Raw genomic sequence first — 114266 nt, forward strand, 5'->3', positions numbered from 1 at the left:
TCATCCACTCAGTGGCCACTTTTTCTACCCCTTTGCGCTCCTCTTCCCCAGCCTGACACCCCACCCCCAGCCCCAGCCCCCAGAGGCTGGGCCCAGTCAGCACACCTTGCATCTTCAGTTCCACGTACACCTGGATCTGCAGGTGAGCTCAGGTGTCAGCAGTGCTGTCTCCCCAGAACTCACAGAAACTCGACCCCAAGGCAACAGGGTTTGGAGGTGGGACCTCTGGGAGGTAATGACGTTGAGGGTAGCGTGCCCATGAATGGGACCAGTGCCTTGCAGAGGGCCCAACAAGCTCCCAACTCTCCTGCCATGTGAGGGCAGCCAGAGGCCCCTCTGGAAGCCAGGAGGCCAGACACTGGATGGGCCACACTTGGACCCTGGACTTCCAGTCTCCAGAACCAGGAGATACATTTCTGTCCTCAAGAAGTCACTGGTTCTATTTACTGTTACAGCAGCCTGAACAGACCAGGATGTCATCACCAGAGCTCAGGGCAGATGGTGGCGGCCCAAGGCCTCAAGTGGGGGCCTGGAACAACTTCCCAGTGTGGGCTGGGGGGTCCTGGTGACCTGCTTCCTTCTGCACTTAGACAAGGGGCCTCCCACAGGTCCCTGGCACTGGGAGCCTCCCTGGTGCCTGCTGTGGCAGGTCAGGGATGGGGCAGAGATCCAGGTGTAGGGCAAGAGGAACTGAGCTCTTCGGGAGCACCCACTCCAGGGCTCATGGGCTGCTCGCCAGATTCCCCCAGAGGACAGACGGCAAACAAGCTCTATCCAGGAGGAAGTGGTGGTGTACTGACCTGGCGTTCCCAGCAGAGGCCTGTCCAGGGTTTGGGAGGAGGGACTCATGCCATTCCCCTACACAGAGCCCACCCATGGCCACTCCACCCAGGTGGAGCATGTGGAAGGGCTGGGGGTTCAGCTGCCAGAGGCCAGAGACCAGAGGGCAGGCTTAGGGAAACAGCACTTGTTTCCCCCTGCCCCCCAGTACTGGAGACTGAACCCAGTGGTACTCCACCACCAACCTACACCCCCAAATCACCAACATCACTAGAAAAAGAAACCCACAGCAGCAAGGGGTAAAAGAAGGCCAAGTTCTTCAGCATGACTCCTGGCAATTTCAACCAGTGTGGGAAACGTGGCTCCCAGAAAACTGTTCACGTTGGCCAGGGTCAGACACGGGAGGAAGCTCTGGCCTGCCAGCCCAGTTCTTAGCCTCTACCAACAGCTGAAGGGCAGGGCAGTGGCTGATCACAGGAGGCCCCTGTCCCTGGTCCCTTGCATCCAGCACCCTCCTGTGGGTGGTGAGCACTCTGAACTCTAACCAGTCCTCCCAGGGATGCAACCTGCAATTCTTGAGGACCACCCAGCAGCCAGCACAGTACCCATGGCACCCAAGGGCATCGTCCTCACAAGAGTTGACACCCTCAGGGCTGATTCCTGCAGGCATAACAGTCCCAGGAGCAGTGGGGTCCTCAGAGGACAGCAGAAGACACAAGAGCAAGTCCAGCTGCTTTGGGGGATGCCCAGATGAATGCAAAGAGGCAGTGTCCACCTGCAGGCTTATTTCCTAGGGGACAGATGTGGTTGAGTCTTAGGTAGCTGTAGTGTACACCACAATAGTGTACACCACAACATGGCCTGGGAGAGGGGCCAGTCAAGGCAGGAATCCAGCCAAAGCCCTTTCCCACCTACTCACCGGCCGCTGCAGAGGAAGAGCAGGTTCTGCACAGCAGGGACAGTGGAGTTGGCATTCTGTCCGGTGACCAGGTGGCGATCCAGCACAACATGCACAGCATCTGGCTCGCTGGCTAAGAGGACCCAGGGTACAGGCCTTAGGTGCTGCCTACCCCAGACTCACTCTTGCCACTGAGGGGTTGTGAGCACCAGACAGAGTCCAGTGGTCATCTGCACGTCAGCCTGCCTGGGGCTGAGCCACCAGCCACAGGGGTCTACAGGCACACAACCTGGGGGCTGGCCTGGCTGGCTGCTCCCCAGGATGCAGCAAGTTACCCCCACCCATTTCCTGTGGACGTGGGGTGCCCACCCAGCTCACCACTGAAGCCAGCACCCGAGTCCTTCACGAAGTCCTCTACCACCAGTGGCAAGCGGGCGAAGCCAGGAGCCCTCACGAGCTCATACACAGAGGGCTGCAGGGGCAGGGGGCTGAATTAGACCCACAGCCCCCAACCACTCTTTTCTTATCTGGTCACCACCCCTATTCAAAAGGTTGACCCTCAGGGTCAGGTAGGTCAAACCACAGTGCATCAGACGAGACCCTCACCCATCGCACAGTGGTGAGGAAGCAAGATGAGGTGGGGGCTGCTGCTGAGGCAGATGGCCAGAGACCAGGGCAAGGCCAGCCACCCTGCCCCAGGGGTGGCCCTGGGAGACAAACCCACTGCAGCTAGAAGGCCTGACTTTCCCGACAGAATGATGAGCTGGCAGCCTTGGGGTGAGCCCCTTATTGGGCTCCCATAAAGCCCACACATGAGGGTCTGACCCCAAAAGGCCCCAGTCCACCCCCACCCTTATTTCCATGTGCTCAGTTCAGAAAAGACAGAGGGACAGCCGTCATAGCGCCCACAGGAATCTGACTGAGGATACTGGCTGTCCCTGAGGCACTCACCCCTGTAAGGCTGTAGCCGTGGAATACCCAGGACCTGTCCTCACTGGTGGCACAGCACAGGGCAGCAACACCATGACCGATGGCACAGATGGGCTCTGTAAACAGGTAGGCCGCCCAAGGCCCTGGATGCTGGCCTGGGCTTCCCTCCCCTCCCAGGAGCTCCCCTAGGCACTGGCCACCTGGCCACCGCCCAGAGCGTACTTCAGGACTAGGTTTGGCCTCAGGCTCGGGGGCTGAGGTACATGCACAGGCAAGGTCCCCAGGGAGTCCCAGGTCCATTAACTGACTGCAGATGGCCCTGCCTGCAGAGGAAGCCCTATGAGGTGGGGAAGATACTCCCAGGTGGTGCCCCTGCCCTGTAATGGGATCACCCAGACCCTCCCCAAGGGCTCCTGGCACTGGTGTGGCACCAAGGTAGAAAAACCCATGGCCTGTTCAGGTCCAGGAACTGGGTGGAACCCTGAGCTGTCTGCCTGCTGGTCCCTCAGGGATGTCCTGCTCCAGCCACTGACGTGCCCTTCATAATGCCCCCATCCCCACTCACCCCCTTGGGAGCCCACAGAGAAGGGACCAAAGAGCACAGTGTTTGGGGGATCACTCCCTCAGGGTGAAGAGCAGAGCACACATCCACTGGCCTGTCACAACTGCCTGGCTTTCCAACCTGCCAACTGGCTGGAGAAATGACCACACCCCACCCAGCATCTGCCCACCCATCCTCCAGTTTCTTGTCACCTACTGCTCTCAGAGTGGAAGTGCTGCAGGATTCGGGCCAGAGACCCACTGCTAGCCAGGTCAGCCAGGGCCCCAGGACAGCTGGGGATCAGGAGGGCGTGGTACCGGGCACCTGTGGGGAGACACTGGCCAGGAGGCCCTGTATCAGTCACAAGGGTGTGGCCAGGGAAGACTCTCCACCAGGACCCACGGCTCCTCTCTGCCATGCAGGCCAGATGGCATCACTTGTAGCTCCCCTACACAGACTACAGGCTGGGGCCCCAGGCAGACTCCCAAGTGCCAAGCTTGACTTTTTCTTCTCCACATACCACCCCTTCCCAGAGGAGCTCGGGAATCCTGGAGCCCGGATGTGGACTGGAAACTCCCCTAGACAGTCACAGCACTTCAGGGTCAGCCACAGGGTGGACTCAGGGGCAAAGCAGGGAAAGGCACTGAGACCCCAAACCACCTGAACCCCCAACCCTTAAGCACACCACCCGGGGGCAGGGGGAACATGTCAGCCCAGCAGGGAGTGGTCTCGGCCCACCGTCAATGGACTCGAGCTTGGCAGGGCTGGCGTAGGCCTTGAGGCGGAAGTCCTGCACCCAGCGTGCATTGCTCTCAGTCACGTCCACGAAGTCTATAGCCTTCCCCTGTAGGAACAGAGCCCAAAGGCTGAAGGTTGGCATGGGGGCGGGGGATCATCCCACTGATGGCTCACAGGGAGTCTAGCACACCGACCCACTGTAGACCCTCACGGTACAGAGGCACCTGATCATGTAGTCAGCTTCACTGGCTGCCCTGGGCAGGGGTCGCCCATGGATGACCCTGTCCCACCAGCAGCCATACAGATGGGTCAGGCGCCAGAAAAACAACTGAGGAAAGACCACAGAGCCAGACTCAGTGTGGTAGCCAGGGCAGTCCCACACCTGAGCTGACGCACCTGGAGGTCTCTGCTGTAGCCCACCACATCCTACTCCCTCTTGGGCCCAACCACTAGCGGGTAGCGAATTCCTCCTAGAGGAGACATCTGTGCATGTCCCTCCTCTCTCAGAGTCCCCGCACCAGGACCAAACCTCTCTCACTTGAAGATGTGTAGAAACAGACCACAAGGAAAAATTCTCCCTCACCTCTGTGGCATCAGAGCCCAGGAAATGGGCACCAGGACTTGGAGGAAGCCACCAGATTTTGTTGCAGACCCCTCACCCCAAGCCAGCTCCCTCTGGGTCATACTAACTGCAGAGGGCTCACCACTCCTAAGAAGCAGTGGCACTTTGTGGCCTCACCCCAAGAGAGGCGGGGACCTCATGTATCCACTGGAGACGGATGGCTGAACTTACCCCAGGAGTGGCCACCTGCAGGTTGAAGGCAGCACTGGCCAGCGTGAAGCAGTGGAGGAAGGACTGAGCTGACACTCCTGCAGGAGAACAGTTCTGCTAGGTACCCCCACCCCCACCCCCACCCCAGGAGGCTGCCCAGGTATTCCTCTCCTGGTCCTGGAACCGCCCTGAGGAGTATCCCTTCTCTCCCACTCCAAGGCCCACCTCTTACAGCCCTTGGACAGGACAGCAGCCCTTCAAGTCCAGGAAGCTGAAGCTCAGACGATGCGATCAGAGGCGTACAGCCAGGTCTGTGCTCTGCCAGCCCTGACCAGAGACCTGCCAGCTGACCAGCAGCTCAGCATTGCCCTGGGGCCTGCTCTCCCTGAAGCTGGCCACCTCAACCTCGACCCTCAGGCCCCAACTAAATTGGGGGCAGGAAATAGCCCACCTCAACTGCCCACACCCTCCTCTTCTCTCACACAGCCACTACAGGCCTTTCCAAGGGAAAACCCAAGTATGGGTTCCCTTTTACTCAACTCTTTCCCTGCAGAACCACCAGGGTCCAAGGTACCCTGGCTAGGAAAGAGAGACAGTGAGCAAAGCTTGCTCCCATGGAGGTGTGGCTGCAGCAAGAGGCAAAGGGACAGCGTTGGGTATCCTGGCCTGAGGAAGGACACTCCAGGCCCAGGGTCTCTTCCTCCACTGAGCTCTGGGCTTCTGCCTGCCAAAGGACCTTTCCAAAAGGAACAAGGCTGGGCTGAAGAAGTAGCTCAGTGGTCAAGGCTTGCCTAGGATGCAGGAGGCCCTGGATTACATTGGGGGGGGGGGCAAGGCCTGCAAGGTAGAGAAGCCTCTAGGCCCACGGGGAAGAACAACATTCCACTACCAGGGAATGCAGACCCACATCACCTTCTAAGGTGCTAATGCCTTCTTCTCTTCCCTTTTCCTCCCTCCCTCTTTTCCTTTGGTGCTAGGGGTGTTTTTACCACCGACCTACACTCCCAGCCTTCTTTATTTTTTATATGAGACACGGCCTGCTGGCTAAGTTGCCCAGGCAGACAGCAAACTTGCAATCCTCCTGCCTCAGACTCCTGAGTCGCTGGGATTAAAGACCTGTCTCAGCCCAGCTACAGTGCTGTGACTTGTACATTCGTTCAATCCCGGGACCCAATCCCCGAACCTCATTTTCTTCCTTATGCACTCTTGTTAGTTAACACATTGACTGCAAAATGTCCACGTAGCAAAGACAGCCAACCTCCTCAAACCACTCCCAGCTTCTGCCCACGCAGTTCTTCCTACTCTCACTCCCTACCCGTCCCGTCCACGGCCCACCGAGCCCGCTGGACTTTTCAGAGCCGTCCAGGCCCACGTCCTCAACTCCCTTCCTGGACCACAGCAGGCCTGGCGCTCAGACCAGAGCCTCTGGAGATTCTCAACCCACACCTTCTGGGCTCCTCCAGCCTCCTTCGGGGGCGCCTCACTTGGGCTCCGGAGCTCAGCAGGCCCCGATCCCCCACCTCCGTGACGGTCCCCTAGCCCCCGTAACGTGACCTTGGGCTGGTCACTTCCTAGAGGACCCACGAAGGAATCGCGCGCTCGGCCCTCCCCCGCCGGGCACTTGGGTGCCTGCCGGGGACCCAGGGCGCGGGCAGCGGAACCCCTGTCTGGGCGAATCCCTGCGGTTCTGCCCAGCCGAGCAGCCTCGGCGCGGAGCACGTCCTGCGCGAGCGCGAGGCCGAGCCCGGACCCGGGGCCCGCGAGGGCCGGCGCCACCTTCCCCGCCGCAGCCCGCTGCAGACACCCCAGGCCCGCGTGAGGTCCGGAGGGTCCCGGTCCCGAGGGTCGCGCCCGTGCCACGCACCTTCCGCGGCGCCGCTGGCCACCAGGAGGCAGGCGGGCCGGCTGGGTAGCCGCTCGGACGCCATGGTCACCGGACGACGCCCGCCAGCGCGCGTGCTGGCGAGGGCGCGTGCGAGCGCGGGGCGGAGCGGAGCGGGGCGCGCCGCCGGAGCGCGCAGGCCACGCGCCGCACGGCGCATGCGCACCTGTCTCGGCGCGCGGGCTCGCGGCCGCCGGCGCAGGCCTCCCCAGCGGAACCCGCTCGAGGACCCCCGGACCCTGCGGCGTCCGAGTCCGCGGGCCCGGGTCGACGCAGCCGGCCCCGGTCCCTTCGCTCTGCCGCCAGCGCCGGCGGGGCCGAGCGGGCGGCAGCGTGGACCCGGGGCCCAGACCCTGCGGCAGACTGGCGGCCGCCGCGTCCGGAGGTGAGGGCCGTGGAGCCGGGTGTGGCGGCGGGGACCTCACCCCAGGGGCAGGCCTGTCACCTCAGAGCCGTTGTGACTTCGCGGTCCCTCGGATTTTGCGTGCGCGCGGGGAGACGGGGGTGGGTAGTGCCCTTTTCCGAGAAGGGAATGTCTCCAGGGTGCTGGAGGCGTGGGGAGGGTCGCCGGGGGTAGGGGCCAAGCTCAGGGCGGTTCCCCCTCCGCTGCACTTGCACGGGTGTCCAGCGGGTTGGCCAACCGGTAGGTGGTGTTCAAGTCCTGGGCTGAGAGGGAGGGAGGCTGGCCCCAGCTGGTTGGCTGGTAAGGGGTGGCTCCGCCAGTACCACTGCTTCTCCAAGCTCTGCTCCAACTAGGGAAACTTGTGATTGGAAACAGCCCGAGTGGCCGAGTCCCGGGCAGGGAGCCACCCCGGCACGCATCACCTCCCCAACCACTGGCCTCTACCTCCTGCCCAGCCCAGTCCAAAGGAGGAATTCCTGACCACCCACCAAAGGGCCAGGAGCCCCTGTTCTCATCCACTACGGGGCCTCCAGCTCTGCAGCCAAGAGGAAGCTGGGGCTTTTGGCATAGGAAGAGCTGAGGGTAGGGCTGGGAAGAGGAACAGACCTGAGCCTACCACCTAGTGTCCTGTGCTGGAGATTCACAGGTCTGAGGTCAGACCAGAGGCTGGACTTAGCCACTGGAAAGTTTCTGGGTCTGTGGAAGGGGCATGCCCTACAAGTGCTCATTGGTGGCACTTGGGAGCTGCAGGGTCTACCTGCTCACTCACCTGTCCTGTACTGCCCCTCAGGTGTTCCTAACACAACCAAGCTGGCTGAGCTTACCTCTGGTGCAGAACTGAGGACGTCATCCCGAGGAGCTGAGGCTCCAGGTGCTCTCCTGAGGTGGCTGCCATGCCACTGCCTCAAACTCTGGGCCTCCTTAGGCTCTAAAGAAGAGAATGAGGAGGAAGCCCAGGCCCATCCTGACCCTGCAGCAAGGCTGGCATGTGCACATACATGAAGCGCTGTGCCCACTGGTGATAGTATGCACTGAGTGTCTGCTTGGGGCAGGGTACCTGCCATATGATCCGCAGAGCTGAGCAGTCTCACCCTGGAGAGAGTGACACAAATCTGAGTCCATGATATCTGTCCACAGTGACCTGTCTCTGTAAGCATCCTGGGCTTCCAGTGCGGCTAGCCTGTACAGTGCTCAGAGTTGGTGCAATGCCCACTCTCTAGGCTGGCACAGGTGCAGGTGTGAGGGAGGGCGGTTCCAACCAGGCACTGAGAGGAGCAGCTAGCCACAGGCCACATCCAGCATTCTAAGACCAGCTCCTCCTCATCTGGGGTCAGTGGTAAGGAAATGCCAAAATGACCCCCTGGGGCCCTATCACATTCCCTAGGGTCAAGCCCTGGAGTGGGGGTGCCCATCAGGCAGTCTGTTGCTGATCAGTATCCCTGATGTGCCCACCCAGTTGTGCTAGCACATCTACCCCCAGGGACCTCCTGTTCCCATGGGTTGAGCCGGTACCCCCACAACTCCCTGAGTAGCAGCCCTGTAGGCTGGCCCCTAGGCATGATGAGGCTGTTTTGGGGGAGTAGAGGGCACATAGTTATTCTCAGGGCAGAACACAGGGGGCCTCTGAAAACCAGACAGGTCTGTGGCCAGCAGCCCAGGCCTGGGTGGTATCTCCTGGGAACTGTCCCAGACTGGGGCAAGGAGTCTCAGGGATTCTGGGTCCATGGCCCCATGATGAGGGGTGTCTGGGGCTGCATTTGGTAAGTGACCCCCTCCCCATCCTCCCTACTGAGCCTCCTCCAAAGGCATTTGCCCAGTGTCAAGTTGGAGGTTTTGATTGTGAGGCTCATGCACTTACACCCTGGATGTGGCTCTCTGGGGCATGGTGCTGCTGCTGTTCAAGGACCTGATCCACCTAGTGGTGAGTACCAGGGAGGGGAGGTGAAGGGGGAGTCTGGGGCTGGGGACCGGAGTTCTGTCTGCTGGAGGAAGTGGCAGTGCCCTCAAGGCTGGGGCTTTGCCTGTGTCTGAGACCCCAGGCCACAGGAACGCAGGGACTGTGGTACACCCTGCACCAAGGGAGAGGCGTGGAAGAGGATCATTGTTCCTTTGCTGTCTCTAGAACTGGTTCCTGCTGGGATGCAAGGATAGGGCCAGGGCCTTTCCAGGAATACTCTGCCTTGCAGGACTTTCCATGCTGCAGGATGTCCTGGGTGACTTCACTCTGGCACCCCTCCCTGTGCCTGCCGAGCAGGGACTCCTCGGTGCCAGACTCCTGACCATCCCGCAAGTCCCATGGCACTACCAGCTCTGTCTGCCCAGTGCTTTGTTTTGTTTTTTTTTTTTTTTGTCTGTCTGTCTGTTTTTCCTCCTTCGGTGCTGGGAGTAGAACTCAGGGCCTTGTGCATGCTATGCAAGTACATATTTTTATTTTTTTTTTAAGTTTATTTTTTTAGTTCCAGAGATTAAACCTAGTGAGACTTCATTTTGATACAGGGTCTCTGTGAGTTGCCCAAGTTTGCTTCAAACTTGTGATTCTCCTACCTCCGCCTTCTAAGTGGATGGGATTACAGGCCTGCGCTACAGTCCTGAGAACATCCCCACACACAGTGGTGCCCCCAATTCCTCTTTTTTTTTTTAAGATTTATTTTTTAATTGTAGTTGGACACGATACCTTTATTTTATTTATATTTATGTGGTGCTGAGGATTGAACCCAGGGCTTTGCACATGCTAGGCAAGTGCTCTACCGCCGAGTCACAACCCCAGCCCCCCAATTCCCCTCTTTAATGACCAGGTGACAACCAGGTAGATTGTCTGGGAGGGGGTCTGCCTCGAGGCCAGAGGAAGCCCTTGGGGTGGCCCAGTGCCCACACAGGTCTTTTCCCTTGAGGGATCAGGCTTAGGCTGTGGTCTGGCTGCGGCTGGGCTGGAGTGTGGAGATGTAAACACCAGCACCTGTGAGTGACAGACCCAGCACAGGTCACGGTACAGGCTGCCGGCACCTGCAGTGGTACCCACAGTACCACGCAGGATAGCTGAATGTACTGTTTGCCCTGCTGGCAGGCCTGGCCAGAAGATGACCAACCTGTGGGTGGTCGTGTTTGTGGCCCTTGATGGGGTGATAGACCAGGAGGCAGGACATCAGGACAGGGAACATGCCTCATGCCTCAGGGTGCCATGAGGCTGCAGGGTGGTGGAACTTACCTCCGACTCACCTCCTGCCCCTGACCCACGTACCTAGGATGGTGTCCAGGAAGATTGGGGAAGCCATGCCTGCATCGCTGCGAGGTGTGTTCCCATCAAGGAGCCTCAGATAGATCCTTGATCCGGAAGGCACGGCCCTGCTCAGCTCAGCAGCCCTCCCTGCGGGGGCCAAGACACCAGGCAGGACATGTCCAGGCATTCAGAGACAGGTCACTGAGATGCTAGAGAGGAAAATAGTGGGCCCACATGCCTGTTATGGACTCATCCCACAAGGTGGTGGGGCTCAGATCCCACAGAACCTGGTAGGGTGTAGCTTGGGGCCTCTCTGACTGCGCCCCACCAATGGACACCTCTGTCCCTGAAGTTAATGCGCCCCACCTTGGTTTTCTTATTTCCTGGGCTTCTCTCTGTGATTGACCATACGTGTGTAGGCTTATACATTCAGTGTTTTTCCACATCTGGGATCTGTTTAGACCTTAAGTCATTCTGTAATAAAACTAATTTAGAACCAGCCCTGGGTGTCCCTGAGAATCCTTTTCCTTTGAGGAAGGCCCCCTGTGTCACTCAGGTGTAGGGCCCACGAAGCGAAGCTGGGCACTGGAACGTCTCCAGGCCCCAGGGACCTCACTGCCCAGCTCTAACGTCCCCTGGAGGGGATGCCAGGAACTAGCACAAGTGGGGAGTCAGAAAGAAGGGAGGAAACGAGATGTGGACCAAGCTGCTGGGAAGCATGAGGCCTAATGGCATCACCATGGGAGGAGGTTGGCCTTGTCACCTCCTGGGGCAGGGCCATCGTCTCCTGAGGGGAGAGAGACAAGCCCTGGCCTGCTGCACACAGAGCCCATGTGTCCAGTGGTTTGGAGCTGGGCTGCGTGTCCTCCACAAGGGTTCCAGGAGAAGGGGCAGTGTTAGGCTTGTGGAACTTGGGTCTCCCAGCTTCTGCTCCAGGAGCATGGAGACGGAGCATCAGCACCAGCTGGGAAAGCATCTACCAGCAAGTGCTTCACAGGCTCCCACTTGAAGGAGAAGGTGTTCCAGCCAGCAGAGAAACAGTGGAGCATGGAAAGGAAAACTCTCACTGTGAGAGCCAGGTAAGGCAGGACCTGAGGAAGGCTCCTTGGTCAGCTTTCCATCACTCATAGACTTGAAGTCACCATCTTATAAAGAGAAAAGGTTTATTTGCCCAGGCACCGTGGTGTACACCCTTAATCCTAGCAGCTCAGGAGGCTGACACAGGAGGATTGCAAGTTCTGGGCCAGCCTGGGCAATTTAATGAGGCCCCACGCAACTTAGCAAGGTGCTATCTCAGAAAATGAAAAAAGGAATAGGGTGTGGCTCAGTGCTTGTAAAGGGCCCCTGTGATCAATCTTTGGTACCCTCCACCCCCGAAAAAAGAAAGAAATGTGTATTTGGCTTGCAGTTTCGGAGGTTTCAGTTCACGGTCAGCTGCTCTGTTGCTTGTGGGCCTGAGTCAGGACAGCACATGGCTGTGGGCACACAGGGCAGAGCAAAACTGCTGGCCTCAACAAGAGTAGAGAGCTACTGATCCCACTGCCCCCTCCCCTGACCTGCAGGCCTCGCATGAAACCTGCCTCTGATAGTGCCATAGCGGGCATCAGTCCTTTAATACAGGGATCTTGGGGGGAGATTCCAGACCCAGGCCCTTCCAGGCTTTATGACCTAAATGCTCTTTGACAGAGAACAATGAGAAAAAGGAGTGGCAGCCTTCAAGGACTACCCCGTGGCCAGCCAAGGGCAGGGCCTATCTGCAGTCACCTCTGCTACCTCCTGAAGGGTCAGAAAAAGTACTTGCCTGTCTGAAGGTGCAAGTGCAGGGACAGGGCTGGGGGGTGGTTCCTGGGCATAGTGCAGCCTGGGACTTGTGGGGCAGGTAAGCTGAAAGCTACCGCGTGAGCATGGGGGCTCCTGGGTTGGAGGAAGAGCCGTAGTGCAGGTGGTGGTAGGAGGAGACTGCAGGGATGGCTCTGGGCCAGGGTGGCAGGTCCCCGGGGTGTTTCTACCCTATGGTACAGAGTTGCCTGGGATGTGACTGCGTGAATGGGTCTGCTGCCCTGGAGAGGGTGGGTACCTGCAGGGCCAGGAGGAAGAGACAGCTGTGTTTCCCCCAAACCAGACTTGTGGAGCTGCCTCTGTGGTGGGGCCAAGGGGCCCAGGCTGATGGAGCCCAAAGAGCACTTGGGCCCAGCATCACCTGCAGCCGGGACACGGGCAGCTCCCACCAGTATACACCAGGTCAGAGTGGGCTCGGGGCTGTGGACAAGAGGTGGCCAGAAGATGGAGAGTAAGCCTCCCGAGGCCTCTTCTGCACTCCTCCAGGGATATGGGGCTCACGGCAGAAAGGACTGTGGCCAGCAGTCCAAACACTTAGCTGTCCATCTGGAGTCAGGGTATCCGGGATGGGGCAGGGTCTGGGTGGGGCTGTGGGTAGAGCCCACTAGGACCAAGGGTATGAAGGTAGCAGGCAGGGCCTAGCAGGGGGCCGGGGACTTCCTACCTGATCTGGAAAGCCCAGGGCGCCGGTCTACCTCTGCCCCTCCCAGGCGCACACAGGTGAGGATGCCAACCCAGCCCTCAGACAACAGAGTTTATTCCAGACTCAGCCTCCACTCAGGCCCAGCGTTCCTGCAGCTGCTGGCCAGGTGAGGGCAGTGTACCCACAGTGCCCACTGCTACCTTCTGGAAGCCTGCCAACTGTCACTGGAACCAGAAGTGGTGAAGAGGGGCAGTGAGGTGGGTGACGTCACCCCAAGTGGCTCTACTCTGTTATTGCATGTATACGCTTCAGACTCGGGACACTGGGTGCGGGTGGGACGGGCAGTCTGCTGGGGGTATTGGGCAGACACAGATGTGGACTGGGGTTCTCAATGTCCCCCCAGCTCTCTGCCAGGCTGTCAGCCACTCCCCAGGATAACTGTCCTACTGAGCAGGAAGTGGACGGAAAGTATGGTGGTCCCAGCCTTGGGCTTCCCTGGGGCACAAGCTGGAGAAAACAAACTTTGGGGACCACTTCCCAAGACCAACCCTATCTTCTCCCAGCCAGGGCATGCGGCAGGCAGTGGGCAGAGGTGGCTCTGCAGCTGTGACCACCCATGTCACGTCAGTACCTACATCAGGCTCAAACAGACCCCTCAGCAGTACTTGGAGCAGAAGTGGGGAGAGTGAAATAGCCATGTCCTTTGATGTCCCCACAAAGTGCAGCCCACTCCACCAACTGGACTTCCTCACTGCTCCCAGCTGCCTGTCCCAGGCCAAGTCCTCTACCCAGTGTTGGAGTTCCACCTTCCCTGCCCTATAAGCCCAGAGCCCAGGCTGCTTCTGCCCTGGAGCCTGAAAGGAGTGTGCTGGCCTCAGAGGTAGGCCCTGTTCTCTGATGGTGGGCTGTCCATCTCTCCTGCTGTGATGATGTGTATATCGATACATATATGTGATGTGTGTAGATAGGTCTGTGAGGGTTCGCATGCAGTGGACTCCCAGGGCTGCACAGAAAGTGGCTCTGTGCCCCCACCTGGACATCAGGCATCATTTTTTCCGGGCCAGGAAGGCCACACCAAGAATCAGGGCCACAGCTGCCACAGCCACACCCCCAGCTACCAGCAAGGGGGTCAAGTTCTCACAGGGCCATGGACCTCGGCCCTCTGGCCCTCCAGCAGCAGACTCCTCCTCTGCTCCATCCCCAGGACCCTTGAGCTCTGGGGCTGCGTCAGGACTGCTGGGGGCCGGGGTTGCTGTGGGGGCCGGCTTCAGGTTGCTGTGGTTGTTGAGAAGGGCAGGGTCTGCCTTGGCTGAGGTCTTCTTGGCAGGAGCCGGAACGGGGGCTGCCGGCTGCTCCTGCTTCTCTGCTTGGGCCTCCTTCTTCATGGGCTTGGTCAAAGGGGCTTTCCCATCCGCAGCCGGGGTGGCCTTGGCCTCAGCCGTGGCCTGAGGCACCTTGGTGTCTGGCTTGGGGCTGCTGGCCGATTTTCCCCTGGACTCCATGGCAGGTGGTGCTGGCAGCTGGGTGGGGGCGAGTGGGACAGGCAGGGTCCAGACCACAGTGTCTCAGGACAGCCTGCCCCTGGGCATTATATGGGCCTGGAGGGAGACACAAGCCAGGCTGTGGCAAGGAACAGATGAGGTCCCCTCCTGTGTAGCCCTCACTACCTTGACCCCTGGGGACTTCTCAGGACCTTGGACTCCCCAGAAGCCTTAACCTTAGGAGCCTCCTGTGGGCTTCAGACCCTCCTGCCAAGGCCTGGTCTCTATCTACTCCCAGTCACTCCCAGGTAAGCCCCTCCAGCCACTGGGGCAGGGATGTGGACTTAGTCCAGATGGGGCAAGGAGGGGCCAGATGAGATCCTCGTTAGTAAACATGTCTTGCCAGGGACATGTTGTATCCATCCCATTGGTCACAGGTAGAAAAGCCCTGAGGGGAAGGGAGAATCCAGGAAGGGGAGCATTTGGTCAAGGAGGGAGATGGAGTCCTGGTGGCAGGGACAGCTCTGAGTCCTAACACATCACCTCTCAGCAGGCACTGCTGTTTCACAAAGGGGATGCCGGGGCGCCTGGCCAGGGTCCACATGAAGGAAGTCTGGGCTCCCAGGCAGCTGTCAGGTGGGAGTTGGCCCCAGGCCTTTAGACTACAAGGACCTGATGTGATAAAGCCAAGGTCTCTCCCAGAGGCAACCGCAGGCTGTGCCTCCTGGTGGCCATCTGCCCCTGCCAGCTTCTGGTGCCTTCTCTTTATACTGGGCTTAGCTCAAGGGTAAGAAGTCCCTGTTGAGCCTAAAGCGGTGCTTGCCTCTGGGGGCAGAGAGTCCTCTGGCATGAGCCCTGGGGGCCTGTGCTGTAGGAAAGGACTTGCCCATTTGTCAATGTCTGGCTGGGGAGAGAGCTCCCGGCCCCAAGACCCAGAGCCACCTGCCTGCCTCACCCTGAAAGGATGAGAAGTGCCCCGCCGAAAAGGAGAGCCAGTTTGGGAGGCTCAGCGCAGGTTCCCCATCCCCGCCAGGCCCAGTGACCACACTGAAGGTCACCTGAATGTCAAGCGCGGGATGGCATGTCCCGGTGAGAGGCCTGGCAGCTGCTCCACTTTTAAGAAACCCTTGCTCCTCCCACATCTGGAGTTCTGGAGGGGGCCCAGCTGCTGGAGGAGGCCGAGCTGCTGAGCATCCTTTGTAAAGGGCAGAAAATTGACTTCCCCTCATTATTTTCGGCTCGCACTTATGTCCCCTTGACTGCCTCCCGGAGCTGCTGACCCCGGGAGAGCAAGGGGTTTGCGCGCAATCCCAGTGACCTTCAAGGCCAGGGCACCGTTGCTTGCCCACCAGACCCAGCGCCCCATTCCACCCACCCGAGGCAGAGCCTACCGCCTTACGCAGTTGGTCGGGTTCCTGGCTCGGCCCTGAGCGCTCCCTCCGCCGGACGACAGCGGGTGGCGGCTGCGGACGCGTCGGAGAGCCCAGGAGTTTCCCACAATGCACTGCTCTGGGCTCCGGGACGCAAGGACCAGCGCAGGGCGGGGCGGGGCGGGCAGCAGCGACTGCAGCCACGTCATCGGAGCTCCGCCCCGTGCTCGGCACGCCGCTAGGAACTCTGGGGTCCCTAACCCAGCTCTGCTCTCGACCCGGAGCCCAGGGTCAGCGAGGAGAGGTGCCCAGGCTAATTTCCTGTACCCCATCCACATCTCGGGGCAGTGGGGAGGCCCCGCCGGCCCCTCTTCCTGGGTTCCCCTAGGCTGGTGGGATGGGCAGACCTAGGTCTGCCTGGGGAGGCGAGGACTGCCCTTCCCGCCCCATCACCAAAAAGACTTCCAGAAAGGAGAGTTCTATTTAGAATATTTATTTACCCTTTTACGTGACAAGACACAAAAAGTTACAACTCCTTAAAACTCTTCAAAAGAAAAAAAATACATAATTCTGTAAGCAGCAGCAGCAGCTTTCAAGGTACAGACATGATGGGAGGGAGCTCCCAGGAGCAACCGTGAACTGGGGGCCCAGACCTGAGCCCAGGTAGTGTCACTGGGAAGGGGCCTCCACAGAGGGAGCTAGGTTTTGGGGACACAGCACCAGCACATCAGGATCAGTCACCAACACAATCACATGGCTGGGGCAGGATAGGGAGCCTGCCTCAGTTCACAACACAGGGGGTTCCAGGGCTGGGAGGGGGGACTTTCTCAGTGTGGTCAGGGGCCTTAACTAGAGGCCCAAAGAGTAGGGTAAACCCTGGGAGGACTGGGGCAGCAGCTTCCACCCCTTTCCCATGAGCAGAGCAGGTGCCCCAGGCTTTATACTGGCCCTGTTGTCCACCCTCTCCCCTGACAAATCTCAGTCCAGGGATGGGATCTCAGAAGAGAGGATGGAGAAATTTTGTATGGGGTCAGCAGAGGGTCTGGGGTGCACACGGTGCCTCCCCAGAGGCCATGAGAAGGCTGGCAGGCAAACCTGCTCCCCACCCCCCAAGCAGAGACCCTGAGCCTGGCCTGGCCTGGCCTGGGGTGGGACTGAGTGGCTCACCAGAAGATCCCACAGTGGGAGGGGGAGGGGGGCTTGTCCTGGAATCAGAACTCACGGTGGCTCCCCACCTGGGACTCCCAGAGCTATGTGGGGAAGAGGCAGAGTGGAATCCTGGCCAAGAGGAGAGCAGCAAGAGGGTATGGACCATGGACGGAAGGACAGGCAGGGCCACGAGGGCGCAGCAGTTTCAATAAATAGGTTTGTGCAGGTCCCCTTTGTAGACCAGGAGAACCTCAGAAAGGAGCCAGGGGCCTGGGGGGTAGGGTCCAGCCTGCCCAGCCCAGGCCTGAGGGCCCCCAGCCCAGAGACCAGCTCTGCCCCTGGGGGTGCTCAGGCCAGGGCAAGGCTGGGTCAGGGATTGGCTCCAGGAATGTGCAGATTTCTGCGTTTTCTACATAAATAAGACGTTGATCCCAATAGTTGTGCCTGCAGAACCCCATGGGGATCTCTGTGTGCACCACCCATGTGGACCCTGCTCCCCTACCCCAGCCTCCCCTGTTGGCCATGCAGGATGGGGGAGACCTTCTCTCACTCAGTCCTGGGTTGGCACCCAACCCAGGCCACAGCCAACAGACTGGGGAGGGGCAGCTGCTGGGTTCAGGCCTGGGGGCCCTGCAGCAGCCCCAACAGGGACTCGGCGATTCCCAGGAAGTAGACCACCTGAGCAATGCCAAACAGTGGGGCGATGACCAGGGCACGACAGTAGGCACCCTTCAGGAAAGCAGAAGGACCCTCGTGTTGCCAGATCTTCCTGTGGGGGAGGGGGGGTCAGAACTGGTGCCCAGCCCCCACCCCAGCCCCCACCCCTTGGGCCTGGCCCACCTGGCGCAGTCCAGAAACCCAGAGTAGGTGTCCTCATTAACGCCTCGCTGGAGAGACTGTAGACGAGTCTTCACCACTGCAAGAGGACAGGTGGGTCAGCCTGAAGCCTGCTCCCTGCCCCTCGGCCCCACTCCCCGCCTGGGCCCAGGGGAGCTCTGACCATCGCATGGGTTAACTGCCACAGCTGCGGCACTGCCAGCCACACAGCCGGCCAGGAACGACACGTAGAAGGGCGCCTTCTCCTCCGAGGCAGGGCGGCCCAGCTGGTTCAGGTTGGCAAAGAGAGGGAAGTACACAATGGAGAAGGGTACGTCCCTGCAGAGAGGAGGGGTGGAGCCAACCTTGGGCTGGGGAAGAGGGGAAGGAGAGGGGTAGCCACCCCCCACCCTCCCCAGAGAAGGGGCGGAGCCGACCTTGGGGCTGAGGAAGCAGGGATGGAAGGGGTAGTCCTTATGGAGAGGGGGGACTGGGCAGGTAGGCCTCTACCTCCCCCAGCCTGCCCGCCAGCCCTCCCACCTGAGCAGGGTGGCCCCCAGTCCCTTGTAGAGGCCAGCAATGCCATGGTTGCGCAGCAGGTCACGGGTTAACTGGGTGGCTGTGGGCCGGGGAGCAGCAGGAGCCTCCACTGAGGGCTGGGTGGCCCCATGGGCCGAGAGCTGGGCCTGAGCAGCCAGCATCTTCTTCTGGGCAGCTGGTGAAAAAGGGGCTTTGGTCTCTTCCTCCTGGCATGGTGAGGCAGGGGACAGGCCTGGCTGCTGACCCTATCCCTTGCTCCTCACCGATGCGGCCTGCATCCTGCAGCTGGATCTTCAGCATCTCCATGGGGGTGGTCACGATCACCTGGCAGGTGCCTGCCCCACAGCCAGCCAGCATCTCCTTAGGCAGGGTCAGCTTCTGCCTATAGTGGAGAGGCCACCTGCCATGAGGAGATGTGCAGGAACTGCCTGCCCCATAGGCTGCCTGTGGAGGCTGGTGTGAAAGGGGTGTGGGTGGTGGAAGCAGATGTGGCTCCCTGAGGATACGGTCCCCAGCCTCAGGCCTCCAACAACAGACACCATCCAAAAAGACAGATGGCTCCTAGGGCAGGGGCTGGGGAAGGTAGTGGGGTCATCTTCTCACAGAGAGAAATGAGAATTACGGTTCTGAGTACTCTGAAAGGGGGTCCCCCTTGCATCCCTACTCTTCAGTGATGGGGGAGCTGGTTGACGCCCCCGAGTCCTGGCAGCCGTCAGTGGCTGGTGGCCAACAGCCACTGACTCAGCGTCCACTTTGAGTCTCCCCATACAGGCTAGTCAGTCTACCCTGCAAGGTCACAGAAGTCAGAAAGGGGCCGGCTGGCGGGCTGACTTTCTTCACAGCCCCCAAGCCCCAGATCTTGGCCACCCAAGAGCCAGCAGGAAGGCCGAGCCTCTCACCCATCCTTGGAGAGCTGGTGTCGAAAGAAGTCATTGGCAGCCAGCTTGATGGCCTTCTCAGGGGTGACCAGTGTCAGGTTCACGGCGGCTCCTGGGGGACATTTGGGGGTCAGATGGGGCTGGCGGGGAGACATAGGAAGCCCTGGTGGGGGTGGACAGGCTCAGCAGCCTGGGCTGGGGAGGCCCTGGGCCAGCACTTGCCTCCTGGTCAGCCAAGCCCCACCCCAGGCACTACTGGCACCGCCTTCTGCCCTCTCACCCACATTAAGGCTGGTGTGTGCCAGGCAGGCAGGAACCAAGCAGGTTGGGCTGTGCTGCAGCCTCCTCCTAGCCCCCTTCCCTCCCCTTCCAACTCCATGTGTCTGACTCCGGCAAGAACTGGCCTTACTCGGCTGCAGGTGCAGGGGATCAGACCGGAGAATCCAGGCCCCCTGGCAGTCCACAGGTGTGTGTGGCCTGGATTGGTCAAAGCTAGGGGATGGGCAGCCCATCTCAGTGCAGGGCTCAGGGCTGCACAGCATCTGGGCAAATCCAGCTCTGCTGGGATTGCTTCCTGAGCGGCTTTGCATAATGCCCCCAGTCTCCAGGTGCAGCTGCCATGAGAGGCAGATCATCTGCAGTGTGCTAGTAGAGGGGCTGAGAACTGCTATTTACCAGAGATCCAGCTCTTGGTCATCCAACCCCCGCTCACCCAGGGCTTGGCTAATGACCTCCACACAGGAGCAGCAGCACCCCAGACAACCCCCACCACACACACCCAGGTTCAGCCACACTGCTCAGCCCATGCTCTCTGCCCAGATCATGGGAGGTGCCACCCAGGCCCAGCCCAGCCCAAGCCTCACCCCGGTACATGCCGAAGTAGCCCTCAGAGCGGATGGTCTTGATAAGGCAGTCAGACCTGCAGCCAAAGGGGTTAGGGGTGAGCTGGGGGCCAGCTGGCGACCCCTGTTCTCCAGTGCAGATGCTGGCCAGCTCCTTGCCTGCCCAGCCTGGAGTGTCCAGGGCTGACAGAGAGGCCAGTCAAAAGCCTCCACACTGACTCCTGGCCTGGAAGGGGTCTCTCCAGGCTGTCCTGCCCTGTTTCCCCATCAAATGGCAAAGGGCTCAAGGCACAGCTTCCCTGCGTGCCTCCACACACTGCCGGTGGGGCATACTCACATGCTCGTGTACATGCGCTGGCCATTCTGCTGGTTCTGCAGCCTGGTCTTGGCCAGGTCGATGGGAAACACACAGGTGACCCCAATCAGCCCAGCGATGCCGCCATTGATGAGCTTTGCTGGCAGGCTGTGTAGGCAGGGCCAGGGTCAGCACACACTCCCTCCACCTGTGGTGGGGGTGTGTGGCTAGGGCTGAAGCCCAGGGTGGGGTCAAGTCTGACCTGATCTGTTTATCAGCCATTTAACTCAAGCACACCCGGGCAGGAGCAGGAGAGGTGGACACCAGGAGATGGAGGTGGTGACAGGAGAAGGGGGGCGGCAGCTGCGATGGAGGGTAGGACCAAGTGCAGGGGTGATCCTCCAGTTCAGGGGGCTTCAAGGCAATGGTCACCACTTCTGCCTTGGAAAAAAGAGGGGACAGGAATCAGGAGGGGGGGCCATCGTGGAAAACAGCTTCCCCCACCCTCCATCTCAGGCTCTGCGTCAAGCTCCCCACTCCCCCACCCCAGAATGGAGTCCTAACATGTCCTGAGGATGCACAACAGAAGGAGGGGAAGTGGCTGCCACCTGGCCCATCCCCGGGGCCACCTGGTTCCCCCTCAGTGCCCTCCTCACAGCGTCTCCGGCTGGCACAAGCTCACAAATGCACACACTCATGCTCACGTGCACAAGGGGCAAGCTCCAGCTTTTAAAGGGCCAGGCACCTCTGAGAAGCAGTGGCACCTTGAGCCTGGACTGGACTGTGGTGACCATTTCCCCAGCTTTGAACAGAGGCAGCTGTCCCCTACCCTCTTCAGGATGGGGCTGGGGTCTTCACCCCAGGACCCCCCACCTAGGTGAAGTTCATGGCTGCCCAGATGGACTTGGCCATCCCAGGGACAGCCCCCAAACCCCATGACAGTCCCACTCAGGACTGCAGTCTCCTCCCCAGGGAAGCACAGTGCCCACCCACACCCAGCCCATTCCCCACCCTCCTCTCCAACCTCTGAGTTTCACTCCCAGACACAGGAACTCGCTGACCAGCACCTCAGAGAGCCTCGGGAACAAAAGGCACGAGGGAGCTGCCTGGGAAATGGCTAGCCCCCAGGGGACTTTAGGACCCCATCTCCTCTAGGGCTGTGGAGAAAAGGGCCTCTCCCACTAGCAGCAGGACTCGGGAGACAAGCGTCAGCTTCAGGGGCACCATGGGGGACATGGCCATAAAGTCTGAACTGTGGAGGGAATCCTGGAGTCTGTCCGCTCCAACTTTCTGTGTTTCCCCCAGTTCTCCTCAGAGGTCAGCTGGCTTATACCCCAGCACAGCTGCCCAGGGTCATACTGCTGGCTCATATCCTCGGGCCCTGCAAGGACTCATGACCTTCACCTTGCTGGGCTGTCCACAGCCTCCTTGGCTCCCTCCACCACTCCCACCACCTGCTGGGTCCTGCTTACCCCTGAGGTGCACAGAGAGCTCCTCCACGGCTCCAGCCAGCTGCCTCTGGGAGGAGATAAGGAGCTGCCAGCCAAGGGAGGAGGGAAGGGCCCTAGGGATTGGCCACAGGCTGGGGCGGGGCCTGGCTGGGGGGGACTTTCTCTTTCACTTTGGGCAAGCTGGGGATCCCTGCAGCTTCAGGAGAAGGGAAGAGAAGGGGTGAGACTGCTTCAGGAGCAGGGCTGGCCTTGGACTGGGTGACAAGGGGGTCTGACACAGGCTGGCTGGGCGGGTTCCTGACTGTAGCCTGTGAGATGAACCAGGATCTGTCTAGGGTTCTGGAACCCCAGGGGCTGGGGTGCTCTGTGCCCCGGCACCCTTCATGCACCTGCAGGTGTACCCTGTGGAGAGGTGTCAGCACACGCTCAGCTGTGGTGTGTCTGTTGAGGCAGGTGAATGTCAGTGGACCTGACAGTGGGATTCAGGAAGGCATGCCCGTCCACTGGCAAGGGCAGGGAAGGGTGCCTGGGTCTCAGAGGTCACTGGATGCCCTCCACAGGCCCTGCTTACCTGGCAGGTCCAGAGGGCATGGAAGCTGACACTCCCAGCACTGCTCTGGTCACCACGGGCACACCCAGAGCCTCCGTGGAGAACTACCTCTCTCAGCCCAGTTCTTGACCTCTGAACTTCAGCCTGACTCCTCTGTACCCCTCCCCACCCCCTCCAGGTATAGTCTGGCCACAGCCAGCTCACCCCGTTGCTAGCCTCAGCTCTCCCTAGGAGCCCCTGCCCTTCCTCCAGGATGGAGTGAGCCCACCCAGCCTCCCTGAGCAACCCCTTTCCTCCCCAGATCCTACCTCAGGAGGCACACCACAGCCCAACTGGAGTGGGGAGGGGAAGAGTGACACAGGCCCCCACATCCCAAGGGCTGAGTCAGCCCTGTGCCCCACACCATGCAGTGCAGGCCAGATCATCAGGGAGGAGCCACTGAGCTGACAGTGAGGGGCTCTGCCTGGGAAAAACTGGCACTGGGAGGGGGCTCTGGACTGAACCCCCCCCCCTTTCTGTCTTCACTCCTTGGTTCCACCCTGCCTGAGACAGCTGTCAGTCAAGGTCCCACCCCCAGCACCTTCCCGGTTGCCACAGAAACCTGGCAGCCCAGCCAGGCCGCAGGCACCAGAGCCAATTCTGGCCACCCCAACTTTCCAGTCAGGTACCCGGGGCTGCAGGCAGCCTGATAGCAAGGGGGCATACAAAAGCCACCCCCAGGCCCTGCAGGGCCATACTGCTTTTTCCCTGACCCACAGGGGTGAAATCTCCCTAATGAAGCTGCCCAGCTTCCCCTACCCCTGAGAAAGGCTATGGGGCCAAGGTTCAAGAGTGGGAACCGGTTCAACCTCCTCCAGCCTTCCTCTTGGGAGGGTCTTTCTGTTCTGCTGGCTGGAAGGGCCCTGAAAGGGTCTCCAATTGTGAAGAACACCAACCCGGGACAAAGGAGGACCGGGTGGAAGGCTGCATGCTGTGATCCAGGCAAGCTCAGACCCTACTCCGTAGCTGGGGTTCAGCTGGCCTTGATGACCCGGATTCTGGCCATTTACATGTGCACGCAAGATCCGTGAGGTCCCATGTGTGCGCCCCCCACAGCCTGGCTCCTCCTTCCCGAGCTCCAGCTTAGGCTTTCACCCCGCGGGGACACGTGGACACGTGTGCACAGGGAGCGCGCCCGGAACCGCGGGGCCGAGCACGGCCTCCCACACCCTGGCGATGGTGGATCCGAGCATCCGCCGGGCTGGGCCCTACCGGGGCCGCCTTGTCCGGGCAGCTGTCACCTCACCCAGCCACTCTGACACCCTCTGTCCTCGCAGCCCAGTTGCGCTCAGGTGGGCGACCACGAGACCCACCCTCCGGGCACTCACCCGCACTCCGCCGCGCTCGCCTCCCCGCTGTGCCGCGCACCCGGCCTGCACCTAGGCAGGGAGGCGCGTCCGCTCTGCGCCGCGCGTGCTCCGCCCCCAGGCCTGGGCTGGCTCTCGGGCTTCGGCTCCCCCTCCCGGCCGCCATGGCCACTGCGCCCAGCCAGGCCACAGTCCTAGCCCAAGACCACCCCTCCCTGCAAGTAGGGCGGCAAAGCTGGGATTCTGCGCGTCCCCAGGGCCCTTTAAGAACAAGGACCCATGTCTGACTAGGTGGCGGGGAGCACGGTGGTTGAGGGCATCCTGGGGGAGGAGGGGGTTCCCAGCTCAGCTGGGAATTAGCCTGCCAAGGCTGGTGGGCTTGGTGGATGCACAATCACAAAACCACACAGGTGACTTTGTATCCATCTCTGATAGAATCGTAACTTTGTAGAGTCAGCTCCTCTCCACTTCTGGGAAGATCAGGACCACAGGCAACAGGCGTGGTCTGAGGGAGGGGCAGGAGCAAAGGCCATGGGAAGACTGGGCATACAGAACCCCCTCCCAGTAGAGGCTGGGCCTCAGATAGCCTGGCCCTGCCTTCCCTCCAACTGCCTCTCCACCTGATGGACGAGCCAAGCTCTGAGATGGTAGATGGAACAGTACAGGTTTACATTGCCCCCAGACAGGGGAGAGACTTGAAGGTCGAGCTCTGCCAGGGGCCAGGCCAATGTCCAGAGCCTGCTGGGCTTAGGCCTGGGCAGGCTCTGTGGACTGTGAGGCTGATGTGCCTGGCAGAGCAGAGTCCTCCGCAGCCAGGCCCGTCCGGCGGATGCTGTCCTGGTACTTGTGGCGGCCGAGCTCCAAGATGGCCCGTACTTCTTCAGCCACATCCTGCCGGTCACTCTGCTCCAGGGCCTGCAGCAAGAGCTCCACAGCCCCTGGCTGCCCAGCCTGGCGCTCTGCCCAGGAGAAGAGCATGTGGCGGATTTGCCCGTCCAGGTCGTCCCTTGGAGAAGGGGGTTAGTGATCAAGGGGGTCACAGACCCTCATAAAGGGTTCCTTGCTCTGTGGGCCAGTTGTGGCCAAACCCTCCCTTTCCAGCCTGGAGCTTGTCCCGGCCTCCTTGAAACTTCTGCCAGAAATAAGCAGGACCAACTTGGTAGTCAGGGCCTGGCCTGAGGCTGCATGGGCTTCAGTGGGAGGCTCACCGGAACTCATGCCGGATGCGCTGCAGCTCTCGGTAGGGCATGCCCAAGTGCAGGGCCACGGCTGGCCAGTCGGGACCCAGGCGCCCAGCCACACTCAGCAGGTTGCTCTGAGTCAGAAAGCCAGTCTCAGCGTCGCCCAGGTTCAGGGGTGCCAGGGAAAGCCTGGCCCCCTTCCCGTGACCCTTGAGCCCCTGAAGTCTCTGTCAGGAGGAGCAGAACAGTAAGCCCTGACCCCACCCTCACATCCCTGGTTACTCCCAGGACTCTGTCCCTCCCCATACCCACTGCTCCCCAGCCGCACCGGCAGCTTGATAGGCAGAGTGGCCATCCAGAGGGCATCTGCACCCTTCCTCTGCCGGGCAGCCTCAGCCTCTTGGGGTACCTCCACAGGCACTGAGCCCCGATAAAAGGATACCTGAGGAGAGATCAGATGAGTTTCAGACCTCTGGCCTCTGCCCAGGTGACCTGGGTCTCCTACCCTGTTGGCCCACCTGGCCTCGCACCGCCTGAGCTTCCCGGTCCAGAGCTGTGGTGATGTAAACTTCCTTCACGTTCTTCAGGTGAGAGTAGAACACAAAGCAGACCCTGCCCTCCACACAGTCTGGGCGGTCTGGGGGCACGAGAGGCTCAGCAGGGCAGGCAGGAGGGCAGACCCCAGGCCCTCCTGGGGAGGGAGACTTACCAGCATCCACGTCAATGCCTCGCTCAAAGGCAGCAAAGAACTTCTCGCCCTCAAACATCTCCACAGTGTCAGAGGGCTCAGGCCCTCGATAGCGCTCCAGCAGCCGGCGCAGGGTGGCATCCACCTGCAGGGACACCCCCGTAGCTTAGACCCCAAGCTCAATGCTCCCCCCCAGAGTTTGGTCTCCCTCCTGCCCTCCTGCCATCCCCACCTTGTTTCGGGGCAGGCACTGCAGCAGGACCTGCTCGGGGTCTCGGCGCCTTTGCAGGGCAATGAGGTTGACTTGGTGCAGCCGTAGCCGCTCCCAGGCCTTCCGCGCCAGGCCCCCCACACAGGTCTTGGTGGTATACCAGAGCCAGTACCTGGGAGGGTCAGTGGTGAGATGCACTGTGCAGACCAGACTGGGGGAGGACAGGGAGGGGGACCTGGGGAGCACTGACCAGGAGAAATGCGTGACCTGGAAGCGTGCATACAGATGAGTGAGCTCCAGCACCACCTGAGCCGTGATATCATCCCAGGTGGCTGCAGGAGGGGCCCAGTACAGCAGGTGCAGGCGGGAGTGGTCCAGGCTGAAGCCTAGACAGGAAAGGGCAGCAGGCTGAGGTCTCTGGCTGGCCCTTCCAAGCATTGTCTCCTCTACCCAATGGCACAGTGACCTCTCACCTGTGACACCAGGGGGCAGGGGTAGCTGCACTGTAACTGGTTGGAGGAAGCTGGGGGGACCACTCTGTGAGAGGCATAGCAGAGGGCTCACCGCAGCCTCTGGCTCCCCTAGAAGGGCGCGCAACTCTCGGCTAGCCATGTGCACCACCTGTGCAGAGAGCCACCTGAGCACCTGCCTGGGCGCCATGCTGTCACCTGATACCCTTGGTGCTACGCTGGCTATACCTGCATGGAGACATGACGAGGCTCCTCGGTGGCCCCAGGAGGGAAGGTGACCTTGACCCCAGGATGACCTGAAGAGCACAGCAGTGTCCCCTCTGGAGGTACCAGGCAGGCATTGGATACAGGGCGCAAAACCACAAGGAACCATGAGAAGTGGGGCACCTGGCAGCGAGCCCAGAGCCGCTGGGACACACAAGGGGGACAGATCAGGGTAGAGAGTCAAGGCAGAGATGCCACTCCCTGCCTCCCCTCACCCAAAGGCCTCACCTTGGGTGCCTCTTCCTCTAGGTGGGTCTCCAGGTCACTCCAGCTATTGTCCCTGCGGGTTCTGACCACTACCTCATGGCAACGACGGGCCCGAGGGGGGACAAAGAGCAGCCACAGGCTCACATCCTGCCAGGCAATGGTGGTGTGAGGGCTGGGGCCAGGCCTGTGGCCTCCAAACCTGCCCGCCCCCCTACCTTGGCCATGCCTGCTGAAAAGCCACCCCATGGGGCCACAGCTCCAGGACACCGCTGAGCAGGGAGTCATGAGGGCCCAAGGAGACGAGTGCTGGTTCCGGCAGCCACAGTCGATAGTGGACAGTGATGGGGGTAGTGGTGGCCCCCGCTGGGAACCGCAGGCGGACGCCACAAGCCAGAGTTACAGAGCAGCCTTGGGGGGTCACAGGGAAGCTGAGTGAGGAAAGGGGTGTGGGGTCAGACAAAAGATCTGTGTCAGAGCCTGGCTCCCTAGGACTCCTGACACACAGGCAAAGTGTCCAGAATAGCCTGGGTGACAGGGCGGACAGATCTCCTTTAGCCCTCCTTTCCCACTTCATACCTGTCCAAATCTGAGGTCAGGAACAGTTTCGGCATTTCAAGAACTTGGGGTGTGCCTGCACAAAGGACAGATGAGTCATCAGGACAGCCATGTGCCTGTGTCCTCTCTGCCTGGCTTATCCCTACACCAAGCCTACCTGGAGGACTCAGAGAGTCTGGTGAGGCCTCACCCAGGGGGTTCCCCTGTAAGCGCACAAAGGGTGCATCTAGTAGCTCAGGAGGCAGGTGCCGGAGCTGGTTGTCCCTCAGGTCAAGCCGAGTGAGCAGTGGGAGATGGGCCAGACCAGCAGGCACTGAGGTCAGGAAGTTGCTGTGCAAAACAAGGAGCCGCAGGGACCGCAGCCCCACTGCAGCAGGTGCTGACTCAGGTTGGGCAGAGGACCACTCAGGGCCACCTCTGGCCCTGGGGCTCCACAATAGGACACTCACGCCACAGCCCCAGGGAAGCTGTTACAGGTCCACCTCTTGGTAGACAAGGCTGCCCAGCTCAGCCTGGGAGGAGTGAAAGCTAAAAGGCAGGCAAGCCTGTGGGTGCAGGGTCTCCTGTGGAAGAGGAGAGGAGCCACAGCCCAAGCCTGCAGGGAAGAAATGGGTAGGGGTGCTACTTCTTGGACTAGTGAGCCAAGTCATGGATGCCGCTGCTACTCACCAAGGGAGACAGGGAGGCTCTGCAGCCGGTTGGAGGCCAAGTTGAGTTCAGTGAGGTTGCTCAGGCCTCCAATCTCAGGAGGTAATGTGTCCAGAAGGTTCTCTGAGAGATCAAGTTGCTGCAGGGCAGACAGGGCCCCCAGTGCCGGGGGCAGCTTTTGCAGGCAGTTGTGTGTCACAGTGAGGAAGGTGAGAACATGGAGAGCACCCAGGGTCTCAGGGAGCTCTGACAGGCGGTTATGAGAGAGAAGGAGCGAGTCCAGGCTGCGCAGCTGAGGGACACAGGCTGGCAGTGTCTCCAGTTTGTTGAAGCTCAGGTCTAGGTGGACCAGGTGGGCCAAGGTACTCAGGCCAGTGGGCAACGTGGTCAGGGTACCCTGGAGGCAGGCACCCAGGGCACCCCGATTTTGCCCTCCTGGAAGTGGTAGAAGCAGATGTAGCCCTTAGAACCACCCAGTCAGCCCTGCTAGGCAGAGAAAGCCACTTGATGAAAGGCACAGACCTGCCTGCTAAACCCAGAGACACTGAAAGGAAGATGGGAAGAAAAGATGAAACCATCAGCAACGTCAACTGACAGGATGGCCCAACCTACCCAGGGACTTCTGGGGTCTTTGGAGAGGCACCATGGGCAACTCTAGGCCCGGAGCTGGGGACAAAGGCCCAGCCCACTTTACACTGGGAGGAAGGTAAAGGGGCTGAGGACAGAAGGATGAGAAGCCTGTAACTGCAGCTGGGACCAGGGTTGCCTCTGAGGACCAAGAAGCAGGGCAGAGCTAGAGATGGGACAGGATCAAGAACAAGGGGGCTTACCTTTGAGGACCAAGGAGCGGAGGTGTGGCAGGTTCCCCGGCACCTGGGCCAGGGTGGCTTCCAGCAGTTGAGGGTCCTCGTGGGTGCTCAGCCGTAAGAACTCTACCTGCAGCAGCTGCTGGTGGTGCTGGGCACACAGGTGCAGCAGCTGGTGGCAGCCCTTGGGGTACAGGTCCAAATTCAGCCGATTCCCAGCCAGGAAGGGGGGTGCCCCAGGTCCTGCATCTACAGACTCCACAGCAGGTCTTGGAGCATCTTTTGAGGCAGCTGCAGCTTCTCTGGACTCCAGCCCCTCCGCCGCTGCAGCCATCACTCAGGGATGGTCCTTGAGGGCCAGACATGTCCCAACTTGCCAGGCAGACCTGCTCAGACAGGGCCCAAGGAGGCTGCTAGAAGCAGAGGGAGGAATAGGCAGGAGTGGGGGCTGGGCCCCTCCTCTCCATCAGGGGAACAGGGATCCTGGCTAGAGATGGGGAGCCCTTGAGCTGGACAGAGTGACCCTCCCGGCACAGGGGAGCACACTGAGGGAGGAAGAGGAGTGAGGTATCACTCTCTAATTCTGAAATCTGGCCAGGTGACCACCTAGGCCTGACAAGTAACCCAGGCTGTCCCCCTGCTCTGGTGATAAGAGCCCATGTTCCTTAATTCATTTACTTGTGATACTATGGATTGACCCCAGGGATGCTCTACTACTGAGCTACATCCTAACCCCTTTCTATTTACTTATTTTTTTAAGTTGCTCAGGATGGTCTTCAACTTGCAATCCTTTTTCCTCAGCCTCCCGAGTCGCTGGGATGACAAGCTGTGCCAACCCGAGAGCCCACCTTCAACCTTCACACCCATCAGCTCTGGGGGGCCCAAGATCCCAGAACGCTGGAGCACTGAGGGAGGGAGCCAGTGAGCCTGGGGACAGACTCCACTTAGCAGCCACGGGAGGAGGCTCTCCCACCGCCATTCCAGTTCACCCCTCCGTCCGCTGGAGGAGGCGGTGCAGGGAGCATTTAGGGTTCCGCAGCCCTGCCCTCTCCGCAGAAAACTTCCCGCCGCCTCGGGCGCCTATACCTGGGCTCCAGGCTGAGCGCGTCCCGAGTGCCAGCCGTTCCGCGCCGGGATTCCCGCCCGCGCGCTTCCGGGCGGGAGGGACGCCGGGCCCGCCCCCTCCAGCCCCGCCTTCCCGGTCTACGCCGCAGGCCGTCGACCTCCCCTGCGCCCCGGGGACGGCCGGCTGCCAGGCAGTGTCGCCCGGGACCCCGGTGCATGTCACGGCAGCGTTTCTTGGGGGAACTTTTGGGGGCCGATCGCAGCTGCGCTCCACACTCATCCCTTGCTAGACACTGGAAACCTGGCGTGCCCGTCTCCAGTCAGCCCCAAGGCCTTTCTCCAGGAAGCCTTCCAGGACCTCCTCTCAGGTCCTACAGAGATCTAACTCGGCCTCTGCTCAGATGACCCTCCTAAATTTATGGGCATCATTCTGGGCCAGGTGTCCCAGGCGCAGGGTTGCCTGATGCTGCCTCCCTAAATCCTCCTGTGAATATCACAAGGGAGGAAAAGCAGGCTCCTAGAGATGAGATTTTGTCCAAGCAGGTGAGTCTCAGTACCTCCCCACAACCATGAGCCCCCCCATTGAGGATGGGTCTGTGCTTCTTTCACCCAGCACGCTGGTCTGGAAATGAACAAAGCTTCTACTACCAATTAACCATGTTACATGCACCATCTTTGCTGCACCCCCTGAGCCACCACCATCCCACCAATGGGGATGGGCAGGCTCCTACAGGACTCCCTGCTTCCAATATTCCCAGCCCCTGCCTCGCATTGTTTCTCCCAAAGCTGTCAGAGGGATGATTTAATTTTTATTTTTAAAATATTTTTTAGCTGTAGTTGACACAATATCTTTCTTTCTTTCTTTCTTTATAGGTGGTGCTGAGGATTGAACCCAGGGCCTCAAACGTGCTAGGCAAGCGCTCTACCACTGAGCCACAACCCCAGTCCCCAGAGGGATGTTTTTAAAACTCAATCACAGGAATATTGTTCAGCCTTAAGAAATCAACTTCTGATACATGCTATAGAACAGATAAACCTTGGAAAATGTAGAATAATAGAAAAAGCAAAAGGAACAAATCCTGCATGTTTCCCCTTTTATGAAATGCCTAGTCAAAATCATAGAAACAGCAGAATGGTGGGTATGAGGGGCGGAAGAGTGCAGTAGGTATAGCTTCAGTTTGGGATGATGAAAAATGTTCAGAGATGGATTATAGTGATGATTATGTAACAATGTGAATGCATTTAATGACACTAAATTGTACACTTAAAAAATGGTTAAAATGGAGCTGGGCGCAATGGTGCAGGCCTGTAATCCCAGAGGCTTGGGAGGCTGAGACAGGAGAATTTCGAGTTCAAAGCCAGCCTCAGCAAAAAGTGAGGCACTAAGCAACTCAGTGAGACCCTGGTCTCTAAATAAACTACAAAATAGGGCTAGGGATGTGGCTTAGTGGTGGAGTGCCCCTCAGTTCAATCTCTGGTACCAAAGAAAAAATGGTTAAAATGGCTAGATGAGGTGGCCCACGGCCCATGGCTGTAATCACAATGACTTGGACTGCTGAAGCAGGAGGATCCCAAGTTGGAAGCCAGCCTGAGTAATTTAGTGAGACCTTTGGTAACTTAACAAAACCCTGTCTCAAAAAAATAAAAAGGGCTGGGGATGTGCCTCAGTGGTAAAGTACCCTGGGCTTAGTCCCCAGTACTAGAAATAAAAATAAAATGTTAAAGGGGTGGGCTGGGAATACTCAGTGGTTCAGTGTTTGCTTAGGTTTAAAAATCACATCCTACCACCTCCCCATACAAATGGCTTCCCTTTGGAATTGCCAAGGCTCCTCATTGCCAAAATGGTCTCCCTATTTTAGCTCAGTTATGGGACCTTGAGCAAGAAAACCCTTCTGCGTCCATCCTTCCTCCTCTGAAATGTAGGTAAGTACTGGGGGACTTAAATATGGGGCTCACACACCAGCCAGTAAGGCACTATACACAGGAGGGCTTGCGCTGTAGTTGGGAAGCCATAATTAGGCAGGCAGTCAATATAGACAGGTAAATCAAGTTAGGTCAGATCAAGGAGGCCAATTTTGAGTGAGTCCAGCCAGAAGGAGACTGTCCCAGGAGGGATTGAAATGTTAATTCCTTCAGAGCCTTTGCTTTAACCTGTTGCTAAGGTAACCAGTCCCAGGAATTGCCCCTCCCTACTATAAGGAGCTCTAAGGTTTTGTTAAGTGTCCTGGACTCTCCATCCATTCCTGCCCTTCCCCCTTCAGTCTACCAGAGTCCCACCTTTTGGCCATCCCACCAGCATTCCTGGGCCTAGTCACAAGACACCGGAAGGAGACAGATAAGGGGATGAGAGCTGAACAGAGGAAGCCTAGGACATATAAAAAGGACAGAAGACCTCGCTTCTTGGGATACCAGCTATGGCCCCCTTCTCCCTCCAGGGAGAAGTCTGTTAACCCTTTTTAAATAGACCCTACCCTATATGCTTGCCTCAGTGTGCTTCTCTAATATTCAAACTTCAACATGTGGAGAAGCAGAGCTCGTCACCGATAACCGGTGGTATAGGGGAGCACTCCCAAGGCTGGCGCTGTCACTATCCCCTGCCACCTTCCAGCCTTGGCTTCTGATCCCTCTGCGGGGTCCCCGCTCCAGGGAGCTGGGTCAGCCTTTCCCATCTTTCAGCAAAGTCTCAGCCTCAGGAAAGCTTTCCCAGGCTGTCCAGACTCCTTATGACCCTCTCGCCGGGATGGCCTCTTCTGTCCTCACACAGGCCCAGCCTGTTCCCGCTCAAGACCCCAGTGTAGCAGAATTCCAAAGGGGCGAGTGAGCAGCATGTGCTGACGACCACGTGGACACTGTAGTCAGTTCTCGGCCCACAAGGGGACCGGTCATTCTCTGGGACCACGCTCCCAGAGGACGTGGGTGACGGGGCCTCAGGACTGTCCCCGCCTCGCGGGCTCGCGCTCTCCCAGCCGGCCGTCTGACTCACAGGGCACGGCGGGGCAGGGGCTGCCTCCAGATAGGGCGCGGGTCACTAGGCGCGAGGCGGCCAGCCGACCTCTTACGCCCCGGGCCTCCGCCAGGGCACGGAGCCGCCCGCGCCCGCAGCCGGGCCGGGACCACGTGCCGGGCCTGGCCCGTGGCGCACCGCACTTCCGCCGCGGTGCACCACGGGACGGTAGTTCGCCGGCTAAGGGAGCGGCCGAGCGAGGCGGCCGCGCTGCACGACGGGGGCCGCAGGCGCCGCGGGTTGTGACGGGAGCGCTGGGCGCCGACGGACACGCCGCCCCGCACGCCGCCGCTCGGGTTCCAGGGAGACGCGCTCATGCCCAAGGAGGAGCCGGCCCCGGAAGCGCTCTTGACCTAGCCGCGGCGACTGCCCGAGCGCGGATGAGGCTGTCTCCGGCCTGTGGTCATTGGCCGAGCGCCCGTTACGTCATCAGAAGCGCCCCGCGGCCCGGAGGCTTCTGGGTATCAGTTTACCCCCGCCCCTTGCGCCGGCGCCTTCCTTTCGCTCCCTGCCGCCGCCGAGGTCGCACGCGTGAGGCCAGTCCGCCGCCGCCGAGTGAGTGGGCCCGCTGGGCCCGGACCGCGGTCTGGGGCCGGGGCTGTGGGGCGGGCGGAGGGCGCGGGCCGCGCGGCCCCGTCGGGCGGGAGCCTCGGGACCGGGCCGCGCACGGCCTCCTCGGGCGGCGCGGTGGGGCCTGGAGGCCGGAGGCCGCCGGGGTAACGCCACCGCCGCGCCCTGTCTGCCCTCAGCAGCATGCGCTACGTTGCCTCTTACCTGCTGGCCGCCCTCGGGGGCAACGCCTCCCCCAGCGCCAAGGACATCAAGAAGATCCTGGACAGCGTGGGCATCGAGGCGGACGACGATCGGCTCAACAAGGTACGGCCCTCGCCGCCCAAATTCCCCACCTGGCTCAAGCGAGATGACCCGCTGGAGAAAGGGAGGGCGGCCTGTGCCAGTTGGGATGGTTATATGGGGTTAAAAAGTATCTTTGCTGAGGTTGTGGCTCAATGGTAGAGTGCTTGCCTTGCACGCGTGAGACCCTGGGTTCGTTCCTCATAAATAAATAAAGGTTTTGTGTCTATCTACAACTAAAATGAAATTAACTTTTGCTTTTTTTAATATTTATTTATTTATTTGTTATTGGCGGACACAACATCTTTGTTGGTATGTGGTGCTGAGGATCGAACCTGGGCCGCACGCATGCCAGGCGAGCGCGCTACCGCTGGAGCCACATCCCCAGCCCCTAAAATTAACTTTTGTTTTCTTTTTGTAATTGTAGATGGGCGGAAAGCCTTTTGTTTTGGTAGTTTATGTGGTGCTGAGGATGGAACCCTGTGCCTCACGCATGTTAGGCAAGCACTCTGCCACTCAGCCCTAGCCCCCACCCCCGTAGGCGCAGTGGATCTAACCCAGGGCTTCTTGCCTATTAGGCAGGCGCTCCATCCTGGGGCTATATCCCCAGTCTAAAAAACAATTAAAAATTTTTTTTTTTCTATGCTGGGTGTTGAACCCTCAGTGAGCTACACTTCCCAATACTTTTTTGTTTGTTTTGGGGTTTTTGTTGTTGTTTGAGATAGGATCTCCTGAGTTGCTGGGATTACAGGTCTATACCATCAGACTTATAAAAAAATCGAACTTAATGAGATCTTACTTAACCCTGCTTATTTAAAGGGTTTTTTTTTATCCTTTTTTTTTTTGGTGGAGTTCCTTTTGTCTTTTGGAACTGGGGTGTCGAACCAAGGGCTTTGTGAATGCAAGGCAGACGCTTTGCCACTGAGCTGCATCCCAGCCTGACCCTGCTTATTTAAACGTAATCTAAGTACTTAGTTTAAGCAAGGAGGCATTCTGTGTTATTTTTCCAGTGAAAGCTTTAGAATTCTGGCACTTGGCTTCAGCTCACAGTATTTCAGTTCTGATGGCTACCATGCTGGTCACTGTGGGTCTAGAAGCTGCAGGTTTTCTTGTGTTGTGCCTGCCATCCCTGCTCTTGGGCCAGGATGCAGCAGCTTGACTATGATAACTGACTGCTGGGGCTGGGGATGTGGCTCAAGTGGTAGCGCACTTGCCTGGCGTGCGTGCGGCCCAGGTTCGATCCTCAGCACCACATACCAACAAAGATGTTGTGTCCGCCGAGAACTAAAAAAAAAATAAATATTAAAAAAAAATTCTCTCTTTCTCTCCTCTTTCACTCTCTCTTTAAAAAAAAAATAAAATAACTGACTGCTGGCTGTGGTTGTCTTGTTTAGGTCATCAATGAGCTGCATGGGAAAAACATTGAAGATGTCATAGCCCAGGGTGAGTTTATATGAAGGGACTTTCATTTTCATGTCCATCCTAATTCCTGCTGGTCAACCTATGGCCTGCCAGGTTTCGCTTGTGGACTAGAACACTGTAGAAGCCTGACCTGAGTGGGTGAGCAAGGCCTTCATGGGCTCATGCCGGGGATGCTTCTGGACACTGATGAGTGGGTGGTAGGGGTTGCCCTCTGCTCACACTGAATCTGTCAGCCCTTGCCAGGGGCCTGCCTGGCTTCTCCACCTTTGAACCCTTTTCTCCAGGATTCCTCAAACTGTGGAGCTCTTGCACACAGTTCCTGCTTCTCTAAGGGGTTGGGAGCAGGAACTGAGGGCCACAGGGTTCTGTCCCCCTTCACTGAGCAGATGGTTTTCTGGTGACATTAGACTGGAGCTGATATAGCTTATTTGGAAGTTGAGTGGTTTTAGCCGTTCTGTCCCTGTATATGTGACAAGCAAAGCCAGCTCAGCAGTCTGGATTATAAGTTTACTGCTGGGGCTGAGATCTGGACACTTGGATAGTAGACTCCCTGAACAGTTGTAAACATGTTTGTCCAGCTTATGTCCAAGGTCTAATTATAAGATAAAGTTCTTGGGTAGAAAACCTCCCTTTGTGGGTCACGGTAGTGAAAGCAGAGTGTCACTGAATTCTTGGGCAGGGCTGCAACATCAAGTCCTGGAGAAAAGGGAAGCCTGTGGCACTGGCACTGTGATGGAACCCTGTTGTGTTGGGCAGGCTAGAGTATGTGGGTGAAATGAGCTTCCCCAGGTCACTTCACCCCTGCAGAATCACCTTCCTGCCTGGGAACCTGCTCTGATCTCATCTCTCTGCTTTTTGTAGGCATTGGCAAACTTGCCAGTGTGCCTGCTGGAGGAGCTGTGGCTGTTTCTGCTGCCCCTGGCTCTGCAGCTCCTGCTGCTGGATCTGCCCCTGCTGCAGGTAAGGGAGGCCTGGAGAGTGGGCAGGGGGCTAACGCTCGGACTTGATGGGGTCTCTCTGGCAATCTGGTCATGCAGGCATGCTCACCATGGTCTCCTTTTCCACAGCAGAGGAGAAGAAGGATGAGAAGAAAGAAGAGTCTGAGGAGTCTGATGATGACATGGGATTTGGGCTATTTGATTAAATTCCTGTTCCTCTGCAAATAAAGCCTTTTTATGTATCTTGAGTGGCCTGTGAGCACAGTGTCAAGAGCATGGGGCAGGTCGGGCTTGGCAGTGTCTAGGGAGTGAGGGCTGAAGGAGTCAATCCACCTTGGGTCAGAGGACTGTCAGGCCCAGTGAGGGACAGTCTTGCTACTTTCAGGTAACACCTAGGAAATTGTCTTCAGAAATGTGAATACTAGAGAAGCAAATTGAAATACAGTGTTGGGGTGGTGTCTGGTGCTCTGCTGTAAGGTGCTGGGTGACAGGTCAAATGGCCCCTGGGTTTCATAGGCCACTGCTCTCCTGTACAACTTGGGCAGCTGCTGAAATCCCTGGGGTCTGTTTTCCCTGCTATGTGGTAGGAACCCTGCCTCATTAGTACCTACACTCCCAGCCCCTGGGCCTTGAGCTTTTGCCCACCGGTGACAGGCCTCAGGAGATATGTTGCCCTCCCTCTCCAGGCACAGTAGTGCATCATGCACTGATACATCTTAGACTTGGAACTGGGGATACTGCAGTGTGAAAGTACATTTTAATCAGGGATTGAATTGGGGTGAGGTGAGGGTGGCACTCAAGCACAGAGCCACATTCCCGGCCCAATTTTGTCTATTTTGAGACAGGCTCAGTTGCTTAGCATCTTGCCAGTTTCTGAGGCTGGCTTTAAACTTGCGATCCTCCTGCCTCAGCCTTCCCAGCTGCTGGGATTATAGGCATGTGCCTTGGCACCCGTTTTGTTTTGAGAAGAAAAAATGTGAGATGAGAAGAGCTGGAAACCCTGTCCTGGAGGGAAAACGGGGGGGGGGTGGCAAGGCCCACAGGAGTTCGTGGGATTGGGAGAGCTTTTTGTGTGTGGTGTTAGGGATTGAACCCAGAACCTACAATTTGTTCAAGCTGATGAGAAACTGGTATGTAACTTCAGCCTACTGAGTTGCTGGTATCACAGGTAATAGTACTGCACCCATCTTCAATTTGCTAGGGATCAAACTCAGCTCTTTGTGCATGTTAGGTAACCACTCCACCACTGAACTGTACCTCCAGTTCTAAATTGTTTTTTTAAAACATCTCTTGCTGGGTGTGGTGCATCTCTGTAATACCAAGGCCTCTGGAGGCTGAGGCAGAAGAATTTCAAGTTTGAGGCCAACCATAGCAATTCAGGGAGGACCTAAGCAACTTAGCAAGACCCTGTCATGGTAAAAAGGGATGGGGATGTGGTTCAGTGTTTGTAAAGGACCCCTGAGTTAAATTCACAGTACAAATTATATATATATATATGTATGTATTTTTTAAGATTTTTTTTAGTTGCCAGTGGACCTTTATTTATATGCAGTGCTGAGACTCCAATGTCTCACACATGCTAGGCAAGTGCTCTACCACTGAGCCACAAACCCTGTTCCTGTATTTACTTTTTGCTGGGCACTATGGCAGCAGTGATTCGCAGGAGGCTTGCAAGTTCTAGGCCAGCCTGGGCAACTTAAACCCTGTCTTGAAGGCCCATGGTTCAGGGTGCAGTTCAGTTCCTGCCTGAACCTTAAAGGGAAGGGCTCGGTGCCCAGAGGGCACCGTGGGAGCCAGCAGACAATGCCCCTGGGGGCTGTCATCAGGCGGGCCCTGGGAGTTCATGCTGAGGGGGGTGGGCCACAACCCTTGCCAGAATTCCAGGAAGGGCCTGCCTGTTCCTGGCTTATAGCCTCCCAGAGGCCTGCAGGGAAATGTACCCAAAACAGCCTGATCCTCTGTAGAAATAGGGCTAGAGGTCTTCCTGAACTGGGCAGCACCAACCCTAAGGACAGGCCTTGGATCAGGCTGTGGGAAAGGGCTTTGGTGCTGCTTCTCCTTCAGTTGCCACCCTGAAGAACCTGGGAAGCTCTTCATATCACATCCTTGGAGTCCTGCTGCCCCTAGCAGGATCATCCAAGGGAGTCCAGGCACTGGGTGAGGGTGTCTCCTGCCAGGTCATGACCATCAGGCCATACCTTCTCACCACCCCCACCCAGCTCCCTTTCCCTGGTCAGTGGGTTTGCTGCTATGTACAGATATTCAAATATTCAAAGCATTTGGGCGACGTTTTTAAGTCAAATACAGTCACTGGTCAAAGAGCCCCTGTTCCCCTCAATCCCCACCTTGGGCCTTTTCATGTGCTGTTTGCCATGACCTCCCGGTGCCAGGACTTGGTTAACTGCTTGTGTACAGAGATCAGCGGCCCCTTCGTAGGGAAGGCCCGAGCATGGCCTCAATTGTCTCATTTTAAGCCCCGCAGTGAGGCCCAGCTGGTTTGACCCCACCGCTCTACGGGTTCCTACGCTAGCTCCTGAGTACGGGACGGCAGCAAGCACGGGGGCTGAGGACCGGAGAGCACGACCCCGAGGGCCCCAAGCCCCAACCCTCCGCGGCTCTGGCTCCAGCTGTGTCCAGAGCCGAGCTCCCCTGGGGAGTGAGTGTTCCCCGGAAGACCCGCACACTGCCGCCACCCCAACCCAGACCAGCCCCTAGTCTTGGGGTGAGGCGAGGTGAAGGCTGATGCTGGAAGCCAGCCAGCCTGGCGGGCCCCACAGTCCGAGGAAGAAATGGGAGCGGGGACGGTGGGTGACGTCACCCGGTGCTCCGCCCCCTAGGGTAATTAGCGAGGGCGGGGCTGCCACTAGTTAGACCCGTGGGGACCCCGCCGCGGGAGGACTCAGGCTCAGACCCAGGTACGAGCCAGGTGAGTGGCCAGGGTAGAGGGGCGGCGGGAGGGGGACGAGGCTGAGGTGCGTGGAATGTGTCTGTGGGCTCGCGTCCGGCATCGGATGTTTATGGGTCAACCTGTGGGTGGGTCGGCGGGTCCTGGGGCCCGCGGCCTGCGAGGCCGAGGTTTTTCGGTCCCGGTGGCTGCTGTCGTGCGTCCCTGCCTAGCTCCTCTGTGTCCGGGAGGGTCGTGGACCCCAGAGGAGGGGGCGGCAGAAACCGGAGCTCCTCTCGCGGGTATCCAGATCCGTACGAGGCTCGCGAGCCCAGCGCTGGGCCTGGGCTGGACCGCCCCACGCGACTAGGCTGCCGTGTGCCCGGCCGCCGCCCCAGGTGCGGGGCAGCGGGCGGGAGGTCGGTGGGGCCGCGGTAGCTCCCGGGGGCCCCGCAGCTGGCTTCGCGGCGCAGGTGTCGCGGCCGGCCGGGGAGCCCAGCAGCCGGGCGGGGGCGGGTGGGCGGAGCCTCGGGGCACGGCCGTTCCCCGCGCGCTCGGGTTGGGCCGTGAGCTCCGGCCCCGCCCCCGGCCGCACTGAAACGCCGCCTCCGCCGCGGCTCTGCGCAGCGTCTCCGCCTTCGCCGGCGGAGACCCGGAGCCCGAGCGACAGCGCGGCGGCCGCCCGCGGATCCCGGAGCCGCGATGTTCCCCAAGGAGGCCAAGTGGAACATCTCGTTCGCGGGCTGCGGCTTCCTCGGCGTCTACCACATCGGCGTGGCCTCCTGCCTCCGCGAGCACGCGCCCTTCCTGGTGGCCAACGCCACGCACATCTACGGCGCCTCAGCCGGGGCGCTCACGGCCACGGCGCTGGTCACCGGGGCCTGCCTGGGTGAGCGGGGCCGCGCGGGGCCAGGGTAGGGAGCTGGTGGGGAACGCGCGGGGTCCGGCGGGAAGGAGGAGGGGCCGGGCGGGATGCCCTTCGTCGCGCACTGCGCCCACCCCCTCCCGCAGAGGGAAGCTGGCCGGGCGGCGAGTGCAGTGCGTGCGGTGGAGCGGGGTTTCTGCCTGGGCCGGGGACCACGGCAAAGGGTCCGGTGCGGGGAGCTGGTCTGGGGGCAGAACCTGGTTTGTTTTGCTCGGAGGGTGCCCAGGAACTGGGGTGGGGCCTGGCTGCTGTGCGCCTCGGGCCGCCTCCTGGGAGTGAAGGTTGTGGGCGGGCAGGTGCAGCACTGCTGTCTATTGGAAAGAAAAGTCGTGGGCGGGACGTGAGAGTCGGAGGAGGGTCTGAATCTCCCTGGTTACTTGGTGCCAGCGGTCACCGTGTCCTGGGTCTTGGCAGTTTCAGGCTGCCTTGGACCAGGGAGTGCCTAGTATGAAGGTGGCTTCCGAGGGGCTTCTAGGCACTGTGACCTGGTCTTTTCTGAGAGCCCCTGGAGGAAGAGGCCAGTCCTGATCAGGGCTGGACCTGGTCAGCGACTCTGCCCTCTCCTGGTCCGCAGAGCCCTGCCAGCCCGGCTTCTCAGCTGTGGCCAGTCGTTTTGCCCATCTCACAGGTGGGTGTGCTTCCTGACTCTGGAGCCCTTGGTCAGAAGCGCAGGGGTCTGTGTGAGCCGGGCTGGGCCTCTCTCACTTCCGGGCTGCCACGTGAGAGTGGTGTTTACAGCACACAGCGTTCCCAGCAATCCTGGGAACTGCTGCCCAGCCCCCAGACCGCTAGGGCAGCCAAGGTGACAAGGACGCCATGCCCCCGAGGAGCTGATCTAGGGTCTCCGCTGTCCCCTGCCTGTGACCTTTGCCCTGAGAAGGAAGGTAGAAGACCTGAGATTCATGTCCTTGGAATTGTGCTCTGCCTTGGAACAGACTGCTTGCTGGTCTCAGGACTGTACCCTACTTGACACCCTTGCAGCAGAGCCTCTTCTGCCAACAAGCCTCACAAATGGTGTTGGGCACTACAGCCCCCCCCCCCAGTTTGGCAGGTACCTGTTAAGAGCACCTGGCACACAAGTCCCACTCCTGCCCAGAAAGACGTCCTGGAGGAGAGCCTAGTCCTTGGCTTTTCCCCTGGCTTCTTTGGCATTTCCTTGGGTCAGCTCTCAAGGGAAGTGTTGGCATGCTTGCTTGTGGCTGCAGTGGAACACATCTTGTCCTCCCAGATAGGCACACTGCCTTCAGCCCTGTGCCCTGAGGCCTGGGACCCTGGCTGGGCTGAGCTGTGGGTCTGGTTCCCTTTTCAATCTGGCCAAGTAGGTGAAGGCTAAGGCCAGTCAGAGTTACCTCTGCCTTCTGCCCTCTCCTGGTTGCCTGCCATGCCACACCACGCCAGTCCAATGACTCATGGGGACAGGCAGTTGGGAAATGCTGGGCAGAGGGCAGGTCCCAGCCCCAACTGGCCACCTCTTGCTGTCCACTATCTCTGAGGTGTTGGCCTGCCTGCCTCTACCCAGAGACAGATAGCAAAAGTCTCAACTGTGGCCAAATACAGTGTCTGGGAATGTGGGAAGCTGAGGCAAGAGGATTGCAAGTTCAAGGCCAGCCTTGACAATTCAGTGAGACCCTATAGCAGAATAAAAAGCTAAAAGGGCTAGGGATGTAGCTCAGTGGTAGAGCACAGCTTGTCTAATTCCCAGTATTGGGAAAAATAAATAAATATATACTTTTAAAAGTCTTAACTGTGGGGCTGGGGCTGTGGCTCAGTGGTGGAGGGTGCACCTATCATACATGGGGCACTGGGTTTGATCCTTAGCACCACATAAAAATAAAAAATTAAAAATGATATTGTGTCCACCTAAAACTAAAAAATAAAAATTAAAAAAGGTCTCAACTGTGTTTGGGGCCGGGGCTCAATGGCAGAGCTCCTGCCTAGCACATGTGAAGCACTGGGTTCGAGTCTTAGCATTGCATACAAAAAAATAAGCAAATAAAATAAAGGCACGCTGTCCATCTACAGCTACAAAAAAAAAAAAAAATCTCAGCTGTGAGCCAGTCCATGTCTGGGCACTGGGGGTCCTCTAGGGTCAATGGTGATGTTTTGAATGTGTGTGCTGGGGAACCCTGAGCATGGAGCCACAGGGGTGTTGCTGGCTCTGACCTGGGCCCTGCTGCCCCAGGCGAGGCAGGTGCCAACATCATTGAGGTGTCCAAGGAGGCCCGGAAGAGGTTCCTGGGTCCCCTGCACCCCTCCTTCAACCTGGTGAAGACCATCCGTGGCTGTCTGCTGAAGACTCTGCCCGCTGACAGCCATGAGCGTGCCAGTGGGCGCCTGGGCATCTCTCTGACCCGTGTCTCAGATGGAGAGAACGTCATTATAACCCACTTCGACTCCAAGGACGAGCTCATCCAGGTGGGTCCTGCTGGGGCCACATTGTGGGGAGCAGGGTGGCCCAAGGCGATGCTCACCCCCTCCTGTTCTGCCCTGCAGGCCAACGTCTGCAGCACGTTCATCCCCGTGTACTGTGGCCTCATTCCACCCTCCCTCCAAGGGGTGGTGAGTATGCCCACCTGGCCTTGTCATGGGCGCCCCTTGGGGCTGAGGAGAGCCTAGTGCTGTCTGGGCTTTGGGACGAAGGGGTGGAGGAGGGAGGACTGTAGAGCCCCATCCGCTCCATCATCTCTCTGCCTCTACCTATTGCCTCATTTCCCTTGTTACTTAAGAAGTTGACCAGCCCTGGGGACGCATGCTTCCTGGCTGCCCCTCACTGTCTGGCCATCTACTCAGTGCCCAAGCCAGCCCATGGACAGTGCCCAGTGTGAAAGGCCAAAAGAAATTGCCACTGGGTGGGGCAGCCAGCACACCTGGAGAGTCCCTCAGTTTGTGACCATGCGTCTGTGTCCCTGTGAAGCGTTATGTGGATGGCGGCATTTCAGACAACCTGCCACTCTATGAGCTGAAGAACACCATCACGGTGTCCCCCTTCTCGGGAGAGAGTGACATCTGCCCACAGGACAGCTCCACCAACATCCATGAGCTCCGGGTCACCAACACCAGCATCCAGTTCAACCTGCGCAACCTGTACCGCCTCTCCAAGGCCCTCTTCCCTCCAGAACCCATGGTGAGCCGCTCTGTGGGGCTGTGGCCTGTGCTTTCTCCAGCCGGGACCCTGGGCTGGATCTGAGATGGTTGGTGGAGGCGGGAGGTTGGAATGGAGGTGCTGTGGTAGGGACGTAGAGACTCTGTGGAGGACAGCACAGGGCACCCTTGGCTCCATCTGCTCCAGTTCACCTATACCCCTGCTGCAGGTACTTCGAGAGATGTGCAAACAGGGCTACAGGGATGGTCTGCGCTTCCTGCGGAGGAACGGTGCGTGGGTAGCTGTAGGATGGGTGGAGCCAGCTCTGCTGCCCACTGCAGGCCAGCAGTGACCATGACTGTGGTGATCACTTTTCTGTTGCACCCCCACCTCCATCCCAGGCCTCCTGAACAGGCCCAACCCCTTGCTGGCACTGCCTCCCACCCGCCCCTGTGACCCAAAGGAGGAAGACACCCAGGAGGCTACTGCGGTCACAGAGAAGACTGGAGCAGAGGACCACTTGCAGCCGCCCAGGGAAGATCACATCCTAGACCACCTGCCTGCCCGGCTCAATGAGGGTACTCACTGGGAGAGAAGGGAGCAGGAGGGGTCGGCAGTGTGGAAGCCTGGCACAGCACACTGGGCTGCTCTGCTTCCCTGACTGGCTGCCCTCATCCCCTGCACAGCCCTGCTGGAAGCCTGCGTGGAGCCCAGGGACCTGATGACCACTCTGTCCAACATGCTGCCAGTGCGTCTGGCCACAGCTATGATGGTGCCCTACACGCTGCCACTGGAGAGTGCTGTGTCCTTCACCATTCGGTGCGGGCAGGGAACCAGGGCTGGGAGAGGGGAACTGGGGTCGCCCAGGAGGGATGCTTACACTGGGGAAGCTGGGAGGGCCTGGACACAGATGCTGAAGGTGTGCCTTCCCCGACCCTCCAGCTTGCTGGAGTGGCTGCCTGATGTTCCAGAGGACATCCGATGGATGAAGGAGCAGACGGGCAGCATCTGCCAATACCTGGTGATGCGTGCCAAGAGGAAGCTGGGCAGCCACCTGCCCTCCAGGTGAGCCACCCCTGTCCTCAGGCCCAGAGCCTTTGGGTTGAGGGACCCCCACTGAGCCCTGCCTACCTTTGATGCCTTCATTACAGGCTCTCGGAGCAGATGGAGCTGCGCCGTGCCCAGTCACTGCCCTCCGTGCCACTGTCCTGTGCCACCTACAGCGAGGCACTGCCCAGCTGGGTGCGCAACAACCTCTCACTTGGGGATGCGCTGGCCAAGTGGGAGGAGTGCCAGCGTCAGCTGCTGCTGGGTCTCTTCTGCACCAATGTGGCCTTCCCTCCGGATGCCTTGCGCATGCGCACCCCTGCCGGCCCCACCCCCACAGACCCCATGCCCCCACAGCACCCACCGGGCCTGCCTCCTTGCTGAGTGCTCAGCCTTCCCCAGCCCATGGGGCTCAGGTTTCCGGGACTGTCTGAGAACCCATCCCTTGCCTCTTAGTTGTCTACTGTGCAGCAAGGAGACAGAACCCCTCACGGCCACAAAGGGGGCTTTGCTGTGAATCCCCCTCCATCAACTACTCACTCACTGCACTGAGTTTGGAGGGGTGTGGAGTGCCCCTTCTCTTGGGCTGCAGAGGCCACTCCACCTGTGCCTTAATCCCCTACCCTTGCCTGCCCCTTCTCAGTGCAGGACTTCCAGAGAACCCCACATCAGCTCCTCCCACCCATTTCCCCTGTTTTGCTCATGAATATGTGTGAAGAATTATTTATTTTTGCCAAAGCAGAAGTAATAAATGCCAGAGCTCAGCATCTACCTTCTTCACTTCTGTGTAATCTTCTTTCTTCATTCTGTGTAACTCCCTTGCCCACTTTTTTTTTTTAATTTATTTTTCAGTTTTCGGTGGACACAACATCTTTATTTTTACATGGTGCTGAGGATCGAACCCAGCGCCCCACGCATGCCAGGAGAGCACGTTACCTCTTGAGCCACATCCCCAGCCCCTCCCTTGCCCTCTTTTGCTTGGGGCCATGGTGGACAGAGCCTGCTTCCACCTAGTTGACCAGTGTCTCTACACAGGATGTCTGGCCTTCCAGGCTCACACTGTTGGACCTGATATTTGGGGCCTGCCAGCTGGGCCTGGGGCCTTCTCTTACGCTTTGTTGAGGATCCCTATATATGCCCCCCACTTTGCCCTGAGACCTCCTGGCATGGCTTTCCAAGGGCCAAAGGACATATTTGGGTCCAAGATCCTTGCTGAATTAAAATGTATAGAGTTGGACAGCTTCATAGCAGAGCTCTGGCCTGGCATGCACCACAGCCTGGATTCCATCCATGCACTGGGGGCGGGGGATGTTTACAAAAGGAGTCACCTGCCCTTCAGCTCCAGAGTGACAACAGGGCTGTTGCAGGAGGTAAAGCTCCTGGAGCTGAGGGCCGGGGACCTGGGAATGTTGGCCCCTGCTCCACCTTGGGCATCTGGCCCCCAGGCATCACGAGCTTTGCTGGCCAGATGCATGGTCCCTCTTGTCTCCGTCCCACTGTCTCCTGCCAGTATCTAGGAGGGACCTGGAATACTGAGGCACGGTAAGGTCCTAGCTGAAGGTGGCTTTGTTCCTGAAGTGATCCTTATCCAGAGGGAGCAGTTTAGGGCACAGAAGCCCCTGAAGAGAGGGTGTTGGAGTGGAGACCTGACTTAGCTGACTGTGAGCCTCGTTCTACCAGGCTCAGTGCCCCTCCCAGTAGGCGTGGGTCAGTTGTGGTGGCAGCCCCCAGCCAACAATAACGGTGGTGGGACCTGGGGCAGCAGGACTGGGTGAGCCGGCCAGGCAGGTCCCTGGTCTGTGTGCCAGGGGCCACCCCCCTCTTGGTCTCCAGGTAGTGTCCTATAGGCCCAGCCTGTTGTTCCACTTGAGAAGCAGAGGCCACAGGGCCCCCAGCATTGTGTGACAATCAGGCCAGCCCTCCAGGTAGGTGCAGAGTCCAGGCTGGGGCTAGGGAGGACCCTTAGGAAGTGCATAGGATTTCTTCCAGGCAGAAGCGCTGTGCTCAGCTCTTCCCCAGGGGAACCCTGGACAGGGCTGTGCCCCAAAAGGAGTGCTGGGGGTGGGTGGCCGCTGATGTGACCTCTCTGCTCCACATTCCCTCCCCTCACAGGGTGCTTAGTGCTCCGTTAAATGTCATTTTCTAGTATTATATGTTCATTGTTTTAAAATTTGAAAAAACTAAATTGGGACTGCATTAGAGATAGCCTCTGAAAGAATTTGGTCCACTTCCTGCCGGCTTTTTCCTACACACTTTTTGGCGTCTTAAGTCTGGATCCTCGGGTTGAAAGGTTGGTGTCTGCACTCCAGCAGCTTTGACCCTGCTCCTGAAGGGTCCCCAGCTGTGCCCCGTGGTTCTCCCTGGACAGCCGCTCAGGCTGCCAGGATCTCTGGCCGCCAGGGCAGCAGGAGAGGCGGGAACACAGCGACAGCAGCCGGCGACAGCTCCGCCCGGGCCGGCCCACCTGGGGTCTCCGGTCGTGCGAGGCTGCAAGGCCAGCGCCCCCGGCGCGATCGGGGTCCCAGCAGGGGCGGGGCGCGCCCTGCGTTTCCGGGAGGAGCGGCCCGCGCGCGGCAGGTGCGGCGGCGCAGCTCCCAGGTAGGCGCTCCCGGGTCCCGCGACCCGGCTCCCACCGCCGCGCCCTCGCGGCTCTGCCCTGGGTCTCAATTCACGACCGCCGTGGCGGGCGCCGACCCGCGCTCCCAGTCGGGGGATGTCCGTGGCCCTCCTGGCGCGCGGCGCAGGGACCCGCGGCCCCCAGGGGTGCGGGCGGCTCTCCAACCCCACCCGCTGGCCCTACCTCCTGCCTCCCTCTGGCCCGGCCAGGCCCGGCCACAGCGCCGCTTCCGGCTGGGATGGACCTCGGGTCGGTGCAGCCCAAGAGCCGGGTGAGGCGTTGGCGCTGCCTGGGGGACATGACCCCGGATCCTGCCCACCCCCCCCCCCCCCGCCTGGCGCTTCCTCCGACCTGCTGTCTTTGGAGATCGCCCCTCTTCTCAGGGACACTGGCCCGGGGTGGGGCGAAGGTGACAGGCTTGGGCTGAGGAGACACTAACCCCCAGCTAGAGTCCCAGGTCGGGGCAGGTGTCTCTGGCCCGGCTGTACCTTTGAGAAATCCGGGTTGGAGGCTGTGAAAACGACAGGTGGCTCTGGTTAAGGGGTGGAGCTCTCTGGGAGGTGGAAGGGAGGCCCCAAGAGGTTCCCAGACTTGGAGGGCACGGGAAGGGTACTAGCGCTGTAGGAGGGATGTTGCTGATTCGGGCTGTGGAGGCACAGGTGCCCAAGGCTGGGAGCTTACCATTGTGCCCCATGGGAACTGGTCATCCATGGGAGGGACCAGTGGGCAGGCAGGGAGGAGTTACCTGGCCTGCCAGCTGTCAGGAGGCCAGGGCATCACAGGCCAGGTCTGGGGCCAAGGATTTAGCTAGGATTGGCCCAGTCCTCCAACTCCAGCATGAAGTGGGCTCCTCCTTCACTGGACCTCTTTCTCCTCTGGCTGTCAGGAGTTCATAGGCCTCCTCATAAGGTCCCCTACAGCTAGCCCCTGGAACTGAACCTCTTTCCTCTCAAACTAGTTCCCTCTGGGCATAGCCTTTCCTTGTGTTCCAAGGAATACCTGGTTCTGTGCAGCCTGCTTCGTCCCCAGGTCTGCATCACTCCACCCAGGGGCACCCCAGGCTTGCAGCCTCCCTTACAAACACCAGTCCTCCCTGGGTGCCCTAGGCTCCCTCTCTGGCAGAGCCCTCAGGGCACGTGTGGCCCACTCCATGTCCCCCCATGTCTTCTCTCTCTTGGTTTCTCAGCACCCAACAGAGGCAAGGTTCCTGTTTTCATGGCTACTGGCAAGCCAGGGGCTGGGGAATCCCAGGAGGAGGAGGAGGAGGAGGGGGCTTCCACTGGACAGCAGGCTGCCATGCTGCAGCAGGCCCAGGAGCTCTTCTTGTTATGTGACAAGGAAGCCAAAGGCTTCATCACCCGGCAGGACCTGCAGGTGAGCACCAGTCACAAGAAGCCTCTGGGCCCAGGGCTGACCTGACCTTGGTCACTCACCCTGCCCTTTCTCTGCCAGAGCCTGCAGAGTGACCTACTCCTCACACCTGAGCAGCTGGAGGCTGTGTTTGAAAGTCTGGACCAGGCCCACACTGGCTTCCTCACTGCCCGGGAGTTTAGCTTAGGCTTGGGTGAGCTGGGCCTTACCCTCCCCCAGCACCCAGAGGTCCTGGTCTGGCTCATTGTGGGACTCTGGGCTGTATCCACACTCCCTGTAGATCCAGTGCACTCCCTGTAGATCCAGGGCACTCACTGTATCTACACTCAAGTGCCTGGGACCTCCACCCCCCAGATAGTAGTATATGACACTGATCTTTCTGCTCACAACCCCTTTCTGTCTCCTGCCAAACCCAGGTGGAGCTGGGAGCCTGGCTGTCACCTCCCATTCCCAGGCCAACAGGACTAGAATAAGGAAGAAAAACAGGAAACTGGGCCCTGAGAGAGGGCAGGATATGGCTGGGGGTGGGGGTGAGCAGGGGAGGGCCAGGGTGGTAACCCACAGTCCCGTAATCTCTCCCTCCCATGTCTGCAGGGAAGTTTGTGGGGGTGGAGTTGGCTCAGGGCATGCAACGCTCCCGGACTACTGAGGAAACCTTTGAATCGGGCTGGTCAGATGTGCAGGGCACCAGGGGTTCCCTGGAGGAGGAGGAGCAGGAGCAATTTTGCACTGCACTGGAGCAGCTGGGAGTGGCCCGGGTCTTGGGCAAGTGAGTGGATGCTACCTTTGCTACGGGTTCCTGCTTCTACTCTCTCCGGCTGCATGCTCTGTCCACGGTGACCACCCGGCCAGGCGTGATTTCCCGCAGAATTTGCATTCCAGGACAAAGCAGTCTCAGCTTCCCGGAGGGGAGGCACTGGGCATGTGGCTACCCACATGCTGGGCTGTCCACATACAGGGACACTTCATGGTACCCAGCCACAGAACCCGGGCAGGAGGAGAGCACTCACACCTGAATGGAATGCGTTGCATGGGTCAAACTCCTGGGTTGCGGGGGGTCTCCAGGGATCACCTGGTAGGCAGAGGGGAGCTACCTGCCCTCGCGCACCAGCCTGGGCCTCAGTCTGCACTTGCCTGATTCAGGCAGCCGGCTGTGAGGGCACTGTGGGCCCAGCTGCAGCGCGAGAGACCAGAGCTGCTGGGTTCTTTCGAGGAAGTTCTGATGCGAGCGTCGGCCTGCCTAGAAGAGGCAGCCAGGGAGCGCGAGGGCCTGGAGCAGGCACTGAGGCGGTGAGAGTGGGGCCGATGCGGTTCTGGGGCCCCAGTTCAGGGGTAGAGGCAGGGCCGGCACGTTCTCAAGGCTGTCTCATCCTGGGCTCCAAAGGCGGGAAAGCGAGCATGAGAGGGAAGTGCGTGGCCTCTATGAGGAGCTGGAGCAGCAACTCCGGGAGCAGCGGCAGCGCGGCAGGCAGAGCCAGGTGTGGCGTCCTCTCAGCCTAGCTAGCCTCCCTGGCTCCGCCTTCCTCAAACTGGTCCCTCCCCGAGGGTTCCCCAACTGCGGCCACAGGCTGCCCCAGCGCAGGGTGCCCTGTTTCTCCTCTCCAGCGGCCCCACCAGTCTTCACCCTTCCATGGCCCACCCTGGCCCCATCCCACCCCTCCGGTGCCTCTTCTTCGAGGCCAGAGAAGGCTGAGATGCCCCGGTGTGTTCCAGAACCTACCCCTGGAGGAGCGAAGGGGGCATCTGGAGCTGGAGCTGCAGAGCCGCGAGCAGGAGCTGGAGAGTGCTGGCTTGCGGCAGCTGGAGGTAAGTAGTTGGACCCCAAATCAAGCCCCATCCCACAGTCTCCCCTGCAGTCCCAGTTCCCTCAAGGGTGCTCTTGTGTCTCAGTGCTGCCAACCCTAGAGATGTTGGGGGTGAGGGGCAAGTGAGGGATCTGGGGGCCTTCACCAGGCCACACCATTTCCCCAGCTGGAACGGCAGCTACAGGCCCGGGCTGCAGAGCAGCTGGAGGCGCAGGCCCAGAACACTCAGCTGCGGCAGGCTTGTGAGGCACTGCATGCACAGCTGGAGGGGGTGCAGGAGCAGCTGCACAGACTGGAGGGTGATGCTCGGGGCCGCCAGGAGCAAACACAACGGTACAGGGCTGGTTGTTTGGGGCCTTGGCTTGCTAGGCTCAGGTTGGGCCACTTATATCCCCATGCCAAGATCTAGTGCTGCCCCCAGGGTCTGGGGAGTAGGGGTGGAGGGAGGGACTTCTGGGAGGGCCCTGCCTGCATGGGTCACCATTTCCTACCCACAGAGACATGGTTGCAGTCTCCAGGAACATGCAGAAAGAGAAACTCAGCCTCCTACGGCAACTAGAGCTGCTCAGGTGCAGTCGGGCCTAGGCCAGTGGTAGGAAAAGGGCTCAACAGAGCTTCAGAGGGGTATCCAAGCTCCCAAATATTCTTGGCCTCCACCTCATCCCACTGGGAGGAGTCCCTCCTCATGTCTACTCTCCCTCCCTCCAGCATCCCTACGTCCCACCAGGCACCTCTCTTCTGGTTTGAGGGGAGCCAGAACCCACCTTCCCACCTTGGGTTGCTCCCTCCTTAAGATCTTAGATTGCTTAGGGTTCTCAGCTCTCCCACTTCTCCTTCTCTAGGGAGCTGAATGCACGGCTTCGAGACCTACGAGATGAGAGACAGACCTGTGAGGCCAGGCTGCTCAGAAGCAGCCACAAGAAGGCTCTGGCCACAGCCCGCTTGCCTGGGCCCACCTGCTGCTGCTGTTGCAGCTGGGCTAGGCCCCCCAGACGTGGGTCTGGCCACCTTCCCAGTGCCCGATAACCAGCTCTAAGTGACTCCCTTGGGCATTACCTGGAGGAGCTGCCCCTTGAAGGCTACTTGTCCTGGGCGGAGACCTACCATACAGGGTGTGGGCTCTAGCCCACAAAGACATGCAGGAACTAACCTGTGGGTGGTAAAGGTCTCAAGGGACTCATGTGCCCCTGCCAGGTGTGCCCTTGCCAATACTTATCCTGTTCCCAGCAAGGGAAAAACAAACAAAACAAAAACTCCTATAACGTCCACTGCGTGTGTTCTTCTTGGTTTTCTGTGTCTGGGAGATGCAGCATATGTGTGCTTTACAATGAGGCGTCCTTGGCACACCATGACATGTGAGAGGTACACACAGACCCTGCTCTTTTGGGGCTGTGGGTCCCCGGGTGCTTGAATGTGTCCTTGGCCATGCTTCAAGCCCCTTTTCTTTTCGAGAGAGAGAGAGAATTTTAATATTTCTTAGTTTTCGGCGGACACAACATCTTTGTTGGTATGTGGTGCTGAGGGTCGAACCTGGGCCGCACGCATGCCAGGCGAGCGCGCTACCGCTGAGCCACATCCCCAGCCCTGAGCAGCCCCCTTCTCACCAGGGAGCTGAGTGGCTTCCCACCAGCCCAGCTGGTCTGCCAGGTCACGGGCCCACTCGGCTAGAACCTCCAGCCTGGGCCAGCATCTGTAAAACCGAGAGAAATGGGGGCTGGGCCTGGGGACTCCAGGGCCTGGGGACTCGGGTCCTCCTCCAGGGGGGAGTCTGGCGGGCCGCCCCCACCTCCCGCCCCTCGCCCAGCTCCTCTCTCCGGGGGGGGTCGGGCTTGACAAGGCCCTGGGTGTCCCGGAGCCGCGGCTCACCGGGCCCGCCCCCGACGCCCGGTCAGCACCGCCGCCTCCCGCCCGCCGAATCGCGTCCGGACCTGCCCGGCGTCGGCCGGCTGTGGGCGTGGCCGCAGGCGGGGCGGGGCCTGGCCGCAGGCGGGGCGGGGCCTGGCCGGCCTGCGGCCGCGCATTCTCCGCACGGGGAGCCGCCGCCCCCGCAGCCACCGCCCGGGCCCGGACTCCGTCGCGTGGTCGGTGAGTGTGCGGCCGAGCCGGCCCGCCGGAGCGGGGCCCAGGGCGCCCCAGGTCCTTCGTGCTTCTGTGCCGGAGGCCGCCGCTGGCGCCCGGGGGGCCGCGTCCGCCGGACACCGACGCAGCCGGTTCCCAGGCCCCTTCCGGAGGGAGGTCGCTGGCGTGCGCCGGGCGGGCAGGGCGCCTCCGGGGTTCTCGGACGGGCACGGCAGGCCCCGGGTGCCAGGACCCAAAAGGTGCAGCCCGAACGCCCCACTCGTGGTCCCTGGACCGCGGTCGCCTCCCCTCGGCTCGCCCACCGCCCGGCGCAAGTGGGCGGGCCCGTGGTCGCGCCTGGGCTGGGGGCGTGGACGGCGCGACCTCGTCGCCGCGACGCGGGGATTCCTCCCGGTCGGCTCGGGCCGAGTCCCCGCTCCCCGAGGGTGGCGGGACTCGAGGGCCGGCTTAGAGCCGCCCTGGCCGGCCGCAGGAACTGTTTCCGCCCTTTCTCAGGAGGTTCCACAGGGCACTCCTGGGAAGAGGGGCCGCTGCCCTCTGCCGGTGCGGGCGCGGGCGGCGTCTGCCCAGAATCAGCCGCCCCAGGAAGCAGGGTCCCCAGAGCCCGGCCCCGGGCTGGCGCGGCTGCTGGGGTTGTTTACACCACTCTCCAGGGACAGAGCCTGTGTTTGGGCCCCAGCTCAGTGGTGCTTTGTGTCACCGTCCCACAGCTCAGAGGTGGAAGTCTGTTGACACCTCCCCAAATCCAGGGGCGGAGATCGGTGGCTCCCTCCGTCCGCAGCTGCTGCTGCCTGGTGGGGGAGGGGCAGTGACCGGTATGGAGCTCAGGCCCAGGGTGGGGCACCTGGAGACCTGAAGTTCCTCTCAGGACCAGACTGCCCAGAAATGTCCTCTGCCCTCACATCCCACCCCGCCCCTTCCCAGACCAAAATACTGGGCCTGATCTCCTCCCTCTGCCTCTGGAGTAGATCTGACCCACTCACTGTCTGAGCCACCAGGAAGAGTCTGGGCAGGATCCTGCAGTGAGGGCAAACCCGTGACCTGTGACCTGTGGTCTGCTCCTCTCTAGCTCAGCGTCCTGGGGAACTTCTGTACACCTGTCCTATAGAGGAGTCATTCCCAGACAGCCTGGTGAGTGCTGGGCGGGGCAGAGAGTGCAGGTAGTGTCTGGAAATTTGGCAGTGGTGCCCAGCTGCTGTCTAAACCCCAGGCTCTCCCTGTGCAGATACTGGTGTGAGCAGGGCAGGTGTGCCTGGGCCTCTAGGGAGGAACATGGCCACTTCTCTGTTCCTTCATTCTCCCTATCCTGGTGGGAGCAGAGGCTGTGCAGAGCACCTCTGTCAGGGCTGAGCTCCCGGATCCTTGACTGCCTCTGGGGACTTATCTCTAAGTGTGAGGTTCCTGCCAGTCAGTCTGTGACGTGGAGCCCGGGAATGCTGGGGGAGGGGTCAGCTGGGGCCTCCTCCCCTGGCTGCCAGCAGGGGTGAGTCAGTGAGTGATGGGCTGGGTTTCTCTGCCGCCCATGGGGTCTGCCTGGCTGCTTGGGGGTCAAGTCTCCTGAGCTGTGATCCAGGAAGTGATTCATGCCCTGGTTGCCAGGGAGGCTCCTCCCCAGGCCTCCCAGGACAGGTGGCTGGATCAGCCTCAGCTGGGCCTGTGCCTCTCAGTGCCTTCTCCCTCATCCCCACTGGCTTGTGGCCACTCTCCTAGTCAGGGCCTGATGCTGCAGGCCCTCTGACCCCTTCACACCTCCCCAGCCCCAAGATGGGTGAATTCAATGAGAAGAAGGCGACATGTGGCACTGTCTGCCTCAAGTACCTGCTGTTCACCTACAACTGCTGCTTCTGGGTGAGTTGGGTGCCGTGCTGCCCACCCAGCACTCCCTGGGCCTTGAAGGCACCTGAGCCCTGGCCTAGGGCTCAACTGGGGCTCTCAGACTTGGGCTAGGTGTGGTGACTGGTGCACATGCCTACAGCTGGCTGGACTGGCTGTCATGGCAGTGGGCATCTGGACACTGGCCCTCAAGAGTGACTACATCAGCCTACTGGCCTCAAGCACCTACCTGGCTACTGCCTACATCCTGGTGGTGGCTGGTGTTGTCGTCATGGTGACCGGTGTCCTGGGCTGCTGTGCCACCTTCAAGGAGCGGCGGAACCTCCTGCGCCTGGTCAGCGGGGCATGGCAGCATTCTTGTGGGGTGGTGGGCACAGGGTCCTGGCCAGGGGCTCCTCTCTATAGTCTCCTGGGACCGTCTCTGGGTCCCTGATGGTTTAGTGTCACTGTGGGCTGGCCCTGCTGTGCTGGCAGGGGGCCACAGCCCCCACCCCCAGCTAGACTGAGACACCAGCTCCACCAGGAATGCTGGGGAGCCTGGTGCCTGGCCCACACCTACTGCTTGGAGCTGGTAGGTGCCCTGCTCTGTGGTGCCTGGTGCTGAGCCCCTCACTGGGTCCCTGCCCCCCAGTACTTCATCCTGCTCCTCCTCATCTTTCTGCTGGAGATCATTGCTGGTGTCCTGGCCTACGTCTACTACCAGCAGGTGAGAGGGGCTTGGATAGGCCTTGGGAGACATGTGTCATCTCTACCCCTGCTACTCCAGCACTGACCAACTTGCCATTAGGTCCTGGAGGCAGGGTTTAGGTTTTTAGGGAAGGGTGGCCACAGGGGCAGGTGACCTGCCTGCAGTGCCCAAGGGTGGCCACAGGGGCAGGTGACCTGCCTGCAGTGCCCAAGGTGTCCAGGTATCTGGAGATTCCCTTCTACCCATGATCCCCTTCTAACATGATACCCATGTTCCTCCAACCAGCTGCTGTGAGACCCTAGTGCTTCCCTTGCACCCTGGGGCCTTTGTCCTGTCCTGGGCTCTCTCAGCTCTCTACCGTTGAGGTCTTAACTGACACTCCTTCCCTCAGTTGAACACAGAACTCAAGGAGAACCTGAAGGACACCATGACCAAGCAGTACCACCAGCCAGGCCATGAGGGTGTGACCAGTGCTGTGGATAAGCTGCAGCAGGAGGTGGGTGTTGCCTGCAGGGGATGTGCCTGTGCCCTTGGGGCTGTCCCTGGCAGCCCCCCCCCCCAGCTCAGCTCTTCTTGCTGTAGTTTCACTGCTGCGGCAGCAACAACTCCCAGGACTGGCGTGACAGCGAGTGGATCCGCTCAGGTGAGGCTGGTGGCCGTGTGGTCCCTGACAGCTGCTGCAAGACGGTGGTACCTGGCTGTGGGCAGCGGGATCACGCCTCCAACATCTACAAGGTGGAGGTGGGTCACTGTGAGCAAGGGGCTGGCCTGGTGCAGGGTGGTGCGGTTGTTGGGCCACACCTAGGACACGTCTGTGGGGAGCTGGCAGGGCTCACCTTGAGCACCCCCCACTCTGACAGGGTGGCTGCATCACCAAGCTGGAAACCTTCATCCAGGAGCACCTGAGGGTCATCGGGGCCGTGGGCATCGGCATTGCTTGTGTGCAGGTTTGGGCATAAGGGCGACTATGGGGAGCTGGGGGAGGGCTGCTAGCCTGAGGTGCTGTCTCATGCCTGCCTGACCATCTGCAGGTCTTTGGCATGGTCTTCACGTGCTGCCTATATAGGAGCCTCAAGTTGGAGCACTACTGACCACCAGGGTTTGGCCTGGCTACTTGCCTCCTGCTGCATCCCACCTAACTACTGAGCTGACTACTGAAGGCCAGGACAGAGCCCATCTTCATGTCTGTGCCCTGCATGCCACCACCATCACCTCTGCTGACCCCACCCTGGGGGTGGCTTCAAGTGCCTTTTTCCTGAGGCGTGGGGCAGGGTCCCTCCCCCAGCATAGGGAAGATATGGTTAGTCTACCTGTGTGGGGCTTGGGGCCCAGGCCTGGCAGGTAGGACGAGACCTAGGTTCTGGTAAGAGTACCCCCTCCTTGATTCCTGGGCAAGTCTAGGAAGAACCCAGGCCCACCCTCTACACCATGGGTGGTCAGAGGCAGGTGGTAGGGGCCCTGCTGAAGGTGCCAAGAGGTACAGGGGCTGCAGGGCAGGACCAGGAGCCCTTTGTGCTGCCCTGAGAGCTGTAAGGCCCAATCAGCCAGAGCCTGGCTTAACTCTTGCCACTGCTCTTTAACATCGCGTTCACAAAGTGTGCTGCATCCCAGTTAGAACGTCCCTGCGAGAGTAGGGTATTACTGGTTTTATCCACTGCTGTATCCCAAATGCCTATAACTATTCCTGCCACATAATAGGTGCTCAATAAATGTTTGTTGAACAGCTCGGGTCAGCTTACTGTTAGCGACAGGATAATCCTGTCCTCAGTACTCTTATGTCCAGAGAGTGGAGACACCTACCTGCTGTGTCCAGAGGGCAGGAGCCAAGAGCCTCATTCCCAGGGTCCAAGGTGGCCAGTGTGTTCCTGGAACACACTGGAAGGGAAGCCCAATGGTAAGAACCCCTTCAGGAGGAAACAGAAGCAGACCTGTGTGGCCTGAGTCTTGCCTTCTGGCCACTTGGGGGAGCTTGGAGGTAGAGGCTAAGGTCAAGTCAGGCCTACTGGGATCAGAGGGCAGGAGAGGCCCAGGTCTGGCAGAATGTAGGGGGATGCTCTCCACTATTGGGGCCCACCCTAGCTCCTGTCCCTAAGGTCCCCAGAGGCCCTCATGTCAGATGTCTGGGCAGCTAATGACTGGCCCAGAAGGAGAGGCTTAAAGAGCTGCTTCCCATACCTCTGCAATCTCATACCCTTAGCCCAGACTGGCTGAGGCATCTACCTGTCTTAGCTCAGCCTGGAATGATGACCAGAAGCCCCTGGAGCACCAAGTGCCAACACCTGGGTGCTGGGAAACTCCTCAGTGCCCCCCACCCCAGCTGTGGACGTTGGGTGCTGTCCCTCCCCTGGCTTTTGGTGGAGCCTGAGAAATTCTGGAGCACAGGGCCAGGCAGCCATGACTGTAGCAGACACTGTCTAGGTTGGTTGACAATAAAACACCCCCTCCCACAGGCCAGAAAACCTGGTTCTTTAGATTCTGGGAGAAGGTGATAGGGTCTCTGTGCCTGGAATGTCAGGGTGGAACACCAGGTCCCCCGAGCTCTCTTGGGTGCCAGGCTATGGGAAGCTCTCCCTCCTCCTGGGCATCAAGGAAGGAATCCACCCCCACCCACCTGGAACAGGAAGGAGGAGAGGCACCAGGTGGGTGACTATTGGAAGACTTGTGGGTCTGACTTGCCTAGTGGTCAAAGGGGCCAGGGCCCAGCCAGCCAAGGGCTCTGCTGCAGTGTAAGAGGGTGGGCTGAGTCTTCACACAGGCAGGAGACATGACAAAGGGACCTCCCCAAGCCAGGCCAATCAGCAGGACACCTGGGTAATTCTTAAGACCTTTACTGAACTTTCCTTCCAGCATGGGGGGCATGTGGCTGAGGCCACGCATTGTTGCCACCCACAGACACCTCAGCTTGATGAACTTGGAGTGACACTGTCCATATCAGTAGAGCAGGAATGAAGCTCCAGTGGCTACTTCTCCAGTGGTGCGTAGTTGAGCAACTTCTCAATCAGGTCCACGTGTGCCAGCAGCATTCGGCGGCAACAGTAGCGCTTCAGGCCCAGGGCATCCAGGGCGTCCCTGTGCCAAGGGGAGGGGAGGTGAGACTGTGGTCCCCACAGGTCTGGAGCCACAGCCAACCTCTCTGGGCACTGGTGCCTGCTCATTTTACCCTCCTGCTAAACAAGGTGGACAGCTCCACCTGGACTGGAGCTGAGACCTTGCAGCAGGATCCCAGTGAGCCTCTTCTCCCACCTACTCAGAGGTCACACCCACTCCATCTTTACCTGCCTTCTGCCTGTTTCTAAAGCTGGTACCCAGGACTGAGGCAGCTCCTGGGGCTTCTGAACAGCTGGAGGGGAGCTTTGTGGACCAAGGCCCTAACCAAGGTGCCAACTCCTCATCTAGCTCAGGCCCCACAGGGCAGGTTCTGTGCAAGACAGAGATCAGTGGCCCTGTGGAATCCTGGCAGGCCTCAGCAGACAGGAAATAAACTGTGGAATCTCTCCCCAGCCCTGCTCTCCAAGTAAGAGAGAAATTACCTCCTCAGGAACCTCCCTCTCCCATTTCACAGCCCAATTACAAGTCTCAGTTTCCCCAGGACTTAGTCATTCTCAGGCTTTGGAAAACTTCCCACACCACTGGCTTCAATGCACAGAGATGGCAGCTTGGGAAGGGGTAGGCCTCCCCGATACTTCCATGCTGGTCACTCTAGCAAGCTTCTCAGCCTGCACACTGACTCTTGTATGACATGCAGGCACAGTGAGCCCCAGAGCTTTACAGGAGACCACAAGGTGGCAGGTGGTCAGACTCTGCCTCAAAAGTCAGGGATGGCAGTTAAGTACTCAGGAAAAAAAATCTGTTTTGCATCTTAATGGATCAGCAAGGTTTACAGGACAAGAAGTGGGCTTAACAGAGAAAGGAAGTAGGGAGATCTTTGCTGCAGATGAAAAGGTGCTTGTGACCTACAGGGAGATACCTAAAAGTCCCCAAGACACCCACTGCTCACCCTGCAGAGGGCAACACTCTCCAAAGAGGAGAGGGACAGCTGTTCTGAAAGAGCCAGGACCTTGAAATCCTGACAGGAGCTTCGGTCACACCGCCCCGCCCCTCGCGCCTGTTCTCCCCCTCAGGCCCTTCTCCCCGGGTCGCCACCCTCCCTCCCTGGGGGAGCGGGTGACCCCGGGTCGCTGACCCCGCCTCCCTCTCCCCTTTCTCCCGGTCTCCGGCCACACCGCCCCCCCTCCCCGGGTCGCCGCCCCACGCCTCCCTCTCTCCGGGGTCGTCACCTCCCGCCCCCCTCTCTCCGTGTCGCCGGCGCCCCGCTCTCCCCCGGTCGCTGCCCCCCGCCCCCCTCTCCTCGGGGTCTTGGCCCCCCGCCCCCCCTCTCCGTGTCGCCGGCCCCCCCGCCCCGCTCTCTCCGGCCACACCGCCCCGCTCTCCCCCGGTCGCCGCCCCCCGCCCCGCTCTCCTCGGGGTCTTGGCCCCCCGCCCCCCATCTCCGGGTCTCCGGCCCCCCCGCCCCCCCTCTCCGTGTCGCCGGCCCCACCGCCCCCCTCTCTCCGGGTCTCCGGCCACACCGCCCCGCTCTCCCCCGGTCGCCGCCCCCCGCTCCCCTCTCTCCGGGGTCGCCGCCCCCCCCTCTCCGTGTCGCCGGCCCCACCGCCCCCCTCTCTCCGGCCACACCGCCCCCCCCTCTCCGTGTCGCCGGCCCCACTGTCCCCCCCTCTCCGTGTCGCCGGCCCCACCGCCCCCCTCTCTCCGGCCACACCGCCCCGCTCTCCCCCGGTCGCCGCCCCCCGGGCGCCCCGCGCCTCACCCCTCGGTGTACTCGGCCTGCAGCAGTCCCAGGTAGGCCTCCCACTTGTTGCCCACGATCTTGCCGCAGGTGAAGCAGCGCACGGGGATGATCATGGCGGCGGCTGGCGGGCGGGCGGCGCGGCGGTCCTGCAGGTCCCGCCCCGGGCGCGTCCACTGCACGGGGCCCCGCCCCGCCCCGAGCCTTCGCCCGCCCCCACGGCCCTGGCGCTCTCCGCCACCGTCCCCGTCCCAGCTGCGACAAGTTATCCCCGCGCGCCAGCGGCTTCTGGGGCCCGCGCGTCCGAAGCAGTAGCACGTGGCGTCCCCGCACGCCACAGTGGTACATTCCGGCGCTACGGCGTCCCAGTGCGGCCGTAAAGGCTGCGGCGGCGGCGGTTCGCGTTTCTCGTGCCCGCATGACTGACAGCTGCTCGGCGGGAGCGGCGTCGAGCCGGAGACCACGCGCTCAGGTACGGCGCTGGCTGCAGGCCGGGTCCCGCGTGCTCGAGCTCACCCGGGAGTGCGAGTCCAGCCCCACGCGTGGGTCACGACCAGTGGTCGGCCCGGACAGGGGTGGCCCGACGGCGCGCGGCCCCGCCGGTCTTCCCGCGGCCCCGCCACGCAGCGTCCCCACTTGGGTCCTGCCGCAGCGTCCCGAGGCGCCTGCGGCGGAGTTTGCACGTCCCCAACCCGTGCCGTCGCAGGACCGCCGGCCGCCCGGCGACTGGGTCGGACGGCGGCAGGCAGTTCCTCGCCGCACACCCTTCCCTGCCCGGGAGGGGAGCGGGACGGCGGGCTTGGTGAACGCTGGACGCCCGCGAGCAGAGTGCCGGGGAAGTGGTCAGGGAGGGCGTCGTGGAGCGGGCGCGCTCTGAGCTGAGCCTCCACAGACCCCGGGGTTGTGGCTGCAGGACCTGCGGGCCACTGAGGACTTCGAGGACATTGATGGGGTGGGGCGAGCTTGGACTCAGCACCTTCTTGCTGTGATGGGACTGCCTGGGAGGTGGGAGGGACCGGGTAGAGGGGGCAGGGAGGTTTGATGGAGGAGGTGCGCTTTGGGATCTGGGGGTGAGGATTTGGAGGCAGATTTTTTTGCCCGCGGAGTTTGGAGAGAAGCTCTGTGGAGTCCCAGGCATCTGCCAACTGCCCTCTGGGGCAAATGTTGGCCTCTGGCCTTCGTTATAGGGGAGGGCTATGGAGGGTCTCCTGGGTCGGGAGTGGAACACAGCCGCTGCCTGTTAGGTTTTATACCAACGCCCTTACGCTGGACAACCTCCGCAGCCGATTTCGCCATCCCCCACAGGGCCACGTGCAGAGCCACGAGCTCTGGCTACTTACTTCCCTTTCCTGCCCCCTCTTTCCAGGCTGAGTGGACAGAACATCCTGCCCTGGCCATAAGGGCAGCACAGCGGCCCTGAGTCACAGCGGCCTGGGGTCTGGCCCATGCTCAGCTGCAGAAGCTGCTATTTACTGGAGGTGAGGGAGGCAGGGAATAGGGTCCAGAATGTCGGTAGGGGGACCCTGGGGATATGTGTGGACCAAAGGCTTCCTGGAGGAGGGATGGCCTGTCCCACCCCTGCTCTTGCCTGGAAAAGTTGTTTACTCTGGGAGAGACTTGGGAGAGAGGCCTGAGCCAACTTGACATTCCCTGAATTCCAAGTGCATGCATGCTTGGGGCCCTGGTTGGGGGGTACTGCTTTTTGGGGCAGTGGCATCCTCCTCTCTCCTACCCTCTACCTCCTCCCTCCAGCTCTGACTTTCTAGGAGAGGACCTGGACCAGAGAATCCTGAGGCCGCCCCCTTTCAGCCCGTATGCCTGTCCCTGGGCACTTGCCCCTCCCTGGCTCTGTGTCTCAGGCCTGTCCTCAGCTCTGAATCAGGCTAGACCTGAGGACCTTGGAGAGTTCAGAAGTCAGCCCTGCTCCGTGCCTCCAGTCTGGTTGATGTGTCCCTCCGTGTGCATTTGGGGGCAGAAGTAGGCTGGGACCTGGGCCAGCTCAAAAAATCCCTCTCTCCCGGTGAGCAGTAGGTGGGACCCAGGCTTCCAGAAGGGTGCACAGTGGTGCCAGGAGCAGGAGGTGGTTATGCTTCTGTGTGGGGTCCAGGCACCAGGATGTGTGGTTTGCATCCTGCTTGGCATGGTTCCTGCCAGAGGAGGGGTCACTTCTGAGCAGGGAACAAGGGAAAACTGTGATTGAAGTTCTGGCTGCTGAGCCCCTCCCCACCCTGGGCATCGCCCAGGAAACAGGCCAGCTACAGGTGGGAGGGTGGTGGAGGCTAGGGAGCAGAGCCCTGGGCTGGAATTGAACTGGCTGTGCCTCTGGCCAGTTTCCCCATCTGTAAAGCTCTGATGGGACCAGAAGCTGTCATCCAAGAATGGCCATGGTGACTCTCTCCTGGGAACCCCAGCCTCACCCCCCGCATCTGTGCCTTCTGGCCCAGCCCATCTGGGACAGATGGGTATTGTGGGTGTGCTCGGTGGGGAGTATGCTGCACGGGTCCTACCTTGCTGGCATTGCACACACCCTGCTCATCCGGTTGCTAGCTGTGTGCTGAAGGTTCCAGTGTCTGCTATCCAAGTGCCTCCTCACAGTTATGGGAGTCCTGGCAAGTGGGGGTGTGCAGTAGTGGTGGTGACTAGTTGGCTTAACCCCATGACCCTTTGGACACATACCTAGCTGGGAGCATTTGGAACATCACTGTCATCCATCCCAGGTGCCCAAGAAGGATATGCTAGCGACTGTTCTGTAGGAGTGCCTGGCATGGGGGCACCTGGCCTGGGTTGGCTTAGCTTTGTTCATACATGGGCACCCCAAAGGTTTCATTGTGTCTCCTCTACCCCCATTCCCATGTGACCTCCAATAGAGAGACACCTCGGGGTGAAGGGGAGGAAGCAGGGGAAGGTGCTGAGCTCAGGTGTTCCAGGAGGAGAGACTGGGGTCCTTTTGATGACCACTGAGAGACTTCCCACCCCATCCCTGTTCTCTGTCCCTCCCTGAAGTGGGTGGGGAAGTATGAGGAGTGTGTCCAGTCTCCAGGAGCTCAGATTAGGCTGGGAGGGAGATGGTCCTACTTGGGCTGTGTGCAGCTTCTGGTCCCTGCTTGAGTTATTGGGGTGTCGCCCTGCCTGGCCGGGTGTCTGCAGTGCCCTCCCTGCCTCCTGCTTTGCTGTCTCCCTGGGCCAGCTGGGCTGTGTGTGGAGCCCCGGGCCCTGAGCTCCCGAGCCCGGCCTGTACTACCCTCCCACCGAGGGTCTCAGAGACATTGCTCTGCTGCCTGCTGCCTGCCGCCTGCCCTGGGCTGCTGTGGGCAGCCTGTCTTTGGAGTTTGGGGAGGTCCTCTTTGAGTAGGATGTGTTCTGGACAGGTAGGTACCGTGGTCTTCTGTGGCTCACCCCCCAGAGTTTCCCACCCATACCTCCTCCCACGTAGCCAAGGGCATTCTGTCTGGGGACCCTGATGGCAGATGGATGAGCTTCATGGGACATGGCTGGCTGAGCAGGCCCCTTCCTGAGTGTGGGTATCAGTCTGCTGAGAGCGAAGAGGGGTGGGGAATGGGTACACCTGGTGGGCAGTAGATGATGCAGGCAGCTCTCTGGGCACTGGCCGTGGGGTGGACCCCACTGCATGTCCCCACATGCATGTCCTGGCCGTGTGCCTCTGCATGTCTCTGAGCACGTGTGTTCCTGCCCGGGCGTTATTTGTGGGCCAGTCTGTGATCCTGCTTGAGCGTCTGGGAGGATGGGGTGGGCGAACTTGAAGAACAGTCCCTGTTGGAAAGCTGCCCTGGTTTGGGCCACTGGTCAGAGGCCTGACCCTGGAGTCTGGCTGTGCACCCCTCTCTGCCTCCGCTGGAACACCTCCCTCATGGCCTTGGGCACCTGCAGGGGAAACCACTTGTAGTGTGGCCTGCATCCTGCCCTTCTCCTGCAGAGCTCCACCCTGCCCGGCTGTGCTGACCGTTCACCAGTCCACTGGTCTCTTTCCCGTGGTGAGCCAAGGTAGGTCATGGCTGGGCAGTGCATGGTGGGCAGCGCGAGGCCTGCCTCTTGGTCTTCCACACCAGGCCCAGAGGCCTGGCCTGCTGGCTTTCAGGCTCTGTGGAGGATGGGACCCTGGTGGTGAGGGGCTGGGCACTGGGCCAGGGAGGCATGGTGTCCCTACCCTGGGCCCTGCTGTGGACAGGTGACATGCCACTGTCTGAATCCAACTTGGCAGCAGAAGTGAGCCCAGTCCTTGCTGGACTGCCTTGGGGCCCTGGGTTGGGTGTCGGGTTTCCTGTCAGATGGGCCTCATCTGCTAATGTGGGTGTTGTGTGCAGGGTCTGGGAGAAGGGAGAGCAGTGCAGGTGCGGGCACACTGGGCTGGCATCCTGAATGCTGGGCTCAGTACCGGAGCTCGGACCAGGTCCCTTTTTTTCCTCCCTTTTCCCCAGACCCTCTGGCACCTCTTGGGGCACCCTGCCCATAACCGTTGCCCTTCCCGTTTCTGCCACTCGGGGTGCTGGGAAGCTGGGGCTCAGGATTGCCGGGCTCTGGGTACCCTGCTCTGGGAGTCAGGCTGTGGGGAGACTGCCCTGGGCTCTCCACTTAGCTGGCCGTTCCTGTTCTTGGTCTTCAAGGAGGGGGAAGCTGACTGCGTGGGCACTGCTGGGGATCTGGTGGTCCTGTGGTTGAGTCTGTGTGTCCCCAGGCTGCAGGGCCACCTAACAGGGAGCCTAGCAGTTGACTCTGGAGCTGGGGGAGTGTCAGTGTGTATAATGTAATGTGGGTGGTGATTTTGGTTCTAGAGGTCAGCATCTCTGGTCAGCCCTCAGCCTTCCCTGGAACCCTGTGGCTTCTGCCCTTCTTGTGTCCACAAGTGCATTCACTTTCCCCAAGCCCTGTGTGTCCACCCTCGGGTGTGCAAGGCTGGCTCTTGGGCAGGGGGTAAGGGGATCGCCAGGGGTCTTGAGGGGTCATTGTTTGCTACCTGCTCCCTGGGCAGAGCTGTGGGCAGTGGTCTCTGCAGGGCCTTGAGGGAGGACTCTGCTTCCTGCTTCTCAGCTGGGCTCCTGGTATGTGGGCCCAGAACACCAGAGAATCCTTAGGGGATGAGGGAGGTAGTGGGAAGCCCCAGGCTGGCCATGTGGTAGGCGGAGACCTCCTGATAGGCTCCCTGTACACTGGGCTTCCTGTGCCAAGGCTGGGGCTGCAGATCCTCACAGAACCCTCAGGGGGCAGCAGAAGGCTGGTCCAGAGGGGTGGACCTCACTGGGTACCCACGGTTCCCAGAGGCCACGTCCCACTTTTAAACTTTTTTGATAGTTGTAAATGGACAGCATGCCTTTATTTTATTTGTATATTTTTTTTATGTGGTGCTGAGGATTGAACCCAGTGCCTCCCATGTACAAGGCAAGTGCTTTGCCACTGAGCTATAGCCCCAACCCCATCTCTTTCTTTTTAAAGGCTTTTAGATCTGGTCAGCCCTGCCAGTGGGCACCCCTCCTTTCCCTCTGTTGGCCCTTCCTCATTTCTTCTCCTAGCCTCCACTCTGCTGGGGACTGTCTGGGAGCTTGAGCCAGGCCTCCCTCTTTGGACTGAAGTTTCCGGGACTGTCCATGGAGTGGGCACCACTATTATGACCATCATGGTGACAGGGAAAGCCAGGGTGCAGAGCACATTTGTGGCTGCTGTGGTCCCCCTGCCTCTGCCCAAGCTGGCTGGAGCTGCAGAGACATGGGGTGGTGCATGGGCCCACATCTGTCCTCCACCTTTGTGGGCATGTGGCGGGCTGTTGGAACTTGTGCTCACCAGCGCATGGTCATCCATGCCTATTCCTCTGTTTGCTGGTGCCTGGGAGGGGTGGGGCCTCTGGCTACAGGCTGAAATTCAAGACATCTGGTTCAGAAATTACAGAGAATTTCAGATGGTATCAGTAGATTCTCAAGACCAACATTCACTGTTTGGTTGCTTGTGAAGCAGGCCCTGCTCCCCAAGTCTAGGAGATAGGACTGGGGAAGGAACCCAGCCTGAGCACCCTGGGTCTGTGGAGAATTGCTGGTTTCTTTTGGGTCACTCCTGTGCTCCTCTGTCCTGGTCCCTCCTTTAAAGTGAGTAAACCTCTCAGGCAATCCCTCTGGGGCATCCAGGGCTCCCCAAGGTGCCTAAAGCTGGAGCCACGTTGCCACCAACAGCAACGGGGTCACCCCTAAATTTGCACAGAGCTTTGCCCATCCTTAGCACGGGTCGAGGTTGCTCTGCCACCGTTGGGTGGCAGGCCAGTGTGGGGTGAGGTGGGCCAGGGGCGTGGGCTGGGGGATGAGCTGCGGGGCTTAGTATCTGCCCCCTCAAAGGCTCCTCTGGCCTCGGTGGGCCTCTTCCTTACCCCGCAAGAGAGGGGGCGCGCCCCGGGCCAGGCGATTGGCCGGCAGGGCGGGGCGGTGCGGCGCCGGATTGGCGGGCGGCGCGGGGCGCGGCGGCAGGCAGGTGTCGGGCAGCGCGGAGCTGCGCCCGCTGCCACCGCCTGCTGCCACCGCGGGGCCGGGCCAGGGCGGGATGGGGCGGCCCGGGACCGCGAGCGCAAGGCGCTGACTGCGGCCAGAGCCGGTGCTCCTGGCGGCCGTGGCCCCGGCCACCCCGGCGCAATGCGCCGCTCGAGCACGGACGAGTCCACGTACCGGCGCAGCCCGTCGCCGGAGGGCAAGGAGCCGGGCTTCACGCGCGGCGGCCCCTTCCGGCGCTGCAGCAGTCTGTATGGGCGCGCGGGCACCGGGGACGCTGAGGACGCGGGCGGCAGCCCCTTCTTCGGCCTCCACGCGAACCCCGGCCCCAAGGCGGCTCAGGCCCGCTACACGTCGCCCAAGGGCAACAAGTACGTGGTCTTCTACCTGGACCTGTCCTTCATCTTCCTCCTAGAGCTGAAGCGCTGCAGCATGGCGCGCGGCTGCCTCCAGGGTGTCAAGTACCTCATGTTCGCCTTCAACCTGCTCTTCTGGGTGAGTGCGCGGGCAGCGTCGCTGCTCGAGGAGGGCTGGGGGCCAGGACCTGGGGGGGGCCAGGACCTGGGGAGGGCCAGGGGCTGCTGTCTGGCTGACCAGCCGCGGGGTGTCGCCGGACCTCTGCTTTCCTGGGCTGCCCGCCTGCCCCTCCTGCTGAGACAGGATGTGTTGCGCACGTGCACACCGGATGGGGCTGGGCCATCCCGACCCTGAGCCTCTGCTGGGGTGGGGGTTCCAGTCCTGGTCAGGGCCAGCACTGCGCCGGCACCTACCCTCTGCCTCTGGGCCTCCACAGCCTGCATCCTTGCCTCGCCCCCTTCTACTGTAGCGCCAACCCTGGGACTCCTTCCCCAGGACTGCCCTGAGGAAACTTTGCCAAGCCTAGGTGGACCCCAGTCACCCAGAGGGCCCCAGAAATAGTGTGCACGGCCTGAGTGAGCGGCAGGACCTTAAGGGACTCCTGGGCAAGCTGGGGAGGCGCTGGCTCCCGGCCTCCCTAACTTGTAGAGGTGCAGCGGGGATTGCTGACCAGCAAGAGCGGCAGCAGGGGTTGGGACTTGCCTGCTGGTGGAGCAGAGGGTGACCCCCTCCAGCCTAGAGCACCAGGGAGGACCGACCGGCAGGTTCCACACCTGGCTGCTCTGGAGCAAGCTTGGCTAGACCCCCCCCCCCCAGAGGAGCTGGGGGCGGGGCCTCCCATTACCTGGGCTGGGCCTGGGGCTTCCCTGGCTGGGCTGGGAAGGATGGGTGGAGAAATGACACCCAAGGTCATTCCAGGCTCTGTCCTTAGTTCCTGTGCGGACTCTCCTTTTACCACTGAGTCAGGAGTGAGGAGACGCAGCTGAGCTCAGACTTCCGAGGTGCTGCCATATGCATGTGGTTCAGTTCTGTCACAAGCCGTAACCTGGGTCCACCTTCTGGCCTGGCCCTGGCTTGGGGCAGGGGCTGGGGGTCACAGAGAAGGGCAGCCATCCTGGGCTGCCTGTGGGGAGTAACTCCAGAAGGGGTCACCTCAAGGGTTTGTCCTCTGCAAGAGGGTTCTGGGAGGGGCAAGACCCAGGCCTCAGGCTGAGCAGTGCCCTGCAGGCCAGGAAGTGGGCAGCAGGGTGGGTGTGTGGGGAAATGTCTTCCTGGTAAGATTGGGCAGCTTCAGTGGGCACCAATGTGGTCAGTGCAGGGTCAGCAAGTCCCCAGCAGTGGGAAGGGGAGTGGGTGGTGGTGTGAAGAGACAGGCAGCCTAGTGGCAGGACCTGGCAGGAGATGGGGACCTGCTTACCCTCTCTTCCCTGACCTGGACACCCGTCTGCAGGGAAGAGATGAAGGGAGCCTCAAAGGGGATCTCAGAGAACAGTCTGGGCCCCCCTGTGGGACCTTGCACCCCATAAGCACCCTACAGCTGCAGAGCGGGCACATTCTGCTGTTCCCTAAATGATGTCCTCCACCTGGGAAAGAAGAAATCAGCAGTCCCTGGGGACCTCCTAGGCTGGAAAATCTGATTCCCTTTTATTATCCAATTATGCTCCCCAGCCTCAGACCTAAGTCCCTTGCGGCTAGTCTCACACACCTGCCTGCCACCCTCTCCCCAAGTGGTGCCCAGTAGGTCTGAGGCCTGGGACCAGAGCAGGGGCTGGGTCCTGGGCTGGAGGCCACCACAGGGGAGTACGCAGGGCTGTGAACAGGCAGGACTGGGCAGGAGACCCTGTGCTGGGCTTAGGGGAGCTTCCTGCCTTGGTCCTGGCAGGTGTGAGGTCCACCTGTCTTTTCCCTGAACCCCTTCTGAACGGTGATGGGCTGTGGGTGGGAGAGGTGGGGCTGGTTCATTCCTGACCTGGGGCCCTGTGCCCCTTGTTGCCCTCTAGGAGGGACTTGGCCCCCACTCCATTTCCCACTCACATTGGGAGATCAGCTGACAGGACTTCCCCTGCTGCGTGGCTTCCTTGACCTCCCAGCTGGAGCTAACCCTGCAACCAGAGTTCAGAGGGCACCCACCCCGTGGCCCCTGCTGGGACGCCCCTGGCAGCTGCCTCCCCCAGCCGACTGGCTCTGTGGGTAGCAGTGGCTTTGCCCAGCCTTCCTTAGAGATGTGCCCAGTGGAATGGCAGGTCAGACTCGGGGTCCCTGACCCGGGGTGTCCCCCGGCAGGCCATCCTGTGGGAGAATGAGTGCAGGGCCCATGAACGAGGTGGGGTGGGCTGTGGTGCCAGTGGTGAAGGGGTGGGGATGGTGTGGCCCCGGGGACCCCTGTGTTCAGGCCTGAAGCTGTGTCATCAGCTGGGTCTCTGCCAGCCAAGCTCTTCCAGGTCCCCAGGGGTGGAGCGGCAGCACAGCAAGCTCTTCCTGCCCCTCCCCACCCCTGCCCTAACTTGGGGCGCTGCCCACAGGCGGTGGCTCCAGCCCAGGGGCCAGTCTGAGTGGGGCCGAGCCTGCCAGCAGGATGGGGATGCCTCCCTAGCTGTACGTGGCCGGGGGCTGGCCTGGACCTCAGCCCCACAGCTGTCTCCCAGACAGTGGCCCCTCCCCACTCTGCTCAGGAGGCCTCCCTCCTGATGCCCTTCCCAGCCTTTCTCAGCAGAAGCCCCCAGCTGCTCCCTGCCTGCTGTGGTCAGGGACTATCTAGGTGGCCAGAGTAGGGGTCGGAGCCCGACCTGCCAGCCTGGCTCCACTACCCAGACGCCAGGACCTCAGCAAGTCCTGCCTTGCTGGGTGCATCAGTTTCTTCCTCGGCACCCCCCGGGCGCTGTGCCTCAGGTAGGATCAGGACCCCAGAACAGAGATGTGGGAGGACCCTCATCTGTCCATTGCCTGTGCTGAGCCCAGGTGGGCAGAGGCCCCAGGTTGGAGGAGGTGCAGGGTATAGGCTGTGCCTGCCATCTCCCCTGGGAGGGGGCCTGGGCCGCTCCCCGTGGTCGCCTTGGAATCTAAAGGAAGGTCCTGCCAGTCACCAGGCAGAGGCCTTGCCTAGCCCTTGGTGAACTGAGATGATGTTTGACAGTGGCTCTGTTGCTGGCCCTTGAGGAGGGTGTCCTGAGTCTGATGGAGGAGAGGACAGCAAGGGCAGAGCCAGGACACTGAGGGAACCCTCCATTTACTGCCTGTGTCAGCCAGGAGCGGGATGACAGGAAAGCACACCCCAGGGGGAAACCACAGTCCTGCCTGCCCTGCAGAGCAGGAGGCTCCCGATGGGCTGCTGTGGCAGGGTGGGGGTCGCCTGCCCAGCTGTGGGTTCTAGGCTGGTGCTCTGCTGGGTGGGCAGGTCTTGGGACTGGACAAATTACATCCAAGTTTAAGTAAGAAAACTCACTCTACCTGGTGGCCAACCTCCCAGCCAAGACCAGTCATGTTTCTGCCAACCTGGCAGGAGAGGGGCTTCTGCAGGGACCTAGCCTTCCACCCTGTTCCAAGGACGTGGCCAGCCGCTTGTCCATCTGCTGCATTGTGCTTTGTGGCCGGAGGGGTGGTGGGTGGAGGGCTGGCTGGCACCAGCCCCAGTGGACCTGGAGAGGGCACATTTGATGGATGCCAGGCACTACCAGCCTCCACGAAGCCAGGGGCTGCCATGGGTATCAGTAGTCAGCAGAGCTCAGGGGCCAGGTCAGCTGCACAGATAGCACCCAGAAGTCGGTCGTGTGCAGCCTCTCTGCGTACCCCTACTGCCCAACCCATCCCTGTTTGACTTCCAGTCTTCAGATCTCTCTGAAACTGCTTGTGTCAAGATCACCAATGAAGTCTGTTACGATCTCTTCTCAAAGCTGGGCTGGGGACATGGACGCCAGGAAGCCCCTCTCCTTTGTGTCTCTCAGCTGCCGTCCCCCAGGATGCCTGGCTCCCGCCCACAGTGAGAGGCAGTCTGTCTCTGGGGGCTGGAGAAGGAGTGCTGGAGCGGGAGGTCCCAGCCCCCCAAGTCTGACCCCGGAGACGACCAATCCAGCCTCCCAGCCCTTGAGCTCTGTCTTTTGTGTCTGTCTCTGAGGCTAATGAGCCCATTTCTCCCGTACTACGAGGCTGTAATTTTAAGCAAAAATTTTAAATTTTTTATTAGTTGTTGATGAACATTTATTATTTGTCTATATGTGGTGCTGAGAACTGAACCCAGGGCCTCACACATGCTAATCAAGTGCTCTACCACTGAGCCACAACCCCAGCCCAAGGCTGTAGTCTTCCTGCCCAAATGTTTTTAAAGCTGCATGTGCAGAAATACTTTTGAAGTGACAGGTTCAGTGACTTTCCTTGCCTGTGTGCCCATGCCTGCTGTTTGTGGGAGGGGTGGACCCCAGGGGACAGTGGGCTCCAGGGTGTAGTATCATGGGACCATGTGTGTGTACTGCTGTGTGGTGTGAAGAGTGTCTGGTGGTGTGGGCTGGTGTCGCCTGTCAGTGTGGGCAGTGGCCAAGTAGGTGGGCAAGGTGTCTGTGGAGTGCTCAGTTCTCAGGGTGGGGCTGAGGTGTAGGGTCCCGACCTGCCCAGGCTGTCCTGGGGACTGGCCCACCTCCTGGAATGGGCACTCCTCCTTGGGGCCAGCCCTTCTCCACGGTGGTGTCCAACCCATGCCCTGTGTGTCCCGTGCCGGGGCTGCCCCAGCAGCCTGCTTTCCTGCTGACACACGTTGTCTGCTGCCCTTGAAAGGCAGAGGTGGATGGTGCAGGCAGTGGGGCTTTGAATGACATTTCCCCGTTGTGCTGGTACCTCCCCTCTGCTCGGGGATTGCCCATCACTGGCCTGGGTGCTCAGCCCCAAGGTGCGGCCCTCCCAGTGTGACTGGCCACAGCCAAGGCTGCACTGAGTCAGGCATCAGGCCTGGGGTCAGCCCTGTGGGTGGGCCTGACCCTAGGGCCTCTTACTTCCCTATGGTGTCCAGGCCCCTCCACGCAGACCCAGCGGGCCTTGGGGAGCCCTGCCCTCCAACCTCCCTGGCCCTGCTAGGGCAGTGCTGGACAAGGTCGAGTGTGTCTCCCCCTGGTGTTCCCGCACAGCAGCTCAGGTGCCTGTTTTCCTCGTTACCCAACTGGGTCCTGGAAGACCCACCAGGCCTGGGGACTGCTTTAGGCCATGAACATGGCCTGGGGCACACCAGGGACCCTGTCTGTCAGGGCTCGTGGAAGCTTTGTGTTTGGGGCATGATGCAGAGGACATGGTCAGGAGGAGTACGAGGTGAGCAGGTGCCTGGCCAGGCCTCCCCCACCCCCAGGAAACATCAGTACCCACTTGCGCAGCATCCAGCCGCCACCCCTTGCCTTGCTTGTTCAGCACCACAGATGGCACCCCACTCCCAGCTGCTGGTCCTGCGGGTGGAGGGCTTTCCTCCATCCCATGGCAGAACTTGGTCCCACAGCAAGGGGACATTTGTGCCACCTGAGGCACATGCACCCTTCTCCATTTGCCAGGGTCTCCTCTGTGGCAGCCCCTGGCCAGGTTTGCTCAGGAGCCATCTGAGGGTGTGTGGCAAGGCCTTCTGCCAGGTCCACAACAGCCCCTCCCTGGGTCCAGAACAGAGGGACCCATGCTTTTCCTACGCTTGCCCTGGCCTGGCCTGGGAGAGTCCCACAAGCACAGTGACCAGTCTCAGGGGTCAGCAGCTCCCAGGTCAAGCTGAGTTCACAGCATCTAGATGTTCTGTTGCTGAATGCCAAGTGCAAGTGTTAGCAGGAAGTACAGGACAGAGAAAATGGCTGCATTCATCCCGGAAAGATTGGACAGGCAAGGTCATGGGTGCTCAGCAGGGGACTGTCCCGTCTCCCGGGGTCTGACCCAGAGGGGCCCGAGACACCAGTGAGGGGTCTGGACAGGAGCTTCATGCCCCGACTTTGTTTCAGGCTCCTGCCAGCTGGGCTTGACACAGGAAGTGCATCATGTGTCTTGGCCAGCTAGTACTGAGGGAGCAGTGGCTGCCAGCCCTGCCCTTGACCCTGCCACCTGGGCTGAAGTCTGAATCAGGAGGGTCCAGTGTGCAAGTGGGGATGGGTGGCATCTCCCTGCACCCAGGCCTCTTGGGGCAGGGTTCTGTCTCCTGCAAGGCCCAGGCTCCGTTTCTTTGGCCATCAGGGCTCAGGAGCCTTTTGTGGGGTGGTGAGGTGCCTGTGGCCCTGGGTGGATGCTGCGTCTCCTTGGAGCGGTGCACATCTGGGTTCGAGCCTGCCCTGGGGCGTATGCGGGTCTCCAGTAGCTCCATCCCAGGAGTGGCTGTGGGAGTCCCAGAGCCTTGTAGCTGTTGGTGCCTCCCTACCCACACACCACCTTGCACACATTCTCTGCTTTTATCCCAAACCATCAGAACCCAAGACCTCAGTGGGGACAAGGGCTGAGCCGTGGTTCCTAGCTCCCAACCGTGCTCCTGAGACCCTGTTGGTCACCATTGCAGGCCACCACCATACTTGCTCTTACTTTATTGATTCTCGTGATGATGGGCAATGAGGGAATTCAGAGTCCCTCTCTTGAATCCAGGGAGGGGATGAGGTACAGGTGGTTGGTGCAGAGGCGAGACTCTCCTACTTCCAGTCTCAGGGGTCAGCAGCTCTTGAATCCAGGGAGGGGATGAGGTGCAGGTGGCAGTGATGAACCATGACTTCATCATGAGCAGATGCACCAGGAGTCAGGTTTTCCCTTCTTGGGGTAGCAGGGCACAGACAGACACCTGAGATCCAGGGCCTGGTGTCTGAAATCCTTAGGACCACCCACTGAAAAGCCTGACCACCTCATGTGGTCCAGAGGGGTGGACCTGCCTGTCCTGGCCTCCCCGTGGTGGGCACTGGGCTTTGGTGTGGGTGCACCTGGAGGACAGCAGAAGGGGCAAGCTGGGTGCTTCTTGCAGGCAGCAGGAGTGGGGGTGCTGGGATTATCTGGCCCTGGAGGCCAGTGGGGCTGGTGAGGGTCGGGGTAGGAGCTCCCTTGGGGTGGGCCTCACCCTGTCTCTCTTCTTCGGTACTGCGGCCCCAGCTGGGAGGCTGTGGCGTCCTGGGTGTGGGTATCTGGCTGGCTGCTACACAGGGGAACTTCGCCACCCTGTCATTCTCCTTTCCGTCGCTGTCAGCTGCCAACCTGCTCATCGTCACGGGCACCTTCGTCATGGCCATCGGCTTTGTGGGCTGCATTGGGGCCCTCAAGGAGAACAAGTGCCTGCTGCTCACCGTGAGTGTGCCTGGTCCGGGGGCTGTGAGGTCTCGGCCAGCTCCACCTCTGTCCTGGCCTGAGGGGCTGTGGGGTGCTCTCAGAATGTGGTGGAGTGCAGTGGCCTGTCAACAGGACTTGGGCACGCCCTGCTACACCTGCAGCTCTGTCGGGCCTGGACCTGCCTTCAGGACCCTCCAGAGACCCTCACCTTGGTCTTACCATGTTCCCGGAGGGATGCTTCCTGGCCTGGGAAAGTGAGCTCCAGGAGGAGGCGCGTTACCACTGCCAGCTGGGTCCTCCAGCAGGGCTAGGGGGAGTCCTGAGTCTCGGGGGTTTCCTGGGTAGGGCCTGCTCAGGTCTTTGACTCACTCCCTCCGTGCCCCGCCCCGGGGAGGGGGCAGGAACACTCATGGGCCCCATAAAGTCCCAGATGAGTAAGTGGGTTTGGACCTATTTCCTGTCCCAGTGAGGACATCCCAGAGGCAGTGGAGGGCCAGAGCCTAGCTTCTCCCACTTGAGGTGTCCAGAGTGGCTGAGGGTGGAGGTGGAGGGCGCTGATCCGGGGCTCCGAGGCAAGGTTGGGGCTGAGGCCCTGCTCCCACCCTCTGCAGTTCTTCCTGCTGCTGCTGCTGGTATTCCTGCTGGAGGCCACCATTGCTGTGCTCTTCTTCGCCTACACTGACAAGGTATGGCTGCTGCAGTCCAGGCAGCAACACAGGCTGGTGGGGACTCTCCTGAGGCACAGTGGCCCCCTGGGGGGCATGGTCATTCAGGTGGCAGAGCAGCACTGCCCACTCATGGCCAGGCTGCTGGATAGCCTCTGGCGAGTGCATGCTCAGAGTGTTGGGTCACATGGTGTTGTAGCCACTGTCCCCAGCTGTGGGTTGTTTTCTTCCCACTTGGGGCTGCTATTTGTTGTGGTACTGGGGAATAGCCCCACAGGTGCTTTACCACTGAGCTGCACCCCCAGCCCTTTCTACTTTGAGACAGTCTCAACAAGCTGCTGAGGCTGGCTTTGAACTTGCAATCCTCCTGCCTCAGCCTCTTGAGTCACTGGAATTACAAGTGTGGCCACTGTGCCTGGCTACCCATTTCTAGCAGGAGGGGCTGATACCCAGGGTTGTGGTCCTAGCTTCGGTGTCCCTCTGACCCCCAGCACAGGCTTCTCTGTGGAGACCTCCCTGACTCTGGCACTACAGGATGCTCAGGGCCTACTGTCTCTACCCCAGCCGGCCCTGGAGTCTCTGCTTCCCCAGGGGCTCTGGCTCCTTCACCAGAGAATGACCTTGAGGTCAAGACCTGGGCATAGTAGCCAGGCTGTCAGCTGCAGAGCAAACCTGTCTGTACTAAGTGGATGTGTATGCCTCCACTCAGCCTGTGCTCTACCCCAGGCCCTTCAAGGCCCTGCCAGCCTGGGGATGAGGCCCTGGGGCCCTTGAGGGCTTACAGAAGGACATAAGGCTGGGAGCTGTATCCTTGGGCACGATGGGGTGGGCTCCAGGAAGTGAGAGCAGGACAAGGGCAGGGCAGGGTCTGGCTGAGGGAGGCAGTGGAGCTGGAAGGCACCCACTAGAGAGTGCTGTTGACCCCACTGCACTCCCAGATTGACAGGTACGCCCAGCAAGACCTAAAGAAGGGCCTGCATCTGTATGGCACACAGGGCAACGTGGGCCTCACCAACGCCTGGAGCATCATTCAGACTGATGTGAGGCATGGCTGGGGAGTGGGGAGGGCAAGGGCTGGAGTGGTGCCCCTTGCCTGCCCTTGCCTCTCTGGCCAGCCCCAACACACTGCTTTCCCAGTTCCGCTGCTGTGGTGTCTCCAACTACACGGACTGGTTTGAGGTCTACAATGCCACCCGTGTGCCCGACTCCTGCTGCCTGGAGTTCAGTGACAGCTGTGGGCTGCATGCGCCTGGCACCTGGTGGAAGGCGGTGAGTGCAGTCCACCCTCTGGGGCCTGGGGATGGGACAGGCAAGGCCTGGCTGACTCCACTCTCCCACAGCCCTGCTATGAGACGGTGAAGGCCTGGCTCCAGGAGAATCTGCTGGCTGTGGGCATCTTTGGGCTGTGCACAGCACTGGTGCAGGTGCGCAGGGCAGGGCCTGGGGTGGGGGGGCGGCTTTTGAGCCCAGGGAAAAGCAGCAATGGCCTTGCCCTGGGAGGGCTTGGGATTGGGGTGGCCCAAGTTTCAGGTGCAGACTCTAGGTGTCATGGGCAGATGTGGGTTCACAGAGCATGGTCAGGGGTGACAGTGGGGGAGGTGACCTTTGGTGTTTCAGATCCGGTGCTGCCAGCACTGGTCTCCTAGCAAGGGAGGCAGCGTGGTTCCTCAGCCCCAGGCTGGCAGTCGTAGGACTGCCCAGTACAAGATGCATCCTGATGCCTGTGGCCCCAGCTCCCAGTCCAGGTGGGAGCCCTGGGCATCAGCACCAGAGTGCTCCAGGATGAGGTCAGACCTGCCACCAGGGCAGCCCACCCAGCCTGGGTGACACACTCAGAAGCAGACACAGCTAGGCTGAGGCACAGGGAGCAAGCTGCAGGGGAGGGAGGGTCATGTGACCCAAGCTGCAGAACACAGTCCTTGAGTGCTGATGGGGGCCACATGGCTGAAACTCTGCAAGAAATGTGTCTCTGGGGCCTCACAGCTGGTAAGCAGGTGCTGTGCAGGAGGCTCAGAGAGGCACTGCTGCAGCAGGTCAGGGAGGGCCAGTTGCACCCGGCAGCCGAGGTCTGTGGCTCCCTTCAGCAGCCCTGCCTATCTCCTTCCTGTCCCTAGATTTTGGGCCTGACCTTCGCCATGACCATGTACTGCCAAGTGGTAAAGGCGGACACCTACTGCGCTTAGACCACGGGCCACCCTGCTTCTCTGCCAAAGGACACCACCCACCAGGGACAGGGCTGTATCCAAACCTGCCCCACACATCGCAGGACTTGGTGCTCTGCTGGGCTCAGGGGAGAGGCTGGTGCCCTGAACCCCCAGGACCCATTCCTGGAATGCTTCAGCATGGGCAGCTATGGGGTCTCCTGCCTACAGGGGAGGGGCTTTGACACTTTTTTATATCTTCCAGAGCAGTGTTCACATGGGATGGGGGTTCTGGGCCATGGTCCCCTTCGCCCAAGGACAATGGGGGAGTAGGTCTGACCTCTTGGAGACCCTGCATAGGTCCTGGTGCTCCAGACAGGCTGGGCCCCCATCATCCATTTCTGAGGGGCTGCAGCTCCAGGTGCATCCTAATAAAGTGCGTGAGCAGCCCGTGTCTCCCTGGACGCCTGCAGGATGGGCAGCCACAAGCCAACACCAGGGAAGCTCAGCATTAGCTCAGGAGGCGTGGGGCGGGGCCGGGGCGGAGGTGGCGCATCCCCACCTGCCCAGCCTGTTCTGTTTTGTCCAGAACTCTGACTTACAGTATTAAGCTTATTTGAGTTTTGCAAATGAAGTGGGTTGATGGAAAGACAGCCATTGTCAAAGGGCATGGAGTTAGAAAAATGGTTAAAATGTTTCAAACCACCTCCAGGCCAAATATCCCTCTAATGGGGTGAGAAGGAACCCCTGGCTGCAGGGAGGATGGCCTGGAGTTCAAGGTGGGCCTGAGCTCCTCCAAGGAGCTTCAATTGCGGCAGAACATCTAGCCCCTAAGCTACTCCCATAATTCCCTAGCTCCTCAGCACTGCCTTCTGGGATCCCACCCTCTCTCCCTCACCTACATACCCCCAATCCTCTGTCACCCACCTTCTGGCCATGACCTGGGAGGAAAGAACACCACCCAGGCCACTCGCAGTGCTGACACCAACCCCCCCAACCCCATGTCCCAGCTCAATGTGACTGTTCATATCCCACTGTCCTCCCTCCAGTGGGAGCTACAGGACCTCAGGGAATCTAACCAACATGGACTTGGGAGATCTGGACACAGCTAGCCATCAAAGCCACCTGTTCACACACCTGGGGAGGAAGTGAGAGCTGTCTTCAGTGCAAACCAGGGTATGGTACCCTCCCTTTTCCCAAGGCCTCAGCCATGCCCTGGGGTCCAACATAGGATCCCTCTCTGCCCATTGTGCTCGCCCCCAAACCAAGGACACCCCTACCAGACAGTTCTTGGTCACTGCCTGGCTCCAGATCCACCCAATCTCCACACCCTGGCTAATACTGGCTCCCACTGACTCGCCTCCCTCTCCTCTGCCAGTCCCCGTCAATTCTGAGACAGCATCCACGTTACTTATTCTGGCTCTGGGCTCCGTCCCCAGCACAGGAAAAAAGAAACCAGAACCAGGTGTGGCTCACTGTCACCACCCACCCCCATTCTCAGTGGCCCCAGGGACCCACCCTGTTTCCACACCACCTGCTCTCGGGGACAGGTGTCTCCCTGTGCTCATCTCTGGCTCCCACGTGCACACAGGGTGATGGAGCCCACCCAGACTCAGCGGAAGGTCTTGCTGCCCTCCACTGTGACAAGTGCAGAGCTGGGCCAGGGCTTCAGAGGGGTGCCCCCACATCGAGTGCTGCAGGTAGCAGGCGCCTGGCCAGGTGACCAGTGGAGGTGCAGGCTCTCACTGCTGCCCTGTGGGAGCCATCCCCACAGAGGCCTCGAGTGCAGTTGTGGGGCAAGTGTGGGACATCCACATCTAGCCCGAAGCCTGGGAAGTGCTGGAGAGACCCAAGCCCCGAGCCCACAGCAGGCTGTGGCCAGGGCCCAGTTGGGAGGGGACAAATTCTTGTCCCAGAGTTCCTGCCAGGACAGGGATCACAGCAGACACTCACAGCAAGCAGCAGAGGCCTGTATTTCACTCAACCGGTCGCTCTGTGACTAAGAGAGTCCACGCTGCCTTGGAACTGCTGCCCAGTCTACAGCAGGTCGTAGAAGTAGTCTAGGCCCTGGCCCAGCTCCCAGATGGAGACCCCGACACCCAGCTCTCTGGCCAGCTCCAGCCGCACCTGCAGGGACTGTGGGTACAGACAGGTGTGGGCCTCGCCTAGCTCTGCACCCACACACGGGGCAGCAGGGGGGTGGCCTGGGCTCCAGGGCGGGCGGGCACTGCAGGCAAGGGCCTCATGTGGGAAGAGCTAGCACTGCTGCATCCTCCGTGTCTGACCAAAGCTTCTGTCCCACCTCCCTGGGCAGCAGCCAGCACACCTGCACATACCTTTAAGGTTGGGTAGAAGACGACGTGCCTTCCGCCACGGTTCCTGCAAGACAAGAGGAACTGTCCACCTCCCTGGCTCCAGCCAAGGCTGTGGGGCTATATTCCCCACACCCGTAAGGTCAGGGACAGACACCTGGAAGTGGTCACTTGCAGTCTGGCACTGGTCCCCACTGTTCTCCCACTCTACCCTCCCCAGGCTGGCAGTACATGCCCCACTCACTTCTTGTACTCGAAGAAGTGCTCTGCAGCCTGGCTGTCCCACACCATACGGGGCCTGTGGTCCTTCAGCGTCTGGATGTACCTGGAGGAACAGGGTGTGGGTGCAGGAGCCAGCCAGCCTCACAGCTCCCAGGTCAGAGTGCTCTGTGGGAGGCCAACCTTGGGCCAGACCCACAGGATTGCTGCACATGAGTCATACATTTCAAGAAACACCACTGGCTCCAGAGCCACCTCAGAGAAGTCACCCCTGAGCCTTCCAACACCCTGTTCAAGAGAGGGACAGCCAGCCAGATGGGCCTCAGGTAGCCCCACTCAGCTGCAGCCCCAGGGCTGAGGGACTGTGGGCAGTGGTTTCAGGCCTTCCAGAGATGGCCTCCCTCTGCTGCCTGCCCACACTGTGGACAATGCTGCCCATATCCAGAGAAAGCAGGCCCTCGGAGCATCAGAAGCCAGTGGTTTGAAGACCAATGTCTCTACCCACACTGTGAAGGCTGTTCCCGAGGTGTGGGGCCAGGATGAGGGCTTCTAGAAGCTGGTGGAGGATCTAAGTCACAGTCTAGCCCATACTGCACCTTCAAAACAGGGCAGGTAGCCCCACAAGGCTCTGGGCCACCAGCACCAGGAACAGATAGATGGCTCTGGAAGCTTCTCGTCTCTCTGAAGTTGGTAGTCTGTGCAGGAGGAGGACCCTCTCTGGTCCAGATGGCAAGATCGGTGCTTGCCGTGCGAGGACACAGTGCACAGGGCACCTACCTGGGCTGCAGCCGAGGGAGGAGCCTGTGCCTTGGGCTATGGGGAGCGGACATCTGCAGGATCTGGGGTTGGCTAGCACAGGGGCTACCTTGTGACCCTGAGGCTCCGAAGGGGAGGCTTGCTAGCCTCCAGGGACTCTTCCAGACCACAGGAGCTGTCACCTTGTGCAGCAGTGCTCTGAATGCCAGAGCCTGGGAGGGTGTGGCTTAGAAGCCACTGTGGGGTCAGGCCTCCCAGGCCCCAGCAAAACATGGGAAAGACACTGGGAAGGGTGGGTACAGAGTATGGCTGGGACCAGACCACTGACATACCACAGCCTCCCAGACCCAAACTGAACCTCCTGCAAGTGCCTGTAGCCAGAGCTCCCCCTTCCTCCAGAAGGTCATCCTGCCTGGTGGCACAAGCAGCCCTGCACCACGGCTGTGGGCACTCACTGAGCCCAGAGTGCTTCACCACTGGGTTACACCTGCAGCTCTTGAACTTGTGGTCCTCCTGCCCCAGCCTCCTGAGTAGCCAGGACGATTGGTGCATGTGCCACTGCACCTGTGGGCACTTTTTACTCAGTCTGTGCAACACCGGGCCTTTCTGCTTCTCACTGACCTTTCTGGAATCCCCTCTAGTTCAGGCCCTGACAATGTCTAGCAGCCACTGGGGGGATGGGGTGCCTGGGGAGTTGAGGGGTTTGAGGGGTCTGCTCCCATGAGATGTAGCAGGCGCAGCCTGGGCCCAGCACACAGCTCTGCCTGCCTCATTTCTGCCCCCACCCCCTTAATTACAATACCACGAAAGCGCTGATGCAGCTGACTGCCTTTGATCTATCTCTCCTAGATGGCTTAGAGGGAGGAATCTGGGATGTGTGGGGTCACTGAAGGACAGGTGGCTCTCATGCCTGTGCAGAGCTGTGGCCACATACTGCTCCTCTTGGGGGCCTCTGTGGCCACCCTCGCAAGATCTGCTACCCCCTGGAGGAGGTGAGTGGGCAGCCAGGACCCCTGGGAGCACTAGGTTCCTCCTATCAGGAGGTCACAGTAGAAAGACACTCCAAGAGGGCTGCAGGAAGATGCCTGGAGCAGGGGCCACCCAGACTTGTGGTTCTTGAGCCAGGGCACCCCTGCCCCAACACTGCATAAGCAAGGTCTGGGCTTGGGGTCTTGTTCACATGAGACCCCTGAAGAGCATGGTCAGCTTGGAAGATGAGCTCCACCTGATGGGCCAGGCTCCTAAGAGGAACAGAAAGGGTCACACATGCCTTTGGGAGGCAACAGGTGCTGGCCTGGCCACAGCGAGGGGGGTGGGGGAAGCCAGGCATGCTGGGTGAAAGGCTTGCCTGGAAGGAAGGAGCGGATGGATGGAGGATGCAAAAAAGGCAGAGGAAAAAGATGCCCAGAGGACAGGGGTCAGGAACTGTGATGGGCATCACTGGAAGCCCCCAGGAAGGGAAGAGTAAAGGGACAGCAGATATCTAAGAAGCAAGCTGGGTACAGTGGGACCCAGCACTCGAGAGGCTGAGGTCGGAGGACTGCTGGAGCCCAGGAGTCAGAGGCCAGCCTGAGCAACACAGCATGGCCCAATTCAAAAGAAGTGAGGGTTGAGCATTTCCCTGAACTACGACCAAGGCCTCAGCCACATGTTGAGTCCACTCGTGGGCAATGTCCGAATCAGGCAAGCCCAGAGGGACACGGTACAGGCTAGAGAGTGGCAGGCTGGGGTGAGGAAGCCTTCAGGAACTGGATGGTGGTGGGGGTGGCACAGCCCTGGGAGGTACTGAGCACCCCAGAACTGCACCCTTCAAAACGGGGAAGTTATGCACTTGGATTACACTCTCCCTAAGTTACAGACCTTGCATTCAAAGGGTGAGGAGTGTCAAACAGATCTTATTCCCAGAAAACCTATCTAGACAGGCCAGCGGCCCTCAGCGATCACCAGGGACAAAGAGGACACCCTACATGTCCAGGGAGAAAGACATGCTTGGGCCCCCCATGACCTGGGTATCTCCATGGAGACCAGCTTATGGAACTCCTGGAGAAAGCTCTGCAGGAAGGGAAGGCCGGACCATGGACAGAGGGCTCAGCCCAGAGCTTAGGGATTCCTCCACGGTCTGCAGGCAGACAGAAGACAAGGAAACCAGCCTGGGACAGTGGACGACCACCCAGGACCAGATCCACAGCAGAGTCCTGGGCCTCCCGTGGCGGGGCCTGTAGCCGGGGCACGGCTCTGGGCTGCAAGTCCACACACCAGCTGAAATGGCGGCCCCAACCCTTCCTAGCCAAGCGGGGTCTCAGCAATCTCGATCCCACAGAAGTGGAGAGGGTCCACTGGGGGCTGACCTGCTGCTTGACACGCCACCAGGACTGCACCAATGGAAAAGGGCTGGGAGTGCCCCAGTAAGGCAGGGCCAGACATCTCCAATGCCCTAAAACTGGCTGGGGCCAACTCCATGGCCTCGGTCCAGTGGGAGCCCTGGTCACCCACTAAGGCATCCCTTCTTGGTGATGAGATTCTGCTCAAAGGAAGCCTTGATGAGGCCAGCGCCATGGGCTGTCCACGTGGAGCTGGTGGGCAGCAGGTGGTCTTCTCTTTGGATCTGCCCAGGAGAAAGACAGAAGCCAAGAAGCAAGATGACTGACCAGGATGTAGTGGGACATCATGCCCACATGCAAAGCAAGCACAGGCTGAGCAAGGAGGGTTCAGGGTGGCATCAAGATCTCAGCAGGCCATGGTTGAAGACTTCCCTGGGCCAGGTGGGAGGGGGCAGAATGAAAGCCACATGCCTCCCCCTCACCTGTACCCAGGAGCAGAATCCACACCAGTGGTAGAAACTTCTTGCCCAGGATGGAAATGGTTACCAGATACCTATAAGGAAACCTGCCTGGGGACATGGTGGATAGAGAGGAGCCAGGTGGTACTTCCCTTAGGGCTGCCCCTCTCAACTACTGCCTGGGCCTGCTGGCTTCCACAGGATCATGAAGTAACTGCTGACTTCTCCCTGTGAGGTGGGCATCAGTAAGGCTGCCCGGAGGATGCCACACTTCCCAGCCAGCTGGCTCACCACTGGGAAACAGCTCCATATCCAAGGGGCGGAGGGCTACCCCACCTAGGTGCACCTTCCTTGGGGCAGGGGTGAGTGGATAGCCGTCCAGGAAGGGCCTGAGAACCTGTGGGTATGGTGATGTCACCAATCCGGCTCTGCTGAGTCAGCCAAACATAGGGACAGGCAGGAACACCTGACCCTGTTTCTCCTTCTGTGAGGGACATTCCCAGCTCAGAACACACAGCCCCTGTGGGAGGAGACAGGACCTGTGTGGCAGGATGGACCCTGGTGCTGCCAGCCACCCTACTCTGCACCTGGGCCTGGTGGGAGCCAGGAAGAGCCTCTGGACAGTGGGAGACATCTCAGCCCACCAGGGTAGTATGGGGCACTGGGCAGCAGGAGATACACAAACTGGCACCAGACCCACTCCTGGGGGACATGGATTCTCAGTGGAGGAAGCCCAGACCACTTTAAAGATAGGGAATGACCAGGGCTCCCCCAGGAGCTCTGACCACAGTCACGGCTGCTGGCATGAAAGAGCTGGTCAATTGCCCCAGCATGGCTCCTGGCTCTATGGTCACGCAGATGGCCAGACAGCTGGCCCTGATACCCTGGGAGGGCCCTGGAGCCAAGCTGGAGGCCAAGACAGGTTGGCAGATCATCTGAGAGGCTGCCTGGACTATTACCAAGAGGCTACTTAATTCTCAAAGAATTGGGGCACTCGTGTTGATGAGACTCGTCCATGCCTCACGTCTGGCTGTCCCCTGTATGAAGGGGCTGTGGGCTGCCTCCTGGTGAGCTGTTTGGGTAGGGGAACTGATCCTTGAGCAGACATGTGCCTTATCCCCTCCCTGCCCTCTAAAGAGAGAGATGGCCCTCCCCTCACAAACTACATCTGCCTGTTTCTGTTGACCTCTCCCATCTGGATTTGCCTCCATCAAAAGGACTGGCCCAAGGGGGAGGGCTGCTGCCCACTGTGGAAGGCTGTGACTTATGACTCCAGGTCCCCAGCTCCTGCCTGGAGGAAATCAGGTAAAGAGGGACCATGGAAAATTCTAGTTGCCAGCAGGGCCCTACCTGCAATGGGCTCCCCAACCCATGCAAAAGTCTCAGGGGAGTCCACTGCAGATGGGCAGTAAATGAGGGTACACTGGAAGGAAATAAGAGAAGCATCACTGCCCACTTGCTCACTATGACTGGGAGGGTCAGGGCTGCTGAGTAGGGTGCACAGGGGTGCATGGCACCGCTGTGCCAAATCAGAGCTGGAAACCAGTGTACAGAGCAGTCTGCTGGGTTACCAACTCCCATCAACTGTCCACCCACAGCTGGCACTGGGGTCACTTGTGAGTCCTGTCAACAAGAGCCAGGCTGCACGAAGGCCTGTGGGCAGAGTGATGGCAGTGGGTGACCACTACCTGAGCCTGCAGGGCTGGGCCTGAGGATGCCTTGTGGAAGAGCCCTACTATGCACCCTCGTCCAGGGCCTGTTTAGGCTTAGGAGTGAGCACAGGACTCTGGAGCCAGCCCAGAGCTGCTGGTGGGTGCTGTTGAGACCCTCCCCATTCACAGGCCCAGGTCTTCTCCCAGGGGGAAGGGGCCAACAACAGCCACGCCCTAATCTCACCCTGTAGAGTGCAAAACCTTGGTTCAGATGCCCTTGGTTTCACAGGTTTAAACAACTCCTCAGGCCTGACAGCCCTTCTTAGCAGAAGCCAAGCCCTTATGTCTGAAGTGTGAGGTCCAGCAGTATCCCAAGAGGAAACCCCATGGCTCACTGTCCTGCTCCAGAGACGGGATGACCTAAGGGACACCCACAGATGCATGATGACTGGCCCAACCCTCCACCTGTCTGGCAAAGGACATGCCCAAGGCCTCTAACTGGTTAGAGGAGGCCAACTAAGCCCAGAACGCCCACTCATGGGCTACAAACACTGAGGGGACGGTGTGGAGGGCATCTCATCCATATCACTGGCTTTGGGAGGACATAGTAAGTAGAATGTGCAGAAGCCCAGGAACGTACCCACAGGACAAGGGGGTGAGCTCCTGGGAGGCAGTGGGGGAATCTGTCACGTGTCCAAGGCTTTTATGGTTGAATGTTCTCAGAGTAAAAGACCAGCAAGAATGGGAAGAAGAAACGCCCAGATCCACTGAGTCACTGTGGTAGGGACAGGGTCACATGCACTGGATTTGTCTCGTCCTGCTATCTGCCTCGCAGACATTCTTTTTTTTTTCTAGCCAGGGACTGAACCCAGGGACGCTTAACCACATCCCCAGTCCTTTTTATATTTTATCTAGAGACAGAGTCACATTAAGTTGCTGAGGCTGGCTTTAAACTGAGGCTCCTGAGGCTGCTGGGATTACGGGCACGTACCACAGTGCCTATCTACAGACATCTTGAAGGAAGGTGACAGAGGCCGGATGAAGGGCTTTCCACTCTGGGAAAGTCACGCCTGGGTGGGGGCCTGGTGAGCAGTGTTGCTAGACAGTACTTGGCCTTGCAGGGAGGAGGGTGGGCTAAAGATGTCTCCCTGCCCTGCCTGGGCTACTGCAGTGGACAAGGGGGACTTCACTGAGGAACATGGTCTTGGTGCCAGCAGCAGGAGAGGACAGAGGGGAGGGAAGGCTCTGAGCTGGTATAGCACTGCAGCCACCAGAGCTAGACAGGAGCCAGAGGAAGTGCCAGGCTGTGAAGCTGCTCCAGAAGGGCAGGGGGAGGAGCAAGCCCAGCTGTGGGGGCTGGAGAGGAGGACCCCCCCCCAGGACACCCCAGGACAGGAGGTCTGTCTGATCCTGTGCACTAAACGGCCAGTGAGTCCTTGGGCTGAGCTGTTGAGGGGGATGCCATCAGGCTGGAACAAGACCATGAGGGCCTGGAAGGACAAAAGAGAGGAGGTGTGGGCAAGGGTGCGGGTGGTCACAGGCCATCCAGAGGTGAGGAAGAACATTCTCCTTAGACCTGTGGGGTCCTTAGAGGGGACTCCAGCAGTGAGCCAGGAAACTCCTACAAAAGGAGCTCCTGGCGGTGGTCAGGTTCCCAACGCCTGCAGGCAGCAGTGCCTGCCGTATCTGCCTGTGTCCCCTGAAGCCTTCTCTGCAGGACGGATGCACAGGCCAAGACTGAAGTGGGGGCACACCCTCTGCAGTGTGTCCTTCAGGGGAGTTACAGCTGGGCAGCATCAGCACTCTGCCTGGCACTGTAGTCACAAGGAGAACATGAGGACACGTCTCCTGAGCTGGTCATTTATCCCATAGTTGCAGGAAGCACCTTACTGAGCTGGCACATGTGCTGCTGCCCTGACCAAAGCGTCCTTCCCGTCTCCTAGCCCACCTGCTCCCCTTGAGTGGGCCCAAGTCCAGGCCAGCAACTGCCCAATGCCTAGACCACCACTCTGCACCACCTAAGCCCAGAGGTCATTAGTAAGGGGCACTTTGGGTTGGGGACTGAAACAGCACCCTCCCTCCCAACCTCCACAAAGCCAGGAGGCCTGAGGGCATCCTTGTGTATGTGCATACACACCCATGCACACAGCCCTGTGTGTCCACACTCACGCATACACCTCTGTGATCAGAATTTCTGAATCTCCAAAGCCCCCAGCCCTTCTCAGAACAATCAAGGGCAGGTACTGTCCAGAGGAAGCCACCAATGCCTTCTGTGATCTGAGCAGACTGGGTGCCCTGTGTCTATCCCATCAGCTGGGGTAGGATGGCTGTAACAACCCTCTCCAGCAGCTCCTGCTGGGCCGTCCGTCTCCCTGGATCATCTCTCCACCCTCAGGTGGCACTTCGGGCTAAGTGTATGCCTCCAAGCTCATCATATTCTAGAGTCTGTGAGGTTACTCCTACCTCAGAATTTATCCACAGTTGGAAAGACAACATTTAAAGAGGTGATTAAGTTAAAAGCAGGCCATTAGGATGGATCTTGATCCAATGGGACTGTCCTTCCAAGAAGACATCAGTCTGGTGTACAGCTCAGTGGTGTGAGCTTAGGGGGAGCAAGGCTTGGTTCAATCCCCAGTACCATCAAAATGAAAAAGGAGAGGCCATCAGGACAGACTTGCAGAGGACCACGTGAGGACACAGGGAGGAGACACTGATGGACAGGGAGGAGAGAGGCCGTGGGAGAAGCCTGCCTGCAGCACCTGGACCCCAGACCCCAGAGGGCGAGAACACTGACTTCAGTGGAACGGGAGATGCCAGCCCAAGTGGACAGAGATGGCAGCTCGAGGCCAACACCTCACCTCCTTTCAAAGCCCCACTCAAGGAGAAGCCTGGCAGGCCCAGGAAGAAACTTGTGGTGGTCCACTGAGGATGTCTGGGCAGCTGGTATCCCTGCCCAGCAGGAGGAAGTGCCCACACAGCAGGTGTTGTGGTTGGGCTTCCTGAAGATGCCAGGGCCTGACACACACACAGAGCAACACTGATCAGAAAGAAGACAGCGGGGGACGGGGATCCACCTCAGCACCAGCCTGCCCTAGGGGTGTCCTGGGAGGAATGGGAGGAGCCCTCACTGTGCAGCAAATTCACGTCTTCCAGCACAGGACACAGCTATGAGGCTGACCTCTCTCCATCCTGCTGCAAATGGTAGGTGTGGGGCCACTGGGCCTCAGGCTGCTGCCCAATCTCCTGTTACCAGTGCCATCTGCCCAGTGGCCAGACCTGCCCTGTCTACAGAGTCTGGCCAAGTTCAGTGATACAGAGTAGACCCCAGGGGTCAGGAGAACAGCAGTCGGCTTAGGCCTGTGCCGGACCCCAGACCCTAGGGCCAACCTGTGGACACAGGGGAGTGTGGGTTTAGAAGGGGAAAAAGCCCCCCAGTGGGACCACCCCTTCCCACCACTGCCTTGGAACACAATCCACCCTGACAGTCCACCACAGAGGGACCAACAGGGGAGATGGGAGTGAGGTGGTCCTCACAAGCATTCCTCCTCCAAGCAGGAACAGAAGACCGCAGAGAGGTGTCCCGCCTCCTCTACTGACTGCTGCCATGCCCCGAACCTGGGAGTCCAGCCACTGGCTGACCCCTGGTCCCAGCTGGAGGGAAACACCAGAGCAAGGGCCCAGCCAGGACCTCAGCATTCAAGGCAGGGTGATGGCCTGCCTCTGCTCACTGCCCTGGGTAACACAGAGCAGGCCTGGGAACCCTGCAGAGAGTCCCAGCAAGCAGTGACACCACACCTGTCTCCAGACACCAACCATCCTCAGGGAAGGAGCCACTAGGAATGTGGGTGGACTAAATGAGCTCCGCACAGCCAAACTGTTTCCAGAACAAACACAAAGACTCACAGGAGCACTCAAACACCCAGCTCCCAGAGGCAACATCTGCGACATCTGGTACCCAGTCCAACTCCGGGTCCACAGGGCTGCACCCCAGCCCCCTGACCAAGGAGACGATCACGTGCAGGCTGACCAGAGCCGACCCAACATCAGGATCAGCAGAGGAGGACACCGGCTGTCATCACAATGGAATCCCACACAAGCACAAGTTTAGCAGAGGCCCAGAGGATGTAAAATGAAAGAAAGCCTGAAGGCAACTAATGGCAGGGTGGGCCTGGCAAAAGAAGCCACCAGCAGTCTGTGCCACCAGTGCAGACACAGCAAGGAGGAGCAACCAAAACGAAGCAAGAACCCCAGAAGTGGAACCAGGCCCAGGAGCTGCGGCTGGGCTGGACTGCCCTGACACAAGCACCCGCTGGCGGTGCCTGAGGTCAGGAGCCAAAGGGAGGTCCAGAGAGCTGAAGGAACCACGAGACCTTCCACATGTGACAAGCAGCATGTGTGCACGGACCCAAGGGAGCACAGTGGAGATGAAGTACAAGGAGCATCCGGACACGAAAGACCATGTGGCTCAAAACCCAGTGGCAAAAAAAGAAAATAAGTTCTAAATAAAATTATATGATTAAAAAAAAAAAAAAGCCCAGTGGCAGTGAGGGGCCACAAGCGAGACAGGGGTAGTGGATTCCAGGACGGACAGAACTGGGCTCCACACCAGCAGAACCACACAGCAGCAGACACTGGAGACCCTCAGAGAAGGAAGTGACAGAAAAGCAGCAGGTCTTCCTCGTCCACGTGGCGCAGGCCAGCTGACAGCCCTTCACACATACACTAGCAGCCTTGGCCTACACTCCCACTCCTGAGGTCAGGAGAGGTCAACACACTCAGGGACAGCAGTGTGGCTGCATCCCCAGGCTACTGCATCAAGGTGGTAGCCACCCCAGGCAGGAGCTGAGGTGCAAGGATGCCCACATCATCAGCCCCAGAGCCCATGAGCCCAAGGGGCCAGAGTCCCCACCCTCTCCAACCCCACACCACTGTGATTGGTGACACCCTGGATGTGATCAGGAGGGTCCTGAGCTTACCTGGCCCCAATGACAGGCTCACGGGCATCCTTGGAGGCTGCGTAGTCCATGCCATAGAAGTTAAGCCCCAGGAGAATCTTGCTCCGCCACTTGGACTTGGGGTCCAGAGCCTGGACGCAGGCTCGAACCCAGGACAGCGGGGCGTTAGGGCCAGGCCTGCAGGGTGACAGGGAGAGTTCCAGTGCAGGCAGGAAGCCTTGAACCTGACCCAGGGCTGTCCACTTGGAGTGCATCCTCCCTTTACTGTGGCCCATGCCCCTCAAGAGTTGGGAAGAAGCTGGGTGTAGTGGCACACACCTATGATCCCAGCAACCAGGAGGCTGAGGCAGGAGGATCACAAGCACAAAGCCAGCCTGGGCAATTTAGCGAAAATCTGTCTCAAGATAAAAAATAAGAAAAGGGCCGGTAGCTCAGTGGTAGAGCACCCCTGGGTGCGATCCCTAGTACCAAACAAACAAAACCCAGAAAGAACCAGGAATGACGGACCCTGCTGTAGAGGACCACGGCAAAATGGCTCAGGACCCCTCCACTAGAACCCATGGGTGTCCTACCCAAGGCAGCCTCCCAGTGCCCAGCTTGCCAGGCAGCAGTCCTAGACCAAGGAAGGGAGGGCTCAGCAGATACACAGCCTCTCAGGTGTCACTCCTACTACTTCACATGGTCTTCCAAGAGCCAGGTGGCTCAGGCAAAGGTCTGAGGACAGAGGCAAGAGCAAGGCCATGCCTATTCCACCCCAGACAGGGCCCCCCACAGGACACCTCTCCTGGGTATGGACATGCTAAGCAGCAGGTCCCATAGCAGGAGGGTGCCTGCCTGGGAGGCAGGAGTGGGCCTGCAGCTTCAGAGACCTGGTTGTGCCTGCAGCAACACAAGGCCACACTTACTGCTGTGACGTGGAGTAGTCGTAGGTCATGAGGCTGAAGCCATCCAACACCGGGGCCAGCTGCTCAAACTCCTTGTGGGTGAACATGCCCAGCTGGTCGGTCCTGGAATGAGAGAGCATGCTACCTTGGCCACCACACACAGCCCATCAGCCAGCCTCTCCTTAGCTGCTTTCTGGGCCCAGCCAGAGTCACAGCAAGTTGGATATAGGGGCTCCTAGCCTACACCCCTCCATCCCTGCCATATGGGGGTCAGTTTCCTTTGAAGACAGGGATGGCCTGCTGCATGGCCAGGGTCACACTTCAGAGACAGCAGAGATGTCCAGCTCTCCTTGCCCCTGGAGGGCTCAGAGGAAGAGGGGCAGGGGCTGGGCAGTTCCAGATGCTGAGTTCCAGGACAATTCCACTGGTGGGCATGGGTGGGCCAGGCCAGCCTCACAGAGGCCTCTGCTACCCATAGGGACCAACCAGCGAGGGATGCTCACCCTTACAGGTCCCTGTAACCACAGTCTACTATGCATTTCAGCTGTTGGCTCCTTCTGACCCTGCTCCCAATCCCAAGGGTCCATCTGCCTCTAAACTCAGCCACACCCCAGGCTCTCTGCTCCCCCTAGCAACGTGAGTAAACAAGACACTGCCTCTTCTCTGAAGAATGCTGGGCTGCTCAATGTTCCTGCATAAGCCCAAATCCAGCTGGCCAGTGCCCAGGTATCCCCAGCCCAGAGGTGGTCTCATGGTGGGGACCTTAGACATGGTCACCCGAGTGCCAGGGTGAACCCAGAGGGCAGCCTGTTCACAGGCCCAGTGCAGCCCCAGCAGAAGGGAACAGCAGCTCAAACATTCCCTAGAGCCCTCCAGACAACAGGCTCTGAGGATGCACAGAAACAGCTTTTGGCTCCAGGAAAAGCCTTCCCCCTGTGAAGGCTCCTACCCAGGTGGGACGCTCACTTAGGAACCCACAAGCATCCGCCCTTCCTAACCCTGCTTGTGAAGAAAGGCATGTCCCCCGTCCCATCTGTGTCACAGAAGCATCTGAGGCATTTTGTCTCTGACTCCTCCCCTGCTCAGCTGGGCAGGGCCAGACAGGGAGGGAGAAGCCTGGCTGACAGCCAGAGCCCAGGCCAGCTGCACTGAACAGGGACACAGGGAGGGAGGCCCAGCTGCCCCCCCGGGCCCTGCTTGCCTCACACAGGGCCCTTTTGTTCACCTGCTTGGGCACATAGGGCATATTTTTACTGGCTGGTTATTCCTTGGAAGTGACACTCTAATAAGAGCCGAGGAGTAGGGGACAGTATCTTGGGAGATTCCTTCTGCCCTTCACATTGCTTCTGAGAAGCCCAGAGCTCAGGTGGATGGACAGAGGAAGGGCAGCAGTGGCTATGTCCCTGCTCTGGGATACCTCCTGCCTTACCAGGGATATTGTGACTCATGAGATGGACATGCAGACCACAGCAAGGGACAATGGATGAGGGATGACCCAGATACCACTGAGGACATGATGGAGCTGAGAACAATGGATGTGGAGTAGGAACAGCAGGAATCCTGGAACACAGACCTCACAGAGGGACAAACTGAGCTAAGCACTACTGCAGAGGGCTGGGACCACCCAAGACAGGGCAACAGGAGCACCGCCCACCCCCAGCTCTGCACCAAGCCATCTGGAGCTGCCCAGCTGCCAAGGCCCTCACTGGACCTCAGCAGGGAAACAGGAGGCACAAATGCCTGGCTTGCAGGAGAGGGCAAGGCCCTGTGGGATTATGTCCAGCCTAGCTCAGGAGGGGGTGCCTGAGCAGGTGGCCAGCTGGGCCCAAATGCTGTGTAGACAAGGCACAAGTGGCCTAGGTGCCGGTGGAGGCGCCTCTGCCTCCTGAGGGCTGGTATCAGACCACCCATCCATCCATTCTGCCCTTCTGGCCCTCTCTCATCTCTGGAAAGCAGCACCTCCCTCAGGCACTGGCTCCTTCCTGACCTAGTTCACCACAACCAGTGTCTTCTGGGGCCGCCTCTCCTGCCTGGCCCAGTGACAACCCAGTGGTGGCAAGCCATAGCCTACAGCCACTCCACACTAAGGCATGTGAACTGGGGAGAGGATGGGAAGAGCGAATGCTGACACCCAAGGCTGACGGTGCAGTCCCATGGCAGCCAGCGCACTGCAGGGGAGGGAAGGACAGAGCCTCGGCTTCTCTTTAAAACTTCCTTACTTTTGGAAAAAGACAGATCTTAAGCCAGCATGCTAATGCCACGTGTTAGTGCTGGGGTGGACCGAGATGGGGTGTTTCGTACAGGGTTTTCGTTCTTATCTGTCCTTTTCTTTGACAGAAAGAGAGGCATCCTCAAACTGGGGAATCCTGGGAGCCTGCAGGCCCTCAGTGAGTGCCCATGGCCAACACACCTGTGGCCTGGCTGGTTGCTTGGAGCCTAGTCCCTGAATCCTGCCCAAGCCCTTGGGGCATCAGGGGTGGAGCTATCCATGAGAGACTGCAGGAAGCTAGAGGCTAAGTGAGGTGCAGTGAGAGCCATGTGGGCAGGCAGGAGCTACCAGGCACTGCAAGGCTGTGGGCAGAGAAGCTACACCCTACAAAACCCCACACAGGGTTCTGCAATAGCCCCTGCAATGCTAGGAGAGAACATAGGGGTCTCTGCAGCTGTACAGCAGTGTTACCCATGCCCTGAGCGTCCATAATGGAGACAAGCAGGCCCCTTCGGATGGGAGAATGAAGCTGCTGTGGTGTTTAAGCCTAACCAAGGGATGTGGCACAAATTCTGCCTGGAGGGTCCCAGATGAATCCCTGCCCTGGTATGGTCAGGCTGAAGGCAGCCTGCACCCCCAGGCTAGAAGCCCACAGGGCTGCAGAGGAGAATGGCTAGTGCAGCTAGGCCAGGTACTGCTGCCCTCTAGGCAAACTCTGGCCCTGCCCCTTCTCTGGCCTCCAGAAGACCCTGGTGGGGCCCAGGCATCAAGCAAGCTTTCTGGGTTGGGGGCCTGCACCCTGATCCCACTCACATACCCACCTGCAGTAGCCGGCCAGGCTTGCCCTGAAAGGTCTGGAGCATGCGCTCCTGCCTGGGGCCAGGGCAATTCCACTGGTGGGCATGGGTGGGTCAGGCCAGCCTCACAGAGGCCTCTGCTGCCCATAGGGACCAACTAGCGAGGGATGTGAAGTAGCAGGAGTGACACCTGAGAGGCTGTGTATCTGCTGAGCCCTCCCTGCCTTGGTCTAGGACTGCTGCCTGCCAAGCTGGGCACTGGGAGGCTGCCTTGGGTAGGACACCCAGGGGTTCTAGTTTCCAGCATCTTGTGTCCACTGCCAGCTGAACTTCCAGCTTACACCTTCTAGGACAAGGCTGCCACAGCAGCTGCCCTCAACTAGGTCACCAGAACATGGCTTGGGGTGGGGAGACATAGAAGCTAAGGTCAAAAGTGTGAGGAGCCCTGAAGCCCTGAGAATGGAGAGCCAGTCAAGAGGCCCTGCCCCAGGGGGGAGCAAGTCCAGCTGGGAGCGGGTGGGTTGGGGGAGTATATGTGACCCTGTGGAAGTTGCCTTTCCTCAGACATGTCAAACCAGGACCAGAGATGGAAGGTGTCTTCAAGTAGGAAAAGCTGTCCCTGTCTTGTGGCCTAAGGTGGCCACTGTGGTCTGGCCCTCTGGGCAGCATGTTGCCCCCAGCCTCGGGTAGCCACATTTTCTGCTGAGTCCAGCTCTGCTCCTAGAAGCAGCAGCTCACAGCCAAGGCTGTAGGGGAGGGATACAGCTGGCAGAAGCCAGGACCCCTCCCTCTAGGGGCTGGTACACAAGCAGAGCAGCTCTGGAGCCTACTTCTCACTGCTACCACTACCAACCGGCCTCAGGGACTATGAGGCCATGGGCACTAGCCTCAGGGACTAAGAAGACCTTCTGTCCGCCAGGTGTGGTGGGTGTAGGCCTGGAGCTGTGTGGGGCAGGGCCTGTAGAGAACTGGGGCAGCCACTGCCAGATCCCTCCTGGCCAGAAGGACTCCCCTTCCACACATGGAGGCCTTTCTTTAATGTGAGCTGACAGAATTGCCACTGGCCAGGCATCTGTGACCCCACATCCTCAACAGGACAGCATTTGGAGATGGGGCCTCAGGGTGGCACTGATGGCGGCGCTATGAAGGGTGCCATCAGAAGAGACTCAAGAAGGTGCCATCCACACTCAGGGAGAGGCCCCCCCAGAGCACAGCCCTGCTGGCACCCTGATCTGACTTCCAACTTCTGGAACTGAGACCATGAACGTCTGGTCGAATGGGTCCCTGTCTGTGGTGCTTTGCTGTGGTGGCCAAGTGGAGACAAATGTCGGGTGACTGTCAGAGGGCTTTGGCTGCACAGGTCCCTGGGAACCTGCCACAGCCCTATATGCCAGGTCTCCTTTCTGAGAAGAGTGTCACAGCCACAAAGGCTCTGTGCATCTGTGCATGTGCTGCAATGGGGCCACCAGACAGCGAGTGGCTGAGGACCACCTCCATGTGTGCCAGACTCTGCTCAGCCCTACCTTGGGGGTATGAACCCTAGAGTCTGCCTGGCCTGTGCCACGTGCCCAAGATACATGGTGCCTTGCTAGGTGTGAGCAGTAGTCTCCCCAGGGCTTCATGAAAAGTTAAGCACCTCCACCTGCCCATGGACTCCTTGCATGTGCCCGTGCACACTCTGCAGTCTGTGGGTCCTCCTTACTGTCTCACCACTGTTGGAGCATCTGTTACCACCTCTTATGCAGATGTTACTCTGTTGCTGATAAGGGTTGCAGGCTTCAGCTGCCTGTGGAATCTGAGGTGACAACGCTGGCCACAGCTGCTCTACCCTCCGGCACAGCAGGTCCTGCTTTCTTGCTTGGGTCCTCACTTAGCCAGCCCAATTCCTGGCATGACTCTATCTGGTGCCCACCAGCCCTCACAGAGGCCTCAATACATGTCAAAACCCACTGCTTGCCCTGCCTCCTAGGCTGCAGGAAACCAGGGGCTTCTGCACAGGGCAGCTTAGGGGTCCAGCAACAGCATCCCCAGGTGAAGGACCTCACCCACCCATCACCCTCCCTCCACCACTGGACCAACACCAAACCATGGTCGGGGGTTGGAGAGACAAGGCAGGATGCAGGATCCAGCCGGGAGCATCCTCCACTTCAGGGGGTCATAGCCTACAGCACACCTTCCTGAATGGGCACACCAACAATGTGGGGAAGGAAACCAACCTCTGGTCTGTGACCAGCACCCTGAGCTGAGGGGTCACAATCCTAACAAAACCCTAAAACATGTAGAACTAGCTGGAGACTAACTCAGACCCTGTGGGGGATGGTATCCTCCTGTCCCTGCAGATGGGGGGATATGGTTAAACCAGGTCATCTGTGGAGGCTGACCACATTGCCTTGGTGGCAGGGCTCAAGGTCAGCACAGCACCTTTGCCAGCAGCTTCCCAGGTCCAGGAATAGACCCTGGAGGTCTACAGTGCTGTGGCAGCCCCAGTAGGACTCTCCCCGGCAGCTCTGAGTCCAACCTGCCTTCTCTGTATTTGGTGAAAGGGAGCCGCCTCTCCCCACAGCTGCATCAGACTTCCCTCCTAGAGCTGTGTCCCACCCAGCATAGCCTGTGAAGGACCTGAGGAGCTGATGTCCATCTGCAGAAAGACGCAAGGCAAAAGCATTGACTGCAGTGACAGCTCTTCAGCAAGGGGGAGGGGAGGACACATGGGGGCAATAAATAAACTCCCCCAGGGATCGCGACAGCCAGCTTTATGAGGAAAGCCTCATAGCCCCACGTGCACCCGGGCAAGTTCCATACCAGCAGCTCCCAGGCCTCTGCTGGGCTTGGGGTCCTGCTTTTCCTGAGCCACCTACCCACAGGTTTTGGCGCCCCTCTCAGCCACTGCCCGTGGTTCTCTCTCCCTCTGGTTACAGGTCCCCTCCCCACGCAGCCATATGAAGGAGCTGTGTGCCTTGGTCATTGAGAGTGAGGGACGACAGCAGGCCTCAGCTCCCATTCTACACTCCCTGCCCAAGGCTGGGAACTTGGGTGACGATGCTGGGGCAGAGAAGGCGCCCCTGGGAAGCCATTTCCACTCTGACTTTAGAGGGCAGTGTCCCACCAAAGGTTGCTCTTGTGTCCTCTCATGGGTGACCCTCTAGCCACCAAGGACAACCTGGTCTCCACCTGGCTGTGGCACCCCAGCCACACCCAGTCACCCATCACCAGGGGACTCTGAGCAACCCCCTGGGAGTGTCTGCAGCCCCCAGTCTCCTCTTCTATCCCTAGGTCTGCAAGATGGGTCCTCACAGCCTCATCCTTGCCACCCCTAGGGAAACCCTGAAATCGTGGGTCACACATTCGAGGTGCATCTCTTCAAAGACATAGACTCAGCATAGGAAGTGACACAGATCAAGCTGCAGACAAGAGCAAGATCCCAAGCCCCAGACATGGGCCCCTCACTGGCATGGGTGGCGACGCTGGGCTGTAATACAGGCCCAGCCTAGGAACCGTTGAGGCAAAGCCTGTCACCTTACTGCCCATGGTCTCATGGATTAGCTCAACGGGCACAGTGAGGTGGAAGACAGAGTCAAGGTCTCAGGGTGCCATAGGCACCAGATAGGAAAGGCTCAGGGTTCAGTCTGGGGCAGGACCCTCCACTGTTCAGCAACAAGCATCGGGAACTGCACCCGCACTGAGTAAAAAGCAAAGACCAAAAGAACACAAGAGCCCCACTACACCCATGTGTGCCAGACGCATGGATGCACCACCTGCAAACACGTGAAGAGACACAGGCAACCCTCAGGCCCTCCACTTCCCTTGACTACCCTCCTAGGGCAGCTGGCCTACTGGGCCCTGAGTAAGATTCTAGGACACAGGCCTGAGACCATTCTACAAAGCCTGAAGCTGCACCCAACTCAGATTGAGGGCCAGAAAGTTTGGGAAAAAAGGTCAGGAAGGAGGCTGACACCCAGGCCAAGCAAAGGGCCCTCAGCTGGGCAGGAAACCACCCCAGCACTTGCAGTGGTGATGGCATCTGTCCTGGCTGTGGAGCACACTGAAGGCTCTGTGAGAGCCAAGTCAGCCCTTCTGTGTGACTCTACAGCCTGCCAGCATCACCTCAGGCCCTCGAGGCACGTTCAAGCACATCCCACTGAGAGAGCTGCCACCCTAGAGAGTGGAAGGATGCAGAGATGTGAGATGGCAGCAGCTTCTTCCCAAAGTAGCAGCTGTGAGCCAGCATTCGTCTGAGGGCCACGTGCACAGGGCTGCCCCCTGGAAAATCCCCAGGGCCCTGGGCAGACCCCCAGGACTCCCACCCGCATGGCTCTGAGGCACCCTTCGCTCCCCACTCTTCCTGCCTACTCAGCCCCCAGTTCTGTTCTCTCATTGTGATTCAGCCTTCTCTGTGTCCCATGAGCTCACTTTCCACGCTGAACACCATATTCCTATGTGAAATGCTTCTGGCAGAGTGGACATGAGATTCCAACTTCCCTGGCTCTTGTAGTACTGTCTGGGTCACTCCTTACTACTCCCTGCCTCATACAGCTTGGGAGAGGGCCAGCCCCAGCCAGTGGCATCTTGGTGTAGATACGACTGCACAGCCCTGTCCACTTGGCCTAACTTCTCATGGAACACAGCTCACACAGATTCACCTAAAGCACCAAGCACCTGGGCCTCAGGGCCTCTTTGAGAATGAAGGAAAAATAAGTTTAAAAAACATTAGTTCTCAGCTGAGCATGGTGGTACACACTTGTAACACCAGGGACTCAGGAAGCTGGGGCAGGAGGATCACAAGTTTAAGGTCAGCCTCAGCAACTTGGTGAGACTGTCTCAAAGTGAAAAACAAAACCTGGGGGCTTGGATTGTGGCTCAGTGGTATAGCGCTTGCCTAGCATGCATGGGTTCAATCCTCGGCACCACATAAAAATAAATTAAAAAAAAGATATCGTGTCACCTACAACTAAAAAAGAATAACAACAAACAAACAAAACCTGGAGATGCAGATCAGTGCTCAGTGGTAGAGCGCCCCTAGGTTCCATCTCCAGTACCCCTGCAAAAGGGCCAAGGGCATACTCAGAGATAAAGCACTTGCCTAAGCTGAGAAGAGTCCTCCCCTCCCCTCCCTGCCCAGGACCCACACCAAAGGGGCAGGCATAGCTCCTGTTGACCAGAGGCCTGGGCCCTTGACTGATGCCCATGTTTGCTCCCCCAACCCCTCAAGAGAACTGCACTTACCCAGGGGTGACGGCAGGTGGAATGACCAAGATGGTCAGCAGCCGGGCCTGATGCAGTGCCTCAGCCAGGTGGGTAAGCATGTGGATGAGGCCCCTGCAAGAACAAGAGGCAGTCGGCTCCAAGCACTGCAGGCTCCCAGTGGTCCCAGCCTGAGGCCCTCCATCGGGCCTTCTCACCCCACCCTGGGTACAGCACCATACAGAAAATGGCGCATGTGGATCTGTGGAGAGGGCTAGGGAAGAAGGGGCTCACACCCCAACCTGTCCTTATCCATTATCCAAAAGACCCCTGTCCTTCCTCATACCCAGGGGCCCCTCCAGCTGGAGTCTCAAGAGCACCCCAGTGGGTGCTCAGAAGAGAGGGGCCCAGATGAAACAGCTCACAGGCCTATATCATGCTCCAGGGCCCGAGGGCACCAATACACTGAGTGGCACTATAAGCGTCAGGCTGTGAAACACCACAGGACAGTCTGAGGGCCACACAAGTGGAGGCTTCAAAATGGGGCAGGTCATCAGGCATGCTGGGGCCACCAGATGAGGGGACCAGAGGGCAAGTGGGGTGGTGTGCCCAAGGACAACTATTGACCTCTCTCCCCATACAAGCTGAGAGGACCCACCCTGTAACTCTCGACCCACATGGGCAGTGGGTGGACAGCCCACAGGGCACCTAACACTAGCGGGGGTGGAGTCTCTGCTCATAGGAGCTGCCCTCATGCTGCTGTTCCAATATTGATGTGTCTACTCTGGGCCCACTCTCCCTGGACACAAGGCCCTCACTCTTCTACTCCAGGCCCTTCAGGAGCAGCCCTGTATGGACAGTAGACTGCAAGTCCCACCTTGATGGGCACCAAGCATAAGGCCATGGCTTCCACTGGCCATGGGAATGGAAGTCTGTCTCTGAAGAGTGTGGAAGGCCAGGTCCTCTCAGCAACTGGCTGTGGGATGGTGGTGGCTTCTCAGTCTCCCTGATGTTGCCCCATCGAGGCTGTCACCTTTCAAACTGAGTGCCAGTGATGCCAGTGTGAGAACTCTGTGGTCACAAGGAAGCTAAGGCCAGACAGCCTTCCTCTCTTGGCCCAGTGCTAGCTTTGCAGGTGGCAACCCAAGTACAGACCAGGAGGGACAAAGTCTTGGGACAACCTGTCCTCCCACTTTTGCATCCAGAACTAGTCAGTGCACCAGTGGCTATTACCCACTAATCACTTAAAGGTCATGGACAAGGAGGACACTGCTCAGGCCCCTGAAACACCAGAGGCCCGGGGCTTCAGGAAACCAACCCTACTTGGAGAGGGCCTCCTACTAGCCCCAAAGGCTATGGGTTCTGATCCCCATGACATACGAGACTTGAGGGCCAAAAAGGTGGCCAAGGCCACTCTCTAAGGGGCCCAAGGAGTCTGGACATGCATCCACAAGGGCGTAGCCTGAAGCTGACTTTGTGGGACAGGTGTAAGCTCATCCCTATCTGCCAGCAACGGCGGCTCCCAGGGGCCCACACTGCAGCCACCCTGGGTGGGACTGGCAGCAGCAACTCTCTGCTGAGAGCTTTACCAACAAACCCTGCAGGCTAGATAGCCTCTGAGCCCGTGCTAGCAACAGCACACAAGAGAACCTACCGAGCCCAGACTCGGGTCTGGCATGTGGGAGACAGCTCCAAGTGGGGGCCGGCAGGGCAAACCGGTACCTGTCTGGCAGTCTCATCTCCATCTTACCAAGGAACTGGCCTCTCCCAGGGACACTATGAGGCCACGTCTTACTGCCCATTAGCTACAGGGCTGACATCCCCAGATCTGCTACCTCCAAAGTTCACCATAACACCTACGACCCTCAGTGACTTGTGTACACTTGCCACAAAGCTTTCCAGACCTTGAGGAGGGACTACCACAGGCCCATTGAGTCTGCTGGGATGTGACCAGGAGTGCATTACTATGAACCAAGTTGAGACTTTTGGCCAGGGCAGACTAAGGTCACACGCTGCAGTAGTTCAAACTGCTTCAGGTTTCATGGGGAGAAAGGCCTGGGAACCCTGGCAGAGCTGCCCGCTCAGCTCTTCCTGCCATGCCCAGCAGTCTCTGCCCAGGGACAGTCACTCCAGCCAGATGGTGCTCTGAAGAGGAGTTCTCATAGCTGTTTCAGATGGCTCCCAGATAACCTCTCTGGCCCCTGGGAGAGCTGCTATCAAGAGGCTGGCACCCCAAGCCCATGTGTTACAGACACTAGACCCCACCAGCATACCAGCCCATACCACGGGCCTGCATACTGGGCCAAAAGCAAGTGCCACATGCCTGCCCAAGTCTGCCAACCACGGTATTGCCAGGTTAATCACAGTCTTGCCAAGCCAACCTGACACATCGAATTCAGACTAGATGCTGGGGGGGTGGGGGTGGGTGGAAGGAGACCCATGTAAATATTCCTGTCTCAGCTCAGTCAGGTTTGTCCTGGGAGGCAGCTGTCCTGGAGGCAGCTCAATGCCCAACATGGTTGGACCAACTGGTCTTTGCTGCTCAGGAGCCTGATCACTGCCCACACCATGGCCCTGACATCCCCTGAGGACAGCTGCCCTCCACTCCCTGGGTACAAGGGCAGGCTATTCCTACCTCTGCCTCCCCTGCTGCAGTCTCTCACTTTGCTGGGCTCTACAGCTCTCCCCACAGCCCTCCTGCTCCAGTATTAATGAGCCCCAGGGACACTATGAGGCCACGTCTTACTGCCTACTTAATGCACTGAAACAGAAACAAAGTAAGGCAAACCCCCACAGATCTATGAGGGTACTGTGTGGCTCCCTCCTCGTGGCACACTGAAGAGCCCAAAGGACACCAGGGCCATCACACCTCGAAGTCCCACATGTGCTTGGCTAGTCTCTTTTCACATCCCAGGAAGTTCCTTCCTGCTCACTGAGCAAGCCTCTGCTTGTGTCTAGTGAGACCTGTCACACTGTCCTGGCCACTCTACTCACAGAGTCCCTGTGAGTGAAGGTCCTCTGTGCCCTTTACCACACATGAGGGGCCTCCTGGCTGGCACTGCAATGTGGTCAGGATAGGTCTCCTGTCCTGGGGCCATTTCTGGCTTCTCCACCTCTCACAGGGCCTCCTCTCCACCTCAGACATAGGAACGCAGGAGGAAGGCCCTCCCAAAAGCTCCTCCTCTCCCTCGGTCCTCCCTCTGGCTCCAGCAAACACTTGAGGTCCAAGCAGCCACCTGCTGCCCCAAACTCACACATGCTTCTGGCTCAGCAGCTGGCTCCACACCTCCACCACAAAGCCATCAAAATGCTGGTTCTGAAAGAAACAGATCCAATGAGGAGAGAGACCCAAGAGGGACAGGTGAAAAGACAGACAGAACTCCCACCTTATCCAACAGCAGAGTTACAACCTAGTCACCCATGAGGCAAGGTCCAAGGCTTAACTGCACACCCAGGAATCCCTCTGAAGGGGGCAGGAGGGGGACCCCCTACAGGAGTCAGAAGCAGGACTTGGCACCCTGCATTCTGTTTATCCAGGATCTTCTGTCCCTGCACCAGAGCATACAAGCAGCCAGTGGAGATGGGCTCCCTCCAAGGGACTCAGGCTCTGACCAAAGGAAGCTTCCTGGCCCTGAAGACAAGTCTCCCACCCTGGGACCCCCAGAGGATCCCTGTGGTCAAGAGGGAGCATGGGATGTTCTGGAGTGGGCTGACACTGTCTTGCCTAGAAGACCTGGGTTGCACTAGAAGGTGCTTAAGAAGAAATCCAAGCAAGAGGAGCCCAGTGGAGGCCCTGTGGGAGTCCCATCAGAAGGAAAGGCCAGGAAGACACAGCAGCTGGTGTGGGAGGCAGGAGCTGATCTGAGAGGTGGGGTGGGTTTGGGAGGCACAGCCTTCTCTGAGAGAAAGAGACCATCTGAGGAGGCAAGGAGAGGCGGGGAGAGGCAGGGCCTTCTGGGGGTGAGGCCTGGTGGCCTGTGAGGACAGCATACAGGTCTCACCTTTGCCACCTGGACCACAGTCTTGCTGAGCTCTTCTATTTCATCTTCATTGTCTAGGACGTTGCGGAAGTCATCGTAAGTCCAGCCCTCAAACAGAAGCCGAGGCGCTGATGGGAGACACACACAGAGGTGGTGACCAGGAAACAACGAATTACACTCCTCTGCTTTTTGTCCCCAATAAGGCGTCTTCTTGGGCCCCAGAGCAGAATCAAAACTCAGTGATGGGAGGGGAAGCCATCCAAGACAGACACAGCTCCAGCATGGACATCCCACACCCATGTAGGCTGGCAACGGTGGGTCACATCAGGGAAGGAGCAGGTGATGCTGCCAGTCCTCCTCCCTCACCAACTCCCCTAGGGGCCTGCTTTCCAGGAAAGGTAGCTGGACAGACTTCAGCTTTCTGGCTCCTGGCTGGTCTGTCCATAGCTGTCTCCAACTTCAATCTATCCTGATGGCTCCCACTGGCCCTGAGTACAGGTCCCCTCCTGGCCCTGCACAGGCCCCTGTGTCCTGCCCACCTCCCAGTCCCAGCCAAGACCCCCACACTCCTTCAGCTCAGCCCTGTTGCTGCTCCTGAGCCTTCCAGTAGAGTCTCCCCTCAGCCCAAGCCCCACACTCATACTGGCTGCCCCCGGGCACCTGCTGCTCACTGGAACATGTGGTGCTCCCTCACCAGCTGCGAGCTACAGGAGCTCCGGTGGAGCAGAGCCAGTGTTGCCCTCAGAGACTCAATGCTGGACGGAGAAGGAAGGAAGAAATGGGAGGGAGAAGGGGCAAAGCCACTGCCAAGGAAGCACTGGCCTTGGTGGGCTATGGCCCAGTGGGCAGGAGAGCCCAGGACTTGGGCTGGATCATGGGCCATGAATGCCAGGCTGTGCTGGACTCAGAGCAGGAGGAGCGGCCTACACTCACACAGTGCAGTGAACTGGGTCCACAGAATCCCCTCCACCATGATGTGACATGGATATGGTTCCTGAACACTCACCTCCAGGCCTGCTGGACTCACCTATGTGTAGGCCCTTGGCATGCTTCCTGACAGCTCGCATCCATCCTGTAGGACCGGATGGGACAGTAAGCACAGGGCCAGGAGATCCAGTCCACTTGAACTAGCTCTTCCCAGGTCCAGGGGTCACCCTGCATCACCCTCCTCCTCTAGTCTCACCTCCTCCTGATGGCCCCAGCTTCCAACCCAGCCTCTCCTGCCCCTGCAGAGCAGTCTTGAGCTTATTCTTCCTGAACAGAGATGGCTTTGAGCCAAGGGAACAGGTGGCCCTACCTTAGGCCATTCCAAGGGCCTGGGAACATTAGGGCTGTTTCCATGAATCAAAGGCAGCCAAAACCCAATGGGAATCCCTGGACACCAGCTAGAAACCACCAAGGGAGAGACAGAGCAAAGGAACCAATGGCCTGCACCCTTCACATCCCAGCAGCTACCTTAGTTGTCCTGCAGCCCACCTGGCACATGCTCACGTGCCACTCAGATGTGCAAGGGAAGTCCTGCCCCACCATCCCCAGAACACTGAGGCAGTGCTGGGTCTGCTCTGAGGCACTGACCAGTGATACAGAGGGTCACACAATGGTGACCACCTCCTCCAGGCCCATTCTGCCCAACTCTGCATACCAGCCCACACCATAGAACTGCACTCTGGGCTCAGCAAACTCACTCCCACACACTTATATGCACATTCATGCTGACAGTCTCAACATTCATGGCACACACACCCAGTCACACATTCTCACGAGTCATGCGTGCCCACTTACAATCACACAGAGACACATTCTCACTCTCCTCATCCCTGGGATAAGCACAGGCAAGCAGGCAGTGTGAAAACCTTGGTCCACGTCGTGGAGGCCTGTAACCTCAAACATCTCACGGCCGCGTCTCTTCAGCTGTAGCCAGACTGGTGAGATATGCGTGAACTTGCTCCCAAAGACCTTGGCGATGTCATACCCATGGCTGTTCCACTGGTAGAGAGGGGGGACAGCAGGCAGAGGACAGATGAGTGCACACCTGCCTTGTGTGATTCTGTTTCTGGCTGCTCAGGTCATGCCTAGGGCCCACATCAACCCTGCCTGTGGTGATGGTGGGGCCCAGCACTCCGCGGAGTTGTCGGGACTGATGCCCATAGCCTGGCACCCTGGCAACAGCTCCTTTACCATGGTGACTGCTGCTCGTCCTTACCAGCCCCATACACCCGAGCTTCTGCAGGCTGGCAGCTGGGGCCAGACAGCCAGGGAGCACTGAACAGAGTCACTTGCAATCAGGAGGTGCAAGCCCCCAAGAAATTCCCAGCACCCTTCACTCTGCCATCTCCAGGTTGTCATCTCTCCCACTTTGCCTCACAGCCCTGACACCTGGGAGAAGAGAGCAGGAGGTCTGCCTGCCATGGAGGATGGGGCAGCCCATCTGCACCTCAGGGCCTCCCGGTGCACCATGAGAACCCAACTTACCGGAGTGACATAACCTAGAACGTCTCCAGCAAAGTTTCGCTCCCGGGCCCTCGCCGAGCAGTAGCTGCGATGCTCAAGAACTACGACCTCAGCTTTGAGGTCCGTCACCACCAGACCCCGATCTTGGACAGGCTTATCTGCAAACTGAGTCTGAAAGGAAAGGAAGGGGAGGAAGCCATCACTCACTGTCCTGCGTGTAATGTAGCCTCCCAAGCAACAGCAAGCCCATCCTGTTTAGCCATGGACTGTCTCTGGACCAATGTGACTTGTTGACCTGGAGACCCTACAGGTAGAGGGCCCAGGCCAGTGGACAACTCAGGCCAGAAGGGCTCTGGCCTTTAGAGAAGATGTGCTGGCTGTCAGGGGCTGTCCCTTGCTGGGGACTGAAGAGCAGACAGGAAGCTAGGGTGCCTCCATCCACATGATGATGGATAGTCAGTACCCACTTGGGACCTGAGACTCACCTGGGCACAGGGCCATATATATTGAGGACATGCCAGGCACATGCCACCTCACTGACCAACTTTGTGCTCCCAACACAGGTCTTCTCCTACCTTGTGGCCACACTTTTTCCCCTCCTCTGCTTCTAGAAGTTCTTCTTTTTTTAAAAATTTTTTTAGTTATAGATAAACACAATATCTTTATTTTATTTTTTTAATATTTATTTTTGGGTTGGACACAATATATTTATTTACTTTAATGTGGTGCTGAGGATCGAACCCAGGGCTTCGCATGTGCTAGGTGAGCACTCTACTGCTGAGCCACAACCCCAGCCCCTTTATTTTGTTTTTATTTATTTTTATGTGGTGCTCAGGATCGAACCCAGGGCACCACATGTGCAAGGCAAGCACTTTGTCACTGAGCCACAACGCAGCCCCCTGTCAAAGTTCTTTTACAAGTTCTCGACTTGCCTGCTCAGTCCACACTCTAGGGCCCAGCTCACAACATCACCCCCATCATCATTCCATACAGGAATGACCCTGTAACTGCAGTCTGGCCAGAGGCATGGGGACTGCAGGAGCTTCTGGGACTGAGGGATAGGCTAGATGGGGACCTATCTTTGAGTTTATAATTCCTGGGACCATCCCAGAAGAACAGCACAACATCCCCAATACAATGCAGCTTAAGGGCATCAATATGAGAAAGAATAACCACGGTGAGACAGGAGTGCAGAAGAAAGATGGAAACTCATAGGAGACAGGCCCTGAATGGGCAGGGTGAGACACAAGACAAAGCCTGGCACCTCAGAACCTGGCTCCAGAGGTGGCATACTCAGAGCCTTAGCCAGTAAAGTCCTAGAAACACACAAGCCTCCTGCCTAGCATCCCACCCACCTGTCTACTGCTGGCTGGTCAGATGGCCACATGAGCAGCCATGCCCCTGCAGAGTCCTGATTCACAGAGTCCTGATTCCCCCAAACAGGAGAGACAGGAGTGTGAAGGGTCAGCCATTGGCCAGTACGGTCACCTCAAGTTCCCAGGTTATTCCTACCTTCTCCAACAGTGTCTTTGAAGCAGCTTTTTTGGCATCTGACTTTGACAGGGTAGTGTGCACAGAGCCACAGGCCAGCATAAGCCAGAGGATGTGAAGGAGCATCTGCATGGTGAGTGTGTCACACGGGGTCTAACCTCTGGGTCCAGAGGGCTGCAGAGAAAGAACGCATGAAGACGATGACCAGGAGAGCACAGGCCAGGCGTTACTCTGCTGATGGGAGCATTCCTAGTACAGCCTGGGCCCCCAGGACAGAGCCCAGTCTCTGCCAGCCCTGGTAGCTTGAGTCAAATCCCCAGCACTTCTCGGCTCCCTTGACTGGGCCACAAGTTCCTCACAGACACCCAGACAGCTTCATCCCCACTGGCCATGGAGCCCTCCCCTATCGCCCAAGGCTGCCCTGGCCACAACCAGCCACCTAATAGAATGTTGGTCCCCATATCCCCCCTCAGATCCAAAGAAATCCTAGTCACACTATGAATGAAGTATAAAACAATGGAGCCACAGAAGGTACTGGGAGAAAATACGAATACCCACAAAGTTTACCACATAAAAATGTAAATATTGGGGCTGGGGCTAGGGCTGAGCAGTAGCGCACTTGCCCGGCATGTGTGAGGCACTGGGTTTGATTCTCAACACCGCATAAGTAAAAAAAATAAAAATAAATATCTATCAACAACTAAAAAAAAAATTCAAAAAAAAAAAAAAAAAGTAAATCTTTAGCCAGGTGCAGTGGCACACACCTATAATCCCAGCAGCTCAGGAGGCTGAGACAGGAGGATCACAAGTTCAAAGCCAGCTTCAGCAATAGAGAGGCACGAAGCAACTCAGTGAGACCCTGTCTCTAAATAAAATACAATAGGACTAGGGATGTGGCTCAGTGGTCAAGTGACCATGACTTCAATCCCTGGTGTGTACACACACACACACACACACACACACACACACACACAAAATTATGTAAATCTTTAAAACCTGGGCATGGTCCAGGTGCAGTGATGCAAGCTTGTGATCCCTGTGGTTTTGGAGGCTGAGACAGGAGGACTGTGAATTCAAAGCCAGCCTCAGCAAGGTGAGGCATTAAGCAACTCAATGAGACCCTGTCTCTAAATAAAAAAGAAAATAGGGCTGGGGATGTGGCTCAGTGGTTGAGTGCCCCTGAGTTCAATCCTCAGTATCCCCCCACCAAAAAAAAAAAAAAAAAAAAAAAAAGCAAAAACTGGGAATGATGGCATGCATCTGTGGTCCCAGCTAGTTGGAAAGCTGAGGCAAAAGGATCACTTGAGCCCAGGAGTTCAAGGTCATCCTAGGCAACACAAATTCCCATCTCAAAAAATAAAACGAGGGGCTGGGGTTGTGGCTCAGTGGCAGAGCGCTTGCCTAGCATGCATGAGGCACTGGGTTCGATCCCCAGGACCACATAAAAATAAGAACAAATTGGGGCTGGGGATGTGGCTCAAGCGGTAGCGCGCTCGCCTAGCAAGCGTGCGGCCCGGGTTCGATCCTCAGCAGCACCACATACCAACAAAGATGTTGTGTCCGCCGAGAATTAAGAAAAAATAAATAAATAAATGTTAAAAAAAAAATTCTCTCTCCCTCTCTCTCTCACTCTCTTTAAAAAAAAAAAAAAAGAACAAATAAAAGTAAAGGTATCTGTTCATCTACAACTAAAAAGATATTTTAAAAATTTTTAAAAATAAGAAAAGGTGCAACTTTTATTTAGGAAACAAAAGAGCAACTTTAGAGTCAAATAAGTCACAAAAACATATTCATAATATGCTTAAAAGGTTTCTGCCCATAACCTATCCACAATATGCAAAGAAATCTTGTAAATCAAGAATAAAAGCTGGGTGCACAGGTACATGCCTGTAATCCCAGAAACTCAGGAGCCTGAGGCAGGAGGGTTGCCTCAGGGCAATTTAATGAGACCCTGTCTCAAAGTAAAAATAGGAAAAAGGGCTGGGGACATAGCTCAGAAAGAGAGCACTTACCTGTTGTACACAGGCCTTGGGTGGAAACCCCAGTACTGCACATACACTGAAAAGCAAATATGCTGGCAATTAGGAATTGCTGCTCATTTTTTTATTTCTTTACCTGTATTTTGTGATTTTTTTTAAAAGAGAGAGTGAGAGAGGAGAGAGAGAGAGAATTTTTAATATTTATTTTTTAGTTCTCGGCGGACACAACATCTTTGTTTGTATGTGGTGCTGAGGATCAAACCTGGGCCGCACGCATGCCAGGCAAGCACGCTACCGCTTGAGCCACATCCCCAGCCCTTTTGTGACTTTTTTAAAAAATATTTTTAGGGCTGGGGATGTGGCTCAAGCGGTAGCGTGCTTGCCTGGCATGCGTGCGGCCCGGGTTTGATCCTCAGCACCACATACAAACAAAGATGTTGTGTCCGCCGAGAACTAAAAAATAAATATTAAAAAATTCTCTCTCTTTAAAAAAAAATATTTTTAGTTGTAGTCAGACATAATGACTTTATTTTATTTATTTTTCGATGTGGTGCTGAGAATCTAACCCAGTGCCTGCACATGCTAGGCAAGCACTCTACCACTGATCCACAACCCCAGCCCTGCAATGAACTCTTATTAGTTGTACAGTTCATTTTTAGGTTCCAGGCAACCCAACCCTCTGGCCTTCACTCTGAGGGCGACTGGGCAACAAGTAGAGCCTGGTTGGGCAGCTGTCATAGGCTTCAAGACATTGGATATGCAGAAGCTCATCCATCTAGTCTCACACCCTCCAGAAGAGCCGAGAGGCTCGCACAGCCCAGGCAAAGGGAGGTGAGCAGCTGGAGGCTGCGCTAGCCCACTGCCCAGCAAGTTGGAACACAGCCTTCCCTGGAGGCCACAGGCACCTCTAACACCCAAGCCCAGGATGAGAAAGCTCCAGGAATACCAGGCCAGACAGGGAATATCCATCAGGAGCTGCCAGAACCAAGCCCACCACAGTGCCCACCCTCTCGTTCCTATGAACTCCTTGCCAGGGACCTCTTTTCACTTCCCTTTGCAGAGGAACAGATTTTCCTACCCTGCCATCATCTCCTGGGTAAGACCTACTGCAGCAACAAGCTTCCATCTTTGTCACCCAAAACAACCATGTTCCCAGCACAGAAGGGAAGTTCCCTACCTGAAATGTGGGCCACCGCTGAGTCTTCACTCAGCCTTGAGCCAGGGAAATTTAGGTTTGGCATTGTAAACTATCTTGTGGCTCCTCCCACTCAATGAATTGAGTGGTGCATGAGAACTGGGCTCTCTTATACTTGTGTGTGACACTGGAGATTGAACCCAAGGCCTCATGCATGCGAGACAAGCACTCTACCAACTGAGCTATATCCCCAGCCCCCTCTCTCTCGTAGTTCTGGAATTGGGCATAACTCACTGGAAACTGGACAGCCCACCTCCTACCTTATTTGTCAAAGAACATTCCACAGGAAACCTTTGATGCTTACTCTATATAAATAAAGCAAGCGCGGGCTCTCTTGCACACTCTCTTTCCAGTGTGGAAACTTGATCCTTAAGATCCAAGAGCCAACCCTTCCCATCCCCACTTTCTAAAATTACTTCCTGTGTCCTGTGGTTTCTTCTGTTTTCTCTCTTAGCTTTTATTCTGCAGCCAGCCCGCTATTTGCAGAGGAAACCCAAATTCCATCACCTGCCTGGGACGTGGGTAAGACTGGGAGGCAAGGAGACCCCATGGCCTTCAGGCTCTGAGGAACTAGGAAGGGAAGCTGAGGGTACAAAGAACAGCACGCAGTGCTTGTGGCCTTGGAGAAAGGCAACAATTGCTCTAAAAGTCATCACAGAGCCAGGTACGTATGGTGGTGAAGCCTATAATCCCAGCTGCTCTGGAAGCTGAGACAGGAAGACTGAAAGTTCAAAGCCAGCCTCAGCAACTCAGTGAGGCCCTAAGCAACTTAACCAGATCTGTCTCAAAAATAAAATGTGGGGGATGTGGTTCAATGGTTAAGCCCCCTGGGTTCAATCCCCAGTGCCAAAAATAAACAAAGAATAAATATACTTGGTGCAGTGGCACATGCCTGTAATCCCAGCAGTTTGGGAAGCTGATGCAGGAGGATCATGTCTTCAAAGCCAGACTCAGCAAAAGTGAGGCACTAAGCAACTCAGTGAGACCCTATCTCTAAATACAAAATAGGGCTGGGGATGTGGCTCAGTGGTCAAGTACCCCTGAGTTCTATCCCAGTACCTAAGCAAATAAATAAATAAGAGCCATCACAGTTCTGAGGAAATAAAAAAATCCAGGCCCACTCTAGATAGGGTGGAGGAGTGGGAGGGAATTGAAGGGGCATGGGGTTAGAAATGATGGTGGAATGTGATGGACATCATTATCCAAAGTACATGTATGAAGACACAAATTAGTGTGAATACACTTTGTATACAACCAGAGATATGAAAAATTTGTGCTCTATGTATGTAATATGAATTTTAATGTATTCTGTCATATATAAATAATTTTAAAAAAAGAAAATCCAGGCCCAGAACACCTTCCATCGCTGGCTCCCCACCGAACCAACCCCTCCTTTTAGCAAGAGAAATCAGAATCAAGGGGCAGCAGCCTCTTGCAGCCTTATCTCACCCTAACACTCTCACTGCTGCACAATTCTGTCCATGGGGAATTCTGTCCATGGGTTGGGGCAGAGTTTGCCTGGCCAGGCTGAGACTGCAGCTCTCTTAGCTCCCAGGTATCCTTTTTTGCAGGGGAGAGTACAGGGATCAAACCCATCAGTTTCCTTTCTGAGCTCATCCCCCCAGCCGTTTTTTGTTTTGAGCCGGTGTCTTATTAGAGTTGCCCAGATGGGCCTTGAACTTGCAATCCTCTTGCTTCAGCCTCCCAAGTAACCAAACACCCATTTTTTACCCCAGTCCCTTCCATGATGAAAGAAGGAAATTGAGGAGAAATCATGCAAAAGGATGGCCTCCAAGGAAGTGATTACGAGTGATCGTCATGGTGTGCCCTGGTAACCACCATTTCTTTGGGTCTCGTCTCTTCTTGCAGCCCTGCAAACCTGCAGCAGGGCCACTGTCCACCCACTTAGAGGTCCCTTTATCACATCCTTAACCCAATTTGATTTCACACCTTCAGGAAGGAAGGAAGAGAACAGGTGAAGCTCATATGCACCTGTGGAAGAGGAAGATGGACCTGTCAGCTTCTGTACCCAGCCAGGGTACTGGGAGAACCAAACCAAACACAAAGCCAGGGCTGGTGCTACCGCTGACTGCCAGTAGCTGGTCACTTGGCTGTGGAATGAAACACTGGGATGCAACCTGCCACAGTGCAGCGGTGGGGCAGTGATGCACATGTGAGGGCACATCCAGGCTGCTGCACCTCCCATGGCTCCCCACTGTCCACGGCTTGGATGCCTATGAGGGCTAACTCTCCACTGTGCTCTTCACATTGGTGACTCCTGGGCTCTCCCACACAGGGCTTGTTTGTTTGGTACTGGGGATTGAACCTAGAGGTGCTTTACTACTGAGCTACATCCCAGCCCTTTTTATTTCTATACTTTAGACAAGATCTCATTAAGTTATCAAGGCTGGCCTCAAACTTACGATCTTTCTGCCTCAACCTCTAGTTGCTAGGATTACAGGTGTGTACCACTGTACCTTGCTCACACACTGTGCTCCTGCATCAAACCATGTTTCTTTCCCAAACACTAAAAACCCTCCTTTGGGCAGAAGGGCTTCCATAGTGTGGTGTGTTATGACACTGACTAATCCAAGTCTCAGAATCTGCTGTTTTAATAGACTATTTTGGGGCTCTGAGCCTCAGGACACTGGAAGGACAGTCACAGGAGGGCTGATAGAAAGTAAGTACAGAGATTTTCAAATGCTTTTCATGCCAACCCACAGCAAGAAATGCACTAGTGCATGCATCTCACGTGTGCATGTCAGTTGTGCATGTGCAGAGTGAAAGAAGCTGATCAGTGTTCCTCAGATTTTATGGTACTACAGCATGAGATCAGCCTATGGTGTAAAAATCAGCTTTGCTTTTTTTTGTTTTTTTTTGCTTTTTGATACTGGGGATTGAACTCAGGGGAGCCCTATGACTGAGCATTATTCCCACCCACCCCTTTTTACATTTTCAGACAGGATCAAAATAAACAAAATAATAGAGGCTAGCCACGATCCTCCAGCCTAAACCTCCTGAGTTTCTGGGATTACAGGCCTGGATCATGGTGCCAGGGCAAGTTGACTCTCAACAGAAATGCAGCTCCAATGCCAAAAACACTGGGCCACCCCATGTTTTCACTTTTGAGCACAAATTGTGGAGCCAACCATGTTCTTATGGTGAGGACGGAGTGTATGCTATGCTTGGAAACGAAAGTGGTGTAAGAGGCAGAACGATAACGACCCCGCGACATTTATTGACTTTGTGCTGCATGCCAGGCCACAGCTCAGCACAGGCACACTTGCTAGCACAGTTCACACGGGAGGAAACCCCGGGGCGAGGGGGACAGCCCTGCCCAGTGCTGGGGCCCAGAGCCATGGGAACACTACACTGAGGTGGCTCAGGTCCGGTTCTGTCACCAGCCTGCTGCCCTTCACCTCCGTGGGCTGCAGTCTAGGGACCTGTGAAGCAAGGGCTGGCGCGTCGCCTCGGCTATGGACATCTGCGGCCCCGATGTTCAAGGCACGGGTCTGCGCCCGGGGAGAGCCGGCGCGCCCGCCCAGCCCCGGGACCACCGGCCCGGCCGCGCGCCCAAGACCGCCTGGTCGCACGCTCGCTCACATGCCGCCATCGGCACGCTGTCGCTGCCTCGGTCCTCTCTCGCCCACGCCCCCACTCCCCTTCCACGCCCGCTCCGCCGACTCGGCCACGCCGGCGCACACGCCTGCTCCCGGCGCTCGCGCTCCCGTACGCCCGCCCGCGTCGCCCGCGCCCCACAACCGTCTGGCACGGGAGGAGTCACTTCGCGGCAGGGCGGCTGAGGCCGTGCCAGAAGGAGGAACAGGCGCGGCGGCCGCGGGGCTCACCTTCATGTCAGAAGCCGGCAGAGCCCTCGCGCTCGGCCGGAAGGCGCTGCGACGCGCCGGAAGCCCCGCCCATGGCCGCCCAGCCACGCCAGCCTCCGCGCCGCTGCGCACCGCACGCCGGGACGGGGCGGGGCCTTGGCGCGAGGGGTGGGCCCAGGAGAGTGGGCGTGGCCGGTGCCTGTTCAACTGGGAAAAAAGTTTGACAGGCGTCGTTGCGTGTCCCCTATGACAGGTTTTGACCGGCTAGGGCCCGACACGACGTCTGGGGACCTAGGGGGCTTGGGACTCCAGGGCCCTGCCCGGACTCGACAGCACCCAAGGCACTAAGCGGCCAGTTCCACTGTCTGGCCCACCTCCCGCAGTCTTCCCGCCCGGTCTTCCTCCAACCCCTCCCCTCGTGGCCGCCTGGAACCCGGCCTGGTCGAGCGCGTCCTGGTCAATTCCAGGCCCACGGTGCCGGCTGCAGCGTCTCCAGAAGGGACGCCCTGCGGCCTTGTAACCCTGCCTGGGGATGGCCCTAGTCCAGGAAACTCCCGCGCGCCCCGTCCTCCTCTGGGAAACCTCTCCAGCGGGCAGCCCAGAGGCGACGGGAGCACTCCGGCGGCCTGCTTGGTCCCCGGGGCCTGGCCCGCTCGGCCGGCCTGCGGGGGTTCCGGGGGTTCCCGGGGTTTCCCAGGGGGTTTCCCGCCGAAACCGCAGGGCCTGCCCCACCCTGCCACGCACACACACCCCGCCACACCCCCCCACACACACCTGACACCCCATCCCACACACACCCCCACACACACCCACACCTCACACCCCATCACACACCCCACACCTCACACCCCATCACACACCCCACACCTCACACCCCATCACACACCCCACACCTCACACCCCATCACACACCCCACACCTCACACCCCATCACACACCCCACACCTCACACCCCATCACACCCCCCCACATACCCACACCTCACACCCCATCATCCACACCTCGCATCCCCCCACAAACTTACCTCACACCCCATCAAACACACCCCCACACCCACACCTCACACCCCATCACACACCCCCACACACCCACACCTCACACCCCATCCCCCCACACACACACACCTCACACCCCATCAAACACACCCCCACACCTACACCTCACACCCCATCACACACACCCCCACACACCCACACCTCACACCCCACACCTCACACCTCACACCCCATCACACACGCCACACCTCACACCCCATCACACCCCCCCACATACCCACACCTCACACCCCATCATCCACACCTCGCATCCCCCCCACACACTTACCTCACACCCCATCAAACACACCCCCACACCCACACCTCACACCCCATCACACACACCCCCACACACCCACACCTCACACCCCATCCCCCCCACACACACACACCTCACACCCCATCATCCACACCTCGCATCCCCCCACACACTTACCTCACACCCCATCACACACACACCCACACCCACACCTCACACCCCATCACACACCCCACACCTCACACCCCATCACACACCCCACACCTCACACCCCACACCTCACACCCCACACCTCACACCCCACACCTCACACCCCATCCCACACACACCCCCCACACACCCACATCTCACACCCCATCACACACCCCACACACACACACACACCTCACACCCCATCCCCCCCACACACCCACACACCCACACACACACCTCACACCCCATCCCCCCCCACACCACCCCCCACAACAGACACACCTCACACCCCATCACACACACCCACACCTCAAACCCCATCACACACACCCCCACACACCCACACCTCACACCCCATCACACCCCCCCACATACCCACACCTCACACCCATCATCCACACCTCGTATCCCCCCACACACATACCTCACACCCCA

General features: G+C 58.8%; 11 protein-coding genes and 1 non-coding gene across 38 annotated transcripts; 6 read left to right on the forward strand and 6 right to left on the reverse strand.

Moving 5' to 3' along the window:
- Positions 1–1074: 1074 nt before the first annotated feature.
- On the reverse strand, positions 1075–6637 carry Gatd1 (glutamine amidotransferase class 1 domain containing 1). The gene is made up of 8 exons (XM_026379394.1): positions 6524–6637; positions 4681–4757; positions 3888–3993; positions 3366–3473; positions 2630–2724; positions 2057–2150; positions 1700–1811; positions 1075–1570 (listed from the first exon to the last, which is right to left on the reverse strand). The coding sequence occupies exons 1-8, from the start codon at positions 6585–6587 to the stop codon at positions 1564–1566; spliced, it is 663 nt and encodes a 220-aa protein (XP_026235179.1). The 5' UTR covers positions 6588–6637; the 3' UTR covers positions 1075–1563.
- A 5941-nt stretch (positions 6638–12578) lies between these two features.
- On the reverse strand, positions 12579–15611 carry Cend1 (cell cycle exit and neuronal differentiation 1). Of its 3 annotated transcripts, none has more exons than XM_026379377.2 (2): positions 15524–15611; positions 12579–14241 (listed from the first exon to the last, which is right to left on the reverse strand). In XM_026379377.2, exon 2 carries the CDS (start codon positions 14143–14145, stop codon positions 13690–13692), a length of 456 nt encoding a protein of 151 aa, XP_026235162.2. In that variant the 5' UTR covers positions 14146–14241; positions 15524–15611; the 3' UTR covers positions 12579–13689. The 3 variants fall into 3 exon arrangements, with proteins under 3 accessions (XP_026235162.2, XP_026235163.2, XP_026235164.2); XM_026379378.2 differs by having other exon boundaries at positions 15516–15602; XM_026379379.2 differs by having other exon boundaries at positions 12579–14163; positions 15524–15551.
- A 388-nt stretch (positions 15612–15999) lies between these two features.
- Positions 16000–23449, reverse strand: Slc25a22 (solute carrier family 25 member 22). 11 transcript variants are annotated; one of them, XM_026379382.2, is made up of 10 exons: positions 23383–23449; positions 20277–20451; positions 20057–20182; positions 19741–19796; positions 18899–18989; positions 18263–18381; positions 18000–18174; positions 17644–17798; positions 17484–17559; positions 16000–17412 (listed from the first exon to the last, which is right to left on the reverse strand). In XM_026379382.2, the coding sequence occupies exons 2-10, from the start codon at positions 20294–20296 to the stop codon at positions 17259–17261; spliced, it is 972 nt and encodes a 323-aa protein (XP_026235167.1). In that variant the 5' UTR covers positions 20297–20451; positions 23383–23449; the 3' UTR covers positions 16000–17258. The 11 variants fall into 11 exon arrangements, with proteins under 11 accessions (XP_026235167.1, XP_026235169.1, XP_026235176.1 ...); XM_026379384.2 differs by having other exon boundaries at positions 20277–20455; positions 23383–23448; XM_026379391.2 differs by lacking the exon at positions 23383–23449 and adding an exon at positions 22324–22464 and having other exon boundaries at positions 20277–20455.
- Positions 23450–23772: 323 nt separating this feature from the next.
- Positions 23773–29489, reverse strand: Pidd1 (p53-induced death domain protein 1). Its single transcript, XM_077797384.1, has 16 exons — positions 29139–29489; positions 28416–28804; positions 27607–28020; positions 27095–27304; positions 26959–27013; positions 26609–26810; positions 26404–26529; positions 26140–26319; positions 25915–26062; positions 25692–25827; positions 25463–25613; positions 25252–25375; positions 25061–25179; positions 24871–24984; positions 24570–24769; positions 23773–24367 (listed from the first exon to the last, which is right to left on the reverse strand). The coding sequence occupies exons 2-16, from the start codon at positions 28723–28725 to the stop codon at positions 24109–24111; spliced, it is 2748 nt and encodes a 915-aa protein (XP_077653510.1). The 5' UTR covers positions 28726–28804; positions 29139–29489; the 3' UTR covers positions 23773–24108.
- A 3163-nt stretch (positions 29490–32652) lies between these two features.
- Positions 32653–35920, forward strand: Rplp2 (ribosomal protein lateral stalk subunit P2). 3 transcript variants are annotated; one of them, XM_026379356.2, is made up of 5 exons: positions 32653–33015; positions 33213–33336; positions 34707–34755; positions 35596–35694; positions 35805–35920. In XM_026379356.2, the coding sequence occupies exons 2-5, from the start codon at positions 33214–33216 to the stop codon at positions 35876–35878; spliced, it is 345 nt and encodes a 114-aa protein (XP_026235141.1). In that variant the 5' UTR covers positions 32653–33015; position 33213; the 3' UTR covers positions 35879–35920. The 3 variants fall into 3 exon arrangements, with proteins under 3 accessions (XP_026235141.1, XP_026235140.1, XP_026235139.1); XM_026379355.2 differs by having other exon boundaries at positions 32656–33015; positions 33210–33336; positions 35802–35920; XM_026379354.2 differs by having other exon boundaries at positions 32658–33015; positions 35802–35920.
- Positions 34786–34920, forward strand: LOC113175176 (small nucleolar RNA SNORA52). The gene has a single exon (XR_003299933.1). It is a non-coding gene; the product is annotated as a small nucleolar RNA SNORA52 (small nucleolar RNA).
- Positions 35921–38541: 2621 nt separating the features above from the next.
- Pnpla2 (patatin like domain 2, triacylglycerol lipase) lies at positions 38542–44390 on the forward strand. 2 transcript variants are annotated; one of them, XM_026379345.2, is made up of 11 exons: positions 38582–38598; positions 38867–38954; positions 39184–39445; positions 41664–41896; positions 41975–42040; positions 42396–42605; positions 42793–42853; positions 42965–43141; positions 43250–43382; positions 43506–43628; positions 43715–44390. In XM_026379345.2, the coding sequence occupies exons 3-11, from the start codon at positions 39259–39261 to the stop codon at positions 43992–43994; spliced, it is 1470 nt and encodes a 489-aa protein (XP_026235130.2). In that variant the 5' UTR covers positions 38582–38598; positions 38867–38954; positions 39184–39258; the 3' UTR covers positions 43995–44390. The 2 variants fall into 2 exon arrangements, with proteins under 2 accessions (XP_026235131.2, XP_026235130.2); XM_026379346.2 differs by lacking the exon at positions 38867–38954 and having other exon boundaries at positions 38542–38598.
- A 576-nt stretch (positions 44391–44966) lies between these two features.
- On the forward strand, positions 44967–50640 carry Cracr2b (calcium release activated channel regulator 2B). 3 transcript variants are annotated; one of them, XM_026379357.2, is made up of 10 exons: positions 44967–45152; positions 47414–47601; positions 47680–47791; positions 48193–48367; positions 48742–48888; positions 48983–49076; positions 49312–49404; positions 49570–49736; positions 49901–49972; positions 50246–50640. In XM_026379357.2, the coding sequence occupies exons 2-10, from the start codon at positions 47443–47445 to the stop codon at positions 50427–50429; spliced, it is 1203 nt and encodes a 400-aa protein (XP_026235142.2). In that variant the 5' UTR covers positions 44967–45152; positions 47414–47442; the 3' UTR covers positions 50430–50640. The 3 variants fall into 3 exon arrangements, with proteins under 3 accessions (XP_026235142.2, XP_026235143.2, XP_026235144.2); XM_026379358.2 differs by lacking the exon at positions 44967–45152 and adding an exon at positions 45448–45535; XM_026379359.2 differs by lacking the exon at positions 44967–45152 and adding an exon at positions 45953–46208.
- A 745-nt stretch (positions 50641–51385) lies between these two features.
- Positions 51386–55726, forward strand: Cd151 (CD151 molecule (Raph blood group)). 2 transcript variants are annotated; one of them, XM_026379360.1, is made up of 9 exons: positions 51386–51488; positions 52552–52613; positions 53240–53330; positions 53458–53649; positions 53947–54021; positions 54395–54499; positions 54586–54744; positions 54864–54950; positions 55035–55726. In XM_026379360.1, exons 3-9 carry the CDS (start codon positions 53247–53249, stop codon positions 55092–55094), a joined length of 762 nt encoding a protein of 253 aa, XP_026235145.1. In that variant the 5' UTR covers positions 51386–51488; positions 52552–52613; positions 53240–53246; the 3' UTR covers positions 55095–55726. The 2 variants fall into 2 exon arrangements, with proteins under 2 accessions (XP_026235145.1, XP_026235146.1); XM_026379361.1 differs by lacking the exon at positions 51386–51488 and adding an exon at positions 51495–51721.
- A 1089-nt stretch (positions 55727–56815) lies between these two features.
- Polr2l (RNA polymerase II, I and III subunit L) lies at positions 56816–58982 on the reverse strand. Its single transcript, XM_026379331.2, has 2 exons — positions 58811–58982; positions 56816–57072 (listed from the first exon to the last, which is right to left on the reverse strand). Exons 1-2 carry the CDS (start codon positions 58903–58905, stop codon positions 56964–56966), a joined length of 204 nt encoding a protein of 67 aa, XP_026235116.1. The 5' UTR covers positions 58906–58982; the 3' UTR covers positions 56816–56963.
- An 11-nt stretch (positions 58983–58993) lies between these two features.
- Tspan4 (tetraspanin 4) lies at positions 58994–76557 on the forward strand. Of its 7 annotated transcripts, XM_026379325.2 has the most exons (11): positions 58994–59261; positions 60156–60267; positions 60542–60809; positions 62724–62791; positions 65687–65766; positions 72700–72891; positions 73485–73559; positions 74477–74578; positions 74676–74807; positions 74879–74962; positions 75653–76504. In XM_026379325.2, exons 5-11 carry the CDS (start codon positions 65704–65706, stop codon positions 75719–75721), a joined length of 717 nt encoding a protein of 238 aa, XP_026235110.2. In that variant the 5' UTR covers positions 58994–59261; positions 60156–60267; positions 60542–60809; positions 62724–62791; positions 65687–65703; the 3' UTR covers positions 75722–76504. The 7 variants fall into 7 exon arrangements, with proteins under 7 accessions (XP_026235110.2, XP_026235111.2, XP_026235113.2 ...); XM_026379326.2 differs by lacking the exons at positions 60542–60809; positions 62724–62791 and having other exon boundaries at positions 75653–76505; XM_026379328.2 differs by lacking the exons at positions 60156–60267; positions 60542–60809.
- Positions 76558–76724: 167 nt separating this feature from the next.
- Chid1 (chitinase domain containing 1) lies at positions 76725–112442 on the reverse strand. Of its 3 annotated transcripts, none has more exons than XR_003299929.2 (14): positions 112368–112442; positions 105367–105519; positions 103876–104025; positions 103257–103389; positions 102431–102475; positions 101425–101531; positions 100678–100739; positions 97466–97558; positions 89258–89359; positions 88374–88529; positions 78236–78316; positions 78016–78058; positions 77633–77815; positions 76725–76816 (listed from the first exon to the last, which is right to left on the reverse strand). XR_003299929.2 is itself a non-coding variant. In XM_026379323.2 (14 exons), exons 3-14 carry the CDS (start codon positions 105475–105477, stop codon positions 77717–77719), a joined length of 1182 nt encoding a protein of 393 aa, XP_026235108.1. In that variant the 5' UTR covers positions 105478–105519; positions 107358–107403; positions 112368–112436; the 3' UTR covers positions 77628–77716. The 3 variants fall into 3 exon arrangements, 2 of the variants coding, with proteins under 2 accessions (XP_026235108.1, XP_026235107.1); XM_026379323.2 differs by lacking the exon at positions 76725–76816 and adding an exon at positions 107358–107403 and having other exon boundaries at positions 77628–77815; positions 112368–112436; XM_026379322.2 differs by lacking the exon at positions 76725–76816 and having other exon boundaries at positions 77628–77815.
- Positions 112443–114266: the final 1824 nt, after the last annotated feature.

Source organism: Urocitellus parryii, chromosome 4 (genome assembly GCF_045843805.1).
Source record: "Urocitellus parryii isolate mUroPar1 chromosome 4, mUroPar1.hap1, whole genome shotgun sequence".
Taxonomy (NCBI): Eukaryota; Metazoa; Chordata; class Mammalia; order Rodentia; family Sciuridae; genus Urocitellus; species Urocitellus parryii.

Coding starts and splice junctions, on each gene's coding strand:
- Cend1 (XM_026379377.2), bottom strand. CDS start 14,145: ATGGAGTCCAGGGGAAAATCGGCCAGCAGCCCCAAGCCAGACACCAAG.
- Polr2l (XM_026379331.2), bottom strand. CDS start 58,905: ATGATCATCCCCGTGCGCTGCTTCACCTGCGGCAAGATCGTGGGCAAC. Junction 57,073..58,810: donor CAGGCCGAGTACACCGAGGG/GTGAGGCGCGGG, acceptor CCCTTGGCACAG/GGACGCCCTGGATGCCCTGG.
- Gatd1 (XM_026379394.1), bottom strand. CDS start 6,587: ATGGCGTCCGAGCGGCTACCCAGCCGGCCCGCCTGCCTCCTGGTGGCC. Junction 3,994..4,680: donor TGCAGGTGGCCACTCCTGGG/GTAAGTTCAGCC, acceptor CTGTTCCTACAG/GGGAAGGCTATAGACTTCGT. Junction 2,151..2,629: donor ACGGCTACAGCCTTACAGGG/GTGAGTGCCTCA, acceptor CTGCCCCTGCAG/CCCTCTGTGTATGAGCTCGT.
- Chid1 (XM_026379322.2), bottom strand. CDS start 105,477: ATGCAGATGCTCCTTCACATCCTCTGGCTTATGCTGGCCTGTGGCTCT. Junction 104,026..105,366: donor CAAAGACACTGTTGGAGAAG/GTAGGAATAACC, acceptor CTTTCCTTTCAG/ACTCAGTTTGCAGATAAGCC. Junction 88,530..89,257: donor GACTACTCCACGTCACAGCA/GTAAGTGTGGCC, acceptor GTCACCCTGCAG/GCCTGGCCCTAACGCCCCGC.
- Slc25a22 (XM_026379382.2), bottom strand. CDS start 20,296: ATGGCTGATAAACAGATCAG. Junction 20,183..20,276: donor ATGGCTGATAAACAGATCAG/GTCAGACTTGAC, acceptor CTGCCTACACAG/CCTGCCAGCAAAGCTCATCA. Junction 18,175..18,262: donor GCAGGATGCAGGCCGCATCG/GTGAGGAGCAAG, acceptor CTTTTTCACCAG/CTGCCCAGAAGAAGATGCTG.
- Pidd1 (XM_077797384.1), bottom strand. CDS start 28,725: ATGGCTGCAGCGGCGGAGGGGCTGGAGTCCAGAGAAGCTGCAGCTGCC. Junction 27,305..27,606: donor GAGCCTCCCTGTCTCCCTTG/GTGAGTAGCAGC, acceptor CACCTGCTGCAG/TGGGGCTGCGGTCCCTGCGG. Junction 25,614..25,691: donor CAGGTCACGCATTTCTCCTG/GTCAGTGCTCCC, acceptor TGACCCTCCCAG/GTACTGGCTCTGGTATACCA.
- Tspan4 (XM_026379324.2), top strand. CDS start 65,416: ATGCGCCGCTCGAGCACGGACGAGTCCACGTACCGGCGCAGCCCGTCG. Junction 73,560..74,476: donor TCTTCGCCTACACTGACAAG/GTATGGCTGCTG, acceptor CTGCACTCCCAG/ATTGACAGGTACGCCCAGCA. Junction 74,963..75,652: donor TGTGCACAGCACTGGTGCAG/GTGCGCAGGGCA, acceptor TCCTGTCCCTAG/ATTTTGGGCCTGACCTTCGC.
- Rplp2 (XM_026379355.2), top strand. CDS start 33,214: ATGCGCTACGTTGCCTCTTACCTGCTGGCCGCCCTCGGGGGCAACGCC. Junction 33,337..34,706: donor ACGACGATCGGCTCAACAAG/GTACGGCCCTCG, acceptor TGTCTTGTTTAG/GTCATCAATGAGCTGCATGG. Junction 34,756..35,595: donor TGAAGATGTCATAGCCCAGG/GTGAGTTTATAT, acceptor TGCTTTTTGTAG/GCATTGGCAAACTTGCCAGT.
- Pnpla2 (XM_026379346.2), top strand. CDS start 39,259: ATGTTCCCCAAGGAGGCCAAGTGGAACATCTCGTTCGCGGGCTGCGGC. Junction 43,142..43,249: donor GCCTGCCCGGCTCAATGAGG/GTACTCACTGGG, acceptor TCCCCTGCACAG/CCCTGCTGGAAGCCTGCGTG. Junction 43,629..43,714: donor GGCAGCCACCTGCCCTCCAG/GTGAGCCACCCC, acceptor CCTTCATTACAG/GCTCTCGGAGCAGATGGAGC.
- Cracr2b (XM_026379357.2), top strand. CDS start 47,443: ATGGCTACTGGCAAGCCAGGGGCTGGGGAATCCCAGGAGGAGGAGGAG. Junction 48,889..48,982: donor CTGGAGCAGGCACTGAGGCG/GTGAGAGTGGGG, acceptor TGGGCTCCAAAG/GCGGGAAAGCGAGCATGAGA. Junction 49,737..49,900: donor CGCCAGGAGCAAACACAACG/GTACAGGGCTGG, acceptor TCCTACCCACAG/AGACATGGTTGCAGTCTCCA.
- Cd151 (XM_026379360.1), top strand. CDS start 53,247: ATGGGTGAATTCAATGAGAAGAAGGCGACATGTGGCACTGTCTGCCTC. Junction 53,650..53,946: donor GGCGGAACCTCCTGCGCCTG/GTCAGCGGGGCA, acceptor CCTGCCCCCCAG/TACTTCATCCTGCTCCTCCT. Junction 54,022..54,394: donor CCTACGTCTACTACCAGCAG/GTGAGAGGGGCT, acceptor TCCTTCCCTCAG/TTGAACACAGAACTCAAGGA.